This window comes from Podarcis vaucheri (genome assembly GCF_965113315.1).
Source record: "Podarcis vaucheri genome assembly, chromosome: W".
Taxonomy (NCBI): Eukaryota; Metazoa; Chordata; class Lepidosauria; order Squamata; family Lacertidae; genus Podarcis; species Podarcis vaucheri.
This window is the reverse complement of record NC_138757.1, coordinates 2994182-3138360: the sequence shown is the minus strand read 5'-3', so window position 1 is coordinate 3138360 and position 144179 is coordinate 2994182. Positions and strand designations below refer to the sequence as shown.

The window sequence follows — 144179 nt, the reverse complement described above, 5'->3', positions numbered from 1 at the left end:
CACAACAACCCTACAGCTGGGCACTTTGGACAGCACAAAACCATGCTGCTCATCACCAGGCAGTTCTGGTGGCCAAGGGTGAGGGAGGATGTACGGGAATATGTACGGGGGTGCGACCGCTGCCAAAGAGCAAAGGGGGAGAGGGCTGTACCCGCAGGGCTACTGGAACCCTTACCCACGCCGGGAAGACCCTGGGAGGTGGTGTCCATTGATTTTATGACAGATTTGCCCAAGTCAAGAGGGAAGAGAGCAGTCATGGTTGTAGTTGATCTCCTGACCAAGATGTGCCATTTCATAGCTTGCTCACATGTGGTGACGGCAGAGGAGACAGCCAGGTTGTTTGTGGAGCACATCTTCAGGCTGCATGGAGCGCCCTCGAGGGTCATCTCAGATCGCGGGAAACAATTTATTTCCCGGTTCTGGAGGAAGCTCATGAGCTTGTTGCAGGTCGAGGTGGGCTTCTCGACGGCGCGCCACCCGGAAACCAACGGGCAAGCAGAAACAGCGAACAGTATACTCCAGCAATACCTACGCTGCTACGTCAGCGAGAGACAGAAGGATTGGGTAGAGAAACTAGCACTGGCTGAATTTGCGTACAATAACGCTGAACATGTGTCCACAGGAATGAGCCCGTCCATGGCCAATTATGGGTGTCACCCCAGGGCCTTCCCGGGGAGGGGGGAGGAAGGATGGAGTGTACCTGCGGCAGAGCAGTTTGTGGAAGAAATGGAGGCCTTGCAACTCAAGATGAACTTGGAGCGGGCCAAGGAAGTTTACAAGAGGCAGGCAGACAAGCACCGTCGGGAGGGACATGAATTGCTAGCAAATTACATAATCACCTCCTTGAGGGCTGGCTCATCTTCTCCGAAGGCAGAACGCCATTAATTAACAGCACAGACTCACACCATAGCCAAGACGAGGGGGAAAAACCTCAGTCATGCACAGCCATGCACATGTGGGGGCTAAATGAGGACGAAGACCGGGCAGAGAGCAGGGTTCAAATCACCCCACCTGGCCAGGACAATCCCTGGGTGCTCCCTTGGGCCACTCGCCTGACCCACCTCGCAGGGCTGTTGTTGCGAGGATAACACAGGGAGAACCACACGCGCCCCCGGGAGCTCCTTGGAGGAGAAAGCGGGCGATGAATGCAATGCATGAAATATATGAGAGGCGACCAGGTTTTGCAGGTGAGGGGCCCCCGCCAGCCTCCGCTTCCAACACCCGGCGCAACGACGCCGAAGTTTCCCCCCGGGCTCGGCTCGGGGAGCAGCGCTGCTCCCCCCCGGCTCCCCTTCACCCTCCCGGCTCTCTCTGCCGCTCACTGGGGACCCCCCTCACCTGCCAAGTCCGGAGCGCCGGTGGAAGTTGCATGCATGCATGCAGGGCGCCGCGTTGCCATTGCATTGCACTGCACTCCATGCAACGCCTGCACGCATGCATTGCCTTGCACGCCCGCCAAGGGGTCTCCCCGCGGTCCGATGCGTTCCCTCCGGCGCAGATGCAGCATTGCAAAAATAAAAAAAACCCCGACGCAGCCCTACCTGGGGGGCAGCCTCCGCCTCCGCCGCTCCGCCTCCGCGGGGATCCCCGGGCTCCATCCTGCCGCCCGATCTCCGCGGGGGCGCAGGCAGGCTGCGCGGGGTCTGCGCGGAAGAGCCCCTGCCCGCCCGGCCGCTGCCGCTGCGCTCATTCCATGGCCGGGAGAAGAGCGCTTCAAACAAAACGCCCGGCCCGCCAGGCCACGCTGGGAAAGGGGCGAGGGGACTACGGATCCCGGCAGCCACCGCGCCGGGGACGGAGGGGGAGAGGCCGGGTGCAGGGATGGAGGGACGGGTGGGCGAGCGAGTGAGTGAGTGGCAGCCGCCAAGCCTTGGCCGAGAGCCAGGAAGGGCCTCTCCGGAGGAGGAGGAGGAGGAGGAGGGAGGTGCAGAGCGGGAGGGAGGGAGGGAACCCCAGGGGTCATCTAGTGACGGCGCCCCAATCGAAAATTTGACTTAAAAAAAAAAATCTTTCAATTTTTTTTTATTTTTCCCGCGGCACACCAGGCAACATCTCGCGGCACACTAGTGTGCCGCGGAACAGTGGTTGGGAAACACTGGTTTAAATAAGGGATATGAGTGGTTACATTTTGAAGAAATAATGGGAGGTCAGATAAAAAAAGATTAAATAGGGTAGGGGCCAAGATACAGCCTTGCCTAACTCCTCAGTTATTCGGAATTGGAGCTGCAAGTCTACCATCTTTTGAGACTTTAACATATATTTGGTTACTGGAATGTAAACTTTGAATCAATGTAAGTAGGTACTGACCCATCTCAATACCGAGGTGTTCCAATTTGGTCCACAGTTTATTACGATTGACCATATCAAAGGCACTTTTTAAATCTACAAATGCCACAAAGAGACTTTGCTCCTGCCCATTAGGGGAACTAGGAGGCCCCGAACATTTATTTTTTAGATGTCCCTTTTATGACGAGGTACGCAGAGATACCATTGACCCCCAGCTGGTGAGGTTTGCTGACCTTCCAGATAAGTCTAAACTCAATTTTCTCCTCTTAGGCAAAGACCACAAGATGACCTGGATGGTCGACAGAATCTGCGCACAGATTTGCAGGCGCAGACCACCCCCCAAAACAAATTAGTTTGCTAACAAAACAGTCGAAGTTGGCCTTCAGGGTATCCGGGTCAATTTGTACGGTAGCCCAAATTTTTAGGTCTTTATGTGTATATGCGCTTATCTTAGATTTTAATCTTAAAGCTGTTGTTGTACAATGCTTTAAATGTATATTTTATTCTTGTGAAAGCTTTTTAAGTTGAGCTTTTTAAGCTGGTCTTTGACTGTAATAAATTAAGATGATGATGAACCGAAGCAGGGCAAACAGAGCTGCACAAAATGAAATAAAAACATTTATGGAAATGTTCTTTGCTCCGTGTAGTTATACCTATAATTGACATAACCTGCCCACTTCAAAAATTCTGTTTTGTCACACACTTTGAAGCCCAAGCCAAGGCTCCCCTGTACTGACTTTAAGCCAAGAAGCAGAACCCAGAGAGCCACCCAGCAGATCTCCAAGGGGCCCCTGTTACATACAAGTCCTCTCTTCGCCTTCCCTTATCCCTCATAATTATAGGCCTAGCTCCAGCTAGTTAGAATAGTTTCTATAAGAACCAAGAAGCATTACTTAAATAAGGATGAAGCACTGATGGGAAGTTTTCCTTCTGCACACGAGTCTGGCAAACTGCTCTGAGCTGAAACATTCCTTCCTAGAATGTTCAGTTCACATTGAGTTCATGAAACATACCCTGACCTGTTCTTAAAGCATGGTTGACCACATCTATGGAATACAATAGTTATGCCCTGTTAAGTTTTGCTATATCAATCACTAGTTATAGTTTAAGTCTTGCTATATCAATCATTAGTAATTGTTTAATTACGAGGTCTTCACGCCTGTCCAACTCTGTGTTCCTTTTCCCAACCTTTAATCTATTGATGATTAATGTCTTATATGCAACCCTTGCAATGTATTTGTGTTAACCAATCAGCAACAAGCACATACGTGGCAATGCTGTAATATTCAATAAAATGGACTCCCCGAGACTTGCTCGGGAGATGCCTCCCATATGACACTTGCCATTCGTCTGTCGTTTATTTCAAGCCAACATCTGGTGACCCTGACGTGCTAGATCCCTTCACGCAGCCTCCGTACTTCACTCGACTGGAAAAGTCTCAGCGCACTACTTCGTGAGTATGGGGGGGGGGGGGACTGACAAAGTTCCAACAGGAGCATGCCAGGGAGCTGCTTCATCTCGTTAGACAGCGGGTGGCGGGTGCTCATATTTCTTTGAAAGAAATTGAACAATTGTTATGTGAGATTGCTTGCCAGTGCCCCTGGTACCTGGAGTCAGGCTCTCTGGGTTCAGAAGCTTGGCAAAAGATCGTAAAAACCCTCTTCCCTGAACCGAGGGCTCCGATTCATTGTCTGCTCATTTGGCAGAAATGTGCAGATGCCGACACTAAATTAGGACCACAGGCATCTCCATCGGCCACTGCTCTTTTAGCCGCAGCAGACAATCCCCCACCTTACCCTAAGCTTCTGCCTCCATCGCAGCCTTGCCAACCCCTCCCTACGCTTCAGCCCACATCCACCCCCCATCCCTCCTTCGCCTGCCTCAACCCCTGCACGCTCTCCCACAGGAGCTGTGCGCGCCACGCTTTCTCAAGCTAGGCAGCAAGGGCTCCTCTCCTTAGAGGAAGAGGCTGGATGGGCCGGCGAAATGCCATCTGCTTTCCCTATCTCCTATGCGAACCCCGGCACTGCACAACAGCAGGTTATGTATGAGGCGCTTCCTTATTCTGTTCTGAGAGAATTAAAGAAAGCTATTACTGATTCTGGCCTCAAATCTTCTTATGTGCTAGGGATGCTGGAGGGGATCGCAAATGGTTATACAATGCTACCTCAAGATTGGAAGGATTTGATGCGCATGCTTTTATCTCCTGCTCAGTATGTGGTTTTTGAAAGTGAATTTAAGCATAGTGCAGCAGCCCTGGCTGATCCACAGCATTCAGCCAACCAACTCTTTGGCGCTGGTTTATATGATAATATACCAGCCCAGGCGCAATTGACACCTTTACATTTCAGTCGCACCGCGACCTGTGTACAACGCGCCTTTCGGAAAGTCCCTGTCTCAGGGCAACCATTGAGCTCCTTTGTTAATGTTAAGCAACAACATTCGGAGCCTTACCATCAATTTATAGATAGATTGAAAGAATCAATCACTAGGCAGATTGATGACCCTACAGCTCAAAATGAATTGATGAAAAAATTGGCCTTTGAAAATGCAAACACCGATTGCAAGAAGGCTTTGCAGTCAATCATACATCGCCCCAAATATGACCTGGCCGATATGATTCAAACCTGTGCAGATGTTGGCAGCCAGAGTCATGCGATGTCTTTGGCTTGCCGGTGCAATCCAGGCTGGCAATAAGCCTACGGGCAATTGCTTCAATTGCAAACGCCCAGCTCATTTTGCTAAACAATGCAGAGCCCCTGGAGGGAGAGCAAACAGGAATGGTGATGCCAATAAGGCTAAACCTTCCAAAAAATGCCCGAAGTGCGGAAAAGGCTATCATTGGGCAAATCAGTGCAGGAGTTCGGGAAACTCCATAGGGGCCCTGCTCTCAGGCCAGGACAAATAGAGAGCCCTCCACCGTTAGTTTTCACTATTGAAAATTTTTCTAAGGATACACCCTCTGATTTCACCATTGATTTAATCAATCAAAAATCAAAGATGCTGTTTTACCTGGTGAAATTGTGCTCATGCCCACCCAATTGGCAGGCCCACTACCACCTAAGGTCACAGGCTTAATTTTACCCAGATTCTCTGCGGCCAAAGAAGGAATCCTGGTTGTTCCAGGAGTCCTAGATCCTGACTATGTGGGCACAATCATGGTTCAACTTTGGAGCCATATGCCCATGCAATTAAAAAAGGGTGTGTCTTGGGCGCATTTGGTGGTGCTCCCTTCTCATCCTACTGTTTCTATTATGGATAGTAATTTGCACAAGCTCTCTCCCCTTTCTTCACAGCTGTTAGCTGTAATCCAGAGGATTGGTGAAGAGAAACTTCTTCGTAAGTATAAAATCAATGGCAAAGTTCTGGAAGGCTTGATTGACACGGGCGCAGACATTTCAGTAATATCAAGTAATTGCTGGGACCCCACATGGCCCCTTGAGTCTGCCTCTGCAGTTTGGGGTGTGGGTGGACCCCAAACCTCTTCCAAAAGTGTACAGTGTTTACCTGTTTCTTTGCCTGATAGCTCTGAAACCATTGCATACATCCAGCCCTGTGTGCTGAAAATCCACCTCAATCTGTGGGGCAGAGACCTACTACAACAATTACAAGCTACCATTCAATTTAATGAGTAAGCTTGCACTCCCCCTCAGCTGGAAATCCACCACCCCTGTATGGGTGGGACAATGACCCATAACGGGGGGAAAGCTACTTGCTTTAAAACAATTGGTGAATGAACAATTATTGGCAGACCATATTGAGTCTTCTGTTAGCCCCAATAATATCCCCCATCTTCGTCATAAAAAAGAGAAGTGGGAAATGGAGATTTCTCCAAGATTTAAGGAAAATTAATGACATCCTTGAACCCATGGGGCCCTTGCAGTGTGGTCTGCCTAATCTGAATGTGATCCCCCATTCTTATCAATTGGCTATCATAGATTTGCAAGATTGTTTCTTCTCCATCCCCTTACAGGAGAAGGATCGTAAATTCTTTGCTTTCACTATTCCTGTGTTAAATAACAGCCAGCCCACGGAACGGTATCAATGGAAAGTCCTACCGCAAGGAATGCTGAATTCCCCTACCATGTGCCAATATTATGTGAATCAAGCCCTCCAGCCTTTCCATCTTTAGGTTCCACACCAATAAATGTGTGGGAATCTTTTGCAAAAACCCTCAATGTTTCTTCCTTTTGCCTAACCCAGCAGGTATCAATAGGTGAAATCCTTGGCTCTTGCCTTATCCCTGTTTGTCATGACCCTTCTGATATGCAAAATGATACCTGGTTTTATTCATCCCTACCCCAAAATGATTCTCTCCGCGCCCTTGGTTATTCTGGTTACCATAACTGGGGTACCCAAGTGCGCCGACGCCCTCTGGCCATTGATTTGTTGACCCCATACGTGGCTTCCTTTAATGTCACTTGTGCCCGTATGGTCAATTGCACAAAAACCAACTGTGTGAAAATGGGCAAGGATAATTTTAACTGCTCTAATTATGTAAATATTTCCTATGTATATAAATATACAGAGCTGCCTGAAGGCTGGTTCTGGTCGTGCCCAGGCTATACATTCAATTATATTCCAGCGAACATCAGCCATGGCACACCCTGCTGCTTAAGCCGTTTGTCCATCATTTTACCCAAAAAGCATCATTTGTCCCGCTCTAGATATCGCCGCTCTGTGGAACTGACTAATGATTGTGACGATTCTGTCTCTCTTCCCAGTAGATCTGAATATATTTCTTTAGCTGTTTCTCTCTTAGGAGTCCCTGGATTGGCTGTACGGAATAGTATGAACATTAACTCTTTAGCTTGCTCCGCAGCAAAAGCTCTGAATTTTACTTCACAAGCTCTTCACCTTTTGAATAAAGAAAAGAGTGAACTCCATCACGGACTTCTACAAAATTGTGCTGCCATTGACTATTTGCTCATGCTTCATCATTATGGCTGTGAACAAGTGAATGACATGTGTTGTTTTAATATTACTGATAATTCTAAAGCCATTCAAAAGCAAATCTCTCATTTGCAAAATCTTATACACCACATTAAACAGGATGTTGGATTTTCTGGCCTCTGGGATTCGTTCACCCAGTGGCTCACTGGTTGGTTGCCAAATCTGAATTGGCTTCGTAATCTTTTTCAATATGCTATTGTCATAATATGTATATTAATTTTGCTATGCTGCTTCATCCAATGCATTCCTGGTCTCATACGTCTTTGGTCTCAGCTTTTTTCTCCTCCTCAGCCACCTAATAAAATCATTGCTGCCTACTTTGCGAAGTGGCAGCACCAACAGTAAATAATAGGGGAGATGTGGGCAGACTTATTTCGGGCATGCGCTGGCATACCACGTATCCCAAAGTATTTTTGTCCATTTTACCCTGAAATCCTATAGCAACATCTCACACAAAAATAAAAGAAAAAGAAAGGAGGAGATGATGGGAAGTTTTCCTTCCGCACATGAGTCTGGCAAACTGCTCTGAGCTGAAACATTCTTTCCTAGAATGTTCAGTTCACATTGAGTTCATGAAACATACCCTGACCTGTTCTTAACACATCTATGGAATACAATAGTTATGCCCTGTTAAGTTTTGCTATATCAATCACTAGTTATAGTTTACGTCTTGCTATATCAATCATTAGTAATTGTTTAATTACGAGGTCTTCACGCCTGTCCAACTCTGTGTTCCTTTTCCCAATCTTTAATCTATTGATGATTAATGTCTTATATTGAACCTTTGCAATGTATTTGTGTTAACCAATCAGCAACAAGCAGATACGTGGCAATGCTGTAATATTCAATAAAAGGGACTCCCCGAGACTTGCTTCGGAGATGCCTCCCATATGACACTTGCCATTCGTCTGTCGTTTATTTCAACCCAACAAAGCACTAATGCTAACCTTTTAAGAAAGAAAATAGAATTCTTCTAGGATGGCACTTGCCATCTAGCTTCTATAATTTACAAAAACTAAAAATCTTCTACCTGGTTTTTGCTTGCAGGCTTTTTCAATGGGTTTCAATTACCGTATTTTTCACTCTATAGGACGCACCGGACCATAGGAGGGGGAGAACAGGGGGGGGGAATTCTCCCCCTCTCTGCTCAGCGCCCCTTCAGGATAGCCACATGAAGCCTTTGGAGCACAGTGGGACCTCCAAAGGCTTCAGGCGGCTATCCCTGAAGCCTGGAGAGCAAGAGGGGTCGGTGCGCACCGACCCCTCTCGCTCTCCAGGCTTCAGCGAAAGCAATGCAAAGCCTCCGGAGCGCAGAGGGAGTGCTCCCTCTGCGCTTCGGAGGCTTCGCGTTGCTATTACTGAAGCCAAGGAACCTGCATTCGCTCCATAGGACGCACACACATTTCCCCTTAATTTCTGGAGGGGGGAAAGTGTGTCCTATAGAGAGAAAAATACGGTATATGCGATTTCACTGATGTGCACGGCGCCTCAGAATGTAACCCTCATGTAAATGGGAGGCTGCCTGTGTATATTTTTTAAATACAAATGTTTGGAATTTTTTAATACAAAGCTGGCATACTGCAATCTGCATGTGTAGTCAAAGGCTGAGATCCCAGACCTTGCACATGTGGTGCAGGGTGCAGAATGATCTATTGTAAGAAGTCAGGATAGCCTCCCTTCTAACACCATGTGTCAGGGGTTCAGGAGCAGAGGCACAGGAAAGGGAGGAAACAGAGAGCGAGGGGGAGGAATCCGAAGGAAATATGAGCGATGACAGCGGCCCGAGATCTCTGAGTCTTTCCAGTGAATCGGAAGATTCACAGAAGGGGGCGCCAGTGGTCAGAGCAAGGGGGGCGCCTAGGGGGCACCCCAGGAAGAAGGGACCAGAGGGGACTCAGAGAGCAGCAGTTGGAAATCGGGGCCAGCTTCCCCACCAGAGCACAGTAGGGAGGAGGGGTCCCAGGTATCGGGATCAGAAGGCTCGCCGCAAGCGGGAGGGCATGAGTCAGGATTGGCCACACCCCCACCGGGGAGCGAGGAAACGGTCAAGAGGAAAGTTGAAGGTTGGGCGCGCGCGCCAAGTTCAAATCCACAGGAAGGCGGCACAGTAAGCAGCCCGGATAGGGAGCCAGGTCCTAAAGCCCGCCGCAAGGAGGGAGAAGAGTCCGGGGGGTCAGCGTCAGAAGAGTCCAGGAAGGAAGAGACCACGGGGGGCAGAGGGACCCAGAGGAGGAAGGAAAGACGTAAGAGGTGGAGTAAGGCTAGAGTATTAAGTTGGTGTACAGGAGGCGGAGACTCAGACGGAGCTTCGCCGGTCTAGCTTCTAAGACGTGGAGCTGCGCGCTGCGGCTTGAAAATGGAAATTGTAACTCAATAAAGACTTTTGTACAGGGTTGCCGGCTAGCGTGGTCCTCTGTGAGCTGGGACCTGGAAGCAGCTCTGACACCATGACTCTGTGCTTAGTGCACCACCATTGAGCAAAACATGTAGAGACTTGGCAAACCTGCCTTTCTCAATAAGAGAAATTCGAATAAGGGATTTCAAAGCCTATGGTCCTCCTGATATTGCTGGACTGTTAACTTCCATCATAGTCTTTGCAGACTATGCAAGTCTCTGAAAGAAGCAACAGGTCAGATTCTTATCTGGTGAAAACAAGCCGTAAAGCTTTGTTTATTCTGCCCCGAGTCGGGGGCGCCTATGTGTCGCTTTCATAGACCTAAAGACCGCCTTCGACAGTATCCCAAGTAACTGTCTATGGAAGAAATTAGAGAGATGGGGCATAGATAGAAGGCTGTTATGGCTTATAACTCAATTACACCACGGGTCGTCAGCTAGAGTGAGACTCACACCGGCGGGAAACCTATCCAACGAGGTCCCAATAAATAGAGGTGTGCGCCAAGGCTGCATTTTGGCCCCACTCCTCTTCAATTTGTTTATTATCGATATGAGGCTCTTTCTGAATGAGTCTCAAGCCAACATTCATGCCCCCCGCCTAACTGATTTTCGCTGCCCTCTGCTTCTATATGCCGACGATGCAGCGATCCTTTCCTACTCTAGAGTCGGTTTATGCAGAGCTCTAAAGATTTTTGCGGCCTACTGCAAACTCAACCATCTGACTATTAATCATGGGAAATCTAAAGTCCTGGTCTTTACCAGGTCTCGGAAAATTTACAGCTGGAAGTTAGATGGAGTCCAACTAGAACAGGTTTTCAAATTTAAATACCTGGGAGTCTTTTTTCACTACAACCTAAGCTGGAAGCCACAGATTCAGTATCTACTAAACAAAGGGAAAACAATACTCTATACTCTACTCCAATTTTTTGCGGCCGACGGAGCCTCCCACATCCCTTCTGCTTTGAAGGTATACCACGCAAAAGTGGTTTCCACCCTCTCTTATGCTGCCCCACTCTGGGCCCCAGGGTCCAATTTAACATCGCTTGGGACATTGCAGAATCAGTTACTCCGTCGCCTCCTGAAACTCCCCATGTGTGTGAGCAACGCAGCCATACGTCTGGAGTTAAAGATTACATCATTGGAGACCGTCATCTGGAAGCGAGTCTTTGGCTACTGGCTGTCCAGCTGGCATAGGCTTCCCGACCATTACCTTTTTCAGTGCCTCTGGCGAGATGACTTTGTCAATCCGTGGGTAGGAAAAATCCAAGCCAAACTTCTAAGCATCAGAATTTCCCCAGCGGACTCCCTAAAGATGAACTTATGCTCTGCTAAAAGCCTTATAGAGCAAAGATTGGCAGACACTGAAAATCAACACAACCTCGCCTGGGGCGGGGGTGTTTGCTCCCCCAGGTACCACGGAATAACCCCACCACTCGGCCTTCCATCATACATGTCATCTCTTTCATCTGTACCACACCGACTTGCATTTATTCGTGCAAGGTTCAGTGTCCTTCCATCGAACCTGCTGAGCCACAGATTTTCCAAGGGTTTGGTGTCCCCGCTATGTGTGTGTGACGGGAAAACTGTCGAATCTCTTCCACATATAATGTTCAACTGCCCCCTACACAGCATAGCCAGGACTAAATTCCTAGGTCCTGCTTTACTGCGCTTGGTGGGCAGGCCTGTTGAGTCACACGCCGCACTACTTTTGCAGGATACAGATCCTTCGGTAACTCTGCAGGTGGCGAGATTCCTGAATGCGGTTATCTCACACACAAAAACAACCAAAAAACAACAACAACACCAAAACTAATCGGACAGTTACGATGAGAGTGCATGTCGGTCCTCATCTTCAGTTTTCCTTTTTCTGTGATCCGTCCCTTGGAGCTCTTCGTGCCCCAAGCTGTTATTTGGCTCTGCTCATTGACCCCCCCTTGCATCGTGGTGTCCACCCTCTGGGGTCGAATATATCGGCCCTTATGCCCCTGAGCTTTTATGTTTGTACATCTTTTATGGGCTAATAGCCGTAAATAAATAAATAAATTTGTTTTATGATGTCCAACGCTGCCGAAGTGGTCCCCAAACTGACGTAGTGAACAAAGACTTTCAGAGACTTATAAGACTTATGTTTATTTGGTTCTACGTTTTCAATAGAATCCATCAAGAGTACACATTTTGTGACTTTCAGAGATTTATAAGATTTCTGTTTATTTGGTTTTGCAGAGAGTGCATGTTTTGTATATTTCATATTGTTCAATGTTCCGTATAGATTATACAAAGAGTTGCATTGTTGTACTTGGTCATCGTGTTGCCTTGGATATTACTGATATTTTTTTGCAACAAAAAATAACTAAGTCAGCATGAGTCAGCGGCCTACAATGACTCATGCAACCTTTCACCTAATTGTACCTGTATATATAGAGTGGTCAATGTTTGTGTTGTGTTGTGGGTTGGGTCAGGTGGTGGTGTGGCTGCTCGAGAGCAAACAGGCAAGACTCCAACCTGTCTTTTCCAGGCTTTATTATTAGTGCAAACTATTTACAGTGAAGAACGTTGCAAGTTCATGTCCGGCTCAGTCGCTAGCAGAATCTGGGAGTGGGCGGTCCTTGTACCTCCCCCAGCATAACAGTTGCGTGACACCCAGCCTCCTTTCCTTGGGCCGAAACCTACTGCACAGACTGGGCGCTGTCAAAGGGGTACTTCCCTCCTCTCCGGCTTGCTCAGCCTCTGCGTTGAGGCTCTCCCTAGCATCCCCTGGTCCTACCACCTCCTCTCCACTGGAAGTGGGGCTTTCCGCCTTGCCACAGGAGGAGCTGCTTCGCAAGATCTTCGGAGGTTCCCTATAACACAACTGCCCTTTCCCCTCTCACCTCTGACCTGATGGCAGTTCCCTGACAGGCTGGTTGGTTAGAGAAAGCTGGTAGTGTTGATGTGTGTACAGTTGGTTGGTTGTTTTGCAGATAAAGTCTTTTAAGAATAAAAGCAGAAAATAGACTTCCGGGTTGGTGCCTCCGGCAATGGCGGAATTCCTCTGATCGGGAGGAACTTGCCCCGTGGGAATTTGGGTCTGTACCGCCGCGGCGAAGGCGGAGACCTGTAAAAATCACAGGCGGGAGAAGCCTGTGAATGTGGGATTTGGCAGGCACCTTTTGCGCCTCCCCTACTCGCGGGGGAACCCGATTTCGGGGACCCGGAGCGATGTGGGGTGAGCGGCGCGGTGCTTCGAATCGTCTGCTTCTTCCACGGAGCGAAGCCGCATAGCTGTTGCCGGAGAGCACTGACTTTTTCCTGTGGACAATTTGACTCCAAAGTAATTACCCGTGAGTAGAGCTGATACGGGAGAATCGGATCTTAAACGTTTAATTTGGCATCGAAACGGGGAGGTTCAAAACAGGAAGTCCGCCTTCCCTATTTGTAAATAGACTGAGGCAAGGAGTCTGTAAGATGAAGTCTTGGAAAGCCTTTTGTAAAAGATTAAATTTCCATCGGTAAAGAGTATAAAATCCCCCTTGGAGGCAGGAGAAGAGGGGGGGAAGCTGTGGACTGAGTATGCCTGCAGGAGAGAGTAAAGAGAGTTAAAATACTGCCGCTCTGACCCTGGAAACGGGCTGCTAGTAGGACTGACGTTTTGGAATGTCCATTGACAGCACTTAGAACGTTCCTTGAAAGCTAGCAGAATAAGAGATATATATTGTTTCTACTGTCTCCAGCTGCTTCTAAAAAGGAGTAATAAAGTAACTGAAAACTGAAACTAACTTTGGATTGTACGAGTTGCGCTTAAAGGTGACATTCTTGACTATTATAAATAGAAACTGTTTCCCCCTAGTGGAAGTTTCTGAAATTGGTTACTGTATAAGAGCTGGGCTAGGGGAGTTTCCAGCTGCAAGATAAAAACTGTGTGACTCTGGGATCGACCTTGAATCTCTTAAGTGTTATGGCAAATGGAAAGGAAAGAACAGATGAAATGTCAACAGAATAATAATAATAATAATAATAATAATAATAATAATAATAATAAATTTTATTTATATCCCGCCCTCCCCAGCCGAAGCCGGGCTCAGGGCGGCTAACAACAATCAAATAATCAAACAGTCAAATAATCACACAATCTAAAAATATTTCATTATAAAAATTAATTAAATCAAATTGATGGCAACCAATTAAGCAAAGTTCTGTGCAGGTTGCCAGAGGAGGGAGTCAGGCTGCGCCCTGATCAAAGGCCTGGTGGAACAACTCTGTCTTGCAGGCCCTGCAGAAAGATGTCAAGTCCCGCAGGGCCCTAGTCTCTTGTGACAGAGCATTCCACCAGATTGGAGCCACAGCCGAGAAGGCCCTGGCTCTAGTTGAGGCCAGCCTAGCCTCTCTGAGGCCTGGGACCTTGAGGATGTTATTATTTGCAGACCGTAGGTTTCTCTGTGGGGCATACCAGGAGAGGCGGTCCCGTAGGTACGAGGGTCCTAGGCCGTATAGGGCTTTAAAGGTTAAAACCAGCACCTTAAACCTGATCCTGTACTCCACCGGGAGCCAGTGCAGCTGGTATAGTACCGGATGAATGTGATCTCGCAGCGAAGACCCCGTAAGGAGTCTCGCCGCGGCATTCTGCACCCGCTGGAGTTTCTGGGTCAGTCTCAAGGGCAGCCCCATGTAGAGCGAGTTACAATAATCCAGTCTGGAGGTGACCGTCGCGTGGATCACAGTGGCTAGGTCAGGGCGAGAGAGATAAGAGGCCTTAGTGGTCGCATTATTGAAAATAAATGACTCGCTGGAACAGCTTCACAAGAAAACAGAAGTGATGAATGTGAAAGCGGACGCTGCAAATAATAAAATTGATTTAATTGTAGAAAGTTTAAATAATCTGGGACAAAAGGTGAACACCAACACAGAAACCACCCAGAAATTGACACAGGAATCTACTGCGGATGAAGTCAGGGAGAAAACCTTTGCTGCTGAATGTAAAACAACACAATTGGAGTGTGAGAGAGCCCCATACATTCAAAAGCAACTTGACGAATATAAGCGGACATTTGCTATGATGGAGCTTAAAGAAAAACAGATGAATTTGAGGATCAGAACCCCACCAGAACTGGGAAAGGAAAGTTCGACAGAGCTTCAGGAGGAGACAGGATCAACATCGGCTGAGAAAGAGAGATTTTTGGGGGTCAGTAGGACCGCCAAAAATGTGGATTTACTTAAGGGTAACTGTGAAGGACGTTGGATTGAAGAGAAGGGGGATTGGGAAATATGGACAAATCTGAAGTTGTTATGGTTGGGCCGAGCTGTTGTGGTGGGGATGAGGGTTGCTGTGTTGCCGGGGATGTTGCTTTTGTGTCAAAAAGTGCAAGTTTTGGATGGGAGGGATTGTTTCAGGAGGTGGCAGAGGGATGTTCCTGGATTGGTTTGGCAGGGCAGGAAGCCTCGAGTAAAACTTAAGATATTGACGGATGCTAAAGAAGGAGGTGGACCTGCCCTGCCAGACACCTAAACTTTGTTGTGAATCATCTGCTTTTTGCTGGCTGAGAGAATGGCTGTCTTTTAAAAGCACTGAAGTGCTGGATAATGGCAGATGAAGTTGATGGACTAGACGGAATTGGCGGAAAAGACTGGCAAGATCCGAGACCAGGGAGAAGAGTCGGTGGAAGAAGACTGGGAAAAGTTTAAAGACTATTTATAGAAATATTGTAAAATTAATGAATGTTAGAAGAATGTTGGAATGAAACTATATGGCTTCAGTAGAAATGTTATAAGGAATTAAGTATAAATAGATTAATAGAGTATTAAAGGAAAATAAGGTTAAGATAATTATAGGATAGAAAACAGGGGAAGATGGTAAGGAATTGCTGAAATAATTAATAGAAGTGGAATACAAAAAGGGAGGTGTGAGGAGGCCGTAGAAATATGGGAAAGAAAGATAAGATATTGGAAGTTTTTTCTTTTTTTCTTCTTTCTTTTGATGTGTTTTTAAAGTGTTTTTGTTTTGTTTTGTTAATTTTTATGTAGTGTTTTTGTATTATAATGTATTGTTTTTTCTTTGTTTTTTCTTTTGTAAGTGTTTAAATTGTTGTAAAAGTAATAAATATTATTATATAAAAAAAAGAATAAAAGCAGAAAATACTCTGCAAGGACACTCTTCTTGTGGACTCTTTTTTGCCAACAAGGGTCCGAGGACCAGGCTGAGGAGGCAAAGGAAGTCAGGACCGTTGCTTTTTTCAAACACTGGCAGGTTATGGGCCCAGTGTTTCTAAATATGTGCAGAGTGCAGAACAACAGACTGCATCTCAGCGAGGAGCTGGTGAGTCCTGGTGGTGCATGAAGCCAGTGGCTGTGTGTTGGAGCAGTTGGTGACAAGCTGCAGCTGTCTGCAGCAAGGCTGGGAGACAGGGAGACACCCAGTCGGCTACTGGAACAGCTTGATTTGCTAAAGGACCACAGCAGGTGACTCACAGAGCAGCTACACTGGTTGCAGAGCCAGGTGGAACCTGAGGATTGACAGAGGCAGCAGCTAGAAGCGGGTGACTGCCAGCCAGGACCATCCAGTCGGACTCTAAAGAGAGAGTCAGGAGAGATTGCTGGAGGCCCTACAGAAGGGGCTCAGCAAGCACCAGCAGAGATGGCAGATTTCCAGTCTCCCCAAGTTGTAATTCTTGGGGGAGGCATTCCTTTTGAACTTCTCTCAGAGAGCAACTGGCTGAGTTGGTCAATAAAAATGCAGCAGTTGCTAAGAAGAGATGGTTTGTGGGACTGTGTTGAAACTGAGATTTTGATATTATGAAAATGATATACAGGTGGTACATGACACCAGTCAAGCTTGCAAAAATCTATCATTTGCCCGACAATAAATGTTGGAAGGGATATATAATGAAATGAAGAAAATTTTAAAATATACATTTATAAAGAAACCTGAGGCCTTTCTGTTAGGAATACTAGGAAAGGAGATAAAGAGAAAGGACTGTAAATTTTTCCAATATGCAGTGACTGCAGCAAGAGTGCTGCTGGCTCAGAAATGGAAACAACAGGAAATACCGACAGTGGAAGAATGGAGAATGAAACTGTTAGACTAGACTATGCAGAGTTGGACAAACTGACTGGGAAAATCAGATACCTAAGAGACCAAGGGTTCATCGAAGACTGGGGGAAATTTGTGGAATATCTGGAAAGTATAAGTGAGGGACAGATAACGCTAGAGGGGTTTAAAAAAGCACTGTGAAAAACTAAGAAGTATTGTCTAAAGAGAAAGGAAATTAAGGATATAAATAATGTCAATACAAATTATGAAATGCGTATTTAAAATAATGACTATGGATGATTTGCGGAGAAGCTGAAGGAAGTCCAGAAAAGAAGCAATTTGTGAAAATTGGATGTGAAATTTTATGTATATTTTGTTTTGTTGTAAATTAATAAAAATTATTTAAAAAAAGGAAATGTAAAGAAACTGAAGGTACATTCTTTCACCTTTGGTGGACGTGCCCAAGGATTAAGGTTTTCTGGGAGATGATTTATAATGAAATGAAAAGGGTATTTAAATATACCTTTCTGAAGAAACCAGAGGCCTTTCTCCTGGGCATGGTCGGCCAAATGGTGCCAAAGAAGGACAGAACTTTCTTTATGTATGCTACAACAGCAGCAAGAATACTTATTGCAAAGTACTGGAAGACACAAGATCTATCCACTCTGGAGGAATGGCAGATGAAGGTGATGGACTACATGGAATTGGCGGAAATGACTGGCAGAATCCGAGACCAGGGAGAAGAGTCGGTGGAAGAAGATTGGAAGAAATTTAAAGATTATTTACAGAAATATTGCAAAATTAATGAATGTTAGAATGATGTCAGAATGAAGTTAAGTGGTTTAAGCAGCAATGTTATAAAGGTGTATGTAAAAATGGATTATTAACAGGTGAGAATCCAAAGTTATAATTATATTAAGTTAAAGGATTAAGATAAAAACAAAGAGGGAAAGAAATTGCTGAATTAACTAGCTGAATTGGAATACAAAAAAGGGAGGTGTGAGGAGGTCAGGAAAGTAAGGAAATGAAATGTAAGATACGGAAGGATTAATTTGTTTTTAAGTGTTTTTTCTAATTTTTTTTCTACACTTTGTATTTTGTATGTTTTTTCTTTTATATATATATATTTTCCCTTGTCTTTTTTACTTTTAACTATGTAATTTTTTTTGTTTCTGAAATTTTAATAAATATCATTTTTTAAAAAAAGAAACTGCTGGAACTATAATTTCTCTGACCAGAAGGCTATTCAGGACTGTTATGAAAGAAGGTGAGAGTTTGGCAACTCATCTTCAAATGCTGAAATCTGTTTCTTCAACTGCAGCAGAGAGGTAAGCGTTATGATGAGACTGACCAAACACACATTATCCTTTCAAGTTTGCCTGAAAGCTGATTGCCCGTGATTAACGGCATGGAGATTATGCGCCCCAAGATCTGACCCTTGAGTATGTGGTTGGAAGATTGACCGAAGAAGCAGAAAGGAGGTCAGATAGACAGGCTGAACTCCAAGAGCGAAGGAGTTACAGTCGAGGGGGGCAGCAGCAGAATCTGCCAGTGCAGCAATGCCAAGATTTGGACTTAGCCATGGCGGTGAGGAGATGCTATAGATGCAACCAACCTGGGCATCTCCAGTGTCAATGCAAGGCAAGACTTCCAGGAGGCGACGTGGAGCAGAGACAGCAATCGACACAGAAACGTAAGCAGAAGGGGTTCTCTTCAGGGAAGAAGAACACGCGTTCTGCTCAGCTTGGGTCTGCATTTTCTCGAGAGGAGAGGGTACCTCGAGGAATGTGGTTGCTGGACTCTGGCAGCAGCAGGGTTATCTGCAACAATAAGGAGGACTTTATGACCCTCGAGAAGCCAGTCGATGGAAAAGACTCGATCTATCTTGCTGAGCAAGATTGATGGCCAGGGAATATGTTTCCTGCAGTGCTTGAACACTACTCTACCAGAGACTCTGTTTGTCAGTTTGGATTATTGTTTACTGTCTGTAAGCTGTTTGATTAATGCAGGGTATAGTGTTAAGTTCACGCGGGATGGTTGTCTCATAAAGAATGGAACACAGGTATGTGGCCATGCAAAGATGAAAAATGGGTTACATGTAATGCAGGACAAACCTGTTAAAGCAGCCTAGGTGGTTCAGGATAATTTGCCAGTTCATAAGGAGTGTGTACATGAACTACATAGGAAAGTGGGTCATGCAAATTTCCGTGTGCTTTCAAAGATGCAAAAGGTGTGCAAGAACCTAAAAGTAAATAGCTGTAACTGTTTTCCTAGATTGCAATGTATGTAAAATGGCCAAATCTAAGAGGAAGCCTGTGGCTTCTAAAAGTGACAGAGTATCTAAAGAAGTTTTAGAACTTCTCCATTGTGACATGATAGGTTATTTTCCACAGAAGACTGAAGGGGGCACCAGATATGCTTTTCTGGTAATAGATGATAAATCACGTTTTAGTTGGTTGTTGTTGTTAAAACAGAAATCGGAGTGTTTCCCCACATTCAGAGAATGGGTTGCCCAAGCTGAAAAGCTCTTTGCTCACCCTGTTGTGCAGTTGCAAACAGATGGGGCGGAGAATTTCTGAACAAACAATTTGGGGCATGGTTGCGACGTAAGGGTATCATTTGACTAACCCTTACAGCCCTGCTGGAAATGATCTGTGCAAAAGACGTGGGGCTGTAATAAAGTCAGTAAAGGATTGCCTGCTAGTGGATGCAGGATCAGGTCACAACCATAGGCTGTGGGGTGAGGCTTTCCTCACAACGAACTTTCTGATTAATAGAACCTGGTCGAGCTCTATAAAGGATTTTCCTTATCGTGTGTTGTTTGGGAAAGAACCAGAGTGGTTGATGATTGATTCTTGGGCACATGTAAATGATTGTTTCTTGGGCACATGTAAATATCCCCAAAGCTAAGCGCCCAAAAGGGGGTGCTAGAGTGCAGAGACTGCGGTTTGTGGGGTATCAGTCCTATGGCAAAGGGTGGTGTTTCAATTTACTCCCAGGATGCGTGGTTCTGTCACGAAGTGCAGACTTTGCTGACCAGGACAGATGGACTGCGATCCATGCCAACCCAGATTGCCTACTGCCCCTGCAAGTAAGAGAAGAGGTTTCTTCTCAGCCATTGGCAACACAGGAGCAGGATGAGGAGGAGGCAGATTTTCCCAAAAGATGGGGCAATAGATAATATTTATCTAGAGGTAGAGGAAGAAGAGCCAGAGATAAGGGAGCAGGAAGTAGTTGTGTCTAGACGCTCTCAGTGTTCAAACAAGGGTTTACCTCCTCAACGTTTGACCCTAGGAGGAGCGAAAGTATGCAATGTGAGTTGTGTGGAACCACAAAGTTATAATGAAGTCTTAGACTTACCCCCTGGGGGAACGTGCTTTGTGGCAACAAGCTATGAAAGAAGAAATGGACTCTTTTAAACTTAACAGTGTTTAAGGTCATAATGCCGCCACCTGGTGGCAGAGTGGTGTCATGCAAGTGGGTTTATAAAAGGAAAACCCTTGCATCTGGGGAACCATGTTTTCAAGCCAGAGGGTTCACTCAGATTAAAGGGGAGAGTTATGATAAAGTAAGCGGCTGGGCCAAAGCCAAAAGGACGCTCAGTTGCGGATATGCCTGGAAGCGAAAGGAAAGTCCAATGCTGTAAAGAAAAATATTGCATAGGAACCTGGAATGTAAGAACCATGAACCTGGGTAAGTTGGATGTGGTAAAAAATGAGATGGCAAGAATAAATATTGACATCCTGGGCATCAGTGAACTAAAATGGACGGGAATGGGCGAATTCCGTTCGGATGACCATCATATCTACTACTGTGGGCAAGAATCCCGTAAAAGAAATGGAGTGGCCCTCATAGTCAACAAAAGAGTGGCGAAAGCTGTACTGAGATGCAATCTCAAAAATGATAGAATGATCTCGATACGAATACAAGGCAGACCTTTTAACATCACAGTAATCCAAGTTTATGCACCAACTACTGGTGCTGAAGAAACTGAAATTGAGCAATTCTATGAAGACTTACAACACCTTATAGAAGTGACACCAAAGAAGGATGTTCTTCTCATTATAGGGGTTTGGAATGCTAAAGTAGGGAATCAAGAGATAAAAGGAACAACTGGCAAGTTTGGCCTTGGAGATCAAAATGAAGCAGGGCAAAGGCTAATAGAGTTCTGTCAAGAGAACAAGCTGGTCATCACAAACATGCTTTTCCAACAACACAAGAGACGACTCTACACATGGACATCACCAGATGGGCAGCATCAATATCAGATTGATTATATTCTCTGCACCCAAAGATGGAGAAGCTCTATACAGTCAGCAAAAACAATACCTGGAGCTGACTGTGGCTCAGATCATCAGCTTCTTATAGCAAAATTCAAGCTTAAACTGAAGAAAGTAGGAAAAACCACTGGGCCGGTAAGATACAATCTAAGTCAATTCCCTTATGAATACACAGTGGAAGTGAGGAACAGGTTTAAGGATTTAGATTTGGTGGACAGAGTGCCTGAAGAACTATGGATGGAGGCTCGTAACATTATACAGGAGGCAGCAATGAAAAGCATCCCAATGAAAAGGAAATGCAAGAAAGCAAAGTGGCTGTCCAACGAGGCCTTACAAATAGCGGAGGAGAGAAAGCAAGCAAAATGCGAGGGAGATAGTGAAAGATACAGGAAATTGAATGCAGATTTCCAAAAAATAGCAAGGAGAGACAAGAAGGCCTTCTTAAACAAGCAGTGCAAAGAAATAGAGGAAAACAACAGAATGGGAAGAACCAGAGATCTGTTCAAGAAAATTGGAGACATGAAAGGAACGTTTCGTACAAAGATTTCCATAATAAAGGACAAAAGTGGTAAGGACCTAACAGAAGCAGAAGACATCAAGAAGAGGTGGCAAGAATACACAGAGGAATTATACCAGAAAGATATGGATGGCTCGTAGACCCCAGGTAGTGTGGTTGCTGACGTTGCTCCAACTACCGCACAATTGCACTCATTTCACACGCTAGCAAGGTTATGCTTAGAATTCTACAAGGAAGGCTTAAGCAGTATGTGGACCGAGAACTCCCAGAAGTGCAAACTGGATTTAGAAGAGGCAGAGGAACCAGAGACCAAATTGCAAACATGCGCTGGATTATGGAGAAAGCTAGAGTTCCAGAAAGACATCTACTTCTGCTTCATTGACAATGCAAAAGCCTTGGACTGTGTCGACCACAGCAAACTATGACAAGTTCTTAAAGAAATGGGAGTGCCTGATCACCTCATCTGTCTCCTGAGAAATCTCTATGTGGAACAAGAAGCTACAGTTAGAACTGGATATGGAACAACTGATTGGTTCAAAATTGGGACAGGAGTACGACAAGGCTGTATTTTGTCTCCTTGCTTATTTAACTTATATGCAGAATTCATCATGCGAAAGGCTGGGCTGGATGAATCCCTAGCCGGAATTAAGATTGCCGGAAGAAATATCAACAACCTCAGATATGCAGATGACACAACATTGATGGCAGAAAGTGAGGAGGAATTAAAGAACCTTTTATTGAGGGTGAAAGAGGAGAGCGCAAAATATGGTCTGAAGCTCAACATCAAAAAAGCGAAGATCATGGCTGTGATGGGATGATGAGCTGCTTGTGCGTAAAATCGTAGTCCCTCAGAGTTTGCTCAAGTCCACAAACCTCTGTCTGTGACGGAGCACCTCAAACATGGCTCCTTTAGTCACTGGCAGATTCCGACAGTGGTTGCTTTCGGAATCGCTTCCAACATAAAAGCTCCTTAACGGAAACACGTCTTCTGGACTCACGGCGTGACAGTTTCCGGCGAGGAGTGGGTGTCCCTATGGGAGGTCCAGAAACCTCCCCACTGTTCTCGCTGGAAGTGTCCCTGAGCCATCCCTCCTGCTCACCTTCCCTCAGAGACCCACCTCTCCCCCTGCTGGTTCCCTCTCCAGCTGCTGAGTCTCTCCCAACCTCCGTGAGCCCTTCCACCACCTGTCCTTCCGATGGCAGTTCCCTGACATCCACCTCCCCTCCAGGGCCCCCTTCACCCCCTCCCGTTCCCTCTCCTCTGGGCGGTGAGGAGGTAAAACCCCGGAAAGAATCCCCTTCATCTTCAGACGTCTCGAACATTTCCCTCCATCGGTTGCAGTTCCTGGTCTCCGAATCCTCCTCCTCCTCGGAATCTATTCCTCCTTCCAACTCCGATTCTGTGAACCCCTCCAACTCCTCTTCCTCGTCGGTGGTGCCAAAGTATTCCCTCCGGAACCTCGCTACAGGCTGAGGTTTCCATGGGAACCTTTGATGGAAAGTTTCTATTAAGACCTCGTCATTGACATCCTCTGCCATGACCCAGGTGTTTTCTGACTCCGGTTCCCCTTCCCACATTACCAAATACTCCACTTGATCCCCCTTCCACCTGGAGTCGATGATCTCCACCACATGGCTGCTGTGTTCCCTTTCCTCCATTGCTGGTCCCCTTTATACGGTGACAGTAACGATCTGTGGAATACTGGGTGCAGTTTCATGTGGTTCGGTAACCGGAGTCTGAAAGCCACGGGGTTGACCTGTTGCATGACTTCAAATGGGCCCAATCTTTCAGGTCTTAACTTCTTACAACCCCCTTTGAACGGTAACCCTTGGGTTGACAGCCACACCTGATCCCCCACCCTAATGGTTTCACCTTCCCTTCTGTTTTTGTCTGCCTGCCTCTTATACTCCTCCTTGGCCCTTTCTAAGTTGAGTTGGAGCTGACGATGGATCGCTTCCATTTCTTCTACAAACTGTTCGGCAGCCGGGACGCTCCATCTCTCCCCTCCTCCCCCGGGGAAAGCCCTGGGATGACACCCGTAATTAGCCAAAAAGGGGCTCATCCCTGTGGACACGTTCTCCGCATTGTTGTAGGCAAATTCCGCCAACGCCAGCTTCTCCACCCAATCATTCTCCCTGTCATTGACATAACACCTCAGGTATTGCTGGAGGATACCATTTGCTCTTTCCGCCTGCCCGTTGGTTTCAGGATGCCGGGCAGTCGAAAAATTGACCTCTACATGCAGTAAGCTCATGAGCTTCCTCCAGAACCTGGACGTAAATTGTTTCCCTCGGTCTGAAACCACCCTCAAGGGGGCGCCATGCAACCTAAAAACATGTTCTACAAACAATTTAGCTGTTTCTTCTGCCGTGACTGCATGTGAGCAAGCTATAAAGTGGCCCATTTTGGTTAACAGGTCTACCACAACCATGATGGCTGTTTTCCCTTTGGACTTCGGCAGATCAGTCATAAAATCTATTGATACTGCCTCCCATGGTCTTTCAGGTGTGGGTAGCGGTTCTAATAACCCCGCCGGCGCCCACCTCTCCCCTTTGGCTCGCTGGCATTGGTCACACCCTCTCACATACTCCCGTACATCTTCCCTGACCTTGGGCCACCAAAATTCCCTGGTGACCAACCACATGGTTTTGTGCTGCCCAAAATGCCCCGCTGTGGGGCTATCGTGCAACTGCTTGAGTACTCTCCCCCTCAATTCTCCTTCAGGTATATACAGTGCCCCCTTGTAATACAATGTCCCGTTTCTCTCCTCAAAACCTCCGGGCTTGTCTCCCTCCCTCCTGAGACCCCTGAGTTTGTCCTGGGCGTATTCATCATTCTCCGTTCCCTCCACCAGTTCTCTTCGCCCCACCAATGCCGCCCCACACACCCAGCGGTCCTCTGGAATGACATGTCTCTCTTCGGGTGCTCCCTCCCCCTCCAAATATTCAGGTTTGCATGAGAGAGCGTCCGCCCTAATGTTCTCTGGGCCTGGCACGTAACAAATCTCAAAGTTAAATTTGGAGAACTCCTGGGCCCATCTCACTTGCCGTTGGTTGAGCACTCGTGCCGTTCTCCAATACTCTAGGTTCTTGTGGTCAGTGCACACTTGCACCTTATGTTGTGCGCCAATTAGCAGGTGCCTCCATCTCCGGAACGCCTCATGAATAGCGAGTAGTTCTCGGTCATACACCATGTAGTTCCTCTCGGATTTGTTCAGCTTTCGCGAAAAAAAGGCACACGGTCTCCACTCTGACTCCTCCTTCCCCGGCTGCAGAAGCATCGCCCCGATCGCTCTGTCTGATGCGTCCGTTTCCACTCTCATCGGTTTTTGTAAGTCCACATGCAGGAGCTGTTCTTCAGAGGCGAAGGCCCTTTTTAGTTCCTCGAATGCTCGCTCCGCCTCCTCCGTCCAAACGAATCTCTTCTTACTGCTGAGACAGTCCGTAATGGGAGCCGTCAGGTGGGCAAAGTTTCTGATGAACTTACGATAGAAGTTCCCAAACCCTAGGAATCTCTGCACATCCTTCTTTGTTTTGGGTGTTTTCCATTCCAGCACCGCCTGGACCTTGCCTGGATCCATGGCCAATCCCTTGTCTGACAGGCGGTACCCCAGGAATTCCACCTCCTTGGTATGAAACTGACACTTCTCCAGTTTCACCCACAGCTGGTTCGCTTGCAGCCTGCCCAACACTTCTCTGACGTCTCTCACATGCTGCTCCTCATTCTCTGAATACACCAACACGTCATCTAAGAAGGCCACGCAATTCTTGTAAAGCAACGGCCCCAGGACGTGGTTCATAAACGATTGAAAACACGCTGAGTCTGCTTGTAGACCGAAGGGCATAACAAGATATTCAAATGCCCCCAATGGGGTGAACATGGTGCTTTTCCATTCATCCCCCTTCCTTATTCGTATTAGGTTGTACGCCCCCCTTAGGTCCAGCTTTGTAAAAATCTTTCCCTTCCGCACCCTTGTCAAAATGTCGTCAATCCTGGGCATAGGGAAGGCCACTGGTTCTGACACGGCATTCACGGCCCTGAAGTCCACGACCAGCCTCGGCTTGTCCGTGTTTTTTTTATCCACAAAAAAGACTGGGCTGCCTCCCACAGCTCTGGACTCTCTGATGAAACCTCTCTTCAGATTTTTGTCAATGAACTCCCTTAGTTCCAACATCTCCCTGTCTGACATGGCATACAGCTTGCCTACTGGGAGCTGTGCCCCAGGGAGTAAATTGATTTGACAGTCAAAGGGTCTATGCGGGGGTAGTTGGTCAGCTTCCCTTTCGCTGAAGACGTTGCGAAGATCTGCGTATTGTCGTGGCACCTTCCCTTTCTCCGTTATTTCGGTCCCTGCTAGCGTGGCTCGGGCCCCTGCCGAAGCTTTTCCCTCTTTGCAGTGTTCTAGGCAGTGTGCTGACCCAAAGGAAACCACTCTCTGATGCCAGCCCACTAGCGGATCATGTAACGCTAGCCAGCTCATCCCCAAAATAATGGGAGCTCCTCCCAAGGTGGCCACATTAAACGCTATCAGTTCGGTGTGTCTTGCCACCTTCATTATCATTGGGACGGTCTGTAGGCTAACTTCTCCTCCCAACAGCTCCCTACCATCGATCGTGGTTACCTGCAGGGGGTCGCTTAAAGGGATAGTCTGTATCTGGTGTTCAGCTGCAAACTCCCTGCTCATGAAATTGCAGGAGCTGCCTGAGTCCAACAGCGCCTTTATCTTTAGAGGGTGTCCATTTGGCAGCTCCAGCGACACCTCTATCACTAGGGCTGGTTTAGGAGGTTCCGGCGTGGGCACTTTCACTGCTCTTTTGCCTGGCTGCTGTGCCCCGACGGTGGCAGCCAGGCGTTGGCTTTTACTTGCTCTGGTACTTCTTCCTCTCTCCCCCCAACAGCTCCCGCCATCCCTTGCCATTCCTTTCTTTGGGGGCAGACTCTGGCAAAGTGACCTGGCTGTTGGCAGAGATAGCATTTCCTGGCGCCTTTCCCCTCCTTCTTTCCCCCTTCACTGGGCTTTGAAACTGCGCACGCGCGCGCTGTTCCGATTTCCATCGGCTCTGCCGGCGGGAAAGTTGGCTCTGGAATCTCTGGAATGCGGAACTCCTTCCAACGTTCCCCCTTCCCTTCCCGCCTCTCCAAGGCTCTCGCCTCCTGGCGCGCTCCTATGGTCAGCGCGGATTTGGTCAGCTGGTCCATAGACTCCGCCCTGGGGCCCCGGGAAAGTTCGTTTTTCACAGCCGAAGAAAGCCCTTCTTCAAACAGCATTTGAATGGGTTCCGCCGATAGGTCCCACCCCAATCTGTGGATCAACATGGTGAACTCAGTCCAGTACTCACGGACAGATCGGCTCTCCTGTTTGCAAGCCATTAAATGTCTGCGCACCACTCCCTGCTCAATATCGCTGGAAAACATCAGATCCATGGCGCGAAAAACTTCATCGTGTCCTTTAGGACGTCATTATTCGCTGCCATCAGGGGCCTAACCCAGTCTTTCGCCCCCTTTTCAAGATGCCCAATCACGAAAGCCACTCGCGATTCCTCGTCAGGGAAGTCATCAAACTGCAGATTGAGGGCATATTGCATCTCTGTCCAAAAGGCATGATAGTCCTTGGGCTCCCCCCCAAACTTCTGCACCAATCCTGATACCTTTCTGGCTAGTGGGGTGGTCTTCCCCTTCCCTGCATCTTGAGCCCTCCTCTCATCGAGCCTCGCCGTCTGCAGCGCTAGCTGGACCTCCAACACCCGGTACCTTTCTTCCAGGCTTGGACCCGCTCCAGCTCCTGCTTCTCCGGTGGCGGCTGGGTTGCTCATGATGCCTTCTGTTGCACAAGCTGCTTTCAAAGACTGTCGGAATGCTGTGATGGGATGATGAGCTGCTTGTGCGTAAAATCGTAGTCCCTCAGAGTTTGCTCAAGTCCACAAACCTCTGTCTGTGACGGAGCGCCTCAAACATGGCTCCTTTAGTCACTGGCAGATTCCGACAGTGGTTGCTTTCGGAATCGCTTCCAACATAAAAGCTCCTTAACGGAAACACGTCTTCTGGACTCACGGCGTGACAGTTTCCAGCGAGGAGTGGGTGTCCCTATGGGAGGTCCAGAAACCTCCCCACTGTTCTCGCTGGAAGTGTCCCTGAGCCATCCCTCCTGCTCACTTTCCCTCAGAGACCCACCTCTCCCCCTGCTGGTTCCCTCTCCAGCTGCTGAGTCTCTCCCAACCTCCGTGAGCCCTTCCACCACCTGTCCTTCCGATGGCAGTTCCCTGACAATGGCCACTGGTCCCATCACCTCCTGGCAAATAGAAGGGGAAGAAATGGAGGCAGTGAGAGATTTTACTTTCTTGGGCTCCATGATCATTGCAGATGGTGACAGCAGCCACAAAATTAAAAGACGCCTGCTTCTGGGGAGAAAAGCAATGACAAACCTAGACAGCATCTTAAATAGTAGAGACACCACCTTGCCAACAAAGGTCCGTATAGTAAAAGCTATGGTTTTCCCAGTAGTGATGTATGGAAGTGAGAGCTGGACCATAAAGATGGCTGATCGCTGAAGAATTGATGGTTTTGAATTCTGGTGCTGGAGGAGACTCTTGAGAGTCCCATGGACTGCAAGAAGATCAAACCTCTCCATTCTTAAGGAAATCAGCCCCGAGTGCCCACTGGAAGGACAGATCATGAAGCTGAGGCTCCAATACTTTGGCCACCTCATGAGAGGAGAAGACTCCCTGGAAAAGACCTTGATGTTGGGAAAGATGGAGGGCACAAGGAGAAGGGGACGACAGGGGACGAGATGGTTGGATAGTGTTCTCGAAGCTACCAGCATGAGTTTGACCAAACTGTGGGAGGCAGTGGAAGGGGACATTAAATGTATGTTTGAAGATATCTAGTACACAAGATGAAAAACTTGATGTGGACTGGGGAAGCTGTTTAGCTACCAGAAAACCTACAAGAGGAATGGTTATGATGTATGCCAATTCCATAATTGGATGGAGGTCAAAGAAACAAGGATTTGTTGCAACCTCATCCTGTGAGGCAGAATATGGGAGCCTGTCGCTAGCATGCAATGAAATCATGTGGTTTATACAGATACTAAAAGATCTAGATTGTAAAGTAGATTTGCCTATCCAAGTGTATGAAGATAGTCAATTGTGCATTGCATTAGCGGGCTCAGAAATAATGAAATCTGCATCAAAGCATATTGCTATCCGTCATGCAAATGTTAGAGATTGCATACAGAATGGGGTAATCAAACTGGAGTATTGTCAATCACAAGATAATATTCCTGGTTTGTTTACCAAGCCTTTGCCAGCAACATGTCATAATGAATTGATGACAAAACTGGGTTTATGTATATAGTGTATGTATGTATTGTATGTATGTATGTATGTATGTATGTATGTATGTATGTATGTATGTATTGTTTCTGTTGGGGTTTTTTGCATTTAAGAAACAGAAGGGGTGTCACGGCTAAAAATTGGCCGCTGTTTCTTTAATGCTAAAAGAACTAAGTTATCATGAGTCAGTGGCCTACAATGACTCATGCAACCTTTCACCTGTATATATAGAGTGGTCAATGTTAAGTGTTGTGTTGTGGGTTGGTTAGAGAAAGCTGGTAGTGTTGATGTGTGTACAGTTGGTTGGTCGTTTTGCAGATAAAGTCTTTAAAGAATAAAAGCAGAAAATACTCTGCAAGGGCACTCTTCTCGTGGACTCTTTTATGCAGACAAGGGTCCGAGGACCAGGCTGAGGAGACAAAGGAAGTCAGGACCTTTGCTTTTTTTCAAATACTGACAGTTTATGAGTAATTGAGGCCACCATTCCTTTCAAAACGCTTATAAGACATGGGACAAATACATTAAATGCAAATAATGCCAGAATAAACATCATCACTGCCTTACTTAGGATTCCTAACCATCCTGATCCAAAAAGAGTTGACCACCAATTTCCTACTTCTAATCCTTTTCACATTTGTACAGGGACATGAGCCAATTTTCTAATGTTTAGGGTTATTTCCCAAACTGCTTTGCCATGGCTGTCTATTTTCAAACAGTAATTGGTTAAATTAAATTTTCCACATACCCCTCCTTCTTCAGCCAGTAGATAACCTAACGCCATATGATTTTGATAAAGAGCCAATTGCATTTGAGTACTTTGCTCAAGTCGCGGGTGGCGCTGTGGGTAAAACCTCAGTGCCTAGGACTTGCTGATCGTAAGGTCAGCGGTTCGAATCCCCGCGGTGGGGTGAGCTCCCGTCGTTCGGTCCCAGCTCCTGCCCACCTAGCAGTTCGAAAGCACCCCTAAGTGCAAATAGATAAATAGGTACCACTTTATAGCGGGAAGGTAAACGGCGTTTCCGTGTGCGGCACTGGTGCTGGCTCACCAGTTGCAGCTTCGTCACACTGGCCACGTGACCCGGAAGTGTCTTCGGACGGTGCCCGCTCCTGGCCTCTTGAGCGAGTTGAGTGCGCAACCCTAGAGTGGGTCACGACTGGCCCGTACGGGCAGGGGTACCTTTACCTTTTTACTTTGCTCAAGCCATCAAATCGAGAGCTTCAGCTGTTTGATTGGTTATAGTTTCTATGACAGACTGTAGATGGATTACATGAGTTAATGCATAAACTGGAGTTCAATATCACCATGATCCATTGGCTGCCCAAGTGGCCGGGCCATATGTTTGGATGATTCGCTCTGAGGGCCAATCATCTCCTTTCCACTTTGGGGAACCTCCGTGAGTAATAATAAATAATAATAATTTTTTTTAATTTATACCCCGTCCTTCCCGGTTCAGAAAACCAGGTTCAGGGCGACTAACAACAAATTTAAAACACTTAATTGTAATACAACATAGAAGCAGCATAAAATATAGTATAAACTGTATTATAGTATAATAACTGTGACAGCTGACTGTTCATGCCTTAAATCGCCATAGAGAGAGACCCCCAATTTATTTCCCATCTCATTGGGCATTAGAAAGAAAGAAGGCAAGATTACTTTCACATAGCATGTCCCAGTCCAACATGCTGGGAGAATAGTGTATGCCGTTTCCCCACATATTCAGTAGTGAACTTGCAAAGCTCTATTGGGATCTCCTCTCTCTCCCAGATTTTTTCGATGAGCTTGTGAAGTTGTTGTGCAAATTCAATTCCGCCCACTGCAAATTCAATTCCTCCCACTTTGAAGACTTCATCAGGTATCCCATCAGGCCCGCTGCCTTTGTTGTTGTTGTTGTTTTTAAAGTATTTTTTATTAAACAATTTCAACATAACAATTATCAATCCAAGTAATCAAATACATTATTTCCCCTCCTTCCCTCCCTCCCTCTCCCTCTCCCCCCCACCAAGGACTTCCCTCAGCTCCCCTGATTTCTCTGCACATATTGTTCTCTGCATGTTATAAAATTGTACATATCCTTGCCTTAGCTATCATGTATTCAACCAATAAATTTGTGGATGTTTATTCAAAACCTGCCAAGGAGTCCAGTTCATTTTGTTGTATTTTTAGGTAATCTGTAAAAAGTTCCCATTCTTCCTTAAAGTCGCAGTTGTCCTTATCACGCAGTTTGTATGTCAATTTAGCTAATTCCGCATAACTCATCAGTTTTTCTTGCCACTGTTCTTTCGTTGGGATTTCCTCATTCTTCCATCCTTGTGCTAGCAAGACTCTTGTCGCTGTTGTAGCATACATAAATAAGTTATTTGTTTTTCTTGGCAGGTCTTGTCCTACAATGCCTAACAAAAATGCTTCTGGTTTTTTTACAAATGTCATTTTAAACATTTTTTTTCCAATTCATTATATATCATTTCCCATTTTTTAAAAAAACTTCTCTACATTCCCACCACGTATGATAAAAAGTCCCTTCTTTTTCTTTACATTTCCAACATATGTTTGACCCAGTTTTGTACATTTTTGCTATTTGTACTGGTGTGATATACCATCTGTACATCATTTTCATATAGTTTTCTTTCAAAAGAGAACAATCTGTAAATTTCAGATCTACTTTCCACAATTTTCCACAGTCCTCAAATTGTATATTATGTCCTATATCTTGTGCCCATTTGATCACGACCGATTTGACCTCCTCGTCTTTTGTTTCCCATTCTAACAGAATACTACAGGTATATGCTTTCTTCAGCAGCTTCACTTCTTCTATAACTTCCTTTTGAAATCTGGAAGTTGTATAACTGAACTTTTTCTTGTTATCTTCCTTATACATCTCATGTAATTGCCTGTAGTGTAACCAACTCTGAAAATTTTCTTTAATTTCCTCATAATCTTTTAATTTCAGTTTCCCTTCTTGATCCCTCAGCAAGTCTCTATATGTAGGCTACTTCCCCTTTTTGCCAAGCAGTTTAAGTAACAAAGCTTCAATTGGTGATAACCACAAGGATGTTTTTTGTTCTATTAAATCTTTATACTGCTCCCACACCCTCATTAGTGATCTCCTGATTATATGGTTGTAAAATCCTTTTTGCACTTTCCCTTTCCCATACCATAAGTATGCATGCCATCCAAATCTATTATTGTGACCTTCCAAATCTAATGCTTCTTCCTTTTCCAGTTTTATCCAGTCCCTCATCCACACTCTTTCTTTTGTATCTGTAAGTATCTTATATTTAATCCTTGGCCTTTTGCCCCCCCCCCCAACAAACTTAGAAATATCCTTTGTTTTTCACTTGGTTAATACACAACTCTCTCAGATTTGGAGATACTGCAAGCTCATCTCTAACTTGGTTTTGCGGAATTTGTGAGAGGAGCTCAGCAGCTACGGGGGAGTTGCGGTTAAGGAGATGTCGGTAATGCTCTTTCCAGCGCAGTGCAATAGCTTCTTTATCTTTTAGAAGTGTGGTACCGTCTGCTGAGCATAGGGGGCATATGCCATGATTTATTGGCCCATAGATGGTCTTTGTGGCTTTAAAGAAACTCTGTGCATCATGAGTATCCCCTAATCTCTTGAGCTTTTTTTTATCCAACAGGTGTTCTTTATTTCTCTGGTTCTTCTTTGAACCTCAGCCTTAGTGTTGGCATTTTTTTTCTTAGTGGCATAGCTTCTATCTCTTTGCCAGATCTGAAAGGACTTCCTTTTCTTGTCCATAATGCGTTTAATCTCACTGTCATTCTCATCAAACCAGTCCTGGTGTTTCTTGGTTTGGTATCCAATAATTTGTTCACAGGCTGCACTAATGGATGTTTTTAGCTTGGCCCAGTGTTCCTCAATGTTATCAGGGAATTCTGAAAACAGATGGTCCTTAAGAGTTGTTTGGAAGCAATCCTGCTTAATAGGATCTTGAAGGGCTTGAGTGTTCATTTTACGCCTTGGTTTCCTTTCTTGAAGCCTGTGTTGAGGTATAATCTTGATAGACATCATGGACTTCGGGTCCGAAGCCTTTCTTTTAGGAATGGTCGGAGATGAGATTAAGAAGGAAGATCAAACCTTGTTTCAATATGCAACGGTAGCAGCCAGGATATTGCTAGCGCAAAATTGGAAAACACCTAACATCCCAACTATCAGAGAATGGCAAATTAAGTTATTTGAGTATATAGAGTTAGCAAAAATGACACAGAAGATCAGGTATCAGAAAAATACAAAACTTATTAATGATTGGAACAAATTTATTTCATACATGGAAACAAATTTAGGAAATATCAAAATCACAGTAGATGTAATATAAAACCTGCGATGAAGAGGTAAAGATGGTAAAAAGACACTGCAGAAGATAACATTGGGATATAACTCAAACCGTGGTGGAGGGAAGTCAGATTAACAATACAGTATGAATTAAGGTTTTCTTATGTGGTTTATTTGTGCTTATGTATTTTGCTGTGGTTTTTTTTTATCCTTTTTGGACTGTTTGTGGTTTTCTTTTTTTGGTGTATTTTATGCTAGAAATAAAATAAAAAGAATTTGGAAAAAAAAGATAGACATCATGGAGTGTATTAACACTGGGAAACAATTTTTTTGTTGCATTGACACCTGCAGTTGTTCTAACCTAATTTTGACGTGCTGTTTTCATATCTGAAGTTGGTTTTGTTCTGTAAGCTCTAGTTTTTTTGCAATTCATGTTTTTTTCTTTTCACCATAAGCTTTGTTTCTCACAATGCAAGAATTCAATATTTTATTAAACACATAGTCAAAGTAGTACAATATGAGTATAAATGTAAGTGACTTATATAGCATTGAACATGACATGTATAGCATTGAAAATGACATGTATATCTATGTAAAGTTGGAGGTATGCAAAAAAATGTATTCCCTTGGGATACACAGTATACTGGGGAACATTTTTTTTTCATTTTCTGTTGCATGAGATTTTTCAACTGTTCTTTAATGTTCTTTCAATGCTGATTTCAAATTTTGAAATTGATTTTTGTGTACGTGCTATAGTTATCTTTCAATTTCCGACTTTTGCCGATATGTCATATTTACACTGGGGATAAGTGAACACTGACACGTTGATCTACCCTAACCACATGGTAATTATTGTTTTGCAAACTTAATTTTTCTTTATTTTTATAGTTTTGTAACCTGAATATTTGTATTTTTCAGATCGGACCATGGCTTCTTCAAGTAGGCAAAAATGTATAAGCGCTAATGGAATGTGGAAAACATCACATTGTTTTGGCAAAAACAGTGTGCCGGGAACAGTACAGCAAGGAGGCTTGGAGGTGGGCTGCAAAACTTTACACAACAATCAGATAAGAGTTGTGAGATGATGCCAAGGACAAGGATATGAGATGCCAAAAACACGCTAAAAACAAGGAGCAAGGAGTTGTGTAATGCCACACATTAAATGAACAAGGTGTATAAATGACAAAGCTCTCCAGCCTCAGTTGCGTGCTGTCGTCTGGTCACCCGTGACTCTTACTGAATCTGGCCCATTCAGTGAAGAGTGGTGAGTATGGGAGGTGTATGGATGCTGTCAGGGAACTGACATCAGAGCGAGAGGCGAAGGGGAGGCTCACAGATTATGCTGACGAAGGACCCAGCAGCAGGGGGAGAAACAGCTCAGTGGAGGGGGAAGCTAATCAGCGCAACACCAGGGAGAAAGGGGGGCAGATGGGGGAATCGGAGAGAGGGCTCCAGGACTCTTCACTGGATATCAGTGAGGAGAGCCCAGGTCCTCCTCTGCCCACACCCTCCCTGCGCAGAAGACTCCCGCGCAGTGAGAGGAGGAGGAGGAGACTGGGTGTCAAACAACTTTTATGTTGGAAGAGGTTCAAGAAACGCCCACTGACGGATTCTGCCAGCGACTGAGGCAGCCGCGATGAGCAAGGGCTGTGCAGTCAGAAAGGTTTAACAAGGCAAATTAGCCTAGAGAGGCACCAGTTTACGCACGAGTAACCCATAGCCATTACAGCAACCCGTCAGTCCCTGAAAGTTGTTCATGCGCAGAAGCAAGCAGGCAGCATCATGAGCAAAACCGGAGAGGCGAACGCCCAGGAGGCAGCAGCTGGAGGGAAAACTCTGGTGGAAAGGAACCGAGAGTTGGAGCAGCATGTGGCCATTCTGACGGCATGGCTGGACAAAAGGCGGTCTCAAGATGCACAGGTCAGGCCCACCCCCATAGCAAGGAAGGTACTGGGACTGGTGCACAAATTTGGGGGGAAGCCGCAGGACTATAGTGCGTTCCGAACGGAAATAGAGTACACTTTGGAACTGCAGCATGAGGATTTTGCAGACGATGCGGCGAGGGTCGCATATATTGTGGGTCACCTGCAGGATGGGGCTAGGGAATGGATCAGGCCCCTTATGGCGACGCAGAATGCTGCCATGCAGGACCTGCGGAAATTCTTTCAGGCGATGGACGCAATGTTTTCCAGTGATGTACAACAAAGTGTGACAAAACGGGAACTGATGAACTGTAAACAGGGGAACCAGTCAGACTACTGGTTTCGCTTTGCTATGATAGTTCACCGCCTCGGGTGGCAACTGGACTCTGAACCCATACAAATGTTATTTGAGGAGGGGTTGTCCCCAACAGTGAAGGATGAGCTTTCCCGTGCACCCCGCCCACAGGGGATGGATCAGCTGACCAAGGCTGTGCTTGCGATTGGCGTACGGCAGGAAGCGCGGGTCCAGGAGAGGCGGGAAGGGAGAGAGCAACGTTGCCATGACTACCGCATTCCTGAAATACCAAGGCAGCCTTCCCCACCAGCGGAGCCAATGGAAATCGATGGGGCACGAGCGCGGGAAATTTCAAGCGCCAGCGAAGGGCGCAAAAAGGAGGGAAAGGATTGGAAAACCACCAAGAAGTGTTTCCTTTGCCAGCGGCCAGGACATTTTGCCAGAGCCTTCCCTCAAAGAAAGGCCTGGCAAGGAATGGTGGGAGCCGCAGGGGGTGAGGAGGAGGTGGTAAAAGAACAGGAACAGGGAAACGGGAATGCTTGGCTGCCACTCAAGGGGCACAGCAGCCAGGCCAGCAACCAGTAAGAGTGCCCCAACCAGACCCCCCCAAGGCGGCAATAGCCATCGAAGTGGTGCTAGAACTCCCAAATGGGCACCCAGTCAAGGTGAAAGGGATGCTGGATTCAGGCAGCTCATGTAATTTCTTCAGCAAAGACTTTGCATTAGAGCACCAGCTCCACTTACTGCCTTTGGATTTTCCCTTGCAAGTGACCACCATTGATGGCAGGGAGCTTCTAGGAGGGGAAGTGACACACCAGACCCCACCAATGAGAATGAGGGTGTCCAGGCACTCGGAGACCATCGCCTTTCACGTCGCCTCACTAGCAGGGCCCAATAATATTAGGAATGAGCTGGCTAGCACAACATGATCCAGTGGTGGCGTGGCATCAGAGGACAGTCACCTTTGGGTCAGCTTACTGCCTGGAACACTGCCTGGGAGGAGAAACCCCAAGGATGAGCGTGGCCAGGGTGGCTGGGATGGCTGTGGAGCGGAAGGGAGAGGTGCCGCTGCAATATACAGATCTGCGGGAGGTCTTCAGCGAGAAGGAGGCAGATAGGCTACCACCCCACAGGCCCTTTGACTGCCAAATCAACTTGCTCCCGGGGGCTCAGCTGCCAGTGGGAAAGCTGTATGCCATGTCGGACAGGGAGATGAAGGAGTTGTGGGAATTTATTGACAAGAACCTGAAAAGAGGCTTCATCAGAGAATCAAAAGCGGTGGGGGGGCAGTCCGGTGTTCTTTGTGGACAAAAAAGACACAAATAAACCCAGGCTCGTTGTGGACTTTAGGGCCGTCAATTTGTTTGTTTTTTTATAGTTTTTTTATTGGTTTTTCACAGTTTTTATAAACACAAACAATACACAACACAAACAAACAAACAAACACACAAACAAACAAACAAACATGTATAGTTTCATATCCTTTTTTCTTAAACCTTACTTCACCGACTTCCCCATACCTCCCCCTTCTACATCCCAATTTCCAAATTTGTTTCAGCAAATCCTAACTGTGATGGGATGATGAGCTGCTTGTGCGTAAAATCGTAGTCCCTCAGAGTTTGCTCAAGTCTACAAACCTCTGTCTGTGACGGAGCCCCTCAAACATGGCTCCTCTAGTCACTGGCAGATTCCGACAGTGGCTGCTTTCGGAATCGCTTCCAACATAAAAGCTCCTTAACGGAAACACGTCTTCTGGACTCACGGCGTGACAGTTTCCGGCGAGGAGTGGGTGTCCCTATGGGAGGTCCAGAAACCTCCCCACTGTTCTCGCTGGAAGTGTCCCTGAGCCATCCCTCCTGCTCACCTTCCCTCAGAGACCCACCTCTCCCCCTGCTGGTTCCTGCTTCAGCTGCTGAGTCTCTCCCAACCTCCGTGAGCCCTTCCACCACCTGTCCTTCCGATGGCAGTTCCCTGACACTAACCCTTGGTTTTATCAAATTTTCCCCTTATTCTATTCTTTTACTTAATCTTTTACAGCTGTAATCCCTTTTTTTCTAAAACCTCAACATTTTAGCATTCATTAATTTTACAATATTTCTTAAGATAAATTTTGAATTTCTTCCAATCTTCATCCGCCGTCTCTTTCCCCTGGTCGCGGATTCTGCCGGTCATTTCAGCCAGTCCCATATAGTCTATCACCTTCATCTGCCATTCTTCCAGAGTGGGTAGATCTTGAGTCTTCCTTAGGGCCGTCAATTTGGTGTCGGAACCCGTGACCTTCCCAATGCCCAGGATTGACGACATTTTAACGCGAGTGAGGAAAGGGAAGATTTTTACCAAGCTGGACCTCAGTGGCGCATACAATTTGATCTGGATGAGGAAGGGGGATGAGTGGAATACCACTATGTTCACACCCCTAGGTGCCTTTGAGTACTTAGTTATGCCTTTTGGATTACAGTCGGGCTCCGCCTGTTTTCAAGCTTCCATGCACCACGTGTTGGGGTCTCTGGTGTACAAGAACTGCGTAGCCTTCTTGGACGACGTCCTAATATATTCGGACAACGAGGAGCAACATGTTAGAGACGTCAGGGAAGTGTTACAACGGTTGCAGAAGCACCAGTTGTGGGTCAAGCTGGAAAAATGTCAGTTTCACACCAGAGAAGTCGAGTTTCTGGGGTACAAGTTGTCTGACAAGGGCCTAGTGATGGACCCAAGCAAGGTGCAGGCAGTGCTGGAGTGGAAGGCTCCCAAAACACGGAAGGACGTGCAGAGGTTCCTAGGGTTCAGCAACTTCTACAGGAAGTTCATCAAGAACTTCGCCCACTTGACAGTACCCATCACGGATTGTCTCAGTAGCAAAAAAAATAATTGTGTGGACAGAGGAGGCCCAACAATCCTTTGAAAAACTGAAGAAGGCGTTTGCATCGGAAGAGCAACTCCTGCACGTAGATCTGGAGAAACCCATGAGGCTAGAGACCGACGCGTCTGACAGAGCCATCGGGGCGGTCCTTTTGCAGCCAGGGAGGAGCAAGCAGGAATGGAAACCGTGTGCATTTTTCTCGAGAAAACTGAGCAAGTCGGAGCAAAACTATACCGTGTATGACCGTGAACTGCTGGCGATCTACGCGGCCTTTTGTCGTTGGCGTCATCTACTAATAGGGGCGCAACAACAGATCCAGGTTTGCACAGATCACAAGAACTTGGAGTACTGGAGGACCGCACGAGTACTCAACCAGAGACAGATTCGATGGGCACAGGAGTTCTCCAAGTTTTTCTTTGAAATCCGATACATGCCCGGAGAGGAAAACGTAAGAGCAGACGCTCTATCGCGTAAACCGGAGTACTTGGAAGGAGAGGGGCCGCCGGAGAAATGACACATGATCCCCGAGGACCGATGGGTGTGTGTGGGAACTTTGGTGGGGAAAAGAGAACTAGCCAGACTGACCAGAAACGACGGGTTCGCGCAAACAAAAATCCGGGAACTGCGAGACAGAAGAGGGACCCAAGAAGGGTTTGAGGAGAAGGAAGGGGTGCTGTACTATAGGGGAGCGCTGTACGTACCGGGGGAGACCCTGAGGGGAAAGGTACTCAAACAACTCCACGACAATCCCACAGTGGGGCACTTTGGACAGCACAAAACCATGATGCTTGTGACCAGGCAGTTCTGGTGGCCCAGGGTGAGGGAGGATGTACGGGAATACGTACGGGGGTGCGACCGATGCCAAAGGGCAAAGGGGGAGCAGACTGCCCCCGCAGGTTTACTGGAACCCTTACCCACGCCGGGAAAACCCTGGGAGGTGGTGTCCATTGATTTCATGACAGATTTGCCCAAGTCCCGGGGGAAAACAGCGGTCATGGTAGTGGTTGATCTACTGACAAAAATGTGCCATTTTATAGCTTGCTCACATGCCGTAACGGCAGAGGAAACAGCCCGGTTGTTTGTGGAGCACATTTTCAGGCTGCATGGCGCCCCCTTGAGGGTTATCTCCGACCGCGGAAAACAATTTACTTCCCGGTTCTGGAGGAAGCTCATGAGCTTGCTGCAGGTCGAGGTGGGTTTCTCGGCGGCGAGACACCCGGAGACCAACGGGCAAGCAGAAAGAGCGAACAGTATACTCCAGCAATACCTACGCTGCTACGTCAGCGAGAGACAGAACGATTGGGTAGAGAAATTAGCGCTGGCTGAATTCGCATACAATAACGTGGAACACGTGTCCACGGGAATGAGCCCATTCATGGCCAACCATGGGTATCATCCCAGGGCCTTCCCGGGTAGTGGGGAGGAAAGCTGGAGCGTAACCGCAGCAGAGCAGTTTGTGGAAGAAATGGAGGCCCTGCGCCAGCAACTTAAGATGAACTTGGAGCGGGCCAAGGAAACTTACAAGAGGCAGGCAGACAAGCACCACAGGGAAGGGGAAACCATACGGGTGGGGGACCAGGTGTGGCTGTCCACCCAAGGGTTACCTTTCAAAGGGGGGTGCAAGAAGTTGCAGCCCAGGCAGCTGGGACCTTTTGAGGTAACACAGCAGGTAAATCCCGTGGCATTTAAGCTCAAATTGCCTGATAGCATGAAAATACACCCGGTGTTCCACAGGTCCCTGCTCTCACCACACAGGGAGGGGCGGAGATTTCAGGGGCAAGAGAAAGAAGTCACCACACACCCGCAGGTAGAAGAAAGGGAACACCATCACAGGGCCACGGAAATACTTGACTCAAGGTGGCGAGGGCGCCAGGTGGAGTATTTGGTAACTTGGGAGGGGGAACCCGGGTCCGAAAACACGTGGGTGCCCGCGGAAGCCTTCGATGACAGGTATCTGGTGGAGGTATTCCACCGCCGGTTCCCGGACAAACCCAAACCCCTAGGGATATTCTGGGAGGAGCAATTTGGAACCACAGACGATGAGGAGGTTTTTGAGGGATTTTCTGACTCAGAAGAGGAGGGAGGAGAGGTTTCGGAGGAAGAAAAATCAGACTGGGAGGGCCACACCGTGGGCAGGTATAAGAGCGGGTGGGAAGCGGGTTTCGAATCCACAGAAGATGGTGACAGTTCCTTCCGGGGGTTCCCCGCCTCGTCGGCCGACGAAGAAGACGAAGTTGGTTCCACAGGTCGGTCCAGGGGTGGAGGGGGTCCTGGGGGGGAGGTGGATGTCAGGGAACTGACATCAGAGCGAGAGGCGAAGGGGAGGCTCACAGATTATGCTGACGAAGTACCCAGCAGCAGAGGGAGAAACAGCTCGGTGGAGGGGGAAGCTAATCAGCGCAACACCAGGGAGAAAGGGGGGCAGATGGGGGAATCGGAGAGAGGGCTCCAGGACTCTTCACTGGATATCAGTGAGGAGAGCCCAGGTCCTCCTCTGCCCACACCCTCCCTGCGCAGAAGACTCCCGCGCAGTGAGAGGAGGAGGAGGAGACTGGGTGTCAAACAACTTTTATGTTGGAAGAGGTTCAAGAAACGCCCACTGACGGATTCTGCCAGCGACTGAGGCAGCCGCAATGAGCAAGGGCTGTGCAGTCAGAAAGGTTTAACAAGGCAAATTAGCCTAGAGAGGCACCAGTTTACGCACGAGTAACTCATAGCCATTACAGATGCCTATATGACTGAGTGCATGTTCCCTGTCTTGTCATGTTTGTTGATCAATAAAGCAATGTTATAGAGAAAATCCAGTATTGGTTGTCTGGGGTTTACTTGTGCCTTCCTAGAGTGTACTGGGTCTCATCTATGCTAAACATGTAAACAGATTAAAAGGACCTAATTGGTCATAACAGGTTTGGGACTGGCTTTTGGAAGATGCCTGTTTGTGAATTTGTTTTGTGTGTGTGTAGATCAGTGCACGATGACCAACGTGCAGTCTTTGCAGTAAGCCTCTATTCTGATGGCCTGAGTAACCATGACAACCAGTAGATTCTTATCTGCTGCAGCCTTCATCCGCCCTCACAGCCATTGTAGCATACCATTATCATCCGCCTGTTCTGCCGTTGAGGACTTACTGGATCATTCTTTGTCTAGCTCCTTTCCTTTGACCTTACCGCCTTGGGTACAGCACACTAAACAGCTGTAAGGCCACTGAGGTTACTTCACAAGTTGGACACAAGAGAGAGCATGAGGGAAATAGCTGAAGGGAACTCCTCTCTATTAAAAATCATCTCTGAGGCCAACACACATACAATTCAGAAAAAGCAGAACATATTGCACCAGGTTAGATTACAGTCTCTCCTGCCAAAGCTCATCTTGCCAGACTGCTGGATGTCAATTTGTCGGGGAGGCTGCAATGTGAGGATGCACTTGGCCCATGGCTCCTTGGCTCATAAGTGGCAGCAGATCCAATGCAAAAGGAAATCTTCATCTTTTACACTTGCAGAAATCTGCACAAATCACTTCTATGAAATGCCTGCTATGTTCCCTGTTGCAACATTATGTACACAGTGCCTTCTTTTCAAATTATTATCTATAAATATTTTTATCATGTATACAAAAGAATAAAAATGTGAACTAAGAAATAAGTGGTGGCGCTCTCGCCAAATTAAATTTTAGGGCCAGAAAGAAATATGGCAGCAGGAACAACTTCAGCACTCACCCAGGCGTGCTGGCCCAATTGTTGAGGTTGGAACTTAACGGGTTAAGTTCTTCCCATGATGCCACACCATTCTGACGTCAATTTTGGAAGCTTGGGAGGAGCTTGGGAAGAGTATGCCAGTCCCACTCGGTACTTTGTGGGGAAAGGATGCAGTTTTGTCATGGCTGCAAATAGTCCTGGAAATTCCTGAGAAATGTTGGAATAAAAGCTGTAAATAGACAAACCTGGACTGTGTGTGTTTGTCTGGAAGCCAAGCTACATGACAGTTTTACACCGCTGTGTAATCTCTGCTACGGCGTGACTGAGAGATCGGAGCAGAGCGTGCGGCAGGAGAAGTGTGCCGGGCAGTAAAGAGCTAATTGAGGATCGTAAATCAATTAGCGGGGGTCGCGCCAGATCAAACAACTTGCACAGGTTATGGATACCCTAAATCACCTATCGTAAAACTGTCACGGAAGAGCTGCCGGGAGCTGAGAAATCTGCGGTGTCTAGCAGAGGAGCACGGAAGCAAGCAAGCAAGCAAGCTGAAAGACGCTGTTGCTGAATGCTGTGGAGCTGTGAGCTGAGAGCAGCAAGGTAACGTTTCTCCACGCCAGAAGAGCTGGTGCTTTCGTAAGTACAGCTTGGGGCCAATTTGGGAGAGCGTGAGAACATGGCAGATGGCCAGGTGGTGATTCAAGCTCCGTTTGAACAGCTTGAGAAACTCACCGCCCAAGCGTGGAATACCTGGGCAAGATGGGTGAGAGCGTGGTTTATAGCCACGGAGGTTTGGGACATTTCCCAGAGGGAACCAGTGCAACTGGTGGACAGAGATGCAGGAAAGCTGAAGTCTGTTTCTCTGGAGGAGAAAATGCAGAGGGAGAAAGCTATGAGAGCTGAGGTCTGCATGTTGAGAGCAGGTGTTCATGCAAATTTGCAACATCACCTGGAAAGCATTGAATCTGCGTGTGGGGCCTGGAGTGTGCTGAAACGTCTGTGTGAAGGCTCAGCAGGAGGCCTAGGGCAGATGGAAGCTGATAGCCTAGAGATGGCTGGAGCCCCTGTTCCTGATGATTTAGCCTCAAGGAGTGCTAGTGAGCAAGTCGGGGGGGCGGAGAGTTACAAAGGCAAGTTTGAAAAGTTTTCCACTGAATCTGCTGGAATGGAGCGGCAGTTCAGGGGGGGCGGATCTGGCAAGGAGTGCTTTTCCGGAAGAAGGAGGGCCAGGCCAGCTGGGAGGAGACCCAGGCAGTGTTTTTCCACTGGGTTTCGTCGGTGCTACGTGTGTGGATCCCACGGTCATTTCAAAAGAGACTGCCCACAGAGAGCAGCTGCACAGGAAGGCTTCAAGGACACCTTCCATGGAAATCAGTCGGGTTTCCATGGGAACCAGTCTGGAAGGGGAGGTCAGCGTGGGAACGCAAGAGAAGGACGAGGAAAACAACGTCAGGAGACTTATCAAATCACGGCTAGTCTGGCGTTGGCTGAAGACAGCCGTGGGACAAGCCAAGAGCTAAGTTTTGTTATTGACTCTGCAGCTAATCGCAATTTGATTACAGAGACACCTGCTGTCGAGAGGTGGAACTGCACGGCAATTCCTGCCGGGAAAACTGTACTGTTTGCAAATGGACAGAAAAGAAATATGACTAATGCTGTAAATTTGCATTTTTGTATTTTACAGGAAACGTTGGAGTGTTGTACTGTTCCTGGGATGCAACACTGTCTTTTATCTGTGCCTTATTTACTGAAAAAGGGATTTACGGTTTGTTTTCAGGGTGATGTGTGCACGATCTCCAAAGGAGGGAGGATGCTTGCCAAGGTTAAAAAGGGGCAAAATGATCTCTTCATTCTTAAAACGTCTCTGGAGGGTGGTGGGAAGGTTGAGAAAGCACAAGCACTGCGTGCTACAATTCCCAATCATGATTCATGCGTACATGCTTGGCATACACGTACAGCTCATAGTTCTCTTGAAGAACTACAGGTGCTGCCAGAAGTTTCCAATGGTTGTAAGATCTCAGAATGTGGACATGCTGTAAATTGTGAAACTTGCAAACTGGCAAAGGTAAAAGGATGCAGTTATCCAAAGGTTGAAAGGATAACCACTAGGCCTTTTGAACTGGTTCACATAGATTTGTGGGGTCCTGTAAAGGAACCAAGTCTGGGAGGGTCAAGGTTTCTGCTCTCGATGCAGGAGGATTTTACTCAGAATTCCTGGATACATGGCCTCAAATCCAAGGATGATGCAGCACAGCTGATCAAAGGGTGGATTGAGGGGGTGGAACAAAGGTTTTCCACCAAAGTGCAAGCTGTCACAAGTGACAGAGGAGCTGAGTTTACAGGTTCTGCTTTGCAGAAGTACTTTCACAAGAAAGGGATACGTCACACAGTGACTTCACCCAATCAGAGGGGAGTGGCAGAGCGGAAGTGTCAGGCTCTGGTTAAAACTGCACAGGTGTTGCTGGAAGACTCTGGGTTACCTCCAAGGTTTTGGCTGGAGGCAATCAAGTATGTAAGCTTCACCTGGAATCGCACCTACAATTCCATGGTAGGGGACACACCATTTGGGCTGTTGCATGGCAGGAAACCCCAGATTCATTTTTTGCGTATGTTCGGGTCACGTGCGTCTGTGCCGGTACCTGCTGCTTTGCAGGGGCCAGATGGATCCAAGTTCCGAAAAATGATCTTCTGTGGGTATGAGCCAACAGCGAGTGCATGGAGATTTGCATTTCCATCAGGTGATCAGAGTAAGTTACTGATCAGTAAACACGCTGAGTTCTATGAGCAGGATAAAAAGACACAAGCTGCTGTCAAGCGTGATGTTCTTTCAGAGTGTCTCTCAGAACAGGAAGATTATGAGGGGGAGGAAGAAGAAGCTGAGTCTGATGATGACGATCAGGTAACTGACCAAAGTCAGGAACAGGAGGAGGTATCGGTAGTTTCTCCACAAGATGTAAGGAGAACACCCAAAAGCGAGCCCAGTTCTCCTGTGAGTGTAATGGAGAGGATTCGAAAACGTTTTAAGTCAGAGGGGGAATCCCGTGATGCTGAGGACACATTTCCTGGTGGCAGTGAGTCAGAGGTAACATCTGAGTTTATGCCCAGAAGGTCTAGTCGCACAACAAAGGGCATTCCACCTGAAAGATACCAGGCAACATGTGCGTGGGCGAGATTCGCACAGTGTGATTCTGGGAGTGTTGAAAGGGTTCAACAGGTGCCTGGGAAAGATGCTGGGAAGGAGCACAAGGCAAAGGGTAAGGTGTTGAGCTCAAAAAGGTCTTGTCAGAAGGTGCAGCAAGGGGGGGTGTTGAGGTTGGAACTTAACGGGTTAAGTTCTTCCCATGATGCCACACCATTCTGACGTCAATTTTGGAAGCTTGGGAGGAGCTTGGGAAGAGTATGCCAGTCCCACTCGGTACTTTGTGGGGAAAGGATGCAGTTTTGTCATGGCTGCAAATAGTCCTGGAAATTCCTGAGAAATGTTGGAATAAAAGCTGTAAATAGACAAACCTGGACTGTGTGTGTTTGTCTGGAAGCCAAGCTACATGACAGTTTTACACCGCTGTGTAATCTCTGCTACGGCGTGACTGAGAGATCGGAGCAGAGCGTGCGGCAGGAGAAGTGTGCCGGGCAGTAAAGAGCTAATTGAGGATCGTAAATCAATTAGCGGGGGTCGCGCCAGATCAAACAACTTGCACACCAATGAGGGGTGGACATGCTAACCTGAGACACCAGCAAGCCAAATTCTCATGGTGAGCTGTTTGCATGTGACAAGGCACATGTCAGGACACTCGCCCCAGGGGCATGTGATTTAACTGTGGCCACAGCCAGGCCTGTTTCACCTCTAAAAGATAAGTTTCTCTACATGCCGTACAAATATACACTACACCCAACATTTACAGTGTGTGATTTCTTGAAGTTTACAGCACAGGAAGCAGGCTGCCTAACTCTCCATGATATAGAAAACAATCACTCAAAATGCATTATCTTTCAGGCAGATGACCTTGCAATCCAGGAAAAGGCTGTGGAGCAAGGTACACCAGCAGCCACAATAAAAGGTTCTGAGTATACGGGAGGGACTGTGGGGCTACTGCATTGTCCTCTGTCGCTTGGCATCAAGGGGGGCCTAGATTTCCAGCAATTCATCTGAGGCCTTCACTTTCATTGCTGGATCTTTTGGCCAGCTCTTGGACAGGTTTAGCCTGTGTAGGAAGGAATGGCTTTAGGGAAGAGGAATCCTGAGATACTGGCAAGGGCCATGCCTCACTGTTTCCTGGAGCAGGAGCACCAGCTGAGTATTGCCAGGTATGTCGTCCAGGAGCTCCATGCAACTCAGATGCTGCACTCACCTGTCCTTGTTTGGCTCTGCTGGACTGCCATGGGCTTCAAGATCTTCTTAGCATCACTTGCATAGCAAGGAACATTGTATTTGGCACTGGAGGTCTTGATGATGGCACCTCTTTTCTGAGCATCTTGAATCAAAGCATTCCAATCTTCATTTTCCTACAATGGTTTTTATTTTATTTTAAGAAACAATAAATTATTAGGACAGGAGACTGGGCAGGTGCGGTAGTGACGGTTTATAAGCAAGAGTTGGGAAAATTCATGGATTCGAAGTTAATCCTGCTGCCTCAAAGTAGAGGCTGTTGTAGCTTGCTCCCAGTTCTCTTTTCTTCGAAGGCAGGGACAGGAACCTGGTGACCAAATCAGTCCCCCCCCCCCAGCATTCCCAGTCAGCCCACCACCCTTCAACTTGTCAATCCCACCTGCTCCCTCTAAGGAGATTCTTCTAACTTCTGTTGCACTGCAGGAGAGGGCGAGTGTGATTGTGTGGGTCTCTGGCTCCATCTGCTTTTGGAGTATGCCTCTCAACAGCATTCCACAAGGAAAAATGGAGGAGACCTTAGCTTGAAAAAGACTGGCTAAATTAATCTGAAATACTAAAGACCACTAATAATGGGTGTCAGTAGAAATTAGGACACAGAACTTCCTTTGGATTGCACTCACTGGTAAACAGTGGCTTCTGAGCACACAACAGAGAATCCCTCCAATTCATTTGTACATAGGCTACAATTATCCTTCCCTCCTCACTGCAGCTATAGAACCACCAGTGACAGAGAAACAAGTATTGTTTAATGCAAGTCCACTAACAACTCTGCCACTTTACAGGAGCATCAGCAAACCACCATCACCAGGACTTCCAAATGGATAAATCTGGATTGGAGGCCCTCTAGTGGCAAAGTCATTGCAGTACAAGACTGACAAAAGTGACCATAATAAGACTGAGTGCATACGTATGTGAGTGATTGTGATTTCACACAGAAAAGTGGCAGGATGGGAAAGAGGGTGCTGAGGTCTCCCCCACTCCACTTACTTTTCTCCCGACAGGGCTCACTCCCAGTCCAAGAGCCTGACTGGGAGAAAAGTGTCAGGATAGAGAAGAGTCTGATGGCGCAGAAGCAACTGACATGGTAGAGAACCTGATCCCTTTCTCCGCTTGAAATAAACCCTCCCCACCACACAGTTTGGCATTTTAAAACACTGAGACGAGTGGAGAACTTCTGTGGCCCTCTATATGCTGCTTAACTACATCTCCCACCATCCCTTGACCATTGGCTATGCTGGCTGTGGCTGATGGGAGTTGTACAACATCTGTAGGGCTGTAGGATTCCCAGTCCCTGCCCTTACAGCCTCTCACGAACAACCTTGGTGGATCAGATCAAATGGTCCACCCCCTGAAGTGCCATGCTTGGTCTTGCATGAAAAATAGCAGTGGTGGGGAAGCTGTGTTGTTGGGTTCCAATTCCCACCAGCCCCAGCCAGCATAGCTAAAGGTCAGAAGACGGGAGTTGTAGTCCAGCAACACTGGGAGGCAACAGAGCTTCCTTAGCTCTGGAATATAGTATTGCCAGTTTAAGCTCAATTGTGGAAAGACCTAAAGTAACCTAATTGTTTTATAATTTATGAAACCTGAGTTTCAGGTTCCTCTGGGCACCCACAAGCGACAGGGCCTTCTCAGTGGTGGCTCCCTCTTTGTGGAATGCCCTCCCTGGGGAGCTATGCCTTTCTCCCTCATCATTGCCTTTCAGGAGGCATTTGAAAACATGTTTGTTTAGCCAGCACTTTTGGTGGTTGAAGAACACTGTTCCTAGCAATGCTGAGATCACTGGATGAGAGAAAGCCCCCCCCCCCCCGATTTTTAATCGTAGCTGTTTTTAGAATGCTTTAACATTTATTCTGTGTGTGGCATGTTTACTACACTGGGCTCATTTGGGCAGAACATAAATTCAATAAATAAGCAAATGCTGCTGTAGTAAAGTTAGTGTTTGTGTAGAAACTATTCTTTGGTCAAGCAACGAGAGTGAGGCCTTGTGGGTAACCAGCAAGCCACAAGGACCATGGGAAATAAGTTCTGTCCCTTTAACCCCAGACTAACAGGCTCCCAGGGTGTGAAAGCTTTATTATGGGAAAGGAAGACCCTTGATTTAATGGAAGGTTTAGCACCTGGGTCCGAAGCTATCTGCATTCCCTTAGTGATCTTATCTGGCTTGATTGCCTGGGAATGCGCATCTGTAGACACCCCATGGAAGGGAGGAACCCTTTGATTTAGGCTCTGGGTTTTTAATTGACCCAGCTGCTAGAAGTTAGATTGATTAGCCTGCAAGCCGGTCATTGGAGAATTTGAAAAATAAAGAGTTATGATTGGTTCTGGGGGTTCCGACCCACGTGCAAATCGGGGATAAGAGATCTGGGAAATGGCTGGAAAAGCGCGCTCTGCAATCCGCAAAACGCCTGGCTGCTGAAGTTCCATCTAAGTGGCTGTCCTTACATCCTTTGTGATGGAGAATTGCGAAAGCTTTTGAGTGCGGACTTGAAAGGACTCTAACTATTCTCTCTTTGTTTCGATGTGAGTATGTAAGTTTTCTTGCCTTGTAACTTACAAAGGAAGTGCCTGCTAATTTAGCATGTTTTCTTATGTCCTTTTAAAATAAATTTTAAAGAAAGAAACTGTTTTTGGTTTGTGTGCCTTTCCGGGGGAAAAGCTAATTCCTAGCCTTACGCTTAGTTACGCTCTACCGTAGAATTTCTGTCTGCAGGTCTGTGGATACAGCCTGTGGAGGGGGGATAACCAGCAATAACGGGGCACAGCCTTCTCCCTGGGTTGTGGCTCTGGGTTCCCCGGGACAAAGGGAGTGGTGGCAGCCTTACCGGTGTTATTTTGTCCTGTTCTGTAAAAAGTAAACACGCCTGCTAGCCCTGCTCAAGAAACCTGGTCTGGCCGGAGAGCAGAGACAGGTGAGGGAGGAGCAAGTGGCTGGGGGCGAAGCTTTACCACAGCTGCCCAATATTTTCCCTAACACTGTTGGTTCAAAATACATAATTACTTACGACACCTTTTGGCCAGCCTGATGCTTTCCAGATGTTTTGAACTACAACTCCCACTTGCCACAGCCAGCAGAGCCAACGTGTGCCCTCTTTTGCAAGTGTGGGCAGAGGGCCCAATCTATACAGGGTACTGTGCTCAGAAAATCCTGTGGGCACCCCTGAATCCTGTTATGCTCTCCTTCCAAACAACCCTATGAAGTAGGCTTGATTTATAGCTTTTGGAGGTGATATGGGGAGTTTGTGTGTGTGTATAAATCCAGGTGTCTTTGGGCCAAGCCCAGGACACCACCATTAACCCTCCACAAAGGTGTTTATTTCTTCTTCCACGTACCATGAGCGTTTGCAGGTGTCCAAGGATGAAGAGACTGTACTTGGCTCGGGTGATGGTGATATTCAGTTGCTGCAGACTCTTCAGAAACCTAGAGGCGGTGGGAAACCCTGTATGTAAGGCTGGCTCAGGATGGGCAGCTATGTGCACAGTGCCCTACTAGCTACCACTGTGGGGTTCAACTAAATCCCTGTTTAAATTTCAAAGGCATTAAAAAAGTTTCAGGCATTCCCACCAAGGAGGAATAAATCTTAAAATCAGTCCATGCTCTGCTTTTGCAATTTCAGCTGCTCCCTACCCGCCACCATGTGGCTTCCAAGCGCAGACACCCCCACCACCATAAAAAAAAAACACATGTGGAAAGGAAGTGGGCTGGTGGTGGAAACCAGCTTCATTCCATGTCAGGACCTTCAGCTGCCTATCCAGCACAACCTGTTGGTGGAGTACAGTGGTGCCTCGCAAGACGAAAAGAATCCGTTCTGTGATTCTCTTCGTCTAGCGAAGCAAGCCCATTGAAGGATTAGCGGATTAGCGCTATTAGCGCCTTTTAGTGGCTTATCTGCTGATCAGATCAGCTGATAAGCGGCTTAGCGGCTTAGAAAAAGGGGGGAAAGGGAAAAAAACCAGCAGAAACTCGCAAGACATTGTCGTCTTGCAAAGCAAGCCCATAGGAAATTCGTTTTGCGAAGCACCTCCAAAACTCTTTCGTCTAGCGAGTTTTCCATCTTGCGACGCATTCGTCTTGCGGGGCACCACTGTAATACTATTAGTTGTGATTCAGGTGACTTGAAAAACAGAAATGCATCGTTAGCACAACAGTGAAATTTTTTCTCCTTCTAACCCCCCCCCCAACTTTTAAATAAAATAATAAAAAGAAGTCCAACCCTGCTTGCCTGATTTCAGCCCCTTGTGAGTTATTCCTGACCTGCTCTCGACTCCCACCTTGACACTTGAACAGCAGTTCTTCTGGGGCGCATCTAAAAGCACTGGACCCATCGAAGCCAGGAGCCCTCTGATAGGGGCTCCCCATTTTGTGACCCATCTGAAGCTACAGAAGAGGAGAGGCAAGAGGGTGTCTGCACTCTGCCCTCCATTCTGCCCCAAAGCCCAATGCTTCCTTCTGGCCTTGCCAACCCCTCAACTTCCCTGCACCTCCCAGATATATAGTTCAGTTGTAAGCTGACAAAGTGCCCCTCACCTTCAACACACACTGCACCTCCACTTACAATATGAACTTCTGGCTTCAAGATCTGGCTTTTATTGTGTGCTACCCTAGACTGCCATTTGGATTCTTAGATCACGGACTGCAGTTTCTTGAAGATGGACTTCTGGCAAGTGATGGGCTGCACCTCACAACGGTTGGGAGAAATGTTTTTGCCAAAAATCTCAGAAACCTCATCAGGAGGGCTTTAAACTGACTAATGTGGGGGAGGGAGACAGTGCTCCTGAAGGTAGGAGTCTATCAATTAATGAAGATGATCATCCAAATGTCATAGACCAAATGGAGCAAACAGCACGCGGACCTAGTGGTGGGAGGAAAAAATCCTTAAATAAGAGACACGGGGGAATGATTAATGGACTTCAATGTCTGTACACTAATGCGCAAAGCATGGGAAATAAACAAGATGAGCTTGAGCTCTTGGTACAGCAAACTAAATATGACATAATAGGCATCACTGAAACCTGGTGGGATAAGTCCCACGATTGGAATGTAATAATGGGGGGATACAATCTATTTCAGAGAAACAGACCAGACAAGAAAGGAGGAGGAGTGGCGTTATATGTCAGGGATGTGTATACCTGTGAAGAGATCCAAGATTTAGAACCTCAAAGCCAAAGTGAGAGCATTTGGGTCAAAATTAAGGGAGAGAAGAATAACAGAGACCTCATTGTGGGAGTTTACTATAGATCCCCAAGCCAAACGGAGGACATAGATGATGCCTTCCTGGAACAGATGGCCAAGCATGCAAAAGGAAGGGAGATAGTAGTAATGGGGGACTTCAATTACCCGGATATTTGTTGGACGTCAAACTCAGCCAAGAGCATAAGGTCAAACAGATTCCTCACTGGCCTTGCAGACAACTTCATTGTCCAGAAAGTGGGAGAAGCAACAAGAGGAACAGCCATTTTAGATCTGGTCCTAACCAATGTTGATGACCTGGTTAGTGGGGTAGATGTGGAAGGATCATTAGGCGCGAGTGATCATGCTCTTCTGAAGTTTACTATACAGCGGAAAGGAGCAGCCAAGCATACTAGGACTCAATTTCTTGACTTTAAGAAAGCCGACTTCATAAAACTTAGGGAAGTGCTGGGTGAGATCCCATGGACAGCAATACTAAAAGGAAAGGGAGTTCATGATGGCTGGGAGTTTGTTAAGAGGGAGATAGTAAAAGCACAATGTCAGGCAATACCAATGAGACGGAAACATGGAAGGTGCCTAAAGAAGCCAGGGTGGCTATCTAAAGAACTTTTAACTGAATTAAGATTAAAAAAGGATGTGTACAAAAAATGGAAAAGGGGGGAAACCACCAAAGAGGAATTCAAACAAATAGCCAGCACGTGTAGACACAAAGTCAGAAAAGCTAAAGCACAGAATGAACTCAGGCTTGCTAGAGAGGTTAAAGGCAACAAAAAAGGCTTTTATGGGTATGTTCGTAGCAAAAGGAAGAACAAAGAAACAGTGGGGTCACTCAGAGGAGAAGATGGTGAAATGCAAACAGGGGACACAGAAAGGGCTGAACTCCTCAATGCCTTCTTTGCCTCAGTCTTCTCCGATAAAGAAAACAATGCCCGACCTGAAGAATTTGGAGCAAATGATTCAGCAAAGGAAGCACAGCCCAGAATAACTAAGGAGATAGTACAAGAATATTTGGCTAGTTTAGATGTATTCAAGTCTCCAGGGCCAGATGAACTGCACCCAAGAGTATTAAAAGAACTGGCAGATGTGATCTCAGAACCACTGGCAGTCATCTTTGAGAATTCCTGGAGAACAGGCGAAGTCCCGGCAGACTGGAGGAGGGCAAATGTTGTCCCTATTTTCAAAAAGGGGAAAAGAGAGGACCCAAATAATTACCGCCCAGTCAGTCTGACATCAATAGCAGGGAAGATTCTGGAACAGATCATTAAGCAAACAGTCTGTGAGCACCTAGAAAGGAATGCTGTGATCACCAATAGTCAGCATGGATTTCTGAAAAATAAGTCATGTCAGACTAACCTGATCTCGTTTTTTGACAGAATTACAAGCCTGGTAGATGAAGGGAACGCAGTGGATGTAGCCTACCTTGATTTCAGCAAGGCATTTGACAAGGTGCCCCATGATATTCTTGTAAAGAAGCTGGTAAAATGCGGTCTTGACTATGCTACCACTCAGTGGATTTGTAACTGGCTGACTGACCGAACCCAAAGGGTGCTCATCAATGGTTCCTCTTCATCCTGGAGAAGAGTGACTAGTGGGGTGCCACAGGGTTCTGTCTTGGGCCCGGTCTTATTCAACATCTTTATCAACGACTTGGATGATGGACTCAAGGGCATCCTGATCAAATTTGCAGATGACACCAAACTGGGAGGGGTGGCTAACACCCCAGAGGACAGGATCACACTTCAAAACGACCTTGACAGATTAGAGAACTGGGCAAAAACAAACAAGATGAATTTTAACAAGGAGAAATGTAAAGTATTGCACTTGGGCAAAAAAAATGAGAGGCACAAATACAAGATGGGTGACACCTGGCTTGAGAGCAGTACATGTGAAAAGGATCTAGGAGTCTTGGTTGACCACAAACTTGACATGAGCCAACAGTGTGACGCGGCAGCTAAAAAAGCCAATGCAATTCTGGGCTGCATCAATAGGAGTATAGCATCTAGATCAAGGGAAGTAATAGTGCCACTGTATTCTGCTCTGGTCAGACCACACCTGGAGTACTGTGTCCAGTTCTGGGCACCACAATTCAAGAAGGACACTGACAAACTGGAACGTGTCCAGAGGAGGGCAACCAAAATGGTCAAAGGCCTGGAAACGATGCCTTATGAGGAACGGCTAAGGGAGCTGGGCATGTTTAGCCTGGAGAAGAGGAGGTTAAGGGGTGATATGATAGCCATGTTCAAATATATAAAAGGATGTCACATAGAGGAGGGAGAAAGGTTGTTTTCTGCTGCTCCAGAGAAGCGGACACGGAGCAATGGATCCAAACTACAAGAAAGAAGATTCCACCTAAACATTAGGAAGAACTTCCTGACAGTAAGAGCTGTTTGACAGTGGAATTTGCTGCCAAGGAGTGTGGTGGAGTCTCCTACTTTGGAGGTCTTTAAGCAGAGGCTTGACAACCATATGTCAGGAGTGCTCTGATGGTGTTTCCTGCTTGGCAGGGGGTTGGACTCGATGGCCCTTGTGGTCTCTTCCAACTCTATGATTCTATGATTCTATGATTTCTTCCAGGCAGTTTGACAGAAGGGCACATACACACAGTTTTTGGGTTGTGGGACAGGCAGGAACTTTCACATCCTGCTATTTTTTTCTGGAAGAGCCAGAAGAGTTGCTACCACTGGTTAGAGGCCCCCTCTTCTCCCCCCCCCCAGCTAGACACAGTGGAAGCCCCCTCCCAGATTCGCCAACATAAGGAATTGTAAATTCATTGGGATAAGGGAGGTGAAATGAGGAAGCTAACACAGCCTTGGCCCTGCCAGAGTGCCACACTTTGGGAACTCCTCTCATAAGATCCCTTATGGGCATCACAGGTGGTCAAGAGTGGAGTACAAGACCACCATAGGGGCTCCAACACCCCTTGTTCCAACCTTGAATTGTGGACAGTGGCCCACATACTTGACCACCCCAAGGATCACATCTTAAGTGTCAGAATTGCCAAGTTGAGGCACCTCAGTTGTCACCTCACACTATGACAGCAAAGTCTTACCCAACTGATCCTTGCATGCTGTTCACTCGAACACAGGACACAATGATACAGTCCTTCTCACGGCCCTGGAACCCATCCACAAGGTCAACTTCCCCGACTCTGTAGAGAAAAGGAATGTCGTATGGTGCCATCCTAAATACACTTCTCTCTTTACCACCACCACTCATCCCCAAAAGAGAGGTGAAACTGATTGAGAAGGAAACAAACCACACTTTTATGAAGTTAAAGAAAACTCCACACTTCTTGTCTGAAATAGAAAACTATGTAAACAGTGAGAGAGCAAGCGAGGGAGCACATGGTAGATTGGAGAGATTACTTGAGTCAGTAGGTGGGCTGTTGCGCCTCACTTTTCTCATATGTAACATGGGAATATAATCTGTATTTTACACACTGCTGTTGCAAGAACAAATGAGATGGGGGGGGTTGTGGGAATGTTAAGCATAGTAGGAAAGGATATATTGAATAAGTATTATCCTTCCTTCACTCATGCTAGTAAGTGATGTAGCAGAGCAGATTCCCCTCAATATACCTGGAAGCTAGCTTGCGGATTCATTTGAATCTCTTAGTTAAGATGATTATGGGCACCACTCTGGGCGGCTGCCAACAGATTAATAACAGAATAAAACATCAAACATTAAAAACTTCCCTAAACAGGGCTGCCTAAAGATGTCTTCTAAACGTCAGATAGTTGTTTATTTCCTTGACATCTGATGGGAGGGCGTTCCACAGGGCGGGCGCCACTACTGAGAAGGCCCTCTGCCTGGTTCCCTGTAACCTCACTTCTTGCAATGAGGGAACTGCCAGAAGGCACTCGCAGCTGGACCTCAGGCTGAATGATGGGGGTGGAGACACTCCTTCAGGGATACAGGGCCAAGGTCAATTAGGGCTTTAAAGGTCAACACCAACACTCTGAATTGTGATTGGAAACATACTGGGAGCCAATGTAGGTCTTTCAAGACTGGTGTTATATGTCCAAAAAAATTCTCTCCCTAGAGTTATAGAAAAGATTCAAAAGTTGGGGAAGTGGCAGGATTTAAAGTAAATAGGAATAAAACTAAATTATTAGTCAAAAGTTTGAAGGAAGAAGAGAAAAAAGAGTTGGAGCAAAATATCGAGATGAAAGTCCATAAAAAGGTCAAATATTTAGGGATATGGTTAACATCAAGAAACATAAATATTTACAAAGATAATTATGAAATAGTGTGGCTCAAGATAAAAAGAAATTTAGAAATATGGAGCAGAATGAACCTCTCCCTGCTAGGAAAAATAGCAGCGGTAAAAATGAATGTTTTGCCAAAAATGCTATTTCTGTTCCAGTCAATCCCAGTAATGGCAGAAGGAAATTTCAAAGTTTATTGGGGGGGGGGGGGCAAAAGGCCAAGGATAAAGTATAAGTTACTTACAGATACAAAAGAAAGAGGTGGTTTTGCCTGCCCTCCCATACCTTAAATTGTATTATGAGGCTGCATGTTAGGTATGGATTAGGGACTGGATAAAGCTGGGAAAGCAAGAAGCATTGGATTTGGAAGGTCATGATAATAGATTTGGATGGCATGCATATCTATAGTATGGGAGAGGAAAAGGACATAAAGGATTTTATAATCATATAACTAGGAAATCATTAATGAGGGTTTGGGAAAGATATAAGATTTAGTAGAACAGAAGACACCTTGGTGGCTCTCAGCACTTGAAGCTTTGCTGCTCAAGCCACTTGGTAAAAAAGGAAAATGGCTTACATACAGTGATTTACTAAAGGACCGAGAAGGAAAATGGAAGCTAAAAGAGTATGAGGAAATAAAAGATCATTTTCAGAGTTGGTTACATTACAGGCAATTAAACGAGATGTACAAAGAAGACAACAAGAAAGGATTTAGTTATACTACTTCTAGATTTCAAAAGGAAGTGATAGAAGGGAAAGTAAAGTTGCTGAAGGGTGCTAGAATGGGAAACAAAAGATGAGGAGGTGAAATCGGTCATGATCAAATGGGCACAAGATATAGGACATAATATACAATTTGAAGATTGGGTTAAATTGTGGAGAATAGATTTAAATTTTACAGACTGTTCTCTTTTGAAAGAAAATTATATGAAAATGATGTATAGATCGTATAGAACACCAGTACAGATTGCAAGAATGTATAAAACCGGGTCAAATGTATGCTGGAAGTGTAAAGAAATAGAAGGGACTTTTTACCATATGTGGTGGGAATCTAGAGAAATTAAAAAATTTTGGGAAATGATATTTAATGAGTTGAAGAAAATGTTTAAATTAACATTTGTAAAAAAACCAGAAGCACTTTTGTTAGGGATTGTAGGGAAAGACCTGCCAAGGAAAAGAAAGGACTTATTTATGTATGTAACAACAGTGGCAAGAGTCTTGATTGCACAAGGATGGAAGAATGAGGAAATCCCAACGAAAGAACAGTGGCAAGAAAAACTGATGAGTTATGCGGAATTAGCTAAATTGACATACAAACTGCGTGATAAGGACAACTGCGACTTCAAAGAAGAATGGGAACCTTTTACAAATTACATAAAAAAACAACAAAATGAACTGGACTCCCTGGCAGGTTTTGAATAAACATACACAAATTTATTGAGGGATAACATAGAATATAGATAATATAAGGACGTATGGAGCTGAGGGAAGTCGTAGGGGGAAGGGAGGGAGGGAGGGTTTGTTGGGGAGGTGGGAGGGAAAAATGGGGGGATAAGGAAGATGATTTGTTTTGATAATTTGCTATGTTGAAATTGTTAATAATTTTTTTTAAAGGAAAGGAAAGGGGGAAAGGGGGAAAGGGGGAAAGGGGGAAAGGGGGAAAGGGGGAAAGGGGGAAAGGGGGAAAGGGGGAAAGGGGGAAAGGAGAAAGGAGAAAGGAGAAAGGAGAAAGGAGAAAGGAGAAAGGAGAAAGGAGAAAGGAGAAAGGAGAAAGGAGAAAGGAGAAAGGAGAAAGGAGAAAGGAGAAAGGAGAAAGGAGAAAGGAAAGGAGGAAGGAAGGCTGGTGTTATATGCTCCTGACATTCTGGATTAACTGCAGTTTCCGGGTCACCTTCAAAGGTAGCCCCACGTAGAGCGCATTGCAATAGTTCAAGCGGAAGATAACTAGAGCATGCACCACTCTGGCGAGACAGTCCGCGGGCAGGTAGGGTCTTAGCCTGCGTACCAGGTGGAGCTGGTAGACAGCTGCCCTGGACACAGAATTAACCTGTGCCTCCATGGACAACTGTGAGTCCAAAATGACTCCCAGGCTGCGCCCCTGGTCCTTCAGGGGCACAGTTACCCCATTCAGGACCAGGGAATCCCCCACACCCACCCACCCCCTGTCCCCCCAAAACAGTACTTCTGTCTTGTCAGGATTCAACCTCAATCTGTTAGCCGCCATCCATCCTCCAACCACCTCCACGCACTCACACAGGACCTTCGCCGCCTTCACTGGTTCTGATTTAAAGGAGAGGTAGAGCTGGGTATCATCTGCATATTGAAAGACACCCAGCCCAACCCCCCGATGGTCTCACCACAGTGACTTCATATAGATGTTAAAAAGCATGGGGGATAGGACGGAACCCTGAGGCACCCCACAAGTGAGGGCCCAGGAGTCTGAACACTCATCCCCCACCACCACTTTCTGAACACGGCCCAGGAGGAAGGAGCGAAACCACTGTCTAACAGTGCCCCCAGCTCCCAGCCGCTCTAGACGGTCCAGAAGGATGTCATGGTCGATGGTATCAAACGCCGCTGAGAGATCCAGCAGAACTAGGAAACAGCTTTCACCTCTGTCCCTAGCCCGCCGGAGATCATCAACCAGCGTGACCAAGGCAGTTTCAGTCCCATAATGAGGCCTGAATCACAAATGGAAGGGATCCAAATGGTCCGCATCCTCCAGGCGTGCCTGGAGTTGTTCCGCAACCTGTTGGGAAACGCCTTGGGGATGCCTGCAAGCCCCCGTATCTCCGAGCATCCTCTGATGTGTGCAGTACTTGAAAAGGCATCTCCCTTCTTCTCCAGGGAACTCAGCGACATATACCAGCTGGCATATGCACACTAATCTTCTGGCATAACACAGCAAGAAGCATGAAACAACATAGATCTAATCTACTATTTATTTACACACTATATACAGACTACAGCATAATGGCGTACATTCTCTCCAACTCCAAGATAACAGAAGAAGTAAAGTACAGTCCAAAGTACCGTATTTTTCGCTCTATAACACGCACCCGACCATAACACGCACGTAGTTTTTAGAGGAGGACAATCCGTAGGCATGCCACCCGTAGGCATTCCCTCCATAACACGCACAGACATTTCCCCTTAATTGTTAGGAGGAAAAAAGTGAGTGTTATGGTGCAAAAAATACGGTACATACAACGAAAGAGAGATAAGGCTGTCTTCCGTTCCCACAGTCTTCTCAGACAGGCATGTGATTTACAACAATCTCAAATGCAGCATCGGTGGAGTGAAATGCTAACACAACCACCCGCTCAATCACCTTGCCCAAGAATGGAAGTTTTGAGACTGGGCAATAGTTGGCCATATGGGCCGGGTCCAAATATGATTTTTTAAGAAACGGTTTGATAACCGCCTCTTTCAGTGGGTTCCGGAAGGCTCCCTCACGGAGGGAAGCATTCACCACCCTGCAGAGCCCATCGCCCAGCCCTTCCCGGCTCGCTTTTATCAGCCAGGATGGGCAAGGATCAAGGAGACAGGTGGTTGGTTTCAGTCGCCCAAGCAGCCTGTCCACATCCTCGGAGGTAACAGATTGGAATTGATCCCACGCAACTTGACTAGACAGGACTCTAGCACTCTCCCGCCCCGGCCCTGCTCCCATGGTGGAGTCTACTTCTTTCCGAATCTGAGTGACTTTATCTTTCCTGGTGTCCACTTTAATCCCTCTTAAAAGAATAAAGACACAAGAGTCTTTCTGAGTAAAGTAACAAAAAGTTTATTCACATTTCAGTTCATGATTTGATCCCTGAAAGGCAGACTTTATTTGGTAGTTACATAAAGAAACAGTGAGTTTGTAGTGAAGTTAGGAAATTTCAGTAGACAAACTTTGGTCAAGCTGAGGGAAAGCATTGTGGGAAAACCAAGGGCTAAAGGATTTATGGGAAATGTATATCTGTTGCTTTAAACCTAGACTAATTGGCTCTGGGAGTGTGAATACGTTATCTCAGGCATCTGCAGGAAGGAAAACTTCCCAGTGATTAGTGGTGTTTTAACACCTGGTTATCTAAGTGCTGTCCCTGTGTGAATCAGGGCTATCAAGCATCTTTACAGGAGAAAGGAGGATCTGCTGTGTCTCTGAGAAATTGGAAGGAACTCCTTTCATCCCCAAGGTTTTGAGAATAAATGAGCTTCAGCTGTCACAAACTGAGTTATTACCCAACTAGGTGACCATTGGTAAATTTTGAATTAATCAGAAATTCTGATTGGTCCTTGGGGGTCTGATTACATGTGGGGTCTCAAGGATAAAAACTTTAGGAAAGGAGCCTGCAAGCGTGCAACATCATCCACCCTTCTGTCAGGCTTATCAACATGCTGACAGTTGCCTTGCTACATTCATATGTGTACTCTTTGTGATGTAGAATTCCTGTTGTCTTCTTGAAATGCGGCTTTAGCCGAGAACTTTACGAACTGCCCTAATTTTTCTTGTGTTCTCGTTTTGTAAGTACGTTTAGCTAGCGATGCTTTACAATGTTTTTATTTTCCTGTCTGAAACCCTGTAAGAGATGTGCCTACTTTTAAGTATGTTTAATCTTGTTTTTAAAATAAATCTTAAAAAAGGATTTTCCTATTTTGTTCTGTGTGCCTTTCGTGGGGAAAGTCTGAATCCAAAGTCTGACCACTTAGCCTCCTACTGAACCTGTTGAATTTCTGCCTGCGAATTGTGGTGAAGCAATTGCAGGGTGGGGCAGCCGGTAACACTGAAGAGTAACCTTCTCCCTTGGGTTATTCTTCTGGGGTATCCCCAGACAAGGGAGTGGTGGCAGCATCTACCCTTCTGTTGTGTTTTGTTCTGAAAAATAGAAAGTAATTTGGCCCACCTCTCTCTCAGCCTGGTCCTGCTGGACTGGAGGACAGGTGAGGAGGGTAGGGGTGTGGGCCAACATTACTACACAGTTCATCTCATATGGAGACTGAACTCATGTGCTGCTGGCTGAGAGCCAGCAGACAGCAAAATTACATTAAGACAACAAAATGGAGAGCAAAACTGATTGTAAACAATATAGTAACAGAAAGCATTGAAATTACTAAGGGCACAAGACAAGGGTGTCCATTATCACCATTATTATTCATATTGGTACTGGAAGTCTTCTTAAGGTCAATAAGGACAAACGAAAAATAAAGGGAATCTCAGTCGGTCGAAATGAGTATAAAGTAAAAGCCATTGCCGATGACTTGGTATTAACAATAGAAGAGCCAGTTACAAGTGTGAAAGAAGTACTAGAGGAGATAGAACAGTTTGGGCAAGTGGCAGGTTTTAAGTTGAATAAAAAGAAATCTAAAATGATAGTTAAAAATATGAAACAGGATCTGGTGGAAGTGTTGCAGCAACAAATAAGTATAGAAGCAGTTAAAAGAGTTAAATATTTGGGAATTTGGTTGACCTCCAAAAATATTGATGTGTTTCAAAATAATTATACACCGGTGTGGAATGGTATTAAAAGATCTAGAAATATGGGGAAGGATGAAATTGTCATTTTGGGGGAAGGATTTCGGCTATTAAAATGAACGTGCTACCAAAGATGTTATTTTTGTTTCAGACAATTCCAATAATCAAAGGGGCAACAATTTTTAAAGATTGGCAAAAAACAATATCAAGATATATCTGGCAGGGAAAGAAGCCGAGAATACAGTATAAGTTGCTAACAGATGCGAAAGAAATAGGAGGCTTCGCTCTGCCAGACTTGAAATTGTACTATGAAGCATCTTGCCTCTGTTGGTTAAAGGAATGGATGTTACTAGAAAATACAGAACTGTTAGATTTGGAAGGTTATGACAATAGATTTGGATGGCACGCATGTCTATGGTACAATAAAACAAAAGTCCATAAAGGATTTGGAAGCCATATATTTCGAAGATCTTTAATAGAAATATGGGATAGGTATAAAAACCTATTGGAACGTAAAAAAACACCGCATTGGTTATCTCCATTAGAAGCAATGAGTGTGAAAAAGATCAATATGAGTGGGAAATGGATAACTTATGAGAAATTAATGCAAAAAGAAGGAAGTAAATGGAAGATGAAACCATATGAGGAAATCAAAGATAATGTGAATGATTGGCTGCACTACCGTCAGGTCAATGAAATGTTTAAAGAGGATTTTAAAGAAAAAGGATTTGATGAAAATCAAAGTTTGAATTAGAGATATTAAGTAATAACTGTAAAATTCTGTCTAAAATGTATAAATTGCTGCTTGAATGACATTTGAAAGATGAGGAGGTAAAGTCGGTTATAATTCCTTGGGCTAAATATTTTGGGTATAATTTACAGCTGAGTGATTGGGAAAAATTATGGAAAGAAGGTTTAAAGTTTACCACATGCAGTGCCTTAAAAGAAAATGTGATGAAAATGATGTATAGATGGTATATTGCACCCGTTAAATTAGCTAAAATGTATAAAGTTAGTAATAAATGTTGGAAATGTAAAGAAAAAGAAGGAACATTTTATCACATGTGGGAATGTAAAATGGTGAAATGCTTCTGGGAAATGATATACAATGAGATGAAAAAAATGTTGAAATATACATTTATAAAGAAACCAGAAGCATTTTTACTGGGCATTGTAGGAAGTGATATAATAATAATAATAATAATAATAATAATAATAATAATAATAATAATAATAATAATAATAATAAATTTATTATTTATACCCCGCCCATCAGGCTGGGTTTCCCCAGCCACTCTGGGCGGCTTCCAACTGAATATTAAAAACAGTACAGCATCAAACATTAAAAACTTCCCTAAAGAGGGCTGCTTTCAGATGACTTTTAAAAGTGAAATAGTTGTTTATTGCTTTGACATCTGCTGGGAGGGCGTTCCACAGGGAGGGCGCCACTACCGAGAAGGCCCTCTGCCTGGTTCCCTGTAACCTTACTTCTCGCAATGAGGGAACCGCCAGAAGGCCCTCGGCGCTGGATCTCAGTGTCCGGGCTGAACGATGGGGGTGGAGACGCTCCTTCAGGTATACTGGACCGAGGCCGTTTAGGGCTTTAAAGGTCAGCACCAACACTTTGAATTGTGCTCAGAAACGTACTGGGAGCCAATGCAGATCTCTCAGAACCGGTGTTATGTGGTCCCGGCGGCCACTCCCAGTCACCAGTCTAGCTGCCGCATTCTGGATTAATTGCAGTTTCCGGGTCACCTTCAAAGGTAGCCCCACGTAGAGCGCGTTGCAGTAGTCCAAGCGGGAGATAACTAGAGCATGCACCACTCTGGCAAGACAGTCCGCGGGCAGGTAGGGTCTTAGCCTGCGTACCAGGTGGAGCTGGTAGACAGCTGCCCTGGACACAGAATTAACCTGTGCCTCCATGGACAGCTGTGAGTCCAAAATGACTCCCAGGTTGCGCACCTGGTCCTTCAGGGGCACAGTTACCCCATTCAGGACCAGGGAATCCCCCACACCCGCCCGCCCCCTGTCCCCCAAAAACAGTACTTCTGTCTTGTCAGGATTCAACCTCAATCTGTTAGCCGCCATCCATCCTCCAACTGCCTCCAGGCACTCACACAGGACCTTCACCGCCTTCACTGGTTCTGATTTAAAGGAGAGGTAGAGCTGGGTGTCATCTGCATACTGATGGAACACCCATCCCAGAAAAGAATGTAAGCTGTTTTTATATGCAACGACGGCAGCAAGAATATGATTGGCACAAAAATGCAAGCAAGTAGAATTACCGACGAAAGAAGAATGGAGGATGAAATTAATGGACTATGCAGAATTAGATAAACTAACAGGAAGGATTCGAAATCTACGGGACCAGAAATTCACAGAAGACTGGGGTGAATTTACAGACTATTTGAAAAGTAACTGTGATGATCAGACTACGTTTGTAGGTTTGCAAGAAGTTTTGTGAGGTGAATTATTGGAACTATTGCAAAAATGGATAAAGGGGAGGATGGTTAGTTAAGATAATGAAAGGCAATATGAATTTAAGAAATGCATAAGAAGTGGTTAAAACGGTGGATCATCAGAGGTGCTGATGGAAGTCCCAAAAAAATTGTATAAGTGGTGAAGTTTTGTGGTATGTATTATAATTTATATGTTAAAATTAAAAATTATTATTAAAAAAAGACAACAAAATGAATGCAGGAGAGCAGCATGGCAGCAAAAGATAAACAAGAAAATAGAAAGCACTGCGGTAGTATATTTGCGAACAGTTTATAATCATTATTAAGCAATGATATCTGTCTAAAGTTTTTTACGTTTGTGAGATCAGTTCCTTGTTTTGGTATTAGGGAAATAAATGCTTCTTCCCATGTCTTGGGAATCTGCCCTTTTCCCATTATATTATTCATTACTTCCTTTAGTGTGGAGACTAATTGTTGACTTAATTTCTTATAATACTTAATTGGTATGCCATCCGGCCCTGGGGCCTTCCCATTCTTTCCTTGCTTAATTGCATCTATAATCTCTTCTTCTGATATTGGTTTTTCTAATCATTCTCTTCTTTCTTGGGAAATTGCCCTCAGTTTATGTTTTCCTATATAAGTTCTTATCTTCTCCTCGTTTTCTTTGGGTGCTTTATATAATTCTTTATAAAATTTAAGGAACACTTTCCTTATTTCTTTGGGGTCATCTATTATTTCATTATTGTCTTTTATTGTATTTATAATCTTCTGTCCTTGTTTTTTCTATAGTTGCCAAGCTAACCATTTCCCTGTTTTGTTTGCTGATTCAAAATTTTGCTGTTTTAGTAGTTTAATTTTCCATTCCACCTCTTGATTTATAATCATAGTTTAGTTTGCAACAATTTACTTCTTTGTTTTAATTTTGGGTCCTCTGGTTTCCTAACCAACTGCTTTTCTATATCTTTTATTTTATTTAATATTTCTACTTTATTCTTTTCCCTTTCCCTCTTTTGAATACAGTTCTGTTGCAAGAAGAATCCTCGCATAACTGCTTTGCTTGCATCCCAGACTACATTTATGTCTGTGCCTTTATTTAGGTTTAGTTCAAAGTAAGTACTTAGATTTTTTTAGTTCTTTCTAATATTTCTGTATTGTCTAACAAATTGTCGTTTATTCTCCACCTCCTAACTGTTGGGTCTATAGTCTTCCATTCCATTGTAATGGCATTATGATCTGATAACATCTTTGGTAAAATTTAAGCTTTCACCACTCTTGTGGTTAATTCTTTTGATGTCCAAATTTGATATATCCGGCTCCAGCTTTGGTTTGGTTCTAAGTAATATGTGAATTGTTTTGTTAATTGGTTTTTTAATCTCCATATATCCACTAATTCATTATTTTCTGTTAAGGATATAAAGGAATTCGGCAGTTTCCCCTGGTCTGATTTCACTCTTCTTATTGATCTGTCCAGTTCAGTGAAGATTACCCCGTTGAAGTCTCCCAACAATATGTTATACTCTATGTAGTCCATCAGTATTTCCTCTAATTTTTTGTAAAAGTCTGCTTTCTTTTCATTTGGCGCATATATCCCCACTATGATTATTTTTTCTCCTTCTATTTGTACTTGTATTCCTATTATTCTTCCTTCATTATCTTTAAATACTTGTTGTGCACTATATTTTTGACATATGTAACAACTCCTCTCTTCTTTTGTACATCTGAGGAAATAAATTCATTCCCCAGTTTTTTATTTTTTAAAACTCTGTTGTGTTTCCGTGTTACGTGTGTTTCTTGTAAGCAAATTATGTCTGTGTGTTTTTTTAATAACTCATTCAATTTTATTTCTTTTGGCTTTATTGTTCATGCCATTAACATTCTATGATATAATTTTAATTGTCATTTTGATTTATTTATTTAAATACAATTTTATTTTATTGTTTACATTTAAATATCTCCCCCTTCTCCCTCTTGTTCTTGTTTATCCTCTTCACTTTCCTGTTCCTCTCCCTCCATCTTCCCCAACTCCTTATATCTTCTCCCAAATTTCTGCATTTCTTGTAATGTCTTAATTTTGAATTTCTTGTCTTTATAATAAAATGACACACCCTCTGGATACTCCCATCGAAACCTTATTTTGTTAGCTGTTAAGTTTTTTGTTGATTCTTTATAGACATTTCTCTTGCGTAAAAAACGATTGGGAATATCCTTGAACACCACTATAATGGTCCTAGGGGTTGCTCGTGCGTAAGCCGATGCAAACACCTGGCTGGGTTGCCTGGGTGAACCCTTTCTGTCTGGACAGCCACTCACCCGTGGCTGTCTCAATCGCTGGCAGGATCCGTCAGTGGGCGTTTCTTGAACTTCTTCCAGCAAAGAAGCTCTTTGACGCCTAGTCTCCTCCTACTCTCTCTGCGCAAAAGCCTTCTGCGCAAGGAGGGCGTAGGCAGCGGAGGACCTCTACTCTCCCCGCTGGTCCCCGGCAAGGAGTCATGGGACCACCTCGCCGCTTCCCCCATCTGCCCCCCTTCTCCACTGGTGCTACGCTGATTCTCTTCCCCAGAAGATGGGCTGCCTCTCCCACTCCCGGGACGCTCTCTGGAATCCCTCTGGATTTTGCTCTCTCCCTCCGGCACTGATGGCAGTTCCCTGACATCCACCTCCTCCTCAGGACCCCACCCCCACCCCTGGCGTGATTTTCCGATACAACCTCCTCTCTCTCCTCGGTCGACAATGCGGGGAATCCCCTGAAGGAACTGTCATCACCTTCTGAGGATTCAAACCCAGCCTCCCATCTGCTCGGACTTCTTCCCACTGGCTGAACCTCCCAGTCTGATCCTTCTCCCTCGGACACCTCCCCTCCCTCCTCTTCGGAGGCAGGAAAACCCACAAAGTCCCCTTCGTCGTCTGTGGGTCCAAATTCTTCCTCCCAGAATCTAGCTAATGGTTTGGGCTTATCCGGAAACAAACCGTGGAATTCTTCCACCAGATACCCATCAGTGATTGATTCAGCAGGGACCCACGTGTTTTCAGACCTAGGTTCCCCCTCCCAGGCTACCAAGTACTCTACCTGGCAACCTCGCCACCTTGAATCGAGTATTTCCGTGGCTTCGTTACAGTGTTCCCTCTCCTCTACCCGCGGGTGGGTGGTAACCCCTCCCTCCCGTCCCGGGAATTCCCGCCCCTCCCTGTACGGTGAAAGTTTAAATGCCACTGGGTTCACCTGCTGTATTACCTCAAAAGGCCCCAGCCGCCTAGGCTGCAACTTCTTGCACCCTCCCTTTAAGGGCAACCCTTGGGATGACAACCACACCCTGTCTCCCACCCGTATGGCCTCCCCCTCCCAAAGGTGCTTGTCCGCCTGCCTCTTGTAAACTTCCTTGGCCCGCTCCAAGTTCAGCCTGAGTTGCTGGTGTAAGGCCTCCATTTCCTCCACAAATTGCTCATCCGCAGGTACACTCCATCCTTCCTCCCCCCACCCCGGGAAGGCCCTGGGGTGACACCCGTAATTGGCCATGAATGGGCTCATTCCCGTGGACGTGTTCAGCGTTATTGTACGCAAATTCAGCCAAAGCCAATTTCTCTACCCAATAATTCTGTCTCTCGCTGACATAGCAGCGTAGGTACTGCTGGAGTATACCGTTCGCACTTTCGGCTTGTCCGTTGGTTTCTGGGTGCCTCGCCGTCGAGAAGCTCACCTCGACCTGTAGCGAGCTCATGAGTCTCCGCCAGAACCGGGAAGTAAATTGTTTCCCGCTGTCAGGGGTTCAGGAGCAGAGACGCAGAGAAGGGAGGAAGCAGAGAGCGAGGGGGAGGAATCCGAAGGGAAAATGAGTGATGATGACGACCCGAGATCTCCAAGCCTAAGCAGTGAGTCAGAGGACTCCCAAAAGGGAGCCCCAGTGAGCAGAGCAAGGGGGGGATCCGGGGGGACACCCCAGGAGGAAGGGAACAGAGGAGATTCAGAGAGTAGCAGCTGGAAGTCGGGACCCACGCTCATAACTGAGGGCGGCAGCAGCTGGAAGTCGGGACCCACGCTCAAGACTGAGAGCAGCAGGGAGGAAGGTAGCCAGGCATCGGGTTCCGGAGGCTGTCAGCAGGAGGGAGGGCACGAGTCAGGGGTGGTCACGCCCTCCTCAGAGAGCGAGGCAACGGTTAAGAGGAAAGTAGAGAGTTGGGCGCGCGCGCCAAGTTCAAATGCAGCGGAAGCTGGAGCAGTAAGCAGCCCGGAGAGTGAGCCAGGTCCTAAAGCCCGCCGCAAGGAGGCAGAAGGATCAGGGGGGTCAGCGTCAGAGGAGAGTAGAAGGGAGGAGGCCCAGGGGGGCAGAAGGACCCAGAGACGTAGGGAGAGGCGAAGGAGGTGGAGCAAGGCTAGGGTATTAAGCTGGTGTGCAAGAGGCGGGGACTCAGACGGGTCTTCGCCGACCTAGGGCAGAAGGTGTAGAGCTGCACGCTGCAGTTCGGAAATGAAACCTGTAACTTAATAAAGACTCTTATAAAGTGAACGCTGGCGGACTTGGTCCTATGTGAGCTGGGACTGGGTGGCAGCTCTGACAGTAAGACCCGTCTCTCAAAAGCTTCGGACACCTGATATCTCGCAGCGGAGAGAGAGGCAGCTGGAGGAGGGGATCGGTGTTTGGGAGCAAGCTCACGACGGTTAGCAGAGATGACGGAAGCAGAGACAGTTGCAGCGCTGCAACAGGCAGTTACCCAATTGAACGCGGAGGTACTGGCATCCAAGAAGAGGGAGGAGGATGCGGCAGCCGCCTACAGAGATCTCCACGCCAGGTTTGAAGCATGGGTTAAACACGGGCAGCCAGGACCCAGACCGGAGGGGGTTGGGTTGGCACGGAGAGCAGGAGGGCTTGTGGCTCACTTCGATGGGAATTTACAACAGTACCCCAATTTTCGAGCAGACGTAATGTGCGCACTGCAACTGCTGGCAAAAGACTTTAGAGATGAGGAAGAGAAAGTGGGGTTCATACTATCCCATTTGCATGGGGATGCTAAAGCGTGGCTACGCAATTTGTGGAGGGATAAAGATCCGGCGCTTCAGAATGCAGATGCCTTTATCAAAGCGATGGATGCGTGTTTTTTGTCTACTATTGATGTGGATCTTGCCCGACGGGAGATTCATGGACTAAAACAAGGGAGGGCAAGCGTCCGGCAGTACCACGCCCGCTTTTTTGCGCTGGTCAGTGCCTTAGAGTGGGACCGGGATTCGCCCCCTGTCAGAGACCTGTTCTGGGAGGGTCTAAGCTCTGCGGTCAAGGATGAAATTGCAAGGGGGGAGAGGCCCCGAAGCACGCAGGAGGTGGTCCAAAGGGCGCTGACTGTGGGGGTGAGGCTGGAAGAACGTCCATGGTGCAGAGATGAAGGACGTGGAGGGCGCGAAGCAGCGAGAAGTTTCTCTTTCGTTCCAAGAGAAGCAGCGCGTGCGCAATCCACACCTCCGCCTGGAGGGGGAGGGGAACCGATGGAGGTTGGAGGTGCAAGGGCTCAGTCAGCAGCCAGAGCCCAAGCACCGACAGCAGTGAAAGCGAAGCCTCCTAGAGGGAACAGGAAGTGTTACATCTGCGAGGATCCAGGCCATTTGGCGAAAGAGTGTCCCCGGAGGCTCCACAAGCACACTGCAGCCTCAGCAATGGTGACTGCAGCAACGCAGCAAGGAGAACCACAGCAGGGAAACGACGATGTCTGGCTGGAGACAGAGGCACTGGGGCCCAGCCAGACGCATCAGTGAAGCAGTCCCCAGCGATCTTGCAACCCACGGACCCCCTCCCACCCAAACCAGTAGTGCAGCTCACAGCATCTCTCCAGCTACCCGATGGCGTCACTATCGAAGTGCCGCTTTCTGTGGATTCTGGAAGCAACGCAGACTTTATAGCGCAGGATTTTGTGGAGCAGCACGCTATACAGCTACTGCCTGCCACTCTGCCCCTGCAAGTAGTCACAGTGGATGGCAGAGAGTTGCTAGGGGGGCAGGTGGTGAAGCAAACGCCACCGATGGTGATGCGCCTTGGCAACCACAGGGAAGTCATCAGTTTTAATGTCACCCAACTGTCGGACACGCCCATTGTGTTGGGCATGAGTTGGCTGGACCGGCACAGTCCGACACTGGCTTGGTACCAGAGACAGCTGATCTTCGGCTCCTCTTATTGCGCAGAACACTGCATCCTGCCCAGACAGGAGGGAGAGGAGGAGGAATCACAACTGCAGTTGGGAACGTTGCAAGCAGTCCCCCACAAATACGCAGACTTTCTGGAGGTCTTCTGCGAGAAAGAGGCTGACAAGCTACCACCGCACAGGCAATATGACTGCAAGATTGACCTCCTACCAGGGGCGACGCTGCCGAAAGGGAGGCTGTATTCCATGTCTGAGGACGAATTACAGGAACTCAAACAGTTCATAGATCACAATTTGCAGCGCGGTTTCATCCGGGAGTCCAGGGCAGTAGGGGGCAGTCCTGTTTTCTTCGTGAAGAAGAAGGACACGCCCCAAAAAAGACTGGTGGTGGATTTTCGCCTCTTAAACAAGATGACCAAGCCTTCTGATTTCCCCATGCCCAGGATTGACGACCTACTAGCGACGGTGCGCAAGGGACGCGTGTTCACCAAGTTGGACCTGCGAGGTGCGTACAATCTCATCCGCATGAGGGAGGGCGATGAGTGGAAGACAGCCATGTTCACGCCTCTGGGCACCTACGAATACAGAGTGATGCCGTTTGGATTGCAAAACGGTTCTCACTGTTTCCAAGCTTTCATGCATCATGTGTTGGCGGGACTCCTTTACAAGAAGTGCGTCTGCTTTCTGGATGACATCCTGATATTCTCCGAATCGCAGCAAGCCCATGACCAAGATGTTCGGGAGGTGCTGAAGAGGCTGCAGCAGCATAGACTGTACGCCAAACTGGAGAAGTGCCAGTTCGACACGACGGAGGTGGATTTCTTGGGTTACAAGTTGTCGGACAAGGGGCTAGCCATGGACAGCGCCAAGGTTCGTGCGGTGTTGGATTGGAAGAGCCCGCGCAATCGGAAGGAGGTCCAGCGGTTTGTCGGCTTCGCCAACTTCTATCGCAAGTTTATCAAGGGGTTCGCGATGCAGACGGCGGCCATTACGGACACGCTAAGCTCCAAGAAGAAGAAATTCATCTGGACGGAGCAGGCGGAGCAGTCCTTTCAGGCACTCAAGCGTCTCTTCGCGTCGGAAGAGCAACTGCTGCATATCGACCCCAGCAGACCGATGCGGGTAGAGACAGACGCGTCCGATAGAGCAGTGGGAGCTGTCCTGCTGCAAAGGGACCCACAGGGGGTCTGGAGGCCGGGAGCGTTCTACTCCAGAAAGCTCAGCAAGTCGGAGCAGAACTACACCATCTGGGACAGGGAGTTGCTGGCCATTCATGCAGCTTTCAAGGCGTGGAGGCACTTCCTGATCGGCGCCAAGCACACGGTGCAGGTCTGCACGGATCACAAGAATCTGGAGCACTGGCGCACGGCTCAGTTCCTGAACCAGAGGCAGATACGTTGGGCGGAGTTCTTTGCTGACTTCAATTTCCGAATAGAGTACGTCCCAGGCGACACCAACGTCATGGCGGATGCACTGTCCCGCAAACCGCAATACCTCGAAGAGGCGACGCCAGCGGCAGCCATGCACATCTTCGCGCCAACAGCGTGGGCATGCGCTTCAGCCACAGTAGACCTGGATGCGGTGCGGCGGGCGTTGCAGGACGACTCCTTCGCGCAGGCGAAGATGGCAGAGGTGCACAAGGGCACGGCGAAGGGCGACGAGTTCCAGATACGAGACGGCTTGCTCTTACGTAAAGGGGCCATCTACGTGCCGGGAGACGAACTTCGCGCCAGGGTACTGCAGCAGCTGCACGACGCACCCACGGCCGGGCACTTTGGCACGGAAAAAACGGTGGAATTAGTCGCAAGGGACTTTTGGTGGCCCAGACTGAGAGGGGAAGTCGCGGACTACGTTGCGAGGTGCGACACCTGCCAGAGGGCCAAACCGGTGCACAAACCACCGGCGGGACTGCTGGAACCGCTGCAAACGCCGTTTGAACCGTGGGAGAGAGTGGCCCTGGACTTTGTTACGGATCTACCCAGCTCGAGAGGCAAGACAGCTGTACTAGTGGTGGTGGACTTGTTCACCAAGATGGCACATTTCATTCCGTGTGCGAAGGTGGCCACGGCGGAACAAACCGCCAAACTGTTCATAGATCACGTGTTCAAAGTGCATGGTCTGCCGCGGTCTATCCTGTCCGACCGCGGGCGCCAGTTCGTCTCGAATTTCTGGCAGAAGCTGATGAGTTTTCTAAATGTCAAGGTCGATCTGGCATCAGCAAGACACCCGCAGACCAACGGGCAAGCAGAGAGGGTCAATGCCATCATGCAGCAGTACCTGAGATGCTATGCCAATCAACAACCTGCGACCTGGGTGGATTACCTGCCGCTCGCCGAGTTCGCTTACAACAACACGAAGCACGTGTCCACAGGGGTGACGCCGTTCTTCGCCAACAATGGGAGGAATCCCAGAACCTTCCCGGGACGGGAGAGAGTGGGGGGCGGAGAACCACAGACGGCGGACGCGTTCGCGTCAGAGTTGCAGGCGGTACACGATCAACTCAGACGGCAGCTGGAGCTAGCTAAGCACGCCTACAAGGTGCAAGCTGACAAGCACAGGCGGGTTGGCGAAGAGATCCAAGTGGGAGACTGGGTCTGGTTGGCAGCCCACGCAGTGCCGACCAGGTCACTAGCCAAGAAGAAGTTGGGGCACAAGCAAATTGGTCCGTACCAAGTCGAAGCACAGATCAACCCGGTAGCCTTCCGACTGGCGCTGCCGGAGGGTTCCAGAATGCATCCGGTGTTCCACAGGTCGGTGCTCACTCCCTACAAGGCACCTCACAGATTCCAGGAGCCAGGGACGGCACCGAGTCCGTTCCGGGAGCGGACGGAGACGCGAGGGGTGACGCAGCAAGACCCCATCAACGAGGTCACGGAGATTTTGGACTCCAGATGGGGGGAAGAGGGAGTCGAATACCTCCTAGCCAGAGAGGGCACCCGGGCCAGCGCCAATAGCTGGGTGCCAGACTACGCTTTGGAGGAACCCCTGCTCAAGGACGAGTTTCATGCCCTTTTCCCACACAGACCCATGCCAGCGAGCTTCTTCGACGACTGGCTGTTCACGCCCACACTTTCTTCCAGCACGTTCCATGGATTCGACTCGGACGGGGAACCCGCACTGAGCACCCGTTCCCCAGAAGGATCGCCGGCGGGTTCGGCGTCAGACACCTCGTATTGGTGGGACGATCGACCGGAGGAGCAATGGCGCCGGAAGTGGCTGGAGATGCCAGGTCGAGCGACCGACGCAGAGACTGACATGGACGTGTTCGGGGAGGACCTTGGGTTCGAGCACGGCGGTACAGAGATGGAAGCGGAACAGGTCAACGTCGGCGACCGCGAGGAGGAAGACTCGGAGGTCTTCAGTTGGCGGCCAACCACGGGGAGCGAACTGTATCCGGCATTCCCTCCCGTGATGATGGAGCACCCAGCACCCACACCTGAAAGCGGGGAGGGGGGAAGGGGGGGCTTCGAGGGGGGGATGGATGTCAGGGGTTCAGGAGCAGAGACGCAGAGAAGGGAGGAAGCAGAGAGCGAGGGGGAGGAATCCGAAGGGAAAATGAGTGATGATGACGACCCGAGATCTCCAAGCCTAAGCAGTGAGTCAGAGGACTCCCAAAAGGGAGCCCCAGTGAGCAGAGCAAGGGGGGGATCCGGGGGGACACCCCAGGAGGAAGGGAACAGAGGAGATTCAGAGAGTAGCAGCTGGAAGTCGGGACCCACGCTCATAACTGAGGGCGGCAGCAGCTGGAAGTCGGGACCCACGCTCAAGACTGAGAGCAGCAGGGAGGAAGGTAGCCAGGCATCGGGTTCCGGAGGCTGTCAGCAGGAGGGAGGGCACGAGTCAGGGGTGGTCACGCCCTCCTCAGAGAGCGAGGCAACGGTTAAGAGGAAAGTAGAGAGTTGGGCGCGCGCGCCAAGTTCAAATGCAGCGGAAGCTGGAGCAGTAAGCAGCCCGGAGAGTGAGCCAGGTCCTAAAGCCCGCCGCAAGGAGGCAGAAGGATCAGGGGGGTCAGCGTCAGAGGAGAGTAGAAGGGAGGAGGCCCAGGGGGGCAGAAGGACCCAGAGACGTAGGGAGAGGCGAAGGAGGTGGAGCAAGGCTAGGGTATTAAGCTGGTGTGCAAGAGGCGGGGACTCAGACGGGTCTTCGCCGACCTAGGGCAGAAGGTGTAGAGCTGCACGCTGCAGTTCGGAAATGAAACCTGTAACTTAATAAAGACTCTTATAAAGTGAACGCTGGCGGACTTGGTCCTATGTGAGCTGGGACTGGGTGGCAGCTCTGACACCCGCGATCCGAGATTACCCTCAATGGAGCCCCATGCAGTCTAAAAATGTGATCCACAAACAGCCTGGCTGTCTCCTCTGCCGTGGCTGCATGTGAGCAAGCTACGAAATGGCACATTTTAGTCAGTAGATCGACCACTACCATGACCGCTGTCTTTCCCCTGCGGGAGCAGACCTTTCCCCCTTTGCCCTCTGGCATTGGTCGCACCCTCGTACATATTCTCGTACGTCTTCCCTCACTTTTGGCCACCAGAACTGCCTGGTGACAAGTAGCATGGTCTTGTGCTGCCCAAAGTGCCCAGCTGTTGGGTTGTCATGGAGTTGTCTAAGTACCTTCCCCCTCAAAGTCTCCCCTGGTACATACAGCGCCCCCTTATAGTACAGTAGCCCTTCCTTTTCCTCAAACCCTCCATGGACTTCCTTTCCGTCCCTGAGTTCCCTGATTTTTGTCTGAGCAAATTCGTCTCTGGTGAGCCCTGCCAGTTCTCGTTTCCTAACCAACGCTCCCCCACACACACACCGGTCCTCGGGGAAAATGTACCTGGTCTCTGGTGGCCCCTCTCCTTCCACGTACTCCGGTTTCCGGGAGAGAGCATCTGCCCTTACGTTTTCCTCTCCCGGCACGTATCGGATCTCGAAGAAAAACTTGGCGAACTCCTGGGACCATCTGATCTGTCTCTGGTTGAGCATTCACGCGGTCCGCCAGTATTCCAAGTTCTTGTGGTCAGTTCGGACCTGGATCTTGTGCCGCGCCCCTATCAATAGATGTCTCCATTGCCGAAATGCCGCATAGATTGCAAGCAGTTCTCGGTCATACACCGTGTAGTTTTGCTCCGACTTGCTCAGCTTCCTAGAAAAAAAGGCACATGGCCTCCAGTTCTGCTTGTCCCCGGGCTGCAAAAGGACCGCTCCAATCGCGCGGTCGGACGCGTCTGTCTCCAGTCTCATGGGCTTCTCCGGATCCACGTGCAGGAGCTGCTCTTCCGAGGCGAACGCCTTCTTCAGTTTTTCAAAGGATTGCTGTGCATCCTCTGTCCACGCGAACTTCTTTTTGCTACTAAGACAATCCGTTATGGGCACTGTCAAGTGAGCAAAGTTCTTTATGAACTTCCTGTAGAAGTTGCTGAAGCCTAGGAACCTCTGCACATCCTTTCTGTTTTTGGGGGCTTTCCATTCCAGCACTGCCTTCACCTTGCCCGGATCCATGGCTAGTCCTTTGTCTGACAACCTGTACCCCAGGAACTCGACCTCCCTGGCGTGGAATTGGCATTTTTCCAGCTTGACCCACAACTGATGCTTCTTCAATCTCTGTAGCACCTCCCTGACGTCTCTGACGTGTTGCTCTTCATTGTCCGAATAGATTAAGACGTCATCCAAAAAGGCTACGCAATTCTTGTACAGCAGGGGCCCCAACACGTGGTGCATGAAGGCTTGAAAGCAGGCGGACCCCGATTGTAATCCAAATGGCATGACTAAGTACTCAAAAGCCCCCAGGGGGGGTGAACATGGTCATTTTCCATTCGTCCCCCTCCCTTATCCTAATCAGATTGTATGCTCCCCTGAGGTCCAGCTTGGTAAAAATCTTCCTCTGCCTCACACGTGTCAAAATATCGTCAATCCTGGGCATTGGGAAAGTCACGGGCTCTGACACCAGGTTTAGTACTCAATCCACGACTAATCTGGGCTGATTAGTCTCCTTTTTGTCCACAAAGAACACTGGACTGCCCCCCACTGCCTGTGATTCCCTTATGAAACCTCTCTTCAGGTTCTTGTCAATAAGCTGCCGCAACTCCTGCATCTCCCGGTCGGACATGGCATACAGCTTACCCACCGGTAACTGAGCCCCTGGAAGCAGGTTGATTTGGCAGTCAAATGGCCTGTGGGGGGGCAGTCTGTCTGCCTCCCTCTCGTTGAAGACCTCCTTCAAATCAGCATATTGTGGTGGCACCTCCCTCTTTTGCTCCAGGGCCACCCCAGCCACCCTGGCCACAGTCATTCTGGGTTCCTTCCCTCCCAGACAGTGTTCTGAGCAGTAAGCTGACCCAAAGGTGACCGACCGCTGATGCCATGACACCACTGGGTCATGTATTGCCAGCCAGCTCATTCCCAGTATTATTGGGGGTCCTGCCAGCGTGGCGATGTGAAAGGCAATGGTTTCCGTGTGCCTGGAGACACTCATTCGCATTGGCGGTGTCTGGTGTGTCATTTCCCCTCCCAGGAGTTCCCTGCCATCGATGGTGGTCACCTGCAAGGGAAAATCTAGTGGCAACAGGTGGAGCTGGTGCTCCAGAGCGAAGTCTCTGCTGAAGAAATTACACGAGCTGCCAGAATCCAGCAGTCCCTTAACTTTGACGGGGTGCCCATTCGGGAGTTCTAGCACCACTTCTATGGCTATAGCTGCCTTGGGAGGGTCAGGCCGGGGCACTTCTATTGGTTGCTGGCCTGGCTGCGGCCCCCGCTGGTTGGCAGCCAGGCGTTGTCGTTTCCCTGCACCCGCTCTTCCTCCCCCTTCTCGTCGTGGCCTGCAGCCCCCATCATGCCTTGCCAGGCTTTTCGTTGAGGGCAGACCTTTGCAAAATGTCCCGGTCGCTGACAGAGGAAACACTTCTTGGTAGTTTTCCACTCCTTCCCCTCCCTTTCCTGACCTTCACCAGTGTTTGAAACTTCGCGCGCGTGCGCTCCATCAATTTCCATCGGCTCCGCCGTCTGGGAAGACTCCCTTGGCATCTCCGGAATGCGGTTGTCATGGAAACGTTCCGCCCTTATCTCCCGCTTCTCCTGAGCCCGCACTTCTTGGCGTACACCGATCGCAAGCACAGTCTTTGTGAGCTCATCCATCGACTGCGGGCGGAGCGCTCGGGACAACTCGTCTTTCACTTCGGGGGCCAAACCCGCTTCAAACAACATTTGTACTGGTTCAGAGTCCAGATCCCATCCGAGCTTGTGGACTAACATCACGAAACGCGACCAGTAGTTTCTGACAGACAGGCTCCCCTGCTTGCACCCCATCAGCTCCCTCTGTGTCACGCTTTGCTCCACCTCGCTGGAGAACATCGCGTCCATTCCCTGGTAGAATTTCTTAAGATCTTTCAATGCATCATTCTGCGTCGCCATTAGGGGCCTGACCCATTCGCGTGCCCCATCCTGCAGACGTCCCACAATGTAAGCCACCCTCTCCCCGTCATCCGCAAAGTCATTTTTCTGCAATTCCAAAGCGTACTGAATTTCCGTTCGGAAGGCATTGTAATCTTGGGGCTTTCCACCAAACTTGTACCAGCCCCGGGACCTTCCTCCCTATCGGGGTGGCTCTGACCTGTGCATCCTGAGCCCATCTCTCCTCCAGCCGCGCAGTCAGGGTAGCGACATGCGCCTCCAGGTCTCAGTTCCTCTCGACCAGACCTCGTACCATGGCTTCTTGCTCTGTCCCTCCGGCCGGCTCTGTTTGGCTCATCGTGCTGCCTCTCTTTATCCACCAGTGTCAGGAAGGATTTCCTTTACTCCCAAATTGTTATAACACTCCCCTGTACCTCCTTATTCTTTTGCTTCTGTTCCACTTTTCCTTTTATTTGAGGTGCGGGGGTTTACTCTTGAGCCTCGGAATGCTTTGCCGCTTCACCTTTCGGAGCCTGTGGCATCGCTTTGCAGGTCAGAATGGATCCTAGCGTTCGCGTCCTCAATCCTGCCACCTTGTCAAACCCCGACAGGTCCGGTGTGCACACAGGAGAGACGCCTTTGAACGCAGCCAGCACCCCAGCCCCGAGGATTTACCTCCTTGAGTTACGAGGTTTGCTTTTGCCCTAGCGTACCTCTTTTTGCCTCACAAAGCTCAGGACCTTTCCAGAGTTGATCCTGCACTCCTTCAATGGCGGCGGTGAAACAGAGATTTAAAAACATTGACTTCACATATACACTCGGATCAGGCAGGCTTTTTACCAAGACGGCAGTTGAAAGACAACATAAGAAATATAGTAAATATAATTGAATATTTGAAAACAAAAATAAACAAGCAGGCTACATTAATCTTCATAGACGCAGAAAAGGCGTTTGATAACGTGTCTTGGTTTTTTTATGAAATACAATTTAGAAATGATGGGTTTGGGAACAAAGTTTTTAAGAAGCATAGAAGCAATTTATAAAGATCAGAATGCAAAACGTATAATAAAAAACAGAGTAACAGAGAACTTCCATATTACAAAGGGCACAAGACAGGGTTGCCCATTGTCACCCCATTATTCATTTCAATACTGGAAGTATTACTTCAAAACATAAGAGAAACAGGGGAAATTACAGGAATAAAAAGTGGAGAAAAGGAAGACAAAGTTAAGGCCTTCGCCGATGACATAGTCCTGACATTACAAGAACCTCAAATTTTGATAGTAGAAGCATTAAAAGTACCGTATTTTTCGCTCCATTGGACGCACCGGACCATAGGACACACCGGACCATAGGAGGGGGAGAACAGGGGAAAAAAAATTCTTCTTCTTCTCCCCCTCTAAAACAAGGTGCGTTCAAGGTACATTCACCAGAGCTTGTGGGGCTGGCAGTGGGGGGAAGTGCTGCTTTCCCCCACCGCCAGCCTCAAAGATCCCTGAAGCCTTTGGAGCGCAGCGCCCCGCTGCCCTACAGAGGTTTGTGCGCAGCCGTCCCCAAGCTAGAGCAGCGAGACAGAGCCCTCCGTCTCGCTGTTCTGGCTTGGGAACAGCCTTGCTAGCTTCTGCAGGACAGCGGGGTGAAGGCACCCCGCTTCCCTGCAGAGGTTTGCGTGCAGCCGTCCCCAAGCTAGAGCAGCGAGACGGAGGGCTCCATCTCGCTGCTCTAGCTTGGGGACGGCTGCGCACAAACCTCTGTAGGGCAGCGGGGCGCTGCGCTCCAAAGGCTTCAGGGATCTTTGAGGCTGGCGGTGGGGGAAAGCAGCACTTCCCTCCGTCTCGCTGTTCTGGCTTGGGAACAGCCTTGCTAGCTTCTGCAGGACAGTGGGGTGAAGGCACCGTCCCCAAGCTAGAGCAGCGAGACGGAGTGCTCCGCAGTGCTCCGTCTTCCTGTTCTGGCTTTGGGCTTAGTGGGGCAGCCTGCATTCGCTCTATAGGACACACACACATTTCCCCTTAATTTTTGGAGGGGGAAATGTGCGTCCTATAGAACGAAAAATACGGTAATAGAAGAATTCGGAGTGATGGCAGGATTTAAAATTAACAAAAGTAAAACAAAAATGATGGTAAAGAACATGAATGAGGAACAACTAGACCAACTACAAAGCAAAACAGAAATAACAATGGTAAATAAAATAAAATATTTGGGTGTCTGGCTCTCCCCGAAAAATACAAACCTATTCAAGGATAATTATAAAACAACATGGAAAGAAGTAAAAACGAAATTGGAAATATGGGTTGGACAGACTGAAGCTATCCTTCTGTGGAAGGATAGCAGCTATTAAGATGAATGTCCTACCAAAAATGCTCTTTTTATTTCAGACCATTCCAATTATAACAGGACAAGGCCAATTCAATGAGTGGCAAAAAGTGATTTCCAGGTTTGTATGGCAAGGGGAAAAGCCAAGAATAAAATTCAAACTTTTAATGGACAAAAAAGAAAGAGGAGGCTTTTCACTACCGGACCTCAAAATATATTACGAAGCTGCATCTATAATATGGTTAAAAGAGTGGTTTAACTTGGAAAACACGGATATGTTAGATCTGGAAGGCTTCGGAAACAGATATGGGTGGCACGCATACCTTTGGTATGACAAGGTCAGAGTACATCGGGACTTTTTAAATCACATCATAAAAAGACCACTATTTGAAGTCTGGAAAAGATATAAAGAGTGGTTTGAAAGAAAGACGCCATGGTGGCTGTCACCCCAAGAGGCCTTTTCACTGAAAAGACTAAATATGAAAGGAAAATGGTTGACCTATAGAGACATGTTATTGGAAGAGAACAATGTAATTAAGATCTAACCATATGAGGAATTGAAAGATAAACTGCAAAGTTGGATGGGGTACCATCAAATTGGTGATATCTTCTCAAAGGATAAGAAAACAAGAGGGTTTGAAGAAACAAAATCAATATTAGAAACTGCAGTACTACAAAATAACAAAAAAGCACTGTCTAAGGTCTATGAGTATTAAATGGCACACAAAAGATGAAGAAATCAAAAGTGTCATGATTAAGTGGGCAATAGATGTAGGCCACAACATTGAGTATGAAAAGTGGATAAAATTATGGAATACCGGCCTAAAATTTACAGCATGTACATTGTTAAAAGAAAATCTGTTAAAAATGATGTACAGATGGTATCTCATGCCAATTAAATTGTCAAAGATGTATAAAACAGGAAATAAAAATTGTTGGAAGTGTGGGGTGAAAGAAGGCAGTTTCTTCCACATGTGGTGGACTTGTGACATAGTGAAAACGTATTGGGAAAATATATATAACGAATTAATGAAGATTTTTAAGTATACGTTTTTGAAAAATCCAGAGTCATTCCTGTTGGGAATAGTGGGAGAAGACATTGACAAGAATGACCAGAAACTGTTCTTATACACAACAACAGTGACGAGGTTATTGCTGGCTTAGGTATGGAAACAGCAAAAAATGCCTACAATAGAATGGCAGTACAAGGTTATGGAGTACGCAGAAATAGCCAAATTAACAGCAAAAATTCGACATCAGAGGGATGAAACATATCAAAAAGAATGGGGAAAATTTATGTTATATATAGAGAAGATGATGTGAAATAGGGAAATCAGTAGAATTAAAATATCTCATAACGGGAAAATACAAGAAATTTACTGGATAATAATATCAAAATGAATTAAAAATGTATATTAGGATTATTATTGAACAATATTTGTAAATGAATATAGACAGACAGCAAGAATTTGTATATATAGAAAGATTTATTTGTTTATGGACATTTAATGGAAAAAATGAAGAAGAACAATCTTGTGGAAAATGGACAAAGACAATGTGAAAAGTCAGAGAGGACACAAAAAAGCCAGAAGAAGGAAGGAAGGAAGCCAGCTCGGGAGAGCAAGAGGAAATGTGAAATATAATGTATGTGTATGTACAGTATGTAACTAAAAATTCAATAAAGATCATCTGGGGGGGAAAAGAGAGAGAATAGAAAGCAAGTGAAGCAAGACAAACAAGACTGAGAAAATGGCTGCATTTTTATGGAGTCAGCCAGAGCGATGCCCATCTCCTAGGTCACATGCAGGGGAGGGATGCTCCACACCAATGGAAGAGGACGTTACCCTGACTGGATGTCCCCCTGCCTGTGCCCACGCTAGGGAAATAAGGAATGTTGCATTTGACTGCACCAATGGATTACATCCCACAGGGATATTGTGCTGAGCTATCAGTATACAGACGCTTTTCCGACTACCATCAACAAATAGGGAAGATCCCTGCCCCAGGGAACCAACAATGTACCGTACATTTTAGCAACAGGGAAACAACAGAGGGAAGTTTTTATTTCATTAAATAATAAGTTCAGGGAAGTGAGAGATAAGGCTAACAAGGGATGACTACGCACAAGCGTCGTCTCATTTGCTTGGGATGTACTGCAGCAGCATGCAAGGCCTCACAAGCGACATCACTTTTGGAGGAAGACAGGGGGGATACTTACAGTGCTTTTGTACACCAGGAATGAGAAACCCATGGTCCTCCAGATGATGCTGGACGGTATCCCGCATCATCGCTGCCAACAGGCCATACTGCCTGGGACTGATGGGAGCTGAAGTCCAGCAGCATCTGGAGGGCCTATTGCACACTGAATGCAGTATTTCAACAACTTAATCATGATTCAATTGAGAGTAAACTTCACCTCCAGTAACTTGACTGACACTCTGCTGAATCAAGAGGCCCAGTTAAAGGGATTTTAATGCCGTTCAAGGCTTGTGAAATTCTTACCTATTTTCTCCAAATTCTTTCTCCAGCTGGCTCAGGATCCTTCTTTTCTGAGCACTGCATGGGGTGATGATCCCAATGTTGCGAAAGCTGATGTCTCTCTTTTTGCTCTTAATTAACTTCATTAATTCTATTACCAGCTTAACTTCCTGGAGATTAATGAAGGAACTGAACAAGAAAGAAATAGAAGGGGAGGGAGAAAGGGATGAGCTGAAGGCCTTGTATTTGGATGTGTGCCTCATTTTAAAAGTTATCACAGATTCTCTCTCTTAGGGTTCTTTTGGGACATACACTCAAAGAACTGTAGAGTTGGAAGGGACCCCAAGGGTAATCTAGTCCAACCCCCCTGCAATGCAGGAATTCCAACTAAAGCACTCATGACAGATGGCCATCCAACCTCTGCTTAAAATCCTCCAAGGAAGGAGAGTCCACAGTCACCTGAGGGAGCCCATTTCACTGTCAAGCAGCTCTTACTGTCATAAAGTTCTTCCAGGTATATAGTTGGAGTCTCCTTTATTGTAACCTGAAGCCATTGGTTTGAGTCCTACCCTCCAGAGAAGGAGAAAACAAGCTTGCTCCATCCTCCATGGGGCAGCCCTTGAAATATTTCAAGATGAGGGTCATATCTCCTCTCAGTCTCCTCTTTACCAGGCTAAACATACCAAATTCCCTCAATGGTTCCTCATAAAACTTGGTTTCCAGACCCTTGATCTTCTTGGTCACCCTGCTCTGCACGTTCCAGCTTGTCATCACCCTTCTTAAATTGTGGTGCCCAGTACGAGACATTGTATTCCAGGTGTGGTCTGACCAAGGCAGAATAGAGTGGTACTATTACTTTCCTTGACCTGGACACTAGACTTCTGTTGATGCAGCTTAGAAGATCATTATATTTTTTTGCTGCTGCATCACACTGTTGACTCATGCTAAGTTTGTGCTAACAAGGCAGGTGTCCCCCATCTTATATTTGTGCCCTGAACAGTGCTAGATAACCTCAAAGATTGCTTCAATCTTAGCTTTTTTTCAGACAGGGAGAAGCACTAATTCTTTAAACTCTAAGTGTGCCCACCCACCAACAGCTAAGGAAAACATGGCCACAAAAACTGCCACATGCTCTTATTGTGGTGGAAAGTGGGAAAACACCAGATCATGATTGCTGCAGCCTTCCCATTGGGACATCTGGTTGCTCACTGTGAGGATGGGATGTGGGATTTGATGGGATTCTGGCCTGATCCAGCAAGCAAGCTCTTCTTATGTTCTTGATCAAATCAATCTGTGGCAGGTAAGTTACCCAAAGATCAGATCGTGAAGCTGAGGCTCCAATACTTTGGCCACCTCATGAGAAGAGAAGACTCCCTGGAAAAGACCCTGATGTTGGGAAAGATGGAGGGCACAAGGAGAAGGGGACGACAGAGGACAAGATGGCTGGACAGTGTTCTCGAAGCTACGAACATGAGTTTGACCAAACTGCGGGAGGCAGTGGAAGACAGGAGTGCCTGGCGTGCTCTGGTCCATGGGGTCATGAAGAGTCGGACACGACTAAACAACAACAACAACAACAAGTTACCCAAATTGTCCACCAAGCCAGAGTTCCACACCACACAGCAGACCTTTCAAATGTAGCAGGGATGACACCATATACCTGTAGTCCAGCAACAATCTGGGTTTATAACAGCACCTCTGGGAGGGGAACAGGTTTCCCCATTCCTGTCCTACAATAGAGTTCAGGACTAAATCAGGGGTGGTGCACCTTTTGTTGGGACTCCCAACTCTCATAGCTCAGGGTGGGGATGGTAAGAGATTGCAGACCAGCCATGAGCTCCTTACTCTAGGATGAGAGAGGGACCCTTGGGGTGGGGGGCTAAGCAGGGCTCTTTAGCTTTTTCTGAGGGCTGGATTAGATGGCCAGTGTGTGGCTAGGGAACATTAGGAAAGGAATGAAAAATAAAACTGCCAACATCACAATGCAGTTACACAAATCTACAGTGAGACTGTATTTGGAATACTATGTGAAGGGAAGCTCTGCTTCTGCACATGACTGTGGCATGATGGGAAGTCTTGCTTCTAAGCTTTTCTTTTGCACATGCTGCACAACCCGTTCTAAATACCAAGACATTCCGACTTCCGGAGGCGGCGCGAAACAAGTAATGGCGGTCCTCTTTGCGCTGCGAAGAGGGGCTCCGCAGGAAAGGGTCGTTCGCTGCGGCAAAGCGACGACCCATTAAGATAAACCACGAGCAGAGTGAGCTCGTGGCCGTGGGATCCGGCGGGCACCCAGAGCGACCCCCAAAACGAAGAAGGGACCCCGTAAGGGGCTCCGGAAGCGCGGAGGGGAAGCGGTGCTGTGGATTCATCGCTCTTTCTGCGGGAGTGAAGCCGCGCGGCTGTTGCTGATGAGCGCCGACCTTTCTTCCTTAAGTATTGGACTCTAAATCATCTACTCGTGAGTAAGAAGAGTATTAATTCGGGACTGTAAATTGAAAATTTGGCTGAAAGCGGGAGACGAGAAAAAGGAAGTCCGTCTCCCGGTAGTGTTTAGTGATCAAAGGCAAAGGAACTGACAAGCTGGAAGCAATAGAAAGGGATTTTAAAACGGGAAGTATCATGCGTCTGGCGGAGCTAGCAACTGAAGGGAAAGGCAAGCCTTCTTTTTTCTTTCTGCTATTGTGTTGATTTTACTTGGAGACCTTCTCCTTTTGTGGACTTTAAAAACTTTAAAAAACCCAGTCCCGGGCTTGCAGGGGGAAAAGGGTTGTTTTGCGGATACATATACAAAGTTGAAACGGATACATAGAGGCATCATTGGAGGATACAATTAAACAACTGTATCTTGCACCTTCAGATAGACTATTGTGGCAACATTGAAAGGGCTCTGCCAGTGGAAAAAAGTTTTCTTTAAAGACTATTGTTAACTTATTCAACTGCAGGAACTTTAATGGCGACCAAAACTTTGTTCCTTCTTTCCTGAACTGTAACAATACTCCCTCTAGTGGAGTTTGGGATTTACAAATTCCTGAGAACCAACTTTGTTTTGACTCTCTGTGGTTTGGTTATCTACTTTGAGGCCTGTCTTTCCCATGGAACATTTGACAGCTTGACCTTGAATCCAAAGACAGGTGTGGAATGAGTGGCCCTCCAAAAACAAGAGCTGCGTCGAAAGCAGGGAAAGGCCAATTTGTACAAACAACTCTGATTTCTCAGGCTCGTAGATCTTCAGTCCCTGCTGTTTTACAGGGAGCTGTACCCTCAACAACAGCTCCATCTAAGGAAGCTGAACAGCCAACAACTGAGGATATGGCAGCAGGGGGATCTGGCACTCTTCTAGAGGAAATGCTACAACAATTTGCAATTTTGAATAAGAAGGTTGATGACCAAACAGCAAAAATTGACTTAGCCACATCTTCAATCACTAAACTATCTGAACAAGTGGCTAAGCACTCACAAGAAATTGGGAATCTAAAAGACGCCACATCCGAGAGTCGGAAATTGGCCGAGGCTGCAAACGAAAAAGCTGATCAGGCAATTCAGAAAGTGGATGAATTGAAAGGAGAGGTAAGGCCACTACATAAACATATCAGTGACCAGCAGGCCTATCTGTCTATGGTGGAACTGAGAAACAGGGAAAATAATTTAAGATTACGCTCCATCCCAGAGATTGAGAAAGAGGATTTGACCGGCTTTTTGACAACAGAATTCTCTAAATTCTGGGGTATAAAGGAAGACACAGACTTTAAAATAACAACTGCATTTAGACTGGGAAGAATTGCCAGGAAGGACAGGCCCAGAGATTGTCTGATCATCTTAAGGACCAAACAGGAGAGAGACAAACTACTTGACCTACACTTCAATAAAGCACTTGAGATCCAGGACAGAAGAGCAGAAATTTACAAGGATATTCCTAAACAATTACTGGACCTCAGATCCAACTACACTGATCTAGCTGGACTTCTGAGAAGTAGCAGAATACCTTACAGGTGGGAGTTTCCACAAGGCCTATCATTCAATTACAAAGGAAAGAAGATTAAAATCAAAACGAAAGAGGATAGCCAGAAGTTTCTACACGATCACGGGGAAGACCTGCAGAAGGGAGTAGCAGCCCTTTGGCCTCCACCAGAGTCTGGAAAAGAGCCAGCACCCTCGGATTTGGATAAAAAAGAAGACGCCCCATAAAGAACAACAACAGATTGATACAGGATGTCTCTACAGCTGTATAGTTGGAATATTAATGGCGCAAATTCCCCGGAAAAACGCAAAAGGATTTTCCATATTTTGAAGAAAGAACATTTGGACATAATCTGTCTGCAAGAAACTCACGTGACCAGGCTTCATAGGAAAGTGCTAATAAACAAAAGATTAGGCCAAGAATTTATTTCATCAGACAGAGTCAAAAAGAGAGGCGTGGTGATCTACGCAAAGGAGAATTTATCACCAAAATTTTTGTTTAAAGATGAACAAGGAAGAATCCTGGCAATTGAAATACAAACCCAAGGAGAAAAAGTTTTGATATTAGGAATCTACGCACCAAATGAGGGGAAATCAGAATTCTACAAGAAGCTACATGAGACATTACTGGACTATCTGGACTATTCTAACATCATTATGATGGGAGACATGAATGGGGTCGTCTCTACTCTTATGGATAAGTCACAGAACCAGAACCTGACCAAGGATGGAAGACTACCAAAAACTTTCTTCGAACTAACTGACAATATGGATTTGATTGATCTATGGAGGACGAGAAACCCCCTAGGTAAAGAAGGAACTTTCTTTTCTGAGGCCCACCTGTCATGGACAAGAATCGACCAAATTTGGACAACTAGAGGGCTGGCACCTAAGACTACAAGAGTAGAAATCTGCCCAAAGACTTGCTCCGACCACAACGCTCTGAAAATGGAAATGAGATTTACTACTGCCGATTCCTTCAGATGGAAAATGAATGACAACCTGCTAAGAGATCAAGAGATCGTAAAGAAGGCCCAAAAAGCTTTAAAGGACTATTTTGAAATTAACTTGAACACCTCGGTGGAAAAAAGAATAATCTGGGATGCAAGTAAAGCTGTTATGAGAGGGTTTCTGATACAACAGAATACGATTAAGAAAAAATTCTGGAATGGGAAAAAGGATAAGATACTAGAGAAGATAAGAGATGGAGAGAAAAAATTAAGATTGAATCCAAAATCAAAAGAGACTTTAAGAGAAATTAAATTCCACCAGTCACAATATACGAAATTGATCAACCAAGAAGTGGAATGGAAAATCAAACAAATGAAACAAAGATCTTTTGAATCTGCGAATAAATGTGGGAAACTGCTAGCTTGGCAGTTGAAAAAGAGACAAAAATTAAATTATGTTACCAACCTAGAAGTTGAAGGGAAAAATATTCAGAAACTGGGAGAAATTAGAAAGTGCTTCCAGAAATATTTTAAAAAACTGTATACACAAGGGTCCGAGGAAGTAACTGAGATAGAACAATTCTTGAAAGACAATGGCCTACCAGAACTATCTCAAGAGAAGAGATCAATCTTGAATTGTAAAATAACACAACAGGAAATCGAGGATGCCATTCAGAATATGCAGCTAGGCAAATCTCCAGGCCCTGACGGACTTACCTCCAAATACTACAGGATGTTAAAAGACTACTTGATACAACCATTAATGGAGGTTTGCAACCAGATTATGGGGGGAGGGAGGGCACCAGATACGTGGAAAGAAGCATTCATCACACTGATACCTAAAGTGGAAACTGAAAAGACTCAACTTAAGAACTACCGTCCCATCTCACTCCTAAATGTGGATTACAAAATATTTGCAGATATTTTGGCTAATAGATTTAAAAAAGTATTAAATGAAGTAATTCACAAGGACCAAGCTGGCTTTCTCCCAGGTAGACATTTGTTTGATAACACTAGGAATATTATCGATATTCTGGAACTTTTACAAACAAATATTAACACTAAAGCAGTGTTAATTTTTATTGATGCGGAGAAGGCCTTTGACAACATTTCTTGGAAATTTATGAAGAAAAACTTGGAAGGGATGGGAGTGGGAAGGGGGTTTGAGAATGGAATAGAAGCAATCTATTCAGAACAAAAAGCTAAGTTGATAGTGAACAATGTGGTGACAGAAGAACTTCATATTGAAAAAGGAACACGTCAGGGGTGCCCCCTTTCCCCTTTATTGTTTATTTCAGTCCTGGAGGTTTTGCTGAACATGATAAGGAAGGATCGGCAGGTACAAGGAATACGGGTCGGAGCGAAACAATATAAACTGAAAGCATTTGCAGATGACTTGGTTTTAACATTACAGGAGCCAGAATCTAGTACAAAAAGAGTTTTGGAATTGATTCAGAAATTTGGTCGGGTGGCGGGTTTTAAGCTGAACAAACAAAAAACTAAGGTGTTAGGGAAAAACTTGACAGCTACTGAAACAGAGGGGTTTCAGAAGGAAACAGAACTAAATATTGTTAAAAAAGTGAAATACCTGGGGGTCAATCTTTCTTCCAAGAACTTGAATTTATTTAAAGATAATTATGAGAAATGTTGGTCAGAAGTTAAAAGAGATCTAGAAATTTGGTCAAGATTGAAATTATCCTTGTTAGGCCGAATTGCAGCTATAAAAATGAACGTTTTGCCAAAAATGTTGTTTTTGTTTCAAGCCTTGCAGATTGTGGACAGAGTGGAATGTTTTGGAAAGTGGCAGAAGGACATCTCTAAATTTGTCTGGCAGGGCAAAAAGCCCCGAATAAAGTTTAAAATACTAACTGATGCAAAGGAGAGAGGGGGGTTTGCCCTGCCAGACTTAAGGTTATATTATGAAGCTGCGGCCTTCTGCTGGATGAAAGATTGGATTCTGTTAGAAAACACTGATGTCCTAGATCTGGAAGGCTTTAATAATTCGCTAGGTTGGCATGCGTATTTGTGGTATGACAAGGGAAAAACACACGGAATGTTTAAAAACCATATTGTCAGAAAAGCAATATTTATGGTCTGGAAAAAATACAAAGACTTATTGGAAAGCAAAACTCCGAGGTGGATATCACCAATAGAGGCCAAAGCTCGGAAAAAACCCAATATGGAGGCCTGCTGGCCGAAATATTGGGAAATAATAGAAAACATTGGAGGTAATTGGAGGTTGCAGAGCTTTGAAAAACTAAAAGGTAAGGTGCAAAATTGGCTACATTATGCCCAAATTAATGAGGTCTTTAAGCTAGACAAAAAAAACAGGATTCCAGGTGGAAAAATCGAAACTTGAGACAGAGTTGTTAGAACCAAAGAACAAGTTACTATCGAGAATGTATAACTTGCTGCTTAAATGGAACACTCAGGATGAGACAGTTAAATCAGCCATGATAAAATGGGCTCAGGACATTGGTTATAATATCATGTCTGAAGACTGGGAGAGGTTATGGACCACCGGTATGAAGTTTACTGCATGTAATGCTCTGAAAGAAAATATTATGAAAATGGTATACAGGTGGTACATGACCCCGGTCAAGCTGGCTAAGATATACCATTTGTCCGATAATAAATGTTGGAAGTGTAAGGAAGCTGAGGGGACATTCTTTCACCTTTGGTGGACTTGTCCAAGATTGAAGGCCTTCTGGGAAATGATTTATAACGAGTTAAAAAAGGTGTTTAAGTACACCTTCCCCAAGAAACCGGAGGCCTTTCTTCTGGGCATTGTCGGCCAGAAGGTGTTAAAGAAGGATAGAACTTTTTTCATGTATGCTACTACAGCAGCAAGAATCCTTATTGCTAAGCATTGGAAGACTCAAGATTTGCCCACACTGGAGGACTGGCAGACGCAATTGATGAACTACATGGAACTAGCCGAGATGACTGCAAGGATCCGAGATTTGGGAGAAGAAGCAATGGAGGAGGATTGGAAAAAATTTAAAGACTATTTGCAAAAGTATTATAAGTTATATGAATCTTAAGATGCCGTATGACTTGGAATGTTAGCCCCAGCAACGAAAGTGGATTATATATGAAATTGGATAATATTTATGAAAGAATCAAAGTTTAAATGGGTAAAAATGACAATATGTTATATTTTTAGAGTAAATGGAAAATAAGAGATTTAAACTTAAACCGCAATTGAAAGTACAAAGAAACACATGAAACAAGGTTATAATTTGCTGATAACTTTATTGTCAAGAATGCACTATGTGGGAGATGCGGGGAAGTCCGATAGAAATCTGAAATAAGTTGTTGAAATAGTTGTGATTTTCTGTTTTTTCTTTCTTTCTACTTTTTATGTTCTTTCTTTTCTCTGTTTTATCTGTAATTTGGAAAAAATGTAATAAAAATTATTATAAAAAAAAATAATAAATACCAAGACATTCCCTCATCTCCCTAGAATGTTCAGTTCATATTGAGTTCATGAAAACATTATACTCTGACCTGTTCTTAATGCATAGTTGACCACATCTACGGAACGCGATTATTATATTCTTTCATGTTATGATCAATCATTAGTAATAGTTTAAGTCTTGATAATCAATCACTAGTTATAATTTAATTAGGAGGTTTCATGCCTGTCTAGTTCTTTGCTCCCTTTCCCAACCTTTAATCTATTGGTGATTAATGTAAACTTTGCTTTGTACTTGTGTTAACCAATCAGCAATAAGCACATATGTGGCAAATGCTGTAAGATTCAATAAAAGGGACTCTCCGAGACTTGCTCGGGAGATGCCTCCCATATGACACCTTGCCATTCGTCTGTCGCTTATTTCAACCCAACATCTGGTGACCCCGACGTGATTGCCAGATCCCTTACGCAGCCAGCCCCTGTACTTCACTCGACTGGAAAAGTCTCAGCGCGCTACTTCGTGAGTATGGGGGGGGGGGATTGACTAAATTCCAAAAGGAGTGTGCCAAGAAGTTGCTCCATCTCGTTAGAGAGCGGGTGGCGGGTGCTCATATTTCTTTAAAAGAAATTGAAAGATTGTTATGTGAGATTGCTTGCCAGTGCCCCTGGTATCCTGAAACAGGTTCTTTGAGGATAAAGACTTGGCAAGAGATCGGAAAAACCCTCTTTGCAGAACCGAGGGCTCCGATTCATTGTCTGCTCACTTGGCAGAAATGTGCAGATGCCGTTGCTAAATTAGGACCTCAGGCATCTCCTTCGGCCCCTGCCCTTCTAGCCATTGCAGACAATCCCCCACCTTACCCAAAGCTTTTGCCTCCTTCGCAACCCTGCCAACCCCTCCCTACGTCTCAACCGTCTCAACCCACATCCTCCCCCTCATCCCTCTTTCGCCTGCCACAGCCCCTGCGTGCTCTACAGGAGCTGTGCGCGCTGCGCTTTCTCTGGCTAGGCAGAAAGGGCTCCTGTCCTTAGAGGAAGAGTCTGAATGGGCTGGTGAAATGCCATCTGCTTTCCCTATCACCTATACAAACCCAGGAACTGCTCAACAGCAGGTATTGTACGAGGCGCTTCCTTATTCTGTAATGAGAGAATTAAGGAAAGCCATTACTGATTCTGGTCTAAAATCCTCTTATGTGACAGGGATGCTGGAGGGAATAGCAAATGGTTATATAATGCTACCTCAAGACTGGAAAGATCTGATGCGCATGCTTTTATCCCCGGCTCAGTATGTAGTTTTTGAAAGTGAATTTAAACATAGCGCATCAGCCCTGTGGAGGGGGGATGGTGTGATGGCCTGGGATTCCGTTGGCGGAGTTCGCCTATAACAACGCGGTGAATGCGTCCACCCAGCAAACCCCGTTCCAGGCCAGTTATGGTTATCATCCACGGCTGTTTCCAGAGGTGCTGCCGGCATCCGCGGTCCCGGCGGTGACGGAGTGGCTTCAAGAGCTCCAGTCCCAGCAACAGCTTTTGGTGGAGCAACTGCACCAGGCCAAGGAAGCGTACAAAGCCCAGGCCGACCGCCACCGCCAGGTGGGGCCGGAACTTCGCGTCGGTGACCTGGTTTGGCTCTCCACTCGCCATCTCCACCCCTCTCGACCTTCGCGGAAGTTGGACGCCCGCTTCACCGGCCCGTTCCCTATCGTAGACCAAGTCTCTCCTGTGGCATTCCGTCTCCGGTTACCCGCAACCCTGAAGTTTCACCCGGTCTTCCACAGGTCCCTTTTGAGTCCGGTGGCCCCACCCGACGAGTTCCACCCGAACCGTCCCCGACCGCAGCCAGTGTTGGTTCGGGGAGAGCCTGAGTACGAGGTGGAACGCATCCTGGACTCCCGATACCGCAGGGGAAGGCTGCAGTATCTCATTGACTGGAAGGGGTACGGACCGGAGGACCGTTCCTGGGAACCAGCGGCCAACGTCCACGCACCTGCCTGCCTCCGAGAGTTCCATGCGACGTACCCCGGCAAGCCGGGTCCGGACCCTCGGTTGAGGGGGGGGCCTGGGAGGGGGGATGGTGTGATGGCCTGGGATTCCGATTCGGAGGATGAAACAGAGGAATCCCAGCCTGCACAGGAGTCCCCGCCTCCAGGGCCGGCTGAACTGGGGCAAGGCCTAGATGCTGAGGAGCCTGCACCTGTGGCAGTGCATCAGGAGCTGGCCCCAGGTGAAGTCCTTCTGGCCCCAGAGGGGCTTGATGACTCAGTGGCCACAGGTGAGCCTCCTCCAGGGCCCAGTAACCCTTCGGCCTCTCCTGATCTGCAGAGGCTTAGGGCAGAGAGGCGAAGGGAACTGGTTGCCCCCAGGAGGAGTGCTCGCCTTAAGGCCAGAGGAGGCGGGGCTCCTGGGGGTCGGGACCGCCCCTGACCTTGGAAGAGGATAAAAGCCCAGTCAGGCCGGCCCCAGGTTGCGGGAGCAACGTCGTTGTTGGCTACGGACCTTCCTGTGTTCTTGATCCCTGCTCGGCCTCCTGTTCCTGACTATCCGGTACGCCTGTCCCCTGCTCGGCTTCCTGTTCCTGACTATCCAGTACTCCTGTTCCCTGCTCGGCCTCCTGTTCCCGACCATCCGGCGTTCCTGTTACCTGCTCAGCCTTCTGTTCCAGCGTTCCTGTTCCCCGCCCGGCTCTCTGCATCGGACCTCGCCCCTCTTCGTGTGGACTCTGCTACACTCACGGTACCTTACCCCCGGGACCAGCACACCCTGGCTGATCCACAGCATTCAGCCAATCAACTTTATGGCGCTGGTCAGTATGATAATATAACAGCCCAGCCGACGCTGACACCTTTACATTTCAGTTGCACCGCGACCTGTGTACAACGCGCCTTTCAGAAAGTCCCTGTCTCAGGGCAACCGCTGAGCTCCTTTGTTAATATTAAGCAACAGCATTCGGAGCCCTACCATCAGTTTATAGATAGATTGAAAGAATTAGTCACTAGGCAGATTGATAACACTACAGCTCAAAATGAATTGATGAAAAAATTGGCTTTTGAAAATGCAAACACCGATTGCAAGAAAGCGTTGCAGTCGATCATACATCGCCCTAAATATGACCTGGCCGATATGATTCAAGCCTGTGCAGATGTTGTCTTTGCTTGCCGGTGCAATCCAGGCTGGCAATAAGCCCACGGGCAATTGCTTCAATTGCAAACGCCCAGGTCATTTTGCTAAAAAATGCAGAGCCCCTGGCGGGGGGGCAAACAGGAATGGTGATGCCAATAAGGCTAAACCTTCCAAAAAATGCCCGAAATGCGGGAAAGGCTATCATTAGGCTAATCAATGCAGGAGTCCAGGAAACTCCATTTCGGCCCCACTCTCGGGCCAGGACAAATAGAGAGCTTTCCGCCTTTAGTTTCCGCTGCTGAAATTTTTTCTAAAAATACACCCTCTGAATTTGCTATTGATTTGATCAATCAAGAGACCAAAGACACTGTTTTACCTGGTGAAATTGTGCTTATGTCCACCCAGTTGGCGGGCCCTCTACTGCCAAAAGTCGCAGGCTTAATTTTACCCAAATTTTCGGCGGCCAAAGAAGGAATCCAGGTTATTCCAGGAGTTCTGGATCCTGACTATGTGGGCACAATCATGGTTCAACTTTGGAGCCATATGCCCATGCAGTTAAAGAAGGGTGAGTCCTGGGCGCATTTGGTGGTGCTCCCTTCTCACCATACTGCTTCTATTATGGATAGTAATTTGCACGAGCTCTCTCCTTTCCCCCCACAGCTGTTAGCTGTAATCCAGTGGATTGGTCATCAGAAACTTCTTTGTAAGTACAAAGTAAATGGCAAGGTTCTGGAAGGCTTGATTGACACAGGCGCGGACATTTCTGTAATTTCCAGTAGTTGCTGGGACCCCACGTGGCCCCTTGAGTCTGCCTCTGCAGTTTGGGGTGTAGGTGGACCTCAAAACTCTTCCAAAAGTGTACAGTGGTTGCCTGTTTCTCTGTCTGATAGCTCTGAAACCATTGCATATATCCAGCCCTGTGTGCTGAAAATCCACCTCAATCTGTGGGGCAGAGACTTACTACAACAATTACAAGCTACCATTCAATTTGATGAGTAAGCTTGCACTCCCCCTCAACTGGAAATCAACCACTCCGGTATGGGTAGAACAATGGCCCATAACGGGGGGAAAGCTACTTGCTTTAAAAGAATTGGTGAATCAACAATTATCGGCAGACCATATTGAGTCCTCAGTTAGCCCCTATAATACCCCCATCTTCGTCATAAAAAAGAAGAGTGGGAAATGGAGATTTCTCCAGGATTTAAGGAAAATTAATGAAATCCTTGAACCCATGGGGCCTTTGCAGTGTGGTCTGCCTAATCCAAATGTTATCCCACATTCTTATCAATTGGCTATAATAGATTTGCAAGATTGTTTCTTCTCCATTCCCCTACAGGAGAAGGATTGTAAATTCTTTGCTTTCACTGTTCCTGTGTTAAATAACAGCCAGCCCACGGAACGGTATCAATGGAAAGTCCTACCACAAGGAATGTTGAATTCCCCTACCATGTGCCAATATTATGTGAATCAAGCCCTTCAGCCTTTTCATTTGCAATAGCCACACCTCTCAATTTATCATTACATGGGTGACGTGCTTATTAGTGGGCCCCGCCTTCCCCCTCAATGGAAGCATGATATGATAGCCTGTTTGTCACTTTATGGTTTGAAAATTGCTCCAGAAAAGGTTCAGGAATCTTCTCCCTTTCATTATTTGGGACACAAAATGATAGCTAGCTATTCTATTCCTATAGTCCCTGAACTTCATGTTCCAAAAACAATGAAATATGTCCAGCTGCAGCAATTGCTGGGCAACATCAATTGGATAAGACCTTATTTTAAAATCCCTCTTGAAGTTTTACGGCCGCTTTTTTCAGCCTTAAAAGGCCATCAATCTCCTGGTGAGCAAATCACCTTGACCTCCTCTCAACAGAAGACTGTTGCCCAGTTAAAGGAAATTATGCGTCTCCACTGGGTTGATCGAGCAATTCTTAATGTCTTGTCCAATGTTGTCATCATGACAGATTCTGTCCAACCTTTTGCGCCCCTTATTCAGTTAGGCCCATCGAAAGTTCATATAATTGAATGGCTGTATTTACATCATACACCAAAGAATACGATGACTCCTTTAGTGGATCTCCTTGCTCAGCTCATCAGCAAGGGACGCCGTCGATGCAAAAGCCTTTTTGGCACCGATTGTCGCCAAATTATTGTGCCCATGCCCCTGGAGCAATGGGAGACTGTTCTTTCCACTAGCATGGATTTGCAGTGTGCTTTAGCTGATTTTGTCGGCCTGCTGGATTGCCATATCCCAGCCGACCCTCGCCTGCAAATGAGTAGACAATTTTCCCTATCTTTCTCTTCCATATTATCTCCTGTCCCTTTGGATGCCCCTACTGTTTTTACTGACGGAGCCCCCTCAAGGGGGGTGGTTGCTTGGCAACAAAATGAGGAATGGCACAGCCTCTACACTCTCCCACAAAAGTCTGCTCAGTGTTCTGAGTTGGCAGCTGCCGTTAAAGCTCTGCATCATTTCTCCTCACAGCCAATTAATTTGGTAGTGGACAGTCTTTATGTTGCAAATGTCATAACTCGTTTACAGGGCAGCTATGTAAGTCCCTTATTGGATGACAATTTATTGAGCCTTTTCCTATCCTTACAATTGCTTCTTTCTAATCGCTCCCACCCACTATTTGTGGTGCACATTCGTTCTCACCAACCCTTCCCAGGCTTTCTCACTGATGGCAATGCAAAAGCAGATTCTTTGCTTAGGGCTTTGCCTGTTTCCCCCATTGAAAGTCATGCTTTCCATCATCAGAATGCAAAAGCCCTTAGCTGCCAGTTCCAAATTCCGTTGGAAGCGGCGCATGCAATTATCCAACAATGCCCTCAATGCTCTAATCAGATTGGCCACCCCAGCCCTGGTGTTAATCCCCGTGGGCTGGAAGCCAACCAAGCTCTTCACCTTTTGAATAAAGAACAGAGTGAACTACATAATGGACTTTTATAAAATCGTGGTATCGATTATTTGCTCATGCTTCATCATTATGGCTGTGAACAAGTGGATGACATGTATTGCTTTACTATTACTGATAATTCTAAAGCCATTCAAAAGCAAATCTCTCATATGTAAAATCTTACACATCACATTAAACAGGACGTTGGATTTTCTGGCCTCTGGGATTCGTTCACCCAGTGGCTCACTGGCTGGTTGCCAAATCTGAATTGGCTTCGTAATCTTTTTCAATATGTTATTATCATAATATGTATATTAATTTTGCTATGTTGCTTCATCCAATGCATTCCTGGTCTCATACGCCTTTGGTTTCAGTGTTTTTCTCCTCCTCAGCCACCCAACAAAATCATTGCTGCCTACTTTGCGAAATGGCAGCACCAACAGTAAACATTAGGGGAGATGTGGGCAGACTTATTTCGGGCATGCGCTGGCAAACCACGTATCCCGAAGTATTTTTGTCCCATTCACCCTGAAATCACATAACAGCATCGGTGGGCGGACTTATTTCGGGCATGCGCTGGCATACCACATATCCCGAAGTATTTTTGTCCTATTCACCCAGAAATTATATAGTAACACCTCGCAAGTAAGAAAAAAAAGGGGGAGATGCTGGGAAGTTTTTGCCTCTGCACATGAGTCTGAGAATGTTCTGATCAGTTCACATTGAGTTCAGTACCCTGACCTGTTCTTAACGCATTGTTGACCACATCTATGGAACGCGATTGTTATGTTCTTTCATGTCATGCAATATCCATCATTAGTAATAGTTTAAGTCTTGATACTCAATCACTAGTTAATAGTTTAATAAGGAGGTTTCATGCCTGTCTAGTTCTGTGTTCCCTTTCCCAGCCTTTAATCTATTGGTGATTAATGCCTATATGTAACCTTTGCTTTGTATTTGTGTTAACCAATCAGCAATAAGCACATACGTGGCAATTGCTGTAATATTCAATAAAAGGGACTCCTCGAGGCTTGCTCGAGAGATGCCTCCCACATGACACTTGCTACTCGTCTGTCGGTTATTTCAACCCAACAACTATGTAGAGTTTTGGTTGCCTCCTCAAAAAGGAAAAGGTTCAGGAAAAGGGCAGCCCAAATGATGAGGGAGATGGAGTGACTCCCCTATGAGGAAAGGTGGGAGCATTTGGGACTTTTTACTTTAGAAAACAGGCGACATGATAGAAGTGTATGAAATTACACATTGTGTTTTAAGTTTTCATTGTTTTTATCTGTTAAGTTGTTTTGAGATTTGTTTGTGTAAAAAGCAGCTAACAAATGTAATTAATAAAAAACAGTGTTGGCTTTATGTGGGATTTTAAATTTTGTTTCTTTATTTTACTCCTGCTAGCCACTTTGAAAAGTGCGACTACAAATTCACAAAGCAAATAAATGAAAAACTTACTTGCTCTCCTGTTCTTCCTGGCCATCCAAAACATCAAAGAGGAGGTACGGTAGGAAGGGCCATTCCAAAGAGAATCGGCTCTCTTCTGTCCATCTATAATGCAATGAGAAATCATAATAGCTTTTAAAAAGCAGTGTGCTGAGGTCTATTTGCTCAATTCTTCACTGCAGGAGGAAACACTATCCGTAACATAATCATTCACATGATGTTCCCCACATAGAGAAAACTAGCATGTCAGGGAGGTGGTGTGGGGGATGACAGAAACTGTTCTCCCTGATGTCATCGTTTTCTACATGAAGGGGAATATTCAAACAGCATGACAAACATATTCAGTGAATAGCAGTGGAAGGGCAAAAAATCCAGAGGCTTATACAGAAAAATCCAGAGGCTTATACAACCTCTTACAATAGCAGAAATGCAAGTACGTTTAGAAAATAATCAAATTTCATGGCTGTTAGGATATCAGCCGAGATCATTTCTTACAAATACACAGATTAAAAATGAAGCTACAAGTAAACTAACAGAATATGAAAATATGGTAATAAGAGATAGCATTTCCCTTTTATACAAAACACTTATTGAGAATCAATTTTGCCCCGAACAAAATCTAAAAAGCTGGTGGGAATTAAATTGGGATATAAACACTGAAGAGGTTAAACAGAACAATTTATGGACAAAAGCACCATATAAATTTCTGTCAGCAACTATTAGGGAATGTTCATTAAAAATTGTACATGGATGGAATTTAACACCATCATTTTAAATATACAGTATATTAAAAAAGAAAAAACAAGAAAGTGGTTAGAATGGAAGAAAAAAATAAAAGTATCAAATTAGGTTGCTGGAAAGAGTCAGGTTTGAGGCCTATGATCATGCACAGAATTTTCATTCAACTAAGTACTCACCAGTACAGTGGTGCCTCGCAAGACGAAAAGAATCCGTTCCGCGAGTCTCTTCGTCTTGCGGTTTTTTCGTCTTGCGAAGCAAGCCCATTAGCGGCTTAGCGGATTAGCGCTATTAGCGGTTTAGTGGGCTTAGCGGATCAGCTGATAAGCGGCTTAGCGGATCAGCTGATAAGCGGCTTAGCGGATCAGCTGTTAAGCGGCTTAGCGGCTTAGGATCAGCTGATAAGCGGCTTAGCGGCTTGGGAAAAAGGGGGGGAAAGGAAAAAACCCCCGCAGGAACTCGCAAGACATTTTCGTCTTGCGAAGCAAACCCATAGGAAATTCGTTTTGTGAAGCACCTCCAAAACGGAAAACCCTTTCGTCTAGCGGGTTTTCCGTCTTGCGAGGCATTCGTCTTGCGGGGCACCACTGTAGTGTCAGAGCAAGTGCATTCATTCACACAAACACACCAGATATGATGAGCTAAAGCAGGACCCTCCAGGTGTTGCTGGAATACAACCCCCACCATCCCTGACCACCAGCCAAAATTCCAGGGTAATATGGAACCGATGTCCACACTTAGGTCACCTTTTCATGAAATGCCTGTTGCCTTGAGGCAAGGTAAAAAAAATAGTAAGATGGCTACACACCGGTCAGTTTTCAGGGCATGGTCGTAGATGTAATTGGAAGGGAAGAGGCAGATCTCTGGGTGCATCCTGTACTGAGTCCTCAAGCACAGGACTGGAAGCCTGTCACTGTGTTTTTCTTGGATTTGCCCATTCAGGTGTCTGCAGAGTCGGCCCATCAGAGACTGCCTGTAGCCGTAATCCTCAGCTTTCTGCCAAAGCAAGGGAGGGGAGGAGGAGTGAAACTTTCAGGGAATGGGTTAAGCACAGGCAGCAACAATTAAAGAACAAGAGATGAGAAGTAGAAGCATGCATATGTACTCAGTACTTGGTCTGGGCCCCTTTTGCATCAATTACTGCCTCAATGCGACGTGGAATGGATGCTATCAGCCTGTGGCACTGCTGAGGTGTTATGGAAGACCAGGATGCTTCAATAGCAGCCTTCAGCTCTTCTGTATTGCTCGGTCTCATGTCTCAGAGGTCCAATATTGCTCTATTTGCAATCCTTGTTTTGCTGATTTCATTTAATATTCTAATTTTCTGAGATTGTTAATTTGGGGTTTTCATAGAATGATAGAGTTGGAAGAGACCACAAGGGCCATCGAGTCCAACCCCCTGCCAAGCAGGAAACACCATCAGAGCACTCCTGACATATGGTTGTCAAGCCTCTGCTTAAAGACCTCCAAAGAAGGAGACTCCACCACACTCCTTGGCAGCAAATTCCACTGTCAAACAGCTCTTACTGTCAGGAAGTTCTTCCTAATGTTTAGGTGGAATCTTCTTTCTTGTAGTTTGGATCCATTTCTCCGTGTCCGCTTCTCTGGAGCACCAGAAAACAACCTTTCTCCCTCCTCTATGTGACATCCTTTTATATATTTGAACATGGCTATCATATCATTTCGTCAGCTGTACGCCATGATCATCACAATTATAACAAATCAAGGCTTGACATATCTCGCTTTGCATGTCATGAGTCTATCTCATATATTAGTTTCACCTTTTAAGTTGAATTACTGAAATAAATGAACTTTTCCACGATATTCTAATTTTCCGAGTTTCACCTGTATTTGAACTAGAGATTAGGAATGAGTGAACTATTCTGGGCTACCCAAGAGGCTTGGGAAACAGACCCACAAAATAACCCAATCTTTTATTTATTTGAAAGTGGGAAAGATGGCAGCGTAAGAGGGTGCAGGAACTTCTCCACTCTCCTTATGCTCTTTGCAGCATATCAGAACTAAGAGAAATGGTGGTGCTTGAGAAACATAAAAGTCTCTCAAAGACTACTGCTATGGGAATATCCCTTGATATACATATACAAAAATACATTCTTAAAGCATTGGCCCTATCTACTCTTGCCTCTGCCCTACCAGCCATTGGAGTGTCTCCCAGGAAAACAGTACTTGGTATATACATTTCTTTTTAACCAAAAGGGATGTTGTATACTAACATGGTAATCACACAGGCTGATTTCACAGAAACTCACAGAATTGTGTAAATAATTTGATCCTGTCAGGGGTTCAGGAGCAGAGGCGAGGGCAAGGGAGGAAACAGAGAGTGAAGGGGAGGAGTCCGAAGGAAAGATGAGCGATGACGACGACCCGAGATCTCCGAGTCTTTCCAGTGAATCGGAAGATTCACAGAAAGGAGCGCCAGTGACCAGAGCAAGGGGGGAGCTTAGGGGGACACCCCAGGAAGAAGGGACAAAAGGGGGTTCAGAGAGCAGCAGTTGGAAATCGGGGCCAACATCCCCAACAGAGCGCAGTGGGGGAGAAGGGCGCCAGGCATCGGGATCAGGCGGCTCGCCGCAGGGGGGAGGACATGAGTCAGGAGTGGCCACACCTCCATCGGAGAGAGAAGAAACGGTCAAACGGAAAGTGGAAGGTTGGGCGCACGCGCCAAGTTCAAATGCACAGGAAGGCGGCACAGTAAGCAGCCCGGAAAGGGAGCCAGGTCCTAAAGCCCGCCGCAAGGAGACAGAAGGGTCCGGGGGGTCAGCGTCAGAAGAGTCCCGGAAGGAAGAGACCATGGGGGGCAGAGGGACCCAGAGAAGAACGGTCAGGAGGAAAAGGTGGAGTAAGGCTAGGGTATTAAGTTGGTGTACAGGAGGCGGAGACTCAGACAGAGCTTCGCCGGTCTAGCTTATAAGACGTAGAGTTGCGCGCTACAGCTTGAAAATGGAAACTGTAAATCAATAAAGACTTTTATACAGTGAATGCTGGCTAGCGTGATCCTCTGTGAGTTCGGATCTGGAAGCAGCTCTGACAGTAAGCTCTGTCTCCAAAAAATCTTGGCACCTAAAACCTAGTAGAAAGGGGTGAAGACTGGTGCCTACTCACGAGCTCACGAACGGCAGACAAGATGACTGCCGAACAGCAGATAGCGGATCTGCAAGAAGCAGTGAGGCAACTGAATGCCGAGGTACTCGCATCCAGGAAGAGAGAGGGGGAAGCAGCCGCCGCCTACAAGGATCTCCAGGTCAGGTTGGAAATGCTTACGAAGCAAGGGCAACTGACACCCAAACCGGAGGGAATTGGGTTGGGGAGAAGAGCAGGCGGTCTAGTATCTCACTTCGATGGGAATTTACAACAGTACCCCAACTTCCGAGCAGATGTACAGTGTGCGCTGCAACTGCTGGACAAGGACTTTAGAGATGAGCAAGAGAAGGTGGGGTTTATCATGTCCCATTTGCATGGAGATGCTAAAGCATGGCTGCGCAATTTGTGGAGAGATAAGGATCCGGCGCTCCAAAGTGCGGATGCCTTCCTTAAAGCGATGGATGCGTGCTTTTTATCAAGCATAGACGTGGATCTTGCCCGGAAAGAGGTGCACGGACTGAAGCAGGGGAGGGCCAGTGTAAGGCAGTATCATGCCCGCTTTTTTGCACTGGTCAGTGCCCTGGAATGGGACAGAGATTCAGCTCCAGTCAGAGACCTGTTTTGTGAAGGCTTGAGCGGAGCGGCTAAAGACGAAATTGCGAGGGGGGAGAGACCCCGGACCACGCAGGAGGTCGTTCACAGGGCGCTGACGGTTGGGGTGCGGCTGGAGGAACGTCCATGGAGCAGGGACGAAGGGCGTGGAGGGCGCGAACCAGTGAGAGGGTTCTCCTTCGTTCCCAGAGAAGCAGCGCGTGCGCAATCCACGCCTCCGCCAGGAGGGGGAGCAGAACCTATGGAGGTTGGCGGTGCTAGGGCTCAGTCAGCAACCAGAGCCCTAGCGCCGGGAGCAGTCAAAGCGAAGCCTCCTAGAGGGAACCGGAAATGTTACATCTGCGAAAGTCCTCAACACATGGCGAAAGAGTGTCCCCAGAGGATCCACAAGCTCAATGCAGCCTCTGCAACGGTGACTGCAGCTACTCAGCACGGAGACTCACAGCAGGGAAATGACGGAGTCTGGCTGGAGACAGAGGCACTGGGGCCCAGCCAGACGAGTCAGTGAAGCAGTCCCCAGAGATTTTGCAGCCCACAGACCCCCTCCTGCCCAAACCAGTAGTGCAGCTCACTGCATCGCTTCAGCTACCCAATGGCCTCACTCTAGACGTGCCAATCACCGTTGACTCAGGAAGCAATGCGGACTTTATAGGGCAGGACTTTGTCGATAAACACGCTATACAGCTGCTGCCTGCCACGCTGCCCCTGCAGGTCGTCACAGTGGATGGCAGGGAGCTGCTAGGGGGGCAGGTGGTGAAGCAAACGCCACCAATGGTGATGCGGCTTGGAAATCACAGGGAAGTCATCAGTTTTAATGTCACCAGACTGTCGGACACGCCTATTGTCTTGGGCATGAGTTGGCTGGACAGGCACAGTCCGACGTTGGCTTGGTACCAGCGGCAGCTGGTCTTCAGCTCATCATATTGCGCTGAACACTGCATTCTGCCCCGGCAGGAGGGAGAGGAGGAGGAGGCACAGCTGCAGCTGGGGACGCTGCAAGCAATCCCCCACAAATACGCAGGATTTTTAGAGGTTTTCTGCGAGAAGGAGGCGGACAAGATACCCCCCCACAGACCATATGACTGCAAGATTGACCTCCTGCCAGGGGCGGCGCTGCCAAAAGGGAAGCTGTATTCCATGTCTGAGGACGAACTACAGGAACTCAAAGAGTTCATAGATCATAATTTGGAGCGCGGTTTCATCCGAGAGTCCAAGGCCGTGGGGGGCAGTCCTGTATTTTTTGTTAAGAAGAAGGACACGCCCCAAAAAAGGCTCGTAGTGGACTATCGGACCTTGAACAGCATGACCAAGCCATCGGACTTCCCCATGCCCAGGATCGACGACCTCCTCGCGACGGTGCGCAAGGGCCGTTCACCAAGTTGGACCTGCGAGGGGCTTACAACCTCATTCGCATGCGGGAAGGAGATGAGTGGAAGACAGACATGTTCACGCCCCTAGGCACCTACGAATACAGAGTTATGCCTTTTGGACTACAAAATGGCTCCCACTGTTTTCAAGCTTTCATGCATCACGTGTTAGCGGGGCTCCTCTACAAGACGTGTGTCTGCTTCTTGGATGACATCCTGATATTTTCTGAATCGCAACAGGATCACGACAGAGACGTCAAGGAAGTGCTGAGCAGGCTACAGCAGCATAGGCTGTACGCCAAGCTGGAAAAGTGCCAGTTCGACGTGACGGAGGTGGATTTCCTGGGCTACAAGTTGTCCGACAAGGGGCTCGCCATGGACAGCGCCAAGGTTCGCGCGGTGTTGGATTGGAAAAGCCCGCGCAACCGGAAGGAGGTCCAGCGGTTTGTCGGCTTTGCGAACTTCTATCGCAAGTTTATCAGGGGGTTTGCGATGCAAACGGCGGCCATCACAGACACGCTCAGCTCCAAGAAGAAGAAGTTCATCTGGACGGAACAGGCGGAGCAGTCCTTTCAGGCACTCAAGCGTCTCTTCGCGTCGGAAGAGCAGCTGCTGCATGTCAACCCCAGCAGGCCGATGAGGGTGGAGACGGACGCTTCAGACAGAGCCGTGGGAGCAGTCCTGTTGCAGCGAGACCCGCAGGGGGCTTGGAGGCCGGGAGCGTTTTACTCCAGGAAGCTCAGCAAATCTGAACAGAACTACACCATCTGGGACAGGGAGTTGCTTGCCATTCATGCAGCATTCAAGGCGTGGAGGCACTTCCTGATCGGCGCCAAGCACACGGTGCAGGTCTGCACGGACCACAAGAATCTGGAGCACTGGCGCACGGCGCAGTTCCTGAACCAGAGGCAGATACGTTGCGCTGAGTTCTTTGCGAACTTCGACTTCCGCATAGAGTATGTCCCGGGAGACACCAACGTCATGGCGGATGCCCTATCCCGTAAACCGCAGTATCTGGAGGAGGCGACGCCAGCGGCGGCCATGCACATCTTCGCACTGACAGTGTGGGCATGCGCTTCGGCAACAGTTGACCTGGATGCGGTAAGGCGCGCGTTGCAGGATGACTCCTTTGCGCAAGCAAAGATGGCAGAGGTGCACAGGGGCACGGCGGCGACCGATGAGTTCCAGGTGCGCGATGGATTGCTCATCCGTAAAGGGGCCATCTACGTACCGGGAGACGAACTTCGCGCCAAGGTACTGCAGCAGCTGCACGGCGCGCCCACTGCCGGGCACTTTGGCAAGGAGAAGACGATGGAATTAGTCGCTAGAGACTTCTGGTGGCCCAGAATGCGAGGGGAAGTCGCGGACTACGTGGCGAGGTGCGACACCTGCCAGAGGGCCAAACCAGTGCACAGACCGCCGGCCGGACTGCTGGAACCGCTGCAAACCCCGTTTGAACCGTGGGAGAGAGTGGCCCTGGACTTTGTCACGGATCTACCCAGCTCGAGGGGCAAGACAGCGGTGCTCGTGGTGGTGGACTTGTTCACCAAGATGGCGCATTTCATTCCGTGTGCGAAGGTGGCCACGGCGGAACAAACCGCTAAACTGTTCATAGATCACGTGTTCAAGGTTCACGGTCTGCCGCGGTCTATACTGTCCGACCGGGGGCGACAGTTCATCTCGAACTTCTGGCAGAAGCTGATGGGCTTCCTGAACGTCAAGATCAACCTGGCGTCGGCGAGACACCCGCAGACCAACGGCCAAGCGGAGCGAGTCAATGCCATCATGCAGCAGTACCTGAGATGTTATGCAAACCAACAACCTGCAACGTGGGTGGATTACCTGCCACTCGCCGAGTTCGCCTACAACAACACGAAGCACGTGTCCACAGGGGTGACGCCGTTCTTCGCCAACAATGGAAGGCACCCCAGAACCTTCCCGGGACTGGAAAGAATGGGGGAGGGGGAGCCACAGGCAGCAGACGCGTTCGCGTCGGAGTTGCAGGAGGTCCACGATCAGCTCAGGCGGCAGCTGGAGCTAGCTAAGCATGCATACAAGGTGCAAGCGGACAAACACAGGCGGGTCGGCGAAGAGATCCAAGTGGGAGACTGGGTCTGGTTGGCAGCCCACGCAGTGCCGGCCAGATCGTTGGCAAAGAAGAAGCTTGGGCATAAGCAACTGGGGCCCTACCAAGTCGAGGCACAGGTCAACCCGGTGGCCTTCCGGCTGACACTTCCGGAGGGATCCAGGATGCATCCGGTGTTTCACAGATCGGTGCTCACTCCCTACAAGGCTCCTCACAGATTTCAGGAACCGGGAACGGCACCGAGTCCGCTCCGGAGGGGGACCGAGCAGGGGGGAGTACCGCAGGAAGAGCCCCTCAACGAGGTCACAGAGATTTTGGACTTTAGATGGGGGGAAGAGGGGGTAGAATACCTTCTCGCCAGAGAGGGCACCCCAGCCAGTGCCAACAGCTGGGTGCCAGGCTACGCTTTGGAGGAACCTCTGCTCAAAGAAGAGTTTCATGCCCTCTTCCCGCACAGGCCCATGCCAGCCGAGTTTTTCGAAGACTGGCTTTTCACACCCACGCTTTCCGCCAGCACGTTCATGGGGTTCGACTCGGACGAGGAACCGACACTGGAAACGTGTTCCCCGGAGGGGTCACCCTCGGGATCTGCCTCAGAACCCTCGTATTGGTGGGATGATCGACCAGAGGAGCAGTGGCACAGGAAGTGGCTGGAGGATCCAGCTCGAGCGACGGACCCGGGAGCGACCGACGCAGAGACTGACGTGGACGTGTTCGGGGAGGATCTTGGGTTCGAGCATGGCGGCACAGAGATGGAAGAGGAGGTGACCGTCGTCGACGAACGCAGGGAGGAAGAACCGGAAGTCTTCAGCTGGATGCCCGCCACAGGAAGCGAACTGTATCCGGCATTCGTCCCCATGACGATGGAGCACCCAGCACCCACACCTGAAGGAGGGGAGGGGGAAAGGAGGGGGCTTCGAGGGGGGATGGATGTCAGGGGTTCAGGAGCAGAGGCGAGGGCAAGGGAGGAAACAGAGAGTGAAGGGGAGGAGTCCGAAGGAAAGATGAGCGATGACGACGACCCGAGATCTCCGAGTCTTTCCAGTGAATCGGAAGATTCACAGAAAGGAGCGCCAGTGACCAGAGCAAGGGGGGAGCTTAGGGGGACACCCCAGGAAGAAGGGACAAAAGGGGGTTCAGAGAGCAGCAGTTGGAAATCGGGGCCAACATCCCCAACAGAGCGCAGTGGGGGAGAAGGGCGCCAGGCATCGGGATCAGGCGGCTCGCCGCAGGGGGGAGGACATGAGTCAGGAGTGGCCACACCTCCATCGGAGAGAGAAGAAACGGTCAAACGGAAAGTGGGAGGTTGGGCGCGCGCGCCAAGTTCAAATGCACAGGAAGGCGGCACAGTAAGCAGCCCGGAAAGGGAGCCAGGTCCTAAAGCCCACCGCAAGGAGACAGAAGGGTCCGGGGGGTCAGCGTCAGAAGAGTCCCGGAAGGAAGAGACCACGGGGGGCAGAGGGACCCAGAGAAGAACGGTCAGGAGGAAAAGGTGGAGTAAGGCTAGGGTATTAAGTTGGTGTACAGGAGGCGGAGACTCAGACAGAGCTTCGCCGGTCTAGCTTATAAGACGTAGAGTTGCGCGCTACAGCTTGAAAATGGAAACTGTAAATCAATAAAGACTTTTATACAGTGAATGCTGGCTAGCGTGATCCTCTGTGAGCTCGGATCTGGAAGCAGCTCTGACAGATCCGATAAACTAATTGAATCATTTTCACCGTAGGCAGCTCATACACCATTAAGGACCTGATAGATGTTTTACTTTATTTATGCCAAAAGCAGGGTCATTAGATGCCTATAAACAGCCTGTCAGTTTTCAGCTCTACAACTTCTTTCTGGGATAGTCAAAACACCTTAATTGTTGACATACTCACCATAGATTTAACTGTAGGAGGGAGCTGCTTTGGGTCTCCAACCAGGACCAGCTTTTTGCAGCCATGAATGAGTGGGATGATAGTTTCAACCTCACAAGCCTGCATGGCCTTTTAAAAAGACAAAGGGACCAGTTTAAATGAGAGAGATCGAGAGAGATCTTAAGATCTCGCCGCACAAGTCGCCTTGTATCAAATCCTGCTATACCACATCTGCAACTCATCCATTCTGACATAATAGCCTCCCCTGACCCTCTGGATCCAGTTTTCAGGAGTCTGGGGTGGAAGGGAAGAGGCCAGGATCTTTCGATCCAATCCATAGCAGGGAGCTACTCAAGGATCTTGCTTAAAATAAATAAATTCCTAGCTCTCCAACATTTATTTGGTTGCCTCCAGCTTCAATACAATTTGCTTTCCCTGTATGATTACTTTGATATAGTTCAGCTTTCCCACCCCAGATGGTGCCTTCAAAAAATGTTGGAACGACAAGTTCCATCAACTGAAGCTGTATCACATAATGCTAAACCACACATCTTAATGTTAGCGTGCAAACAAGACTAGTAGAACACTGGCTGACCCCCCAAAATGGGGTAGATCACTGCCAGTTTTTAACTCTGTGAGTAGATCGCAGTCTCTTGGGAGTTGGCCACCCCTGGACTACAGCAACTGAATTCTGAAGTGTGTGTGGGTTTTTCTGTTTCTGTTTTTTGTTTTTAAAGGGTGGCAGCAGCTTCTTCAACTTGAGATTTAAGTTACCTAGGCATCAAAGTCAAAATTTCCACCCTCAAAATGTGCAAAGCACTCATGACCAGGGCTAGGGATGGTGTCAACTTTCGCTAAATGGTACAACTGGGAACCTGCATGGTTCAAGACCGAGTGCTTTCAACTGACGGCCTACATTTATAATGCGGACACTTAATTTAGGCATCAGGCTGTCAGGTGAGAAGCGTGTCTTGGCAGCCTACAGCTGTTCATATAATTCTATAAAGCTGTTAATATAGTTTTATAAAATTCCATGCTCACCCCTTCCTGCCCCAGGTATCTTTGGGTATGACTCCTCTGGAAGAATTTTCAATGAGGGGCATGCTGCTCAGCACCAACATGCTTGGGCTGGATGAACAGCAAAAGGAAGGCTTTTTTTTTTCTTTATTCCCCCCCCCCAAAAAAAAACTAGGTGCACCCTATGGTCCGGTGCGCCCTATGGAGCGAAAAATACGGTAAGTAACAGTTAAGGACACAAGAAAATACTTAGTTCACAAAAGAAAAACTGGCAATGATCTGACTCCCCCGTCTGCCCACCCACCCCCCTTTGGCAAACCACCTATGCACGCCTTGAAATAAAAAAAGCAGGCAACACCACTAAAAACAGTCAAAACACATCAAACAAAAAAGCTGCCTTGAGGGCTTTTAATGTCAGAAGAGGGTGCTGGTGGTGGGGAAACATTTGTATAAATACAAAACAAGGCAGCCAAAGTGAACAGGGCTGTTTCTGCAATCTGTAAAAGGTACTAAAGACACCCTCCATCCTCCTGCCCCAAATATGCCCTTGCTACTGTAGTGCCTATATCCCCCACTAACCATGTCCACGATGACGCAGCTCAGAGGATCACAGTCCAGCCGCTGGAATACTGCACCCAGCAGGCTGCTCCCACTGGTGCTCAGTGTGCAGCAGATGATGTGAGACTCCAGGATGATGTTCGTTTTCATGTCGCTTTGCGATCGCCCACAAACCTGGGAAACACAAGAGCCAGGAACTTCCTTTTTAAGAGCACCTAATTTTTAGACAGAGACCAGTTTTCTTTCAGCTGCCTCTTTTGTTTTTGCAACAGCAGCCATGGTCAGGCAGGCAAAACAAGTCCATTCTCAGTGTGTGGTTGAAGATGAAGTCAGCTGCTTTTAGAAGAAGAACTGGATTGGATGCTAAAATGACAGGCCATAGTTCTGTGAAGGGGTACCCATTTTGCATGCAGGAGGTGTCAGCTTCAATCGCCAATATCTCCAGATAGGCCAAACAATACTGACCAAGTTAGATCAATGGCCTGACTCAGTATAAAGCAGCTTCCCAATGCTCCTATGACTCAGGATAAACACAGCCAAATACCTGCTTAGAGTCCGTATGAAGGTGTATGTGTTCACCCATGTGGTGCTCAGGAATGCAACAGTGCCCCTTAGAATTTCTCTCGGTGCCCACCAAGCCACAGCCTCACCTTCTATGGCATGAGGTGGTGAGGAAAGTTACCCTAACCCAGCTTGGGTTGTATCCAATCCAGTGAATGAACATGACGAGCCCATTAGGCTCATTAATCTAAGTGGGTAAAAATTAATTGTATGCAGTCCATAGAGCTGAAAGAGGAAGTGGGAGAAAGTGCCACACTTCTAACTTCCTCTTTTGGCTCTATGTGCTTTTCAAGGCATAGACAGGAACCTGAATAGCTGAACATAAAGCAGGATGTTAGATTAGATGATCTCTGAGCCCCGCAAAAATTCTTAAGTGTCTAGGATAGGGTTGCCTCTTTCCCTGGCTTGGGCTGGCAGCGGCCGCAGCGTGCAGAGCAGCCTGAGCCACCAGCGCCCAAGCCTCCCATGCCCAAGCCAAACACAAACAAACAAACCAGCCCCCCCCAACCCAGACACTTCCTTTTTTATTTTTATAAATATTTTATTAAGTTTTCACAATAAAAAAGCATACAAAGACAAAGAAAATACAAAATCACAAAAAACAATACAATACAAAAATACAAACATTGAACACATCAAAAAAAAAGAAAAAAGAGATAAAAACACATATAGTAACAAAAAACAAAAATTCCCTCTTTCTTAATTTCTCATCTTCAATTAACTTATTTTCCCGACTTCCTCACGTCTCCCGTTCTTGTATCCCTTGTATCCCTTTTTAGAAATTAATTCAGCAAATTCATATCCTATTAATTTATCTGTTGTTAATCCAATCTTACATTTTACTTTGTTGCTAAAGCCCCTGCGATTCATTTCAATGTCCTTAACATTCAAAAATTTTACAATATTTCTGCAAATAAATTTTAAATTTCTTCCAATCTTCCTCCACCGACTCCTCTCCCTGGTCTCGGATTCTGCCAGTCATTTCCGCCATCTCCATATAGTCCATTAGTTGCATCTGCCAATCTTCCAAGGTGGGTAGATCTTGTGTCTTCCAATGCTTTGTGATGAGAATTCTTGCTGCTGCTGTAGCATACATAAAAAAAGTTCTATCCTTCTTTAACACCGATTGGTCCACTATGCCCAGGAGGAAGGCCTCTGGTTTCTTCGGGAAAGTATACTTAAATACCTTTTTCAGTTCATTATATATCATTTCCCAGAAGGCCTTGATCCTTGGGCACGTCCACCAAAGGTGAAAGAATGTACCTTCAATCTCTTTGCATTTCCAACATTTGTTATCGGGCAAATGATATATTTTTGCAAGCTTGACTGGGGTCATGTACCACCTATACATCATTTTCATAATATTCTCTCTTACGGCATTACATGCTGTAAATTTAATCCTGGTGGTCCACAACTTCTCCCAGTCAGCAAACATAATGTTATGGCCTATGTCTTGTGCCCATTTTATCATTACCGATTTTACTGTTTCTTCCTCAGTATTCCATTTCAACAACAGATTATACATTCTCGAAAGTGTCTTTACATTGGGTTCTAACAATTCTGTTTCTAACTTTGATTTTTCCACCTGGCTGCAGTTTTCCTTCTACCACCAGTGCCTTTTCTCTGGCTTCATCAGCAATTTTCCTTGTCAGTTTGGATTCCTGCACCAGCCTGTCAATAGCCTGAGTGTTGGAGTTGATAGTTGTGGTGTTTAAATCAATTTTAGCTGACAATTTTTCCAAATCTCCAAATATTTTGTCTAATGATGCACTTAAGTTCTCTTCAGCACCTGTGCTTTTTGCACCGGTCTGTCCAGTATCCTCTTTTTCTAGGACAGGAGGTGCTACTATTGATTGTCTTCGTTGCTGTTGTCTAGTTTTAATCCTTGTTGGCTGGGGATTATCCTGATCCATTGCTTTGTTTTCTAAAATTCAAGGTCACTCACGCAGTTCAAATTCCTTTCCGATGGGAGAATTTCCAGACCTGTTGTAGTGGAAAATCCCCAGCTATATTCTAGGCCTCCTCTAGGGGAGTACCTTGGCAACAATGTTACTTTCAAAGCAGTTTTCCAAAGGCAGTCCTGTCCTGCTTTCACTTTTCAGTAAAAGGCAACAATTACAAAGAGTCTTTCCAATTCCAGCTGCTACAAAGAGTCCCATCCAATTCAAAAGCAGAGTAGTCTCAAACAGTTACAAATATTTATAAACGGTGCAACACTTTCTTACTGTCTCTGGCAGACCAATATCAGGGATTAGGCAGTGGTCTTTTTCCTCCACTCTCTTATTCTCAAGTCCAAAAGTTTCCCTCACCCCCTCACTCCAGGAGGGGGTTCTTGCATCTGGCATTAAAATCTAGATCTTCTTAATTTAATTTCTCCGGCTCTAGCTTTAATAGTCTTTGCTTTGCTCCTATTTACAAAAGCGGAAGACGGACTTCCTTTTTGCGTCTTTCCCGCTTCAGTGCCAAGTTCAAAGTCTTTTATGCCGATCAAAGGTAATCCAATCCTCTGATCTCCCGATTTAAAGATCTTACTCACGGGTTGTAGTTTGTAATCCAAATTTCAAAGGAAAGAGTACAGCGCTCTCCGGCAACAGCTGCGCGGCTTCACTCCACGGAAGTAGCGATCGACCCTCAGTGCCGCGCCACCCCCGCTCCGCTCCGGAGCCCCTCACAGGGTTCCCTTGCTAATTGGGGGGGGTGCTTCTGGCGCCCGCCGGGTCCCACGGCCGCAGGCTTCTCCCGCCTGCGGTTTTTTTTGGGTCTCCGCTGCGCCGTAGCGGTAAGACCCTGAATTCCGCGGAGCTTCTCCTCCCGTTCAGAAGGAGACTGCCATTACCGTTGGCGCCGCCTCTGGAAGTCCCAACCCAGACACTTCCTTTAAAATGTAAAAATCCCCCCGGGGGGGCATGTTGGCCCAACAAAAGATGACATGTCCAGGATTTCCCGGACCTATGGCAACCCTAGTCTATGATTTGGCTGAGATAATGGCACGTGGCTGATGTGCAACAGAGTAGCAGCACAATCAGTGATCTGTACTAACAGGAGAGGTATTCTGATTTCCTAGCTGGAGCTAATCCAAGACACAAGCACTTTTTTGCATGATGAGATGAAGCAGTTCACCAAGGTTGTTTTTAAGAGCATCTTAGTGATGAAACTTATACCTCCTTCAGTTGAACAGTGAGCCTCTTGCTCTCTTCTGCAAGCCTGCGAGTTTCCTGCTCTAACTGTTGTTTCTGAAAGAAAGATGAGGTGGGTGGGAATTTACTCGTTTTTGACATGAATACTCAACCAATCATGGGGAAGGGCATAGCTCAGTGGTAGAGCATCTACTTTGGATGCAAAAGGTCCCAGATTCAACCCCCAATGGTATCTCTAGGTAGGGCTGCCTGAAACCCTGGAGAGTTGCTGCCTGTCAATGTTGACAATAATGAGCTAGATCAGGCTTCCTGAACCTCAGCACTCCCGATGTTTTTGGCCTACAACTCCCATGAGCCCTAGCTAGCAGAACCAGTGGTCAGGGATGATGGGAATTGTAGTCTCAAAACATCTGGAGGGCCGAGCTTGAGGAAGCCTGAGCTAGATGGATCTATTTTCTGACTCAATATAGGGCTGCTTACGGAAAGAAAAAAAAAAGTTCTGAACAGCCTCCCTGCTACTTGATCCCCACTTTAACTGAAGACTGAGCATTTGAGCAAGTAAAACATGTGTCTTCCCACTACCCCACATCAGGTTTCGGCCCATCCACTGTGCCTCCAAGCCTTCACACTTTTAACTGAAGAGCATGTCTGAACTACAGTTTCAGACCACAGCCTACCGGACAGACTGAGTAGGATATAATAATCCTGGTCAAATTACCCATGGCAACTACAGTGGTACCTCGCAAGACGAATGCCTCGCAAGACGAAAAACGCGCAAGACGAAAGAGTTTTCCGTTTTTTGAGTCATTCCGCAAGACGAATTTCCCTATGGGCTTGCTTCGCAAGACAAAACGTGAGTTTGTTTCCTTTTTCTTAAAGCCGCTAATAGCCGCTAAGCCGCTAATAGCCGTGCTTCGCAAGACGAAAAAAACGCAAGACAAAGAGACTCGCGGAACGGATTAATTTCGACTTGCGAGGCACCACTGTAACAAGTACCTTCTCTTTGCTTTGACTTTCGTCTATAGCACATTGGCAAGAAAGAGCATCCAGTCGTTGATCTATCTCTTTCTTCCGCTTGTGGATGTCTTCATCTTTCCCAAGGGCTGCTCGGCCTAAGGAATCCAACCAAATGCTTTTAATTTAGAAATTTATATCCCACTTTCAAAATGGAACTTTGGTTGCTTACCATTCTCACACTGAAATTCAATGCTTCTGACATTCATTAAACTGTGGGTTTATACTGTTATATTGTTATATGGTGGGGGGGATCCCTAGAAATTAATAAATGGTAAGGTTTAATTAATAAATGGTTAGGAATATACAAGCTGCAGAGGAATTCCTGGGCTAGCCTATGCAAAATGACCTAGCCAAGCTATGGCCATTAAGAAACAATACAGGGCCATTAAGGGCCATTGGCAATGCAAGAGAGCTATCCTTCCCCACTGTCCTGAGGTGTGAACAGTAACCAGGGATTTTGAAGGCTTCCCTGGGTGACTGTATTTGAGGTGACATGAAAAGAGTGCCTTTAGCAAGGTGTGCTGGGAAGAAGAAATGGAGGCAGAGAGAGAAAGTTCCATCTTGAGCAGGCAGGCTGGGAGAACAGGGAACAAGCCCTTCTTGAGATGACCATGCTGTAAGATCTGGACTCCTTTTATCTAAACTCAGGTGTAAATATGTGAATAAATCATATTTCTTAAAGCTACACAAGCCTCTGCCGCACCTTGATTCTCAAAGGAACACAGATCCTGGGTGAGCACCTGGAACACCGCCTAGAATTTTGCTACTGCTTACCAGAGTGGGGGGTGACACCCAACCTTTATAACAATATCCAGTGCCAGTCAGCTCCATTGATTTCAATGGGTCTACTAACATTACAACCCAGATAGATAGATAGATAGATAGATAGATAGATAGATAATACTTTATTCGGCTATAAGGGGAACACATTAAATCTGGCTCTAACAAAAGCGAATCTATGCGACGCAACCGATAAGGTAGACAGATATCGAGGTATCTGGGACATAAATCTAATGCCCTGATATATCGGGGAACATGTACCACCACCTGTAGTAAGATTTTGGTTGCAAGTCAACCTCCTCCAATCTTTGTTTGATGACTTTTTTTGCTGTAATTAGATCTAAGTTTAGTATATCGGAAGGAGAGATTCCGTAAGTCAACAGTTTGGAATGGATTTTTGTTGCCCATGGGCTGGTGAATTCATCTCTCCAAAGGCACTGAATAAGATGGTAATTGGGCAATTTATGCCAGAGAGACAGCCAGTAATTAAAGGCATGTCTCCACATCAGGATCTCTAAGGAGGGGGTCTTAAGTTCTAAACGAATAGCAGAGTTGCTTACACAGGAGGGTAGTTTCAAAAGGCGTCTGAGGGTAGTTTCAAAAGGCGTCTCTGTCACCAGAGGCATGAGGTTTACAAAAGCGCCCCATAGAGGGACTGCATAGGCCATAGTTGCAACCACTTTTGCACTATAAACTTTTAAGGCAGATGGGACATGCATAGCCCCCTCTGTAAAGAAAAAGCGTAATAGAGTGTAGATAAGGGCTTTGCCCTTATTTTGTAAGTATGTGATATGCGCTTTCCATCCCATATTATACTGGAAGTAAATTCCTAGATATTGAAATTTGTAGACTTGTTCAATTGGCTTCCCCTCGAGTTCCCATCTATACATTTTACGACTCCTGGAAAAAATTAGAACTTTAGATTTGGAATGGTTAATGGTAAGTAAATTTGACTGGCAATATAACGCGAAGATCTTAAAAGCCCTCCTCAAACCGATTCGAGAATAAGAGAGGATCACTGTATCGTCAGCGTACAATAATAAGGGGTAGCGATAGTCTGCAAGCCTGGATGCATGAATGGAGGTTTGGGCCTCAAGTAGGGGAGTTCTCATGTCACTAATATAAAGATTAAAGAGATAGGGGGCAAGGATGCACCCTTGTCGTACCCCCTTATTTATTGGTACAGAGTTTGTGAGATCGCCCTCAGGTGTTAACCTCACCCTAGCGGCCGTCCCTTCATGTAATTTGATCATAAGCCACAACAGCCTTTTCTCTATGCCCCACTTTGCCAATTTTCCCCATAGCAGCTCTCTAGTGATACTGTCAAAAGCCGCCTTCAGATCTATAAAAGCGGCACATAGAAGACCATGAGTGGGGAAAGAATACTTTCGCGCCAAATGATATAAAATTAGTGCATGGTCAATAGAAGCACGATTTGGTCTAAACCCGACCTGTTCGTGGCCTATCAGATTGGAATCTTCGGCCCATTGGGTTAGTCTGGTTAGCAGGAAGCGAGTATAGATTTTTCCGATGATTGATAATAAACTGATATTACGATAGTTTCCTGGGTCGTCTGGTGGTCCTTTTATATATATAGGAATTATGGTGGACTCCTTCCATGATCTAGGGATCTGGCCCGTGGCATTAATTGCATCAAAGATTTTTGCTAGGATTTTGGCCCACCATACTGGGTGTTGTTTAATAGCTTCTGCCAGGATCAAATCGGGCCCTGGGGCTTTATCAGTTTTCAATTTAGCAATTAAATCTACTATTTCCTCCGGGTCAGTATCTGGCCATATGGGCAAGTAACATGAAAGAGTGTCAGGATGAATGTTAGAGATAGCTGTCTGGGAGAAATAGTTTCTTAGAAATTGTTCCCATGTTGGGGCTGGTATAACCGTCAATGGGTATTTCCTCGATCTTTTGTTGATTAAATTCCAGAAACCACGAGAGCTGCGAAGTTTAGAGGCAGCAATCAGCGCTTGCCAACATCTTAGGTGCCATTCCTGCTTGGCTGACTTCTGTGCCTGTTTGTAAGCAATTTTGGCCTGCAAGTACTCTGGGGGAAGAGTTTCAGCTCCAGAAGATTTATATCTGTTGTAAATACAACAGAGAGAGAGCCTAGCTTGCTTACATTTGGAATCAAACCAAGGAGCACCGAATCTGGGTTGATCTCGGTTAACCAGGTGAGTTGGCATCGTAAAGAAGCTAGTTAAAGCTACGGAGAGGTGGGAGAACCACTCCAATATCCTATTTGGTTCAGACAACTCCGCCACTGAGGCAATAAAGGATTCGGAGATATTCCTCTGGAAGAATTCTGCATATTTTTGGGCCTGTTTCATAGACCATTTAATGCTTCTTACTTGAGCTGCAGCATTTAAACCTACATGAATTGGGTGTGAGCCAATGCCAGTCAAGCATTAGCTTGGCCGCTAGAGGTAGGTGGTCACTGGATTGCACATTGTCTACTTTAAAATAAGGGAAGTTTGAGAATAGGTCTTCTGAAACTAGAAGGTAGTCTAGGACACTATTTGATGTTATGCCCAAATGAGTGAATTCTCCTGGCACGTCCGGAGGGCAATTGCCATTCAAAATGTTCAAATTCATACAAATGGCCAATTGATAGAGAAGGACTCCCGCCTCATTCACTCTGATGTCCTTAGATCTTCTTGATATAAAGGAAATTAAATCAGATTTTGGATAGGGGGGAGGTACCCACCACTTGGCCTTAATTATCCCATCCCAATTGGCGGCTGTACGTGCATTAAAGTCACCACCCATTATCGATGGTATATTAGGGTACATAGCATAACATGCCAATAAATGATCTTCCAGCGAATCCCATCTATAATGGAGGTCCGATACAAGACCACCTGGAGGAAGATAAACATTGGTGATTAATAGGGAGAATTTTTCACTTGAAATCAGACCTGTGAAAGCAAAAGGAGGAAAAGTCTGAACTAGTGAGAGTTTAGCGCTCATTTTAAGCGATATGGCGATTGCAAGACCACCTCTGGACCGGCCACCTTTTTGGAAGGGACTAGCTGGAAGTGATATCAGTTTGAAGCCATTTATATCTATTTTATCTTCTTCCCATGTTTCTTGCAAAACACCGAGGTTGATCTACTAGAAGTAGATCCCTGAACAGGAAGTCTCTTCATTTCGAAATTCTTTGTACAACTTGACAGAGAAATACCCAGAGAGGGAGAAGTTGAGTCCGTCGGAGGAAACCCTCTAGCAGATTTATCATCAGGCATTAGGATGACTTTATTGATGCGTCCCATCGGGTCTTCAATCGTTTCCGACGACGGGTCCCGAAGTGTAACATTCACAGTTGAGGGGACATCGGGGGCGGTAATTACGGAAGACTCTCTCGGGGGCATCACATGTGAACTACTTCTATAACTAGTCGAAACTGGAGAAGATTCTAGCTCTGGCATAGATGAGTAAGTTAAAGAGGGATTTGAGTCAGGCAGGGAAATCAGAGTTTCATCCTTAGGTGTGTTGGTCGATGGATATAGATGAAGGTTAAGAGAGGATGGCATAGCCTGGTCGTCTCGTGGAATAGCACTGGGGGCATTAACAACTTGAAGATTTGAGTCTTGCAAGATGGTTTTTGTTTTCAAAGTGGGGCTGAGCTGAAGAGGGTCTACCACTTCTGTCCGGTGTGCCCAAGTGGGATTGTTTGAAGCATCGTTAGTATCTTCCTCTCTGTGTTGGACTTGCAAAAGCTGAGATTTAAGCGTGTCAAATCTTTGCATCATCACCGACTGTTCTTTCGGAGGGAGGGCTCTGAACGAATCAATAAGTTCCCTTTCATCAAGGGCAGTCTGCAGGTTTGCGTCCTCATGTATGGCTGTTTGAGAGGGTATCGAAACTGGTCGGAAATGACACACTGCAGAATCATCGCAGGAGGATCTGGCAGTATTTTGAAGTAAAGCAGAGTCACTTGTCCTAATGTCCTCACTGCCCGGGCACCTATTTAGAAGGGGTTTGATCTTGCTGTCTGCAGAAACCCTTGTTGCTACGATATCAGCCATGGACAAAAGCGTTTTCCGCCTGGCAATAATAGATGGTATCTTTTCAGAGTGAAACGCAAGTATCACCTTCAAGAAGTTGGTCTGCCGGGGAAGGGGCATCACCGCATATAGGTCAATCTGGTGTTTCTTAATTTTTAAAAGTTTGCTTAAACAGTCTTTAGCCCCTTCTAGTGATGACCATCTTCCTATTTCCGACCGGACAGAAAGGCAACTTTTCTTGGGTTGCAGAGTTAATATCTGATTATTCAATTGGGAATTTAAAATATATTTAATTTTAGTCTCCTTTCTTTTATCTGAATTGGGGTGAGGCAATAAGTTTTTGACCTCACAAACTGAAGATTGTGTTGTTGATTCAAGTTTTTCAACTTTCAGCAGGATATTGGATAATTGTGAAGACACCTCATCCAGCCTTTTAAAGATACAGTGAAGGGTCTTAATTACTAAGTGTAACTGCTCACAACTGGGGAACTCCCCCCTATCAGATGTTAAACCATCATCCTGTGATGAGAGTTTTTCTTTCATATTCTCCTTTACCAGCTTTACTTTTGACAAATTTTGAGTCATCAGAGTTGAAGTGTCTTCTAAATCAATTAGAGGTAGGAAGCGATTTTGAGTTTCCACCGCAAGGCAATGCTCGGCATTGTCACTCCCTCTTCTATTCCGGTGTGGCACCAACCTTGATAGTTTTGGTTTAGGGGATGATAGGGGCTCGTCAAAGTCTCTCAAGCGTTTGTTCTGACCCATACTTCCTCAGGCCGAGGATTATACGATTCATAAGTTAACATAACATTTAACACACAAATAAGATAGTTAAGACCACTGGAAGATGGCACCGTGGATGTAAGCTCCTTGGATGGATACTAATAGTGAAGTTTTCCTCTCCACTGCGGTAAAATCCACTTACAACCTCAGTCTTCCGTGGGCGTCTCGGACCCAGTTTGCAGCTTCTCACAAGAGGAAGTATTGAAATGTGACAGCCTCAAAATGTCTAGGGGGTAGGGTGCCAAGTGTCCTGGCTCCACTGGCCTCTCTCAGCCCTCTATGACAGCAGCCTGGGCACAAACGATAACTTATTCAGGATTTAAACACCACACGGCGTCTTCCTCTTAAGCCCTCTCTCCAATTAAGATAATGGCGTTCTCTTCTCTTTTAGCGGCCGAGGCCGGCCCGCTGATAAGAGAGAAACAAGGAGCAGTCTGCAGCAATCTGGAGCAGGGCCAAATCTCTCAGAAGGTTACCATGGCATATAGTTGCAGCAATTATAAAATGCTTCAAAGGCTGACTGGGTCAGTTAAGAAAATATATAAAGGATTAAAGGAAGATTAAAAGAAATCCGAGGAGCCCCGGTAGGCGCGTCTTACCTCGGCGCCATTTTCCTCCTCCCATTACAACCCAGAGGTTCCTGTTATACCCCAATTACGAAACTGATTTAAAACTGCTGGGAATGACTTTTAATAAGACTTTATAGCTGAAGTGATTTCAGTTATATTTTTTGTTTTGTGTGTGATGCTTTATTGTTTAATTATGCTTAGATAAAGCCAGAGTAAAAGCCAGAGTATATATTTGATAAAATAAACATCTTTGGCTGCAGACCAGGATAGGATGGGAGGGATAGGATGGTGTTACGGGATTTCATCCCTGCTCACAATCTGGGAAAGGTCTGTCCCAGATAGAACAGAGACTGGGGGCTATGAAGAACCAACTTTTGAACCCCACTGTTAAGCAGACTAATTAGGAGACAGCAAATGGTGTGAGGGAGGAACCCTTTACAAACTACTCACTCATTCTGCGATTGGCCTGGGCATCCAGACTGAATTTCTGTACGTCCTTGCTGATCAATTTTTCTTCCCCCAGCCTCACCAGGTTGATGTCACCACAGTTTCTTTTTTATATATATATAAAAATTTTATTGGGTTTTCACAATTTATATAGACACACACAATACACAATACAGACATACAAACACAAAGACAAACATATATAATTTCAAATCCTTAATTTCTTAACCACTTTCCCTGACTTCCCCACACCTCCCCTTCTTGCATCCCAATTCCAATAATTAACTCAGCAAGTTCTTATCTCCAACTTTTACCTTATTAATATTTTACTTAATTCTTCTTAATTAACCAAATTTAACTTATAAACCTCGATTAAACCACAATACCCATCATTTACGTCCTTTTCTAAGGTCGACCCAAGTTCCCTTCCACAAATTTCCCAATTTTTTATATTTATTACAAAACATAATAACCGAAAGCAACATATAATTATACACCCTTTGGATTCCAAAACTTTACCCCCCCCTTTCCCGGTTTTGATCCCCCAAAAATATCCATCAGCTTATCAGTTCTCAGCCTGGATCCCTCACGTCCGAGGCCCTCAAATCTCTCTCAGTCCCTCTCTGCCGGTTTTGTTGGTAGTCCTTTATGTTGGACAGCGAGTCACGGAGAAGCTCTGTCCCAGTAGGGTCTATGTTTCTTCCAACCAGACCTCCATATTCAAAAGTGGAGCCCAAATTATGTTTCTTATTCCTTTTAAGTCCAAATGTCCCAAAAGCTCCAACTTTCGTCTTAATCAAATTTGTAATCCATAGGTCTTCCGATCTCCCCGTGGGGAGATCTCTCCAATCTTCATTCTCAAATTCAAACCAAATTCTCATCATCCAGGTCTTATTTTCCTTGTAATCCATTTTTGCAGGCCTCTGGTCGTCCTTTTTCACCTGCGGCATTTCAGCTCCTCCTTCCCACTCCTCTGAATCAGCACATATCTCTTCTTGTTCAGCTGCAGAATCTTCTTGAGTCAAGTCCTCGGCACAATCAACAAGTTTATTTACTTTAAAATTCAAGGTTGTTACATCTGTAGCCAAAGCTTCACTCTGATCTTGTAATTTTCCCAAGAGAAAGAACATTCTATCCAACTCAGCCTGTATTTTTCCATCTGCAGCCATTGTAATGTCTCAGAACCCCCTCTAGAGGGATTCTAGTTACTTAGCATTCTTTCTCCAACAGTCAAGTTACTTTGTTTTTGTTTCTTCTTTATTTTCAACAACTTGAAGTCAAATGTATCACAATTAGCCAGCAGAAATAACAAAAGGCAATTTTTTCTAACTTTGACAGCTCGTTTGACAGCTGTCAAACTCTTTATATCTCCTCAACAGGCTCGCTCGCGGATCGCTCCCGGATCCCGGGGGGTTGCACGTCAGCTCCTAAAAGTCAGTTCTTATCCTCCAGCAAAATACTTCTAATGCCAAATCGTGAAATTAATAACTTTTGTCTCACAAAGAGAGAAATGGTCTCTCGACCTTAGTTATCCAATTCTTGCTTTAAATTGTCTGTCTGCAGGACGGGGGGGGGGGGAACGACTTCCTTTTAACACCTCCCCCGATCGTACCGAATTCAGGAAAAATAGATTTTTAAGTCCAATTTCCGTACTACTCACGGGTTGTTACTTTTGTAATCCAAATGTTCAAAGGAAGAAGTCAGCGCTCTCCGGCCATGGCTTGCGGCTTCACTCCATAGAAGAAGCGGTCTACTCTCAGCACCACGCCACTCTCCGTCCCCCGCTCCAAAGCCTTTAAAAAGGCTTCTTCGCGGGTCGGGGGGGCGCAAATGGTGCCTGCCGAGTCACCAAGTCCACAGGCTTCAGCGCCTGTGGTTTCTGAGGGTCCCCGCGTCGCCGCCGCGGCAGGACCCGTCTTCCGCGGAGCTGATTCCCTCCGGAGCTCGGAGGGAATCCGCCATTAACATTTTCGCGCTAACCCGGAAGTCGATGTCACCACAGTTTCCTGGGTGTGAAACAGACACTTAGAGCCCTGCTGAAGTACAGCTACCTTTTTTAAACTAGAAAGACATTTGGCAAATAAATACTTTTGATCTGCTTAGCAAATCCTGAAATCTGTATCTTGCACATCCTCAATAAGAGTTGGAAAAAGTTCAAAAAATGGCAACCAAAATGACCAAGGGGATACAGCAACTCCCCTACAAGGAAAGGTTGTAACATTTGGGACTTTTTGGTTTAGAGAAAAGGCAAGAGGCAACAAGCCAGATGTTTATAGAATTATGCAAGGCATGGAGAGAGTGGCTACAGAAAAGTTTCTCCCTCTGTCTCATAACACTGAAACTAAATTACTTATTCACACAGTGCACAGTTAACTATGAAACTCGTTCCTCGTCAAGGTTCTTTTGCTGCAGACACCCTTAGGGCAGCTTACAGAAAACAAGACAAAACAACAAAATAAAAATACAACACTAAAACCAGTAAAAATAAGTGCAGCAAAGCTTTTAGTAGGTAAGTGCAGCACTAAAAGGATCCCAAAGAACCTTTAAAAAGTGTAAGGATGTACAAGAAAGGCTTTGCTTGGAGTCTACAGGATAAACAGAGGGCATCAGGGAGATTAGAATCATAGAATCATAGAATCGTAGAGTTGGAAGAGACCACAAGGGCCATCGAGTCCAACCCCCTGCCAAGATTAGATTGGGGGCCTTCAGCATTCCAAACACATGGTCCACCACCAAGATCCAACCCTGTCCCAAAGGATTTCAGATGGATTCTCTGCAAGGACAAATGCCTTAGGAAAAGCAAAGCACCCACTACCTATACTGGCAGGTGGGGGAGGGTCTAAGTAACTTAAACACGGAATAATGTCTTATTCTTCAGTTATGACCAAGCCAATTGCTCCCTCCAGCTATGAATTCCACAGATGAGAACTGGCCAAGAACTCATCATACCCAAAGGCTTTTCCTTGTCCTGACATTTTTCCTTGAACTCAACAATCATTATTTTCATGAGGTGATCTAGAGCAGCGTTGGACGGAGCACAGACCAGCACACGGTTCCTCTTGATCTTGCTTTCTACAGGATTCTCTTTCCCAGATCTCTGGAGATTTAAAGAAAAAAAAAGGCATAGGGTTGTAAAATATACCTAGAAAATACCCATTGAAACAAATCAACCATATAGTCATGCCCAGACTAGGGAGTGCATACGGTAATTGAAGTTGGGTCTTTCAGAGGTCATCTAGTCCAATCCCCTGCCGGACAAAGGGTCTAAAATGCAGGATGCAACCACAACATCCCTGAAAAAATAGCTGGGTAAAAGACCCACTGTAATGGAAAGCCTGCCCACCTCCAGAGGCAGTCCTGTGCACTTTTGAAAAGCTCCTGCCCCTGTGAAGTACCCTCTAATATTTAGCCATTAGTTCTAGTTCTGCACTCTGGGCATAAAGAAGACTGAGAAAAAGTTAAGTGCAATAATGCAGGGCAGTCGTCTGTTGATATAGCAGAGTCCGTTTGCACAACGGAATGATGAATAGTACGTGCCACATGCTTTTTGTTGCTTTATTTTCAGTTCATTGTAGAGAATTTACAAACATGCATCTTGCCTCTGCGGGAGCAGAGAAGCAACCCATCCTTCTCCTCGGAATAACGAACACCAAGAGAAAAAACAGAGAGAAACAGGAAACCAGTGTACGTCACATCCAGCTTCCCATTCCCGTGGGAAAACCCAACAGTGCTCTGACTGTGGAATGTAAACATTGTCTTGTGACAAGCACTTCGCTGCACAGTGAAGAGAGCAGAAACCAACATCCTCCCCCTTTCCGTGAACATCACTGGGCAGCGTGTTCGTACAATATCAGTACAAACCCAACTTCTGTACATAGGTACAGTGTTGATCCCTTGATACAATCTTGGACAATACATCAGCAGGAATTTCATTACCTGGCATATAGGACACCGTTACGAGTCCCTTCTGAATATGTTCCCTAGCATGTTGCACCTTCAATTGCAAGTGCTTTGTGCTTTGCTTACAACCTTCCGAATTCAGCAAAGCCAAACATGCCTTGTTGTTCTGATAAACCTGGATTGGACATTTGACAGGAATTTTCATGTCTTTGCACAATTGTAACAACCATTCACAATCCTTAAGTGAATAAGACAGTGCATTCAGTTCAGCTTCACAAGTACTTAAGCTAATTGTTGTTTGCTTCTTACATGACCAATCAAACAGACCCTGATTGTACATGTAGCAAACTCCAGACGTACTTTTCCTGTCTGTAGTGTCACTTCCAAAACTTGCATCTGCAAAAATCTCAAGACCACCAGACTTCTGATTGTTAAATCTCAGTCTGTAATGCATAGTGCCTTTCAAATAGCGTGCTATGCGTTTCAGAGCTTTCCAATCCTTAACAGTAGGATTGTTAACTTGTCTGCTTAGCAAATTACAGCTAACAGCAATGTCAGGTCTTGAACATCTGGCAATGAAGTTTAGCTTGCCTAGCACACTTCTGTACAGTGTAGTGTCAGAAAATGCTTCTTCAGTGTCATCTACCTGATAACCTGTTGTCATTGGTGTGTCTACAGGGTTAGCATCCATCAGGTTCAGTTTGCTTAACACATCAGCAATTTTCCGTGACTGGTGTACTAGAATGTTACCACTTTGATCTTTCTCTATTTCCAGAGATAGGTAGTTGTTTACCTCACCAAGATCTTTCATGTCAAAGTGCTCTTTCAGTTGAGCTAGGGCATTATTGTACAATGTTACATCTTTCCAAAAGAATAAAATATCATCAACATAAAACAAACAGTACAGCTTCTTTTGCCCCTCCTCTTTGACAAACACACATGGATCAGCTTTCCCTTGCTTAAAACCTAGAGAAAACAATGCTTCAGTGAGTTTTGTGTTCCAACACCGTGCACTTTGTTTGAGACCATAAAGGGACTTCTTCAGAGCACAAACAAATCCCTGTTTTACCTGTACGCCATCAGGTGGATGCATATAAAGTGATTCACCTAGAGATCCGTACAAAAATGCTGTATTTACATCGTGGTGACTAATGTGTAGATTCTCCTCTGCAGCTAGCTTGAGCATAAGCCTAATGCTCTCATACCTCACCGTGGGTGAGTAGGTCTCGTGATAGTCTTCACCTGGTACCTGTGCAAAACCTCTGGCTACCAATCTGGCTTTGTGTCTGACTATCTTGCCATTTTGATCAGTCTTCGCTTTGAAGACCCATTTGCTTCCAAGCAGTTTCATTCCTGGAACTACTGGAACTAGTTCCCAAGTTTTGTTCTTTTCTAAGGAATCAAGCTCAGCCCTCATTGCATTTAACCAAGGCTCAGCTTCCTTAGAATCCAAATCCTGGATTTCTTGGAAACTTGAAGGTTCAAATACCTTCTTGGAGCTTTTAACAGCTGCTATTGCTGTCTTAGCATATTTCATCAGCAAATCTCTTTGGAGGTCTGCCTTTTGTGGCTCTTTGTGACCTGCGAATTAGCCTTTGGTCTTCAACACTCTCCTCTTCCTTCTTGGGAGAAAAGTGACCTATTGTGAACAATGGTTCTTCCAATTCCTGATCAGAACTTTCAGAGGGTCGCATAGATGCTTTCGCACTCTTGAAATCCTCTGAAGTATCCGATTCAGTTTCAGACTCAGAATCAGAACCTTCATCAGTGGGTGTGGGTTGTTGTTGCTTATCCTCAGTCTCATCACTGTCATCAGGATAACATTGAAAAATTCCCACATTCTCCCCCCACTTGGCATTGTACTCAACACTTCTTGTGAGCCTAATTGTCTTAGAGTCAGTCATCATTATTCTGTAAGAACCTTTCTGATAACCTAGAAAGATACCATGCAAACCACGTTTGCCTAATTTGGAGCTTTGTGGTGAATGAATCCACATATCAGAACCAAATATTCTCATGTGTTTGATGTATGGTTTCTTGCCAAACATCTTCTCATAGGGGGTACAACCAATCGCTGAAGATAACCTGCGATTGTAACTGTAAACAAAACACGAGAGAGATTCGGCCCAATAACTCTCTGGAAGATTGGCATCATGCAGCAAGGTTTTTAACCCTTGAAGCAATGTTTGATTTGCCCTTTCGCAAAGTCCATTCTGCCATGGCGAGCGAGGACTGGACAAATCGTGTTGAATTCCTTTCTCAGTCAGAAAAGCTTCAAACTGCTGAGAAGTGAATTCTCCCCCGCGATCTGTGAAAAGAATTTTTATCTTCTTGCCATGCACATTTTCCAACCAAGCACAGAATTCCTTGAACCTTGGAAAAGCCTCTGATTTCTGCTTGAGATTGTACACGTAAATATACCTAGAAAATGCATCAATGAGAACCATGAAGAACCTATTGCCACCTAAAGAGGGCGATAGTGGACCAACTAAATCAGCATGAACAATCTGGTATGGTTCTGTAGCTTGCCTACTAGACACCTTACCTTTCGCAGCCATTTTCACCTTGTTTGCTGCGCATGCCTTGCACTTCATGTGGTACCTGCAGGGTTTAATAGTCATACCTTCAACCAAGGTAGGCATTTTAGAAACCGCCTCAAAATGCAAATGACCAAATTTCCTGTGAAAATCGTGAATACATTCTGCGTGCAAACTTTTGTTAGAACCTGCAATGCAACAAGTCTCATTCTGCACAACATCATCATAATACAAAACAAACAAACGATCAACACATTCAGCATGCAAGACATAATCGTCTTTCTTTGTGATGGTGCATTTCTTGTTCTTGAAGGAAACGTCAATGTTCCGTTCATTCAGCTGCATCACACTTAGTAAATTGTGTGTGGCATCTGGAACGTAAAGTACATCATGTATCTCTAAGTCCAAACTGTGAAGAACAACAGTTCCGTAGCCTTGACTGGGAATCGTGTGGTCATCCGCCTGGTGAATCGCACCTTCCTGCGGTGTAAAAGACACGAACAGTCTCTTATCGTTGCACATGTGGTGTGTAGCTGCTGAATCAACAACGAAGAGAGATCTAGACGCCTTCTGGACCTTTGCAACCTTTGGAGTGAAGCGTGAGACCATTGCCTTGTGCTGCGTTGTCCTGGACACCGGACCTTTGCCTTTGCTTTGGCCTTTTCCACGCGATGAGCTTCCGCTGCGCTGCTCTGTCTTGGCCCTGGGATATTTGCATTCCCTCTTCATATGGCCTAGACGTCCACACGAGTAGCATTTCACTGCCTTCAAAGCTTTGGCGCCCTCTGGTGGTTCCACTGCACTCTGGGATGACGTCTGTGAAGACTCCCCCTTACCCATGCAGCTAGCACCCCGGCGATCTGCTTCATTCTGGATGACGGCAGTAACATAGGCTACTGTGAGCTGAGCAGTTGGTTGAACAGCAATCTGAGTGGCAACGGACTCCCAACTTGGACCCAAAGAATGTAGTATCATGAAGGAATACACAGCCTCTGGAAAGTTGAGTCCTCTCTGTTGCAACTCATGTCTCAGATTCTGCATCTCCATCAGGTGTTTACGCACATCTCCACCTTCAGCAAGTGCCATATCATGCAGCTTGGCATAATAGTATGACATTGAGGAACCAGCTTCTGTCCTCAAGTGAGCCTCTCTTAAAGAGTTCCAAATTTCTCTGGCTGTGGTCTTTCCACGCAACAGACAGAGCTCTTCTGGGGATACTATCAACGTAAGCGTTCCCCGTGCTTTGGAATCCTTAGCATTCCAATCAGCTGTAATTGGAGCTGGGGGGTTGTCTGTAATAACATTGAACAGACCTTCTTTCCGCAGAATTGCCTCTGCATATAACACCCACTCTGTGTAATTATTCTTATTGAGCTTAGGAATCCCAAAATCATTAACCAGCTTTGCGTTTGCCATTTTCTGCTGCTTAAAACAAGCTGCGTCACAGTCCTGCAGCTTCAGCCAAAAGCACTTGTAAAAGTACTTTCGTTTTCCCCAGCCATCCAAGCCTGTGAGCTTGTGCCTTTTGGAGCCTTGCCTGTAACACGGCAAAACGGCTTTAAAAGTTCAAAGTCCAGCCATAAAACCATAAACTAGTAGCTGGCAGGCTGCCAGGCTGCTCCGGGCAGCATGAGCACATACCTTCATTAATCAAACTTGACGCGCAGAGCAGATAACGCGAGCCGTTCCTCTGTACCTCTGCCGGCATTCCGACTCGGTCGCTGGAGTCTTTGTTCCTCTGTTTGATTTACGTCTTTCTGGGCCCGGAACCAAAATGTTGATATAGCAGAGTCCGTTTGCACAACGGAATGATGAATAGTACGTGCCACATGCTTTTTGTTGCTTTATTTTCAGTTCATTGTAGAGAATTTACAAACATGCATCTTGCCTCTGCGGGAGCAGAGAAGCAACCCATCCTTCTCCTCGGAATAACGAACACCAAGAGAAAAAACAGAGAGAAACAGGAAACCAGTGTACGTCACATCCAGCTTCCCATTCCCGTGGGAAAACCCAACAGTGCTCTGACTGTGGAATGTAAACATTGTCTTGTGACAAGCACTTCGCTGCACAGTGAAGAGAGCAGAAACCAACATCGTCTTCCACCTTTTCAGATCAAAGTCCCTTTTTAAAGCCCAAGGGTCATATCCAACTGAAATATACTCGGAGTCGAGTGTGGATTTCATGCTCTTTATTCAGCTCATAGTGGTGAGGAGGCATGGAAGTTCCCCCAAACTGTCTGCTTTATATACATTATTTAAACAATGGGTCGCACGTGATTGGCTAATTCCGGGATTCTCCTGTAGGCCAATCAGGTTGCAGATTCACTTCCACCTGGAGCTGGATTGGGTGGCTCCTGCGGACCAATCAGACTGCTGCATTTTGGATCCTATTCAACTCAGTACATAACACCAACTAAGTTTTATTCAAAGTGCACACATTAAAAATATGGGGCCTATGTTACTCATGCACAGTAATTTCAAAGGGTCTATTCCAAGTAGGACTAAAAAGAGCCTGCTGGACTACTCCAATGACCCATCTAGTCCAGCATCCTGTTCCCATGGGGGCCACCCAGATGCCTGTGGGAAACCAGAGAGCAAAACATGAGCATACGAGCACCTTCCCCTCCTGTGGTTTCAAGAAACTAGTATTCAGAAGGATTACTGCCTCTGACAATGGAAACAGAGCATAGCCTAGCCATCATGGCAAGAAGCCATTGATTGCCCTTCCATGAATTTATCCTATCCTCTTTTAACATCACTGCCTCCTATAGATACACCCCAGATGTGCACTCTGAAATTTATTTTTAAAGGAAAATGACACAAAAAGGAGTCCTTAACCATTTAGAGTTGTCACTTTCCCCCCTCCTCTTGCATCTTTTGTGTCCTTGTGTGACCCAATACGTAGCAATTTAGAAGGCTTAGTATTCTCCAGCATTTTACAGTGCTACCTCTGGTTACGTACTTAATTTGTTCCAGAGGTCCTTTCTTAACCTGAAACTGTTCTTAACCTGAAGCACCACTTTAGCTAATGGGGCCTCCTGCTGCCGTTGCGCTGCCGGAGCACAATTTCTGTTCTTATCCTGAAGCAAAGTTCTTAACCTGAAGCACTATTTCTGGGTTAGTGGAGTCTGTAACCTGAAGCGTATGTAAGCTGAAGCGTATGTAACCCGAGCTACCACTGCATTTCTGTCCAAAGAAAAACAGTGCCTGCATATTTTCTGTTTTTTTTATTTAACATGTTTTATATACTGCTTAATTAAAAATATATACATAGAGTGAAATAAAACATTCATACAAAATAGCAAAAAAATCAGACTTTAAAAATAGTAAAATAATAAAGCAATAAAAGAGATAAAAATCAACATTTTTTAAAAAAAGAACAAATGTACATAATAAAATTGTACAGCTGGGTAGGCTTGCTTAAATGGAAATGTTTTGAGTACGTCTAAAATGGTACAAGGAAGGCACCTGCTTAATTTCAGTGGGCAGGGGATTCCAGAGAGTAGGTGCCGCGTCTTGGAAGAATTGGTTCCTTGCAAGTACAAAATGGACAAGAACAGGCCCAGTTAAAAGAGAAGAAAGTGTTGGGATGTGAATAGATGCTAGCAGAGGATATATTTATTAGATATTGTCCTTTCCTAGCATCTATTCACATCCCAACAAATGGGGTCCAAGGGATGTGGGTTGCGCTGTGGTCTAAACCACTGAGCCTCTGAGCTCCCATTGCTTTGTCCAAGCTCCTGCCAACCCAGCAGTTTGAAAGTGCACCAGCGTGAGTAGATAAGTAGATAACACTGCAGCAGGAAGGTAAATTGTGTTTCCATGCGCTCTGGCACTTATCACGGTGTCCCGTTGCGCCAGAAGTGGTTAGTCATGCTGGCCGTATGACCTGGAAAGCTGTCTGTGAACAAACACCGGCTCCCTCAGCCTGAAGCGAGATGAGCGCCACACCCCATAGTCGCCTTTGACTGGACTTAACTGTCCAGGGGTCCTTTACCTTTTTACCTTTAATGGGGTCCAGATTAGATTATTTCAACCCTATCTAAAATAAAAAAAACAGCACCAGTCTAAAACCAGTATATAATAGAGGAGCATTCATTAATTAATTTATTGAACACTGTTTATATGGAAACATAGGAAGCGTCCTTATACTGGCCGAACTCCTTTAATATTGTGTACACTGACTGGCATCAGCAAGGATGCCTCCAGCAGGGCAACACCAAAGGGTGTGGGCCAATGAGGGTGTGGGCCAACCCCCTTTTGCAAAAATAATGGTGTTAATGGGGATGGGATTTTAACTTGGGTGGGTGTTGCTTATTTGAGGGGTAGGGTTGTTTTTAGTTGTTCTTAAATGTTATGTGTTACATGTTAATTTGTATTTTGTTTTTGAATTTTTTGGTTTTATAAGACTATTTTACAACCTTTTAAATGTGTTTGTGGGAGGGGGCGTATTGTTTTGTTTTTATTTTAACTATTTACCTTGCATTTTCATCCTGTGAACAGCCCTGAGATAGTGTGAGGAAGGACGGTATATAAATCTAATAAATAATAATAATAATAATAATAATAATAATAATAATAATAATCAGAAGGTCTCCAGGGTTTTAAGCGGGAAGCCTTTCCTAGCTCTACCTGAATATGCCAGGGATTGAACACGGGACCCTTTCTGCATGCAGATCAGATGCTCTACCACTTTAGCTATGTCCCTTCCCATTAATTAACAACAATAACCCAGCACCCCACATTTTACGTAACATAATATATGTGGTTCTTGTTATTTGCCGTTGAAATAAGACAGCCTGGATCACTTCCTGGTGCAACTAGACTTCTCCATGACCCTTCCCCACTGCAGAAAGGTGGGACCTACATGGATGGTCTGCCCCACCACGTAATGGATCCAAATGGTTTCCAAAGGGTGGCAGGGAATGTCTTATCCCATGTTGCTGGCCTTTCAGCTGATTCCCTGGTGGCCCGCTGGAATGCAGAGTTAACCAGGGCTATCGACTGTCTGGCTCCAAAGCGCCCTCTCAGATTGCATGGAACCCAGACAGCCCCGGACTTCCGGGGTGGCGCCATCGGTAATGACGGCTTCCCTCTGACTAGGAGGGAACCGGCTCTGCAGAAATCAGGTCTTTACCGCTACGGCGCAGCGGGGACCCTTCAAAAATCACAGGCGAGTGAAGCCTGTGGCCGTGGGACTCGGCGGGCACCGTTTGCGCCCCCCCAATTGGCAAAGGAGCCTGGTAACGGGCTCCGGAGCGGAGCAGGGAAGTGGCGCGGTGCTGTGAGTTGTCTGCTTCTTCCGTGGAGTGAAGCTGCGCAGCTGTTACCGGAGAGCGCTGCCTTTTTCCTGGGACAATTTGGCTGTAAAACAACGATCCGTGAGTAGCACCTTAAAGACCAACTAAGTTAGTTCTTGAGTAGGCTAACTTCGGAATTAAAGGAACTTTACAAATTTTATGATTACTTTGGCACCGAAGTGGAGAGGTATAAACAGGAAGTCTGCCTCCCGTTCTTGTAAATGGAGTAAAGCAATGAACTTGAAAGCGGAAGCTTTAAAAGACGTTGGAGAAGGATAATAATTTCAAGCATCAAAATAGTGTTTCCCCCCCTTAAAAGCAAGGGAGGAGGGGGGAGAAGATTGGAACGTTATTTCCCTGCAAAAAGAGGACGAAGAGCTAAAATCCACCGCTCAAAACCCTGGAACGGTTCTCAGTGACAGTAAGAAAGCCGTATTGAGAATTGCACTGCTTTTGAAAGTTCTTTTTGACAGCTAACTCTGCATCTGAGATACAATTAAGATACAATATTGCTGACAGGCTTCTTCTGGTCTTAAAGTAACTGGATATAATTGAGATAGAAACTGTTGTCTTTTTGGTAAACTGGGGGGCGAAAGGGAAAAGTTAATTACTTTAAAGACATTTCTGATTGTTACTGTGTCCCCCTAGAGGAAGTCTGAAATTGTTACAATTGCAGCTGGGCTAAGGGGATTTTCGACTTCAAAACAACGTTGATTCTGAGCGTGAGATTGACCTTGGGCTATATCTAGAGGGATATGGCAGATGGGAAAGAGAAGATAGATTTGTTACAAGCAACGAGGTCTGGCAAAGTACTTCACACAGACGGCGGGCTGCAAAGAAGGGCTTCGACATCTGGCCCTTCTGGTTTACCAACAGCAACCTCATCGGCACAATCAAAACCCAAAGGTATGGATGCTGTGGATGCCCTGGCTCAGGCACTAGGAAAAATAAATGAATATTTGGAAAGAATAAGTAAACAAGTAGCCGAGGCATCGGGCAAAATTGATCAAAATACTACAAGTATTAACAATTTGGGACAGAAAGTAAATACTAACACAGAAACTATCCAGAAATTATTGCAGGAATCCACCTCAACACGAAAGACAGCCGAGGAGGCTAAAGAAATTGCAACTGCTACAGCCACTGTTCTAGAAGAGAAGATACCACCGTTGCACAAACAACTTGAAGACCACAAGTCAATACTGTCTATGATTGAATTGAAGGAGAAACAGGTGAATTTAAGGGTCAGGGCCGTACCTGAATTGGAGAAAGATAATTTGATTGAATTTCTCACGCAGGAATTTGCAGACTTTTGGAACCCAGATTTGGGGAAGGATAGTTTCAAGATAGTGAGAGCTTTTAGGCTTGGAAAAGGAGGGAGGAAGAACAGGTTTGATCACCCTCCGAACAAAAGAGGAGAGAGATAAAATCTTGAGTCTGCACTTCCAGAAGACTTTGGAAATACATCAGTCGAAAGTGGAAATATTTAAGGATATTCCGAAACATCTTTTGGACCTTAGGTCCAATTACAGAGATTTAGTCGACCTGTTGAGAAGCAACGGAATCATTTTTAGGTGGGAATTCCCCCAAGGCCTATCTTTCAGTTATAAAGGGAAGAAGATAAAAATAAGATCAGAAGACGACAAAGATAAATTTTGGAGAGACCACGGAGAAGACCTGCAGAAGAAAGTTACAGGGGAGCTAAGAGCACTTGTAAGTGAAACTTTAGACATACCAGATTTCCCTCCGGAACTAAAAGATCGCCTGAAGAAGGTGATACCACCGACAGAACAGGAACAGGCACTGGGTGCAGTTGGAGGAGAAGCAAAGTAACTACATCATGGCTCTGCAACTATTAAGTTGGAATTGTAATGGTTTGAACTCCCCTCAGAAAAGGAGATCTGTGTTTCATTTATTAAAAAAGGAACAATTGGACTTGATTTGTTTACAAGAAACACATATAACAAGGTTACACAGGAAACTATTGATTAATAAAAGACTTGGTCAGGAGTTTATTTCATCGGACAAGGTTAAAAAAGAGGGGTTGTGATTTATGCAAAGGACAGATTATTACCGAAATTTATTTTTAAAGATGACCAAGGAAGATTTGTTGCAATTGAAATTCAAATACAAGGAGAAAAATTTTTGATAGTAGGAATTTATGCACCAAATGAGGGGAAATCTGTTTTTTTAAAAAAGTTGCATGAGACCCTGATGGATTATCTGGATTATAACATGATTCTGATGGGAGATATGAATGGAGTGGTATCTACAAATATGGACAAGGCACAAAGAGAGGTAGTCACTAAGGACGGTAGATTACCGAAAACTTTCTTTGAGATGACAGACAACTTGGACTTAGTTGACATTTGGAGAACAAAGAACCCCATGGCTAAAGAAGGAACCTTCTTTTCTGAAGCCAATATGACATGGACAAGAATTGACCAAATATGGGTAACTAGAGGAATGGCACCAAAGACAAGAAAAGTAGAAACCTGCCCAAAAACCTGCTCCGACCATAATGCTGTTAAGATGGAAATGAAATTAATACCAACTGGCTCCTTTAGATGGAGGATGAATGACACCTTATTCAGAGATGAAGATGTGCTTAAGAAGGCCCAAAAAACTTTGAAAGACTATTTTGAGATAAATATGAACACCAATGTGGAAAAAAGAATAATCTGGGACGCTAGTAAAGCGGTTATGAGAGGGTTCTTGATACAACAGAATGCATTAAAGAAGAGAATTCAAAATGAGAAGAAGGATAAAATTTTGGAGAAAATAAAGGAAGGTAAAAAAAAATGAGAGCAAAACCAAAGTCTCAAGAGATTTTGAGAGAAATAAAGTTACATCAAGTGCAATATATGAAAATGATGAATCAGGAGATAGAATGGAAAATTAAACAAATGAGACAAAAGACATTCGAGTCGGCTAATAAATGTGGGAAATTGCTGGCCTGGCAAATGAAAAAAAGACAAAAATTAAATACAGTTACAAATTTAGAAGTGGAAGGAAGGAATATACAGAACCCAGTTGAGATTAGAAATCGTTTCCAGAGGTATTTTAAACAACTATATACACAAGGGCCACAGAAAGAAACTGACGTAGATCGATTTTTGAAAACAAATGGATTACAAAAAATCTCTCAAGAAAATAAATTAATGTTGAACTACAAAATAACTGAACAGGAGATAGAAGGTGCCATTCAGAATATGCAATTGGAAAAATCTCCAGGACCAGATGGACTGACTTCTAGATATTACAGATCTTTAAAAGAATGGCTAGTACAACCTTTGAAAGAGGTCTGTAATGAAATAATGGAGGGGAAAAGGGCACCAGACCAGAGTCGTGGAAAGAAGCATATATCACACTTGTACCGAAAACAGAGACTGAAAAGACGCAGCTTAAAAACTACCGCCCCATATCACTGCTCAATGTGGATTACAAAATTTTTGCAGCCATTTTGGCTAAAAGACTAAAAAGAGTGCTAGTGGAAGAGATACATAAGGACCAAGCAGGCTTTCTCCCAGGAAGACATCTATCTGACAATGTGAGAAACATAATTAATATTTTAGAAAAATTACAAGTGAACATAAACACTAAGGCAGTTTTAATTTTTGTGGACGGGGAGAAAGCCTTTGACAACATTTCTTGGATTTTTATGAAAAAAAATTTACAGGGTATGGGGGTAGGCCAAGGCTTTGAAAATGGTATAAGTGCAATATATTCCGAACAAAAGGCAAAATTGATTGTAAATAATGTGGTGACGGAGGAAGTTAAGATAGAAAAAGGGACACAACAAGGTTGCCCAATCTCCCCATTGCTGTTTATATCGATCCTGGAGCTTCTGCTGAATATAAGAAGGGACCAGTTGGTTAAAGGTATACAGGTCGGAGCTAAACAGTACAAATTGAGAGCGTTTGCAGATGACTTAGTATTGACGTCACAGGAGCCAGAATCTAGTACTAAAAGAGTTTTAGAACTGATTCAAGAATTTGGTCAGGTTGCAGGGTTTAAATTGAATAAGTCAAAAACTAAGGTTTTAGAGAAAAATTTAACAGCAATTGAGAGAGAGAGGTTTCAGAATGAGACAGGTTTAACAGTGGTTAAGAAAGTCAAATACTTGGGGATTAATATGACAGCAAAAAATGGGAATTTATTTAAAGATAATTATGAAAAATGCTGGGTTGAAGTGAAAAAAGATTTAGAAATTTGGTCAAATTTGAAGCTTTCACTGCTAGGCCGTATTGCTGCGATAAAAATGAATGTATTGCCTAGAATGTTGTTTTTGTTTCAAACATTGCAAATTGTGGACAAAATGGACTGTTTTAAGAAGTGGCAGAGAGATATTTCCAGATTTGTCTGGCAGGGCAAGAAGCCTAGAATAAAATTTAAAATACTAACAGATGCAAAGGAAAGAGGTGGATTTGCCCTGCCAGACTTGAAACTTTACTATGAATCAGCAGCTTTTTGCTGGTTGAAAGAATGTCTGCTTCTTGAAAACGCTGACATTTTAGATTTAGAAGGTTTTAACAATGTATTTGGATGGCATGCATATTTATGGTATGATAAGGTCAAAGCGCATAAGGCATTTAAAAACCATATTGTCAGGAAAGCATTGTTTAATGTTCGGATAAGATACAAGGACTTATTGGAAAATAAAACCCCAAGGTGGCTGTCACCGATTGAAGCGAAAGCTCTGAAAAAGCTCAATATGGAGGTCAAGTGGCCGAAATATTGGGAAATTTTGGAACAAGATGGAGATAGATTGAAATTGCAGAGTTTTGAAAAACTAAAAAACAAAGTGCGTGATTGGCTTCATTATTATCAGATAATGGAGGCATACAATTTGGACAAAAAAATCGGCTTCCAGGTGGAAAAATCAAAATTGGAAACAGGATTGTTAGAACCCAAAACTAAGACTTTGTCAAAGATGTATAACTTGCTGTTGAAATGGAATATTCAGGATGAAACGGTGAAATCTGCAATGATCAAATGGGCACAAGACATTGGACATAACATAATGATGGCTGACTGGGAACAGTTATGGAACACAGGTATGAAGTTTACGGCATGTAATGCCTTAAGAGAGAATATTATGAAAATGATATACAGGTGGTACATAACCCCAGTCAAGCTTGCAAAAATCTATCATTTGCCCAATAATAAATGTTGGAAATGTAAAGAAACTGAAGGTACATTCTTTCACCTTTGGTGGACGTGCCCAAGGATTAAGGCTTTCTGGGAAATGATATATAATGAACTGAAAAAGGTATTTAAATATACCTTCTTGAAGAAACCAGAGGCCTTTCTCCTGGGCATTGTTGGCCAATCGGTGTTAAAGAAGGACAGAATTTTCTTTATGTATGCTACAACAGCAGCAAGAATACTCATCGCAAAGTATTGGAAGACACAAGATCTACCCACTTTGGAAGAATGGCAGATGAAAGTGATGGACTACATGGAATTGGTGGAAATGACTGGTAGAATCCAAGACCAGGGAGAAGAGTCGGTGGAAGAAGATTGGAAGAAATTTAAAGATTATTTACAGAAATATTGCAAAATTAATGAATGTTAGAATGATGTTTGATTGCAGTTAAGTGGTTTCTAGCTGTAATGATATAAAAGAATATGGAAAATTGGATTTCTAAATAGGTAAAAATTTAATGTTACAATATATTAAGATTAAAGATCAGGATAATAAGGAGGGAAAGAAATTGCTGAATTAATTAATTGAATTGGAACACAAAAAAGGGAGGTATGAGGAGATCAGGGAAACAAGGATATGAATGTAAGACATGGGAAGATTGATATTTTTTTTCCTTTTTTCTGTAAGTGTACTTACTTTTTATTCTGTATCTTTTTGTATTTTTATTTTTGTTTTTTACCTTTGTATTTTTTGTTTTTATGTGTAGTGGTTGGGAGTTACTCGTGCGTAATCCTGCCCCGTTTGAGCATCGGATTGCCTGGTTAAACCCTCCGGACTGCACAGCCCATCTCAGCGTGGCTGCCCTTAGTCACTCGTAGAATCTGTCTGTGGGCGTTTCTTAAAGCGCTGCCAACATAAGAGTTGTTTGACGCCCAATCGTTTCCGCCTCTCACTGCGCGGGAGTCTCCTGCGCAGGGTGGGCGTGGGCAGCGGGGTGCTTGGGCTCTCCTCACTAACTTCCAACGAAGAGTCCTGGAGCCCCTGCACCTCCCTGTCCCGTTGCTCTCCTGGATCTCTGGTGTTACACTCATTCTCTTCCCCTCTTCCCCAGCTGAGTCTCCCCCTAGTGCTAGGACCTTCTCCTGCAGAATCAGAGACCCTCTCCTTCTCCCGTGCCTCTGATGTCAGTTCCCTGACATTATGTAATTCCTCTTTCTGAAACTTTAATATTTTATATATAAAAAAAGGAACCCAGACAGCCCCATGGGTTTCCACGGATCTGAGGGCAATGAAACAATCGTTGAGACAGCTAGAGAGCCAGTGGCAGAAATCCCACTCCGAATCAGACAGAACATGGGTTAGAGCTCAATGTCGAGCCTTTCTTAGCTGCCTCTATTGCATCTGCAGAAAACAGCAGCAGAAGACTCTTTCAGGTGGTTTGCAATCTAACGGAACAACCTTCGCCATTGGGGCCTGGTGAGGACCCCAAGATCTCCTGCAATGGTTTTTTGCAAAGTTTTTTTGCAGATAAAGTTGCTCAGGTTCGGAAAGAGGTAGACTCCACCGTGGGAACAGGGCTGGGGCGGGAGAGTGCTAGAGTCCTGTCTAGTCAAGTTGCATGGGATCAATTCCAATCTGTTACCTCCGAGGATGTGGACAGGCTGCTTGGACAAGTGAAACCGACCACCTGTCTCCTTGATCTTTGCCCATCCTGGCTAATAAAAGCTAGCCGGGAAGGGCTGGGGGATGGGCTCTGCGGGGTGGAGAATGCTTCCCTCTGTAAGGGAGTCGTCCCAGACCCACTGAAAAAGTGGTTATTAAACCGCTTCTTTAAAAAAAACCATCTTTGGGCTCAGCCCATATGGCCAACTATCGCCCAGTATCAAATCTTCCATTCTTGGGCAAGGAAACTGAGTGGGTGGTTGCTGAACAATGTATGGAGGATGTGGACAATTTGGATCCCTTCTAGTCAGGATTCAGGCCTCATCAGGGGACTGAAATTACATTGGTTGCGCTTGTCAATTACCTCCGGCGGGCTAGGGACTAAGGTGAAAGCTTTTTCCTAGTTCTGCTGGATCTTTCAGCAGCCTTTGAGATCATTGACCATGACATCCTTCTGGACAGTCTAGAGGGGTTGGGAGCTGAGGGCACTGTTATACAGTGGTTCCGCTCCTTCCTCCTGGGTCGTGTCCAGAAAGTGGTGTTGGGGGATGAGTGTTCAGACCCCTGGGTGCTCACTTGTGGGGTGCCTCAGGGCTCTGTCCCCCACAAGTTGCAGTATAAGTTACAATGTCAGCTGAATTTGGGAAAACCACTTGAAGAATCTGTAGTGTTGAGCTATTTCAATTGCTTTTGTTTTATTTGCTCATTGCAAACAGTTTAAAGTCTGTAAATTTTGATAATAAACCTGATGAGCAATGGGGATTGAATAATTTCAATTGCAACTGTATATGAAGTCATTAGAAGAGATCATCAGGGCGTTTGGGCTGGGTGTTCACCAGTATGCAGACGATGCCCAGCTCTACCTCTCATTTAAATCACAACCAGTGAAGGCAGTGAATGTTCTGTGTGAGTGTCTGGAGGTGGTTGGAGGGTGAATGGTGGCTCATGGATTGAGGTTGATGTTAGCATTTCACTCCACCGTCGCTGCATTTGAGATTGTTGTAAATCGCATGCCTGTCTGAGAAGACTATGGGAACGGAAGACAGCCTTATCTGTCTTTCATTGTATGTACTTTGGACTGTACTTTCACTTCTTCTGTTCTCTCGGAAGAGAACGGACACCATTATGCTGTAGTCTGTATATAGAGTGTAAATAAATAGTAGCTTAGATGTACAATGTCCCACGCTTGTTGCTGTGTAACGCTAGAAGTATAGTGTGCATAAATCAAGCTGATTTATGTCACTGGAGCACCCTGGAGAAGAAGGGAGATGCCTTTTCCAGTGCTGCGCACATCGGAGGACGTTTGGAGTTTCGGGGGCTTGCAGGCAGCCCCAGGGCGAATTCCAACATTGGTAGCAGAGGATGGTTCCGGGTCATCACACTCTGGAGCAGCGACGCCGGTTTTGCGTCTGGGGGGAGCCTGCCGATCGGCACAGAAGCACGGTGTGAAGCTGCAATGAGCCATGAGAAAGAGACCTGCATTCCAGCCAGGAGTGGGGAGCTGCGAGTACTGTGATTTACGAGGCAATTAAAACCTTGGAAAGTGAGCGCTGCCACTGGAATTAGCGAGCTGCTTGTTGAAATTTATGACTGCTGACTGCTAGCTGCTGTTTGGTGCTGCAAAGGCTTTTGGCTATAAAGTAAAAGCCGATGGATTCTAAGCACGGAATCGGAATGATGTCCTGTCCGCTTCTGATGGGCAATAATTATGGCCGCCAAGAGGGCCAACATGGAGTCCTGCAGGCTTTCACTGCGCACCTCTGCTCCCTGGCAATCACGGAAGCGTCCTCTCTGCCCTCTTTGGGCGGTTTTAGCAGAGCGAATACAGCGGACAGAAGCGATGCAGAGTGTGGGTAATAAATCAGAACACACACAAGGCGTTCTCTTATCTTCTTAGCCTTTAATCGTGTAGTATAACAGCTTAAATCATCCCGGCGAAAGCTTGCACAGGTTATGGCTGGCTCCCGAATCTATAATCCAGCGCAACACTCTGTCCTTGCTGTAGTTGTCCTTAAGCGTTGCCATGGCAACAAACTTCTCGCAGCCCCTGTCCTTGGCAGCCTCCGTAACCGCAACTCTCTCAGTTGCCCTGAAGACTGAACTTATTTCAGCGTTCCCAGACAGCTCTGCAGCACTTATCTCCCTCTGCAGCAGGTGGCTGACCTTGAAGCCTCCAGCTCTATCCGGCTTCCCAGGCTTCGGCTCACGACGCAAACAACTCTTGGCAGCCTTTGGAAAAAGAGGCTTCTCTGAGCTTTTACTGCTCACCGCCCCCCCCCCACTTCTCACAGGGCTCCCAGGACGCTTTCCTGCATCCCCTCTGACGAGTAAAGGGCTCCCAGCACATTGCCTCTTTCCAGGCTCATCACGCAGACATGTTGCCGCACCCACGCAGCTTTCAGACTCTGCAAACGTAGCAGCAGCAGTAGCAGCAACAGTCCCTTCGCCCCCCTCAGGGGCCTCCCAGCTTTTCCCAGCTGTGCACCGGCTCTCTCGAAGGTGGCCAGCGCCATCTTGCCTCTCCTGCTCTGATGCAGCCATCTCCCGGCCCTTGCTTCCGACCCCAGCTTCACAAGCTTCTTGGAGTGCTAGCCAAGCAGCCTCTGGCCTTTTTGCACCCAGAACAATAGGCTTCAGATCAGCATCCACGTTCTCAGCCAAAAACGCAAGCACACGCTTCTCAGCTTCACCTTGATCTGCAACCGCCCCGGCTGCCTTAGGCACCGGCTGGACAACGTGCCACAGCCTGGCTCTGACTAAAGACAACTCTGCTACGAAGCTCCACTCCAGCCACGTTTGGCTGGTCAGCTTCTCACATGGCAGCTTAAGCTCAAAGCCATGTTCCTGGGACTGAGCCATCTCCTCCCCCGGGGCTAAGCGTACTCACGACCAACAGCAGCTTCCTCCGGCTCCCGGCAGATCGGCTTCTCCTCCCAGCGAGCTCCTTTCAGCATCAAAGAAAGCGAAGCTCTAGCTGGCTCCAGCGTCTTCCCAGCTGGCTTCCCCCACACATGGGACGTTCCTCCTGCAACAGCTTCAAAGCTTTGGCTAATGACCCATAACCTATGGCCGCCAAGAGGGCCAACATGGAGTCCTGCAGGCTTTCACTGTGCACCTCTGCTCCCTGGCAATCACGGAAGCGTCCTCTCTGCCCTCTTTGGGCGGTTTTAGCAGAGCGAATACAGCGGACAGAAGCGATGTAGAGTGTGGGTAATAAATCAGAACACACACAAGGCGTTCTCTTATCTTCTTAGCCTTTAATCGTGTAGTATAACAGCTTAAATCATCCCGGCGAAAGCTCGCACATTCTTCCCTCTCGCATGGCGTACGAGACACTGAAACACTCAGAGTAAACCACTCCTGTATGTGTCTGTAACCACGCCTCAAGCTGTGAGACGTCACTCAGAACTCTTTAACCCTGTAAGTTCTGAAACCCTTAACAATAATTATTCAGGATGGTGTGTAAAAATGGAAGCGCTTTTGCTTCGACAAAGACTGTGGTTTGTTATAGATGACCCAATGCCACAGGAGCCAACCAGACGGTGGTGTGATGCCAATAAACAGGTGAGGGCTGTGATCATGTTGCATGTATCAGATAACCAACTGATCCATATCCAGGGTTTGGTGACAGCACAGGCAGTCTGGCTTGCTCTAAGAAAAGCGCATCTTCACATCGCCGCAGGATCCGCCCTATTATATTTCCAGAAGCTTTCCAATATGAAGCTGAGAACTGGGGGAGATTTGCAAAAACATCTTACACAGCTGAAGTTTCGGTGTGACCAGTTGGAGCAGAGGGAGGTCCTGCTTCCGGAGTCCCTTTTCTGTTTTATGATAATCAACAGCATGGATACGTCATATGCGGTTGTTGCATCGCAGCTTGGAGCTCTGCCAGCTGCTGATTTAACAGCCCAGAGAGTCTGTTCAATGCTTCTGAATGAGTCTGACCGCCAAATGGCACTTGTAGCTGATGAGGGGGAGGCCGAAGCCTCAAAAGCACCCCTGTCAGCGGCACAAGGTGCAGAGGGGGCTGTTGTTTTGAAAGCCCTGTGGTGTTTCAAGTGCAGGGAGAAAGGCCACCTGCAACGTGACTGCAGGAAGCGCCAGAAGCCCAAGGAAGCTACAAGGAGCGGAGGGGTCGGAGGCAAAAATTGTGCCAAGCCCAGCTCTACCCAGGCACTTGCTTTGATCATGCAATGCACCACCTCACCTACCCATAATGCTTTTGTGGTAGATACGGGGGCAACATTTCATCTCTGTAGTCAGAAAGGTTTGTTTGTTACCTTTAAGGAGCAGAATGACACCATCAAACAGGCAGATGGACGTTGTCTGCGAAGTGAAGGTATTAGGAAAATATACCTTGAAAGCATCCAGACCACAGTACAAAATGTACTATATGTTCCGGGACTGACTTATAATTTGCTCAGTGTTTCTCAGCTAACGGCACAAGATTTCTGTGTTTCTTTTGACAGGGAGAAGTGCATCATTGCAAAGGATGGAGATGATCTTCTGTTTGCCTACAATGAAGATGGGCTGTATTTACTTTCATTTGACGGTAATGAATGTAATGGTGATGTTGATAATGATGTGACATGTGTGATGTGTAGAAACAAAGGTCACTGTGGCTCAAAAGGGCAGAAAGCCTAGTAAAATAGTCAAAAGAGCTTTTCAAGCAGGTGCATGCTGATGTAATTGGTCCTCTATCACCCTCTAGAGGCAATGCCAAGTACTACCTGATTGTGGTTGATTCCTATTCTGAATATGCATGGATTTATATGTTAGAAAGGAAGAATCAGATTCTAACAAAGTTCAAAGAATTTTGTGCATGGGTAAAATCTGTTCATGATGTGAAAATTTATTGTCTTTTCACAGATCAAAGACAGGATTTTGTTTCACAGAAATTTGGGAGTTTCCTGGCTGAACAAGGGGTGAAGCACAAAGTTGCTACCCAGAAGTCTTCATGGAACGACGGGTTTGTGTGTAAGGATAAACCAGGTGTTGCAACAGGACATGAAAGCGTTACTGCTTAGTGCAGGCTTGCCAAATGAGTTTTGGGCTGAATTGCTGAATTGTTATATTTAAACTTATAACAGGAGATACTCCAAAGTTGTGAAATGCACACCCTATGAGAAACTGTTCCAGAAGGTACCTTATGTCAAAGACCTTTGGATTTTCGGGTCTGACATATGGGTGGAGACACCACAGAGCAAAAAGCTCGGCAAATGTGGTGCACATGGTATATTTCTGGGTTACGAAAAAGGCCAGTACAGAGTATTGATGTCTGACACCAACATAGTTCTTCTCACTAGGGATGTTGAGTACACTGCAAAACATGAGGAAAACTAAACTCAAGGCTGAAACACTGCAGCTACAGGTTACTTGAAAT

General features: G+C 46.2%; 1 protein-coding gene across 1 annotated transcript; it reads right to left on the bottom strand.

Moving 5' to 3' along the window:
• Positions 1-45530: 45530 nt before the first annotated feature.
• On the bottom strand, positions 45531-120348 carry LOC309523304 (putative helicase senataxin). The gene is made up of 12 exons (XM_082207099.1): positions 120253-120348; positions 113631-113746; positions 112659-112730; positions 108958-109110; positions 107383-107490; positions 99150-99337; positions 97616-97708; positions 81837-82001; positions 54450-54548; positions 49543-49630; positions 46175-46328; positions 45531-46027 (listed from the first exon to the last, which is right to left on the bottom strand). Exons 1-12 carry the CDS (start codon positions 120254-120256, stop codon positions 46023-46025), a joined length of 1245 nt encoding a protein of 414 aa, XP_082063225.1. The 5' UTR covers positions 120257-120348; the 3' UTR covers positions 45531-46022.
• Positions 120349-144179: the final 23831 nt, after the last annotated feature.

Coding starts and splice junctions, on each gene's coding strand:
- LOC309523304 (XM_082207099.1), bottom strand. Junction 109,111..112,658: donor TCACTGTTCAACTGAAGGAG/GTATAAGTTTCA, acceptor TGTGTTTCCCAG/GTTTGTGGGCGATCGCAAAG. Junction 54,549..81,836: donor AAAGAATTTGGAGAAAATAG/GTAAGAATTTCA, acceptor TTTTCTCTACAG/AGTCGGGGAAGTTGACCTTG.